Raw genomic sequence first — 121,896 nt, forward strand, 5'->3', positions numbered from 1 at the left:
CACACACACGCGCGCACACACACACACACACATATATATGTATGTATATATATATGTGTGTGTGTGTATATATATATATCAGACTGAATTCTGGCTAAAGTGGACTTCTGGAGAGGAAGTCTTTTTCTGGAAGTATACACTCTGGGGGAGACAGAACAGAATTAATCACAGGGAGAAAAGCCACTTCTTCGAGTATAGAAGCACCACCACTTCACAATGTTCCACCCTTTTATATATTTTCAAAAAGGATTGTGGAAACATTTTGTCTCATAGTTCTCTATCTCTGTGTCTGTCTCTTTGTTTCTCTGTCTTTGTCTGTCTCTATTTGCCCCTGTTTCTCTGTCTCTCTCTCACACTCCCTCTGTCTCCCCCTTCTTCCTCTCAGTGTCTGCATATGTATATTGGGGGGGGCACATTTCACAGCATCTGTGTAAAGGTTGGAGAAGAATTTTGAGCACTTAGCTCTTTCCCTTTAGAGTGGGTTCGTCAGGCTGGAATAGCAAGTACTTTTCCCCACTGAGCCATCCCACCAACTCAGTCCTCTGTTTTTCCTTGCTTGCTCTAACTAATTGCTTGTGCTTAGTTATTACCACTATGTCCCATCTGTATTCTTCCCCGTTAAGAGCACTGGAACTGAGGCTGTGGACAGAAGAAACTGGAGCTCACACACAGCACTTAGCTCCTGTGGTATGTCAGATACCAGAAACTTAAAGTTGGCAAGAAAGGATCAACCATTTTTGCTAGGGTCAAGTTTTTGATGGCTGGGAGAGCAGCTGTCTTAATCTGGCCTCTCTGAGCTTGTCTCTTCTGTATTTGCTCATATGGTGGGGACCAGCTGGCTGATAGAACAAGTGCTGATCACATTATGTAAAGCAGTTTCACTCACATTTCTAGTGTCTAGTAGGCTGTCAGCTGGGGTGGCTCCATCTCTTCTGAGTAACTTCCTCATCTTCCAGCAGGCTTCCTAGGATCTGGGCACGTGACGCTCTCAGGGTTCCAAGAGCAGCAAAGCAGCAAGCCTTCATCAGGTAATACTTTGAGATGTCCTTTATCTTATTGATCAAACTGAGACACATGGCCAGCCTAAAATTAGAGGGTTGAAAAATGGACCAGGAGAATTGGCGTGAAGAAAACAGTTATGATGGAGACTGAATGTGAGGCCTGGAAGGAATCATGCCCATGTTTGCAATGTGCTTTATCATAGTGTGTACTTTAATATTTTATTATAAAAGCAACTCCATTCATTCCCAAGAGAATGATCTACATTCTTTTGTACAAGAACAATTTGCTACGGTTAATAATACAAATAATACTATTTGCCTTAAGAATAATTTTGAGTGAGCAAGGAGATGTGTAGAATGGTCAGGTTTTATTGTTTGGGGTTGTTTGAATGTAAGGGACTTTCCTTAAATCAGAGCATAAGCTGTCACATTTCTGTGACACTGCTTCTGTGCAGTCTTCTTTCTACCCATTTCCCTAGCACTATGCCTTGACTATGCTAAGAATTACATGAACAAAAGCAACATCCCACGTGGACAGGGAAATGAGCCCTAGAGGAAGCATTATCATGCAGTGAACATTTGCTCTAACTGATATTATATATGCAAATATGACTTTAATTTTGATATGCTGTCTCACAGACACATCTTCAATTCTGTGCAGTTCTCCTTATAATATATCATTATAAGTGAATCAGTCTATTTCCAGTCTGCTTAACACGGATGGACAATAAGGCTTTAATTTTCACATCAGATGACCTCCTCTACTCATCATGACTCCACCTTTGATGGAGAACTTTCTAAAGATGAGAACATAATGTCTTGTCTTCCCATGCATTTTATTCTTTTTCCTTCTTCAACTGTCCTCCACCCACCTTCTTTCCTCTGGGCCACTATAAAGTTTTTGATAAGATAATGATAATTATAAGGATTTAGTATTGTCACTATGTTTGTCAACTCTCCTTAAGAGAGGAAGGGAAAGATGGAGAGATGGCTCAGCAGTTAACAGCACTAACTGCCCTTTCAGAGGTCCTGAGTTCAATTCCCAGCAACCGCATGGTGGCTCACAACCATCTGTAACGGGATTTGGCGCCCTCTGCTGGTATATTTGAAGACAATGGCTGTGTACACAAATATATAACATAAATCGTTTTTAAAAAGAAAGGGAGTCAAAGAGAAAAGGGGGGAGGGGCGGGGGAAGGAAGAAAGGAGGGGAGGAGAAAAATAGGAAGGGAGGAGAAAGACAGGGAGCTAGAAAGAAGAAAAGGTAAAATAGGAATGATTGACTAGCTGATGTATAGCAAACATCACATCCTTAGACTAGTCCCATGGAGTATATGCTCTTATCCTCACAACAAAGGAAATAGAAATCCAAGAGGCTAGGTATTATTTCATAGTAACTCCAGGTCTGAGGGAAGAGAGATTTTCTCAAGTCTTAGCAAATACGGACTATGGCCACTACTTTTTGAGAATATTATTGACAACTTCTGGAAAGTAAGTAGCATTGTTCAGTCATTTTTTTTTTTCGGGTGACATTGACAAGATTTGGAGCACTATATTTGGTTTTTCCAGAGTAACAAAAGCACAAGGACACACAGAGAAATGCAAACCCAGAGAAACGGATGTTTTAGAATTGCCGTACAAAATTGTACATGCTCAGAACTCTCCAGATATGTTGCCTGCAGACTGTAAGTGTATATTTGGATGTATTTAACCATTGGACTACTGAAGAACAAGAAAGAAGAATGTAAAATTCATCAATGGGTACCACAGTAAGATAAAGGAACATCACTGAGAGGAAGAACAAGAGCGAGCCCTCGGAAGTAGGAGGAATGCTCTGTGCCATGACCTGGCTTGGGATAGTGAGGATATCAAATTCTATCAAGGTATACATTGAAGATTAATGTATCTGACTACATGTATGCTAGACGAAAAAATTTATAATTTTTTATTCAAGGAAAATGCTTCGCCCTCACTTGCTACAAGTTCAAATAAAACATTCAAAACATACCAGAAATCAATTTGCTTGAGTAATTGCTCTCTCGTGTGTCTGGATCCTTACATTATGAAATAAGGTTATGTCCACTTATTGTTCTCTACTTAGCCAAAAGGTCTTTACTGCTCTGCTGAAATGTTTGCTTCATCAATGGCATGTCTCTGATTTATAGAGTAGATTGGTAGCTGACTTCCCATCGTTTATGCAGTGGTAACCAGGTTAACAGTCATTCCTCTCTCTGACAGAGTTTTATTTTATTCTAGTTCCTGCCTCAAACATAGTTAAGGAGTTCAAACATAATTAGAGTTAAGCTGGAATACACGTTTCTTTATACATTTCATATAGACCTTAAGACCTTATTTATTTAAAGAAATGAAGGCTGCGGGCAGGTTTAGCATGTATGTCCCTTTCCTTAAGTATTTTTTGCCTCCTGCATTACTTTTTCCTGCATCTACTTAAGGACCAGAAAATGAAAGGTGACACCAAAAGACACATGGAAAGCATTGTCAAGGGTCCCAGAAAACATAAGGAGAATCACAGCAATATTCTCCACAGGTAAACCTCAGACATTTGTCCTAAGTCACATTTACTCATAAAATAATACCTTAGAATATATACACACGGTTATATCATAACATATCACATCTGTGTGCATATCAGCCTCACTGAGATATACTCATATCCTGCAATTCAGCCATTTAACGTACACAATTCAATGATATTTAGAAATGTTCATAAAGTTACGCAATCATTACTACAATTGATTTCAGAACATTTTGATCACTGAAGCTTCTCCCAAAAGAAACCAGATAACCATCTGCAATCACTTCTCATTATTTTCCAACTCTCCAGCTGAGTCGAGTCCTAATCTATTTTCTGCTCTTACAGAATTTTTTTTCTCCCGGACATTTCATTTGGATGGGATAGTACAATGTGTGACCTTTTTGACTAGCTTTTATCATTTAGCATATTTTCAGGGTTAATATATATCTTCCATATTTTTTATACTTTTATTTCACTGAACAACAGTCCACTGTGTCTACACAGCACATTATTTTCGTCCTCAGAGGCACTTTGATTGTTTTCACATTTTAGCTATTTTAATACTTCCATGCAACAGTTTTTGTGTGAATGTGTGTTCATTTTCTTAGGTGTACTTTTAAGAACAGTACTCATATAATGCAGGATTATATGAGTATCTGTGCTTAGACAGTGAAGATTCCAGTTTCCCACATGCTTACCCACAGATACTAGAACCTATTTGTTTCTATTAGTAGTGCGGTCACATATTGACATGAAGTTGTATTTTATTACAAGTTTTCGAGACAGGGTCTTATTATGTAGCCCTGATATCATTGTAATTTTGATTTGCAGATTTTCAATTTTTCATGTATTTATTGCCTACTGCAGATACAGCTCCGGAAGAAAACAGCCTGACGTTCGATACTCATGCTGATGCTGTTTTCCTTTGGTTTGCTGCTGAGTTTGAGTTTTATTGCTTTCATGAAGGCCAGGCTAACCTTAAGCTTACTTTGCCTTCAAAGATGGCCTTGAACTCTTGACCCTTCTCTTCCTGCCTCCGTAGCACTAGAATCACAGGCATGAGCCATCCTGCTCAGCTATGCTCATTTGTTGTAAGTTATATTTAATTCTAATGCTTATATATTGGCACACATTAGTCATATATAATAATGGGTTTCACTAGAGACATCTCTGTGTATCAATATAAATTGATCATATTTACCCCATTACCCTGTTCCTGTTGCAGGCTCACTGATTCCCTTCCTCTCCTAAACTAGTACCTCTTCTAATTTCTTGCAGTATGTGTGTGTGTGTGTGTGTGTGTGTGTCTCTGTGTGTGTGTGTGTGTGTGTGTGTGTGTGTGTGTGAGAGAGAGAGAGAGAGAGAGAGAGAGTGAGAGAGAGAAGGGGGGTGGGGGAGAGCCAAGGACTTTAATAATTGTTGCTTGCTTTAGTGTAGTAAGGGGATTTTATCGGAACAAGGCTACACCACTAGAAAAGCTGTTTCCCTCTCCCAGAGCCACCATTAACTGCCAATAGCGCCCCTCCCCCCAGCAACTGTTAACTGTCTATAAATCTTCAGGGAGTGCTGTGCTCATTTTTTAGTTGCAGTGTTTACATGAATCTTAGACAAAGCAAAATACAAATGTAAAACTTACAGAAGCCAAAAGGGCCATTTAAGACTTCTTTGCTGTCATAGCAAATATACAAGTAAATTTAGGGCTGTCAAGCCCTAGGATAACACGAAGACTGCAACCTCAGGAATGTATGCATGTGTTATTTTTTGTTTGTTAATTTGTATGTGGCTTAGGATCCCCTGCAACTGGAGTTACAGAAGTTGTGAGCTTCCATGTAGGGGCTGAGAATTGAACCCAGGTGCCTAGAAGAGCAGCAGCCAGTACTAGTATCTGCTGAGTCATCTCCAGAACCCCACTCCACATTGGCTATATCATTATTTGTTTGGAAAACAAGTTAACTGCAGTCCTTCAAGACTGCACATTTTTCTTAACTACTCGAAGCACTCTAATTAATTTTCCTTCAGCTAAAAGCTAAGGAACTGTTAAATTGGAAAAAAAGCCTTCATTTTGTAAGGACTAGGATTAAAGTAATCAAGAGAAAGTAAAGTAATTCTTTCCCAGTAGGTGGGCCCTTAGGGAAACTGTACTTTCTTTTACTTTTTTTTTTTTTTTTACTAAGCATTCATCATATGAGTGCACATGGTGGCTCACAACCACCTGGAATTTCAATCTCAAGGACTCCTGCACTGTCTTCTGCCTTTTGAGGACATCAGGCACGCACTTCATGCACAGACATACATGCGAGCAAAACATCAATATACATAAAAATATGTAAATAAATAAGTTAAATAAGGGATTATGTGATTATCCCTGAATAGAAACTCATCCCCCAAAGAGGACTGATATGGCTTCATATGACCTCATTACAGAAATATTAAAACCTTTGTATCAAATCAAGACCTTCTGGCACATACCTTTAATTCCAGCAGTCAGGAGGCAAAGACCAGGTAGATCTCTGTGAGTTTGAGGCCATCCTGGTCTACAGAGTTAATTTGTTTAGGAATACATAATGAAACCTTGTCAAAAACAACAATAATAACAACAAATGACCCCCATTAACAATAAAACAAATGCTTGAAATATATATATGAAAATTCAATTTGTTGCTGTATCTATATCAGCAAAGTCAACTTTTCCTTTCTTTTCTCTATCAATATGAGCCTCCAAAAGGAACCTTAAAGTTATTTGCACTGGACTGCTTCATAGCCTTTCATCAGTTTCCCTATGTGAAAAAGGTCTCAGCTGTTCCAAGACTTCCACAGAGAAGTATAATTTCACAAAACACATGGGAGTCTAAACCCATTAAAGGATCTACTGCAAGAAACAAATGCTACAATCTGATGTCACACAGAGCCTGAGGGCTTTCTCAGCACTCCACAATGAGTGGTCTTTGGGTTGCCTGCAGCTTCACTTATTAACTAAAAGAAACAGTCCAGCCATGACACATCTGCTTACTAACTCTCTTGCTGTGATTAATTTAGCGTCTTCTGGCAGCTTAAAGTCTTGTCTTTGACATTCAGGTCATTTGAAGTTCCCCTCAAGACAGTACTGACAAAGGAAGCAATGAAATTCCATCCATCCATCCATCCATCCATCCATCCATCCATCCATCATTCCATCCATCAAGACACTCATGCATTCACTTATGGCACTGTTAATATTGTCCTCTACTAAACTAGACCTGCAGAGCCCAATTGTGTGACTCCATTCCTTTTACTGGGCCCACAGTTCCTGTAGTGACCCTTTTATCTATGCTAAAACTGCCTCTGAAAGCATACAAATGTTCCTTGAAATAGTCAGGGGTAAACCTTTCCCAGATTTATCTTCTAAGACTTTAAGATCAAGCAGGTGTAAATGCCAAGTGAAAGGGTCCAGCCTTGGAGTTGCCCCTTGGTGGGTGCAATGCTTTGGGAGTGTATCTTGCTGGCTCTGTCTCATACTTGGTGATCTACTCTTTTTCAAGCAGGAAACAAAACGGGAAGGAATATTAGTAAGAATGCTGACTGTTTGGGAGGGCCGCAAGATTCATCTTGATGCAAGGTCCTAGTAGCAACTCCTAGATCACATAACCGGGCTAAACTCTTCTGTTTTACCTGTGAGGAAACTTAAGATTTTAAAGGGTAAAGAGGGGGCAGGCAGGATGACTCAGGGTTTAACCTGATTGTTCATGCCCTTTGGATAAAGTTAAGGGCCATAGTAGAGTGGAGTGACATCCAAAAGATAAGCAAAGCGCCCTCGCGCGCGCACACACACACACACACACACACACACACACGATTGACAAATATGGAAAAAACTTTTTTGAAGTTCATCTGATCATTCAGCAAGACTTGTCTAGCACCCTTTCATATTCCTCCCTAGGCCATTCATTTGTGGAGCCTTCCTTAACTGCCACCCTCCCCTTCTCTGTCTCTAAAAAATCTCCCTGTACCTCTCACATAAATCTGCAGCCTTTCCAGATCTGTTTCTTTTCTGAGACTAGCTTACTATGGGCTTTTCATTGTAAATTAACACAGGCCTCTGCATCCTCTCCTTCTCCTCTCCACTTAACACCTGCTCACGAACCTTCTTTTTTTGTTTATGATTTTATTTTTGTAATAATAAGGGTCTTGCTTTATTTGCATCCCTAGTTGTCCTCAAACCCTCAATCCTTCTTGCTTTCATCTCTAAAAATTGCTTAAAAATTATTTTATGCATATTGGTAGTTTTCCTGCATGAATGTTTGTCATATATAACTGTGGAGCTATTTATTTAGTCCCTGATTTCATCTCCTAAATGCTAGGATTACAAGCATGTATCATAGTGCCTTGCTGATAAATGTATGTATATGTATATTATACATATATTTTTTAGACAGTGTTTCTCTGTCTAGTTCTGGCTGTCCTAAAACTCTGTAGACCAGGGTAGCCTTGAACTCCAAGAGATCCACGTGTCTCTGCTTCCTGAGTGCTGGGATTAAAGGTCTGTGCCACCATGCCCAGCTCAGGAGATTCAGGTTTAACAGAGTTACTGCATCAGCAAACACCCTCAACTTTCTAGCTTCATTTGTTTTTGTTTCTGTTTTATTTTTAATTAGATATTTTCTTTATTTACATTTCAAATGTTATCCCCTTTTCTCGTTTCCCCTCCAGAACCCCCTATTCCATCTGCCCCCAATCCCTCACCAACCTGCCCACTCCTGCTTCCTTGACCTGGCATTCCCTTACACCTGGGCATCGAGCCTTCACAGGACCAAAGGCCTCCTCTCTCAGTCTGACAAGGCCATCCTCTGCTACATATGCTGCTGGAGCCATGGGTCCCTCCATGTGTGCTCTTTGGTTGGTGGTTTAGTCCCTGGTAGCTCTGGGAGAGAGGGTATGGTTGGTTGATATTGTTGTTCCTCCTATGGGGCTGCAAACCCCTGGACCCTTCAATAACTTGAGATTTTCAAACAGTGGAAGAAGGCTCATTACCATTGGTCCCTGCCACAGTGAAAAGCAGGATTGTAAGGGGTTTGTGGAAAGTTAGCAACTTTGCCTCATTCTTGCTCCCTTTTCTGCTGATTCTGCCTCTGTGGAGAGAAGAGGGGGTTACCATCCCCTTCTACACTATGGTATTTATATTATGCCCTCTGTATTCTGAAATGTAATGAAAAGTTGCGGATCTCCTGCCTAGTGTTACCAGTTTGGGAATAATAGAAACTGCTCTAAAGAAAGAACACCAACCCGGTACTAGGCCTTTTTTAAAATTAAAAAAAAAAATACATTATTTCTCTCATTTCCCTGTGTGTTAGGAAGGCAGGATTAAAAACAACAAACAAACAAAAAACACCTCTAAAATGAAGGATACATGAGAAAGAAGGAGGTCTCCTGGCCCAGGGATCTAGTTTGCCTTTCCTACTGGAGGATAAGAAATTTAAACACTACGGAGCAAGTGAACAGTGACCCTGACTGTCCCAACGTCACTGCACTCATGATCCGCTCTAGCTCCAGCACCGCTGGCACTCACCGCAGGGTTTGCTCTGTGTCCCAGCACATACTAACCATCTCTAGCTCCTTTCACAAAGATGGAGGAGTGCGGCTCCTTCCCACACCTATTGGGTCAGACAGGGAGAAGGGCACACCCTTCCACTCCCAGAAGCATGTGCTTTCTGAATGTTTCCTTGAACAGGGAGCACACAGGATGAGGTGGGGAGAAAGGAAGGTATAGTGAGGGTCTCCCCACTGTACAGCCTGCACCCAAGCACCCCATACCGACCCTCGGAAACACACAAGTAGTTCAAATCTTACCCCGCTGGAATCTGCTCATGTTTAAAAAAAATGTTTTGATAGCAACGTGAGAGAAGCGTGCACACAGGTGGCCCTTCCTGACAGGAGATTCAGAGGGTCATGTTTGTGTATCACTGTGGTAGGGAATGCAGTTTTGCCTTCTAAGCAGGGAAAACTCGTGCTAAATCATTTTGTAACTTTCTGAATGAGAAACTTTTAGGTAAAGATAAACTATAATACAATATTTTTCAAGTGCATTTGCATTGGCTGTGGGGAAAAGATGGTAGAAAAAGAATAGCAATCATAGTTTCTTCAAATAAAAGTAAGACTGAGAAATTGTGGGTGTGGTGTGACAATATGCAAAGGCTTACTTAGTTGTATACTAAACCTTTTTTTAAGGTCTTAGCATTTCATATTCAGCAAATTCATACATTTTTCTAAAGTACCATGAGCTCCTGAAAGATAGAGGAAACCTCAATCTTGAAATGTTGATTTTTTTTTTAAAACCATGGCAGCATTTTACCATGTAATTGAGTGACTTTTGGTAACACCTTCTGTTTCTTTGTATGTTTGCAATAATGGACATTTTAAAACATAGGAATGTTTGGTTTATACAGACTTTGACAAATGTATGTTAATAAAAAATCATATTGACTCAGAAATAAAAAGAAACTTAAACACAACTGATTAAACCAGATTTGCCTAATGCAAAGTATTTTCCTGAAGATATTTGTCTTAGTTAGGGTTTTCTTGCTGTGAAGAGACACCATGACCAGGATAATTTATATAAAACAAAGCATTTAATTGGGGCTGGCTTACAGTTTCACATGCTGAGTCTATTATCATCATGGCAGAAAGTATGGTAACATGTAGGCACACATGGTTGCTGAAGTAGCAGCTAAGACTTCAGCATCTAGACCAGCAGGCAGCAAGAAGACAGACAATGGGCCTGACTTGAGCATTTGAAACCCCAATGCCCAACCTCAGTGACAAACTTCATCCATTAAGGCCACATCTATTTATCAAGGCCACACTTCCTAAAGGGACCATTTTCATTTAAACCACCACAACATTTAAACAAGTATGCTAATAATAATAAATAAGGTCTCCATAGATGGCTTGGCAGATAAGAGCACTTGTTTGTTTGCTTACTTGCTTGCTTGTTTGCTTGTTTTTCTAGAAGACCCAAGTTTGATTCTTAGTACCCATATGAAAGTTCACAACAAACTGTAACTCCAGATGCAGGGGATCCGATTACATCGTCTGGCCTCTGAAGGTATTACATGTATACATGTTACACAGACATGCATGTTGGCAGCATTGTGTTTGCTTTAGGACTGTGGTACTTTACATACAATATTTAAGACTTGTTTCCAATTATCACAAAATGAGATATAGATTATTTAAAATTTTCCATTGTGATTTTCTTAAGATAAGAATTCCCTGCATAGGTCTGGTTGGCCTGAAACTCAGTATGTAGACTAGCCTGGTCTTGAATTTATACTTATCCTTCTACCACAATCTCCTGAATGCTGGCCTTACAAGAGTGTGCCACCATACCTAGTTTAAATATTCCATTCTGCTGTTGTTGTTGTTGTTTTTAGAAGTCAAATGTCTAGAATCATTTATCTCTACAACTTTCCCTGGCTCTGTTAAATCCACAGAAACATTAATCATTTATATCATCAACATCAAAACTGCATCCATAACTCTGTAATGGCTTTCTTGATATCCTGAAGAAATATGTTGCTGAAAATAGGACATACCATTTTATTTTTTTAGACGAATGTAAGCAGCTTATTATACTGGAAATATTTTTCCTTCTGGCATTTTTATTCTGGGTTCTAATATAATTTTGAAAGATAAAATATTTGGACACATTGCCAATTTCATATAAGTATTATGCATAAAAAGTCCCTGGTCATATTACATGCTGTAAACCATATTTTAATATAGTTTATTACTATATTTATATATCACTGTATTTATAATATATCACTATATTTTAATATAGGAAGAACAAAAGATTGTTTGAATGTTAATATTACAAACAAGTACTCAAACATTACATGCACTTACTGGCTATATTTTCTCTTGCCTTACTTATTTCTATTACAATAAATTATAAAGATTGATCAGTCAAATAAAGAAAAATGCTCAAAGAGCTAAAACTTAAAGAAGATTATCTTTGTAAGACCTGCATTATCCAATTTCTTATCAAATCAAAGGGATAGACTTTATTTTTAGACATGTCCTTACTATGTAGCTCAGGCTAACCTCAAATTTACAGAGATCCGCTAGCCTCTGCCTCTCCAAATTAATTACCCATTCATCATCAGACACATTATTTATGTGAATCTCTCTGAAAGTTGAGCCACATATGAAGTTTCTCTGTGTGGATCCCACTGTTCAAAGCCTCTATCCTCCTGGGCACATTTTATGTTTTGCTATATTCTTTAATTCTATCTCCTTTGTTTTTCCATGATGGTTCTTCATTGTATCTGACCTATGATGAGCTCTCTTTCTTTTTTTCATCACATTCATATATTTACTTGTATGCATTTGCATTTTCTAAGCACAGACACAGAGAATAGAAGGTTGTTCTATTTAAAGAATAATAAACTAAATTCTCCAAATTTCACCAACTTTATGATCATAGACTGGGCAGGTCTCTAAATGTGTATTTTGAGTTTATCATCATCACTGTTAATGAACTAGATACAGAACAAATCCCCAGGAATAGAAACTTGTCAACTTGCTTTTTTATATTAAACACAATATTGCTAATTGTCTAGTGATATGCATAATCTGTTTCCTCTTGATAACATAATCCTTAAATTCATTCCTACATAAGCTATCCCTACCTAAGCTGAAGACTACATATTCTAGCTTCGCTTGCAACTAGGTGTGACTATGTTGGCAAATTCTGGCCAATGAGATACAATGGAAATTAGAGTTAACACTTGATTCTCAGGACTAGGTACATAATTTCTAGTTTCTTGTCTAAATAGTGCAGGTATTTATGCTTTAAAGTGACCATGCCACTGAATATAATCTTGGAAAGAGATTTGCAGCAGCATACTATACAGACAGCAGACATGGAAATGCTGTCAACAGCATAGAGAGTAGTAAGAACCACTAAAATGATGTAAAGACATATCAAAGTTTTACCTCACTTTTATGATGAATGTGTTTCGTGATGATTTTATGGAATTTAGCTTTGTAATGGCTTTATTTAATCGACACACACAGGTCTCTGAACATGAACAAATGTTTCAGAGAGTGCATAGAAGCAAGATTTGCACACCCCCCTAAGTGAAAATAATGCATAAAATCCGTGCCCCATTTTTAAAAAGAATGCTTGCTTTCTAATTAACTTGTGTCTGGAATGCACAGGATAAAATCTTAATGAGCACCTTTAACACAACAGATGAGCAAACATTCTTGGCAACAAGAAAGATGAAAGCCAGATGACTTCTGTAAGCAATTGTCCTACATGTCTTTCTGACTCACAAAATAGGCTTGTCTATGAGGAAAAAATAGACTATTTTTCAAGATTTTTTCTTTTTTATTAAAAAATTAAATTAAAACATAAGTATATAACTTCTACATTTCCTTATCATCCCTCCAATGTGTCCCATGCACACCTCTCTTTCCCAAATTGGTGCCCTCTTTTTGATTATTATTATAGTTTATAGTATATACATATGCATAAATGTGTAACATAAGTTTTATTTGTAATATGTAACATAAATACATAAATACAACCTGCTAAGTGCACTGAGGGTAGTTTGTGTGCATATAATTTCAGGGCTCACCAGTTTGAATTGGACCATCATTTAGCTCATCCTCATAGACTAACCCTCACTCCCAAAGTTCTTTGTCTATGGGTAAGATTACCCCTGTCTACCCTGTGAGATTTCCCTCTTCCATGTTAACATATCTATTGCTATTATCATTTTCAAGTCTTGTTTAAGTGGCCATATTGTTGAGATATCATGAGTATAGCTTCCTTGTTTCTAGGGATACTATCACAGCCAACTTCCTGGTCTTCTGGCACTACAATCCTCCTGCTTCCTCCATAAGGAAGAGGATATATATATATTATATGTTATATGATATATATATATCATATAACATATAATCATATATATTATATATATATATCATATAACATATAATTATATATATTATATATATATATATAACAGAAGAAATACTAAGTTATTTCTTTAGCACTTGTGAAATAAGCAAAAAAAAGAACCCCACAAAATAACAACAAAAAAACAAAACAAAAATCCAATTTTCTCTGCACTATAAAAAAAAAAAAAAAACAAACAGTAGCTCCAAGTTTCACTCTATAAACCAAGCAGGCTTTGAAACTTATGATCCTTTTGGCCCAGTCCCCTAAATAGCTGAAAACAACAGGTCTGCAGTACCTATTCCCTCTCCGGACTCTCTCAGAACTATTTTACATAATTATTCTTGACCACCTTACAAGAACCAGACCAGCACAAAGGCTCAGACAAAAGCTTTGCCTTCCCTCCAAACCTCACTGTTTCAGATGCCTTCAGCTTAGTCACTGCTACTCTTAAGTGCACAGGAAGAACTGGGGGGGGGGAGGGAAGACAAGGACTGAGCTTGAATGTTACTAAGTAAAATAAAGTGTTGACAAACCTAACCCGTGCCAGTGATGTGTTCAGTCGTTTATTCATTCTTAAAAGGACAATCTGTGGGCTTGACTTCCTTTCCCTCTTTCCCCTATTTGTTAGCACTGACATGCTGGTAATGAGTCAACTATGACTCAGAAGATGAGCAAAATACCATAGAAGATGGCAAAGCTACAAGAACAAAGACGTGTGAGTCTTCTAGGGATTTTTGTGGATCCGGTGCTGTTATCTTTCTACGAGCAGCTTGAGGCTTCCTATGCAGAGAAATAAATCTTCCTTCATGTTAAATAGCTCAAACAGCTTTATCAGTATTTACATGCTGATTCCTTACTAATTCCAATAGTCTCCAATATGATAGCAACATCATTGCTGGAAAGTCTCTCCTTCAGAATTAAATCTATTGCAAGTAAGGAGTTTGTTGAAACATTTTATGGAACAGTATAATTTTTCTAGAAAAAGATGTATCTTTTTTACAATGTCATATTTCTCCCCAAATGATGTTTTCATTGCGTTAATTACAGAAAAATTATTTCACTTGTTGATGAGCTCTAGATAATATTCTACCTTTTCATGTCATTTGGAAAGTTTCAACCAACTTGCCTTTTAGGTCACTGATTCTTTCCCTAGCCGTGTGCAGTACAATAATGACCATCAGAACTATGTTTTATTTTTGTTATACTTTTTTTTTGTCTTTTTTTTTATTCGATATATTTTTTATTTACTTTTCAAATGATTTCCCCTTTTCTAGCCCCCCACTCCCCGAAAGTCCCATAAGCCCCCTTTTCTCCCCCTGTCCTCCCACCCACCACTTCCCACTTCCCCATTCTGGTTTTGCCCTATACTTCTTCACTGAGTCTTTCTAGAACAAGAGGCCACTCCTCCTTTCTTCTTGTACCTCATTTGATGTATGGATTATGTTTGGGGTATTCCAGTTTTCTAGGTTAATATCCACTTATTAGTGAGTGCATACCATGAGTCACCTTTTGAGTCTGGGTTACCTCACTTAGTATGATGTTTTCTAGCTCCATCCATTTGCCTAAGAATTTCATGAATTCATTGTTTCTAATGGCTGAATAGTACTCCATTGTGTAGATATACCACATATTTTGCATCCACTCTTCTGTTGAGGGATACCTGGGTTCTTTCCAGCATCTGGCAATTATAAATAGGGCTGCTATGAACATAGTAGAGCATGTATCCTTATTACATGGTGGGGAATCCTCTGGGTATATGCCCAGGAGTGGTATAGCAGGATCTTCTGGAAGTGAGGTGCCCAGTTTTCAGAGGAACCGCCAGACTGATTTCCAGAGTGGTTGTACCAATTTGCAACCCCACCAGCAGTGGAGGAGTGTTCCTCTTTCTCCACACCCTCTCCAACACCTGCTATCTCCGGAATTTTTAATCTTAGCCATTCTGACTGGTGTAAGGTGAAATCTCAGAGTTGTTTTGATTTGCATTTCCCTAATGACCAATGAAGTTGAGCATTTTTTAAGATGCTTCTCCGCCATCCGAAGTTCTTCAGGTGAGAATTCTTTGTTTAACTCTGTACCCCATTTTTTAATAGGGTTGTTTGGTTTTCTGGAGTCTAACTTCTTGAGTTCTTTATATATATTGGATATTAGTCCTCTATCTGATGTAGGATTGGTGAAGATCTTTTCCCAATTTGTTGGTTGCCGATTGGTCCTCTTGATGGTGTCCTTTGCCTTACAGAAACTTTGTAATTTTATGAGGTCCCATTTGTCAATTGTTGCTCTTAGAGCATACGCTATTGGTGTTCTGTTCAGAAACTTTCTCCCTGTACTGATGTCCTCAAGGGTCTTCCCCAGTTTCTTTTCTATTAACTTCAGAGTGTCTGGCTTTATGTGGAGGTCCTTGATCCATTTGGATTTGAGCTTGGTACAAGGAGACAAGGATGGATCAATTCGCATTCTTCTGCATGCTGACCTCCAGTTTCCATTGGATGTTTTCAGCCTCTTTGTTGAGGATCAAGTGGCCATAGGTGTGTGGGTTCATTTCTGGATCTTCAATCCTGTTCCATTGATCCTCCTGCCTGTCACTGTACCAATACCATGCAGTTTTTAACACTATTGCTCTGTAGTATTGCTTGAGGTCAGGGATACTGATTCCCCCAGAATTTCTTTTGTTGCTGAGAATAGTTTTAGCTATCCTGGGTTTTTTGTTATTCCAGATGAATTTGATAATTGCTCTTTCAAACTCTGTGAAGAATTGAGTTGGGATTTTGATGGGTATTGCATTGAATCTGTAGATTACTTTTGGCAAAATAGCCATTTTAACTATATTGATTCTACCGATCCATGAGCATGGGAGGTTTTCCCATTTTTTGAGGTCTTGTTCCATTTCCTTCTTCAGAGTCTTGAAGTTCTTGTCATACAGATCTTTCACATGTTTGGTAAGAGTCACCCCAAGATACTTTATACTATTTGTGGCTATTGTGAAGGGGGTCATTTCCCTAATTTCTTTCTCAGCCTGCTTATCCTATGAGTATAGGAAGGCCACTGATTTGCTTGAGTTGATTTTATAACCTGCCACTTTGCTGAAGTTGTTTATCAGCTGTAGGAGTTCTCTAGTGGAGTTTTTTGGGTCACTTAGGTAGACTATCATGTCATCTGCAAATAATGATAGTTTGACTTCTTCCTTTCCAATTTGTATCCCTTTGACCTCCTTATGTTGTCGAATTGCCTGAGCTAGTACCTCAAGTACAATATTGAAAAGATAAGGAGAAAGGGGGCAGCCCTGTCTAGTCCCTGATTTTAGTGGGATTGCTTCCAGTTTCTCTCCATTTAGTTTGATGCTGGCTACCGGTTTGCTGTATATTGCTTTTACTATGTTTAGGTATGGGCCTTGAATTCCTGTTCTTTCCAAGACTTTAAGCATGAAAGGATGCTGAATTTTGTCAAATGCTTTTTCAGCATCCAATGAAATGACCATGTGGTTTTTTTCTTTGAGTTTGTTTATGTAGTGGATTGCATTGATAGATTTTCGTATATTGAACCAACCCTGCATTCCCGGGATAAAGCCTACTTGATCATGGTGGATGATCGTTTTGATGTGTTCTTGGATTCGGTTGGCAAGAATTTTATTGAGTATTTTTGCATCGATGTTCATAAGGGAAATTGGTCTGAAGTTCTCTTTCTTTGTTGGATCTTTGTGTGATTTTGGTATCAGCGTAATTGTGGCTTCATAGAAGGAATTGGGTAGTGTTCCTTCTGTTTCTATTTTGTGGAATAATTTGAAGAGTATTGGTATTAACTCTTCTTTGAAGGTCTGATAGAATTCTGCACTGAAACCATCTGGTCCTGTGCTTTTTTTGGTTGGAAGACTTTCTATGACTCCTTCTATTTCTTTAGGCATTATGGGACTGTTTAGATGATCTATTTGGTCCTGATTTAATTTTGGTATTTGGTATCTGTCAAGGAAATTGTCCATTTCCTCCAGGTTCTCCAGTTTTGTTGAGTAAAGGTTCTTGTAGTAGGATCTGATGATTTTTTGGATTTCCTCAGTTTCTGTTGTTATATCTCCCTTTTCATTTCTAAGTTTGTTAATTTGGATACTTTCTCTGTGCCCTTTGGTCAGTCTGGCTAAGGGTTTATCTATCTTGTTGATTTTCTCGAAGAACCAGCTCCTGGTTTTGTTGATTCTTTGTATGGTTCTCTTTGTTTCTACGTGATTGATTTCAGCCCTGAGTTTGATGATTTCCTGCCTTCTACTCCTCCTGGGTGAAATAGCTTCTTTTTGTTCCAGGGCTTTCAGGTGTGTCATTAAGCTGGTAATGTATGCTCTCTCCATTTTCTTTTTGGAGGCACTCAGGGCTATGAGTTTTCCTCTTAGCACTGCTTTCATTGTGTCCCATAGATTTGGGTATGTTGTGTCTTCATTTTCATTGTGTTCTAAAAAATCTTTAATTTCTTTCTTTATTTCTTCCTTGACCAAGGTATCATTGAGTAGAATATTGTTCAATTTCCATGTGTATGTGGGTTTTCTGTTGTTTTTGTTGCTATTGAAGACCACTTTTACTCCATAGTGATCTGATAGGAGGCATGGGATTAGTTCGATCTTCTTATATTTGTTGAGGTCTGTCTTGTGACCAATTATATGGTCGATTTTGGAGAAGGTACCATGAGGTGCTGAGAAAAAGGTATATTCTTTTGCTTTGGGATAGAATGTTCTATATATATCTGTTAAATCTAATTGGTACAGGAACACATGAAGGACATACTTAAAGGAATTCAGGAGAAAATGGATCAAAAGTTAGAAGCCCTTGCAAGGGAAACACAAAAATCATTGAAAGAAATCCAGGAGAATACAAAAGCCAACAAGGAGGAAATGCAAAAAAACACTTAAAGAAATACAGGAGAACTTTGGTCAACAGGCTGAGGTCATGAAAGACGAAACACAAAAATCTCTTAAAGAAATACAGGAGAACTTTGGTCAACAGGCTGAGGTCATGAAAGAGGAAAACACCAATACAGGGAGGGAAACTTCACCCTGGAAAAAGCAAGATAGTAACCTTTCATCAAACCCAAAAGAAGTTAAGCAATCAAATTTTGAAAATAACGTCAAAAATGATAGGAAGTAACAATCACTATTCCTTAATATCTCTTAACATCAATGGACTTAATGCCCCAATAAAAAGACACAGACTAACTGACTGGATACGTAAACAGGACCCTACATTTTGCTGCTTACAGGAAACACACCTCAGGGTCAAAGACAAACACTACCTTAGAGTAAAAGGCTGGAAGACAATTTTACAAGCAAATGGTCTCAGGAAACAAGCTGGAGTAGCCATTTTAATATCATATAAAATTGACTTTCAACCCAAAGTCATCAAAAGAGACTCTGAGGGACACTTCTTGCTGGTCAAAGGAAAAATACAACAAGAAGAACTCTCAATCCTGAACATCTATGCTCCAAATGCAAGGGCACCCTCTTTCATAAAAGAAACTTTATTAAAACTCAAAGCACACATTGCACCTAACACAATAATTGTGGGTGACTTCAACACTGCACTTTCCTCAATGGACCCGATCAGGAAAACAGAAACTAAACAAGGACACAATGAAACTAATTGAAGCTTTGGACCAATTAGATTTAACAGATATATATAGAACATTCTATCCTAAAACAAAAGAATATACCTTTTTTTCAGCACCTCATGGTACCTTCTCCGTTTTGTCCTTTTAACAGTGTCCTTTGCCTTACAGAAACTTTATAATTTTATGAGGTCCCATTTGTCAATTCTTGATCTTAGAGCATAAGCTATTGGTGATCTGTTCAGGAACTTCCCCCCCCCCTGCCCATGTCCTCTAGGGTCTTCCCCAGTTTCTTTTAAACAAGTGAAATATCTATATGACAAGAACTTCAGGTCACTGAAGAAGGAAATCGAAGAAGACCTCAGAAAATGGAAAAATCTTCCATGCTCGTGGATTGGCAGGATTAATATAGTTAAAATGGCCATCTTGCCAAAAGTGACCTACAGATTCAACGCAATCCCCATCAAAATCCCAGCTCAGTTCTTCACAGAGTTAGAAAAAGCAATTCTCAAATTCATCTGGAATAACAAAAACACAGGATAGCTAAAACTATTCTCAACAACAAAAGAAATTCTGGGGGAATCAGTATCAGTTACCTCAAGCAATACTACAGAGCAATAGTGTTAAAAACTGCATGGTATTGGCACAGTGACAGGCAAATGGACCAATGGAATAGAATTGAAGATCCAGAAATGAATCCACACACCTATGGTCACTTGATCTTCGACAAAGGAGCCAAAAACATCCAGTGGAAAAAAGATAGCCTTTTCAACAAACGGTGCTGGTTCAATTGGAGGTCAGCATGCAGAAGAATGCGAATTGATCCATTCTTATCTCCATGTAGTAAACTTCACTCCAAGTGGATCAAGGACCTCCATGTAAAACCAGACACACTGAAATTAATAGAAATGAATACATGAATTTAAAAAGAGAAAATACAAGTATCCTCACTAGCATACCTCCCCAGAAGACTCTATCAGTCCTAGTCTACCTCCACCTTCCAGCAAGTTCTCAAAATCCCTATGTAAATGTTCTTCCCAGTGCACGGCCCAGCATGTTTCAGTTGCATATAAACAGAGCTGGACTGCGACTCTCCAAGTCTCATCTTACTCCCCCTAGCATCTCAGATCTGTAATAGCTTAAAGAATATTGGTGATTGTTTTGTTTTTTCAGGTTATATTATCTTGCCATAAAGATGGATCTGGAAACTTCCGAGATCTACAGATGCCACATCAAAAAACTAGTAGTCCAAAAGCACTCTCAGTATTTGGATATTATGTTTGCAACATTGCAGGGGATTCTTTTATTTGAAATTTGGAACTTGCTGAACAGATTCTTTACTCCAATAATATTAACTGTGGATATTCCAACAAGCTTTTCATGTAAATATCTGGGTGATAGGCAATGTGTGTCCTCTCAAATCATGCAAGAGCCACTATGCAATTTTTGGCATCCTTTTATGGGTGTTCTATGAATATGAGCCACATCTTTGGTTATATTAGTAGATTTGTGGTGAATTTGAGACAGATTCATGATCAATCCCCTGGAAATCTGGATTTATTGACATGGTGAAGTGGGCAGGAACTCAACGGTATCTACAGTTCAATTCAAGACTACACAGACCAATGGAATCAAAGGAGAAAACAAACTACAGGGATTGCTCAAAAACAAAAACTTCTGTCCAACAAAGATTCCTATGGCATGGGTAATAAGTACATAGTGTAATGCCAAAGCTCCCAGAACAGTCTCATATACCGGAAACAATAGACTAGCATTGTAGACTCAGCAATGTGGTCTCAAGGTGAAGAAAAATCTCACTCCAAGATAGTGCAGTTCCTTAAGAGTAAGCAACCTGTGTCACTCCGATTCACTGCTGATTTATCTGACTTCACTGACTGGGGCCCTTTGCTCAATATCCCCTCTGCAGCCAGACAGCTCTTAGCACACTGTTCGCTTCCCTCTGCTTGTGTAGCAAATGATCCAAATCCATTTCCACCCACCTGCTCCCTCTCGTACTTTGAGAGTGGGATATTTCCACTAAAAAGAACCTGTCACTGTTAATTAGGGAGAAAAGCCTATGGTGGCACCGTGTAGGTTTAATAGACAAGAAAATCCCCTTGGAGGTTCTGTGAAACACTTTGGATGCATTGACAAGTTAATAAAAAAGCCTGAGTCGGTGGCATTTTTTAACACTCTCGCATGAAAAGTGTCACTGGAAAGAAAGCTGTTTGCAAAGGAAAATTTAAGCTGCATAAAGAGATATCGCTGAGCTTAAACCTCTTCCATTTCATGGTCTCCATGCCAGTTCATCACTGATAAGGCAAGTTCATCACTGGTAAGGGAGTTCTGTTCCTCTTCAGGTCCCATAACTTGATAACAGCATCATTGCTTGAGAAACTTCCTCATACAGACCAGAGGCTTAGGGTTCCAATTTCCCCTCTTCTAACCTTACATTCACACAAAGTTAACTAGAAAGGAGGAAATAGGAAAGAACAGAGGGAAGAAGATCTATGCTGTCACAGGTGGAGATGTGTGTGCTCTGGATGCGGACAACCAGTCAGGAGAACCATTGACAGTCACAGCTTTGAGAACACTAGATTTGATTAATTGTTTTAGCTGCGTTAAGGATCATTGAATGCACAAAAATGCTCTTATCCCTCAATCCCATCGCTGTTTGCCTGAGCTCTACGTTGTTTGTTAAGCCAGGCACATGTAACCAAACAATTGAATGATGAATTTGTACTTTGTACTTCGTTATGTGACTAGAATGAAGTGAGGGAATTTAACATAAAATAAATGACAAGAACTCAGCGCTACTAGAGCCACCATGTCAATATGAGAAAAAGAACTGAACCATATAGAATTCTAAGTGCCATATATCACCCATAGTTATTACTACCATCACTGGCCTCTTACTAAATTTTATTTTTATTTTATGTGTCTGGGTATTTTGCCTGCATGCATGTCTATGCACTGTGTATTTGTAGTGTCAGTTGGAAGCCAGACTAAGGCCTAAGATACTCTGGAGTTCCAGATGACTGTTAATTGCCATATGGGTGCTGGGAACTTTGTCATCTGCAAAGCCACACGTTCTTAACCACCCAGCAATCTCTCCATACTCTATGCCTGACTTTTTTTTTCTAAGACAGAGTCTTACCATGTAGGCCAGGCTGGCCTGAAATTCTGGCTATAGACAAGACTGGCCTCAAACTTGCAATGACTCACCTGCCTTTGCCTGCCAAATGATAGGATTAAAAGTAGCCAGCATCCCTGATATTTTAAATCATCTATTTTAACTGGTTTAAGATAAGTTGACCTATGAACATTTATTGCTCAACTATAAGAAGCAGATAGTGTTTACAGAACCATGAATTTCAATAATTATTCAAGAAAATAATGTGATAGATTATAAGTAAAAGGCTCCAGTTCCCTCCCTTTGTGTCTAAAAATCAAATTTGCTTATATTATAAGATATGTGTTCCTTCTTCAAATAGCCAAAGTCCCTTCACTTACTTTTACTCTCTGAACTAGCCTTGTAACTTGCCCTGTTCACTGCAAAATACGAGATAATATATTGTTTCAATTCTACTCCAATGCTTAGGTTACAAGAGACTTTGCATCGCTAGGATACCTTGTTTAGAAAGCAATAAATTCAACCTAGAATTCTGGGACCATGTTGAGAGACCAAGAATGTCTTGGATCAAGCATTACCAGATAATTAGCCAGCTGACATCAAATGTATAACATCAGCAGAGCACAGATCTAATAGGAAAACCCAGATTACGCAGTCAAACCAAGAGCTTTCTCAGAAGAATTTACAGCTGGTAGTTACTAGAGGTATGATATTTTAGGATGATTTTAAAACAAGATATAACTGATATATTAGTTATTGTTTTTCTCTTGAGCCTGTTACCTAATTTTGTTTGGTGCTTTTCTGATTAATTTTCCTTTTTTTTTTTCCCCGCGACAAGGTTTCTCTGTATAACCCTCTCTATCCTGGAACTCACTCTGTAGACCAGGCTGGCCTCGAACTCAGAAATCTGCCTGCCTCTGCCTCCCAAGTGCTGGGATTAAAGGCGTGCGCCACCACCGCCCGGCTAATTTTCCTTTTCAGGTTTTAGACATATGCAACAGGACTGGTTTTCACTATACATGTAAGCTGTGCTGAGACATACTGCTTCTTAATAGCACTAGCGTTTTACATGGCTCCAACTCAAGCCCCAATTTTACTCTAAGTTTCTATCCCCATTTCCTTCTTTTTCTTGAAATGTCACAAGAGAGGTGATGTGACACAGCTCTGTCAAAAGAAGTTATAAAAGCCCCCGAGAAAGGCTCCCTCCATCCCTCCTAAAGAGAAAGCCCTGAACTCCTTCCTTCTCAGTGCTCAGAATGCAGGAGAGACCACGCCCTTGTCCAGGAGTTGATAATGCAACAACAAACATCCAAGCCAGGTAACAAGGAGGAGGAAGAAGAATATAGTGATGTGACAATAATGATATCAGACTTGCAGCATGACCTAGATCCCTTTCTCAGGCATTTTGTCATATGACAAAAACCAACTCTTATTTAAATCTGTATATGGTAAGGCTTTTGCTGCCCACAGCTGGTCCATCCAGTCGCAGTCACACAACTTCTTGGTGTGGTCCGTTAGTTTTCACTATCTTTTGCCTTCAGTCCATCACGCTGCATGGAAACGTTGTAAACTAAATAGCCTCCACTCTCCACCTACTCCAAGGCAGGAATTATGAGGCCTTTCTAGAGAAATTGTACAAGTCCCAGTATTCACCACTACAAATTTGCAATCTGGCCTTACTTAGTTCTCAGGAACAAAACAAACCTTGTATCTTTTCACCTCCTGGCAACCATTAATGTTTGTCCCTCTTTGTACATTATTTTATCTCTACGTGTATTTCTAAGTATAGAATATGGGGAAACATGTGTGTGTGTGTGTGTGTGTGTGTGTGTGCACATGTGTGTCTGTCTGTGCACTCGTGTGTATGCTAAATTTAAATCTCTGTAGCTGCCATCCCTTTCTTTAGCAAAATTGGAATACTCCCTCATTTTTGGAGATAGAATCTTGCTATGTTCCTCCCGGGCTCGAACAATTCTCTTGCTTTTCTGAGGACTTCAAGCTTGTGCCACTGTGCCAGGCTGAAACAGCTGCGCTTGTTTACACATGCTGGGCCTTCTCATTCCTCCATACTCTCGCTCCTATTGTTACCCTTCTGTGCATGTCTGCCTTCTTACTCTGCTTACTATATCCTACCCTTCCCAAGATTCAACCCATGCAAACACCCCCTCCTAACCCCTCCCATTCTTTAACATCTTGAATACAGTGAGAACATAGCAAGCCACCCAAATCAGGTACTGAAATGAATTTTTCAGTATGAGTACCGTGAATTCAACTTTGTGCCAGAAAAAGATTAGTCTACCAAACAGTCACATTGAAATTTGTTTTAGACTATGTGAATAGAAGGTGACACATGGCCAGATTCTTAGACTGTTTCTTCCTCCTGTTCCTCTCTTCAGAAGGGAGTCATAACATGGTATGTTCTATCTGAAAATGAATGACTCATTTAATATGAACCTGAAGTATAATCTCTGAAGGATGGACCCTAAATGAGCCTTTTACCTCATAAGCATGTGATATGGTTTTGGAGGTGACCCTTTCTGAATTCATTTTTATTTACTATATTAATGGTTTCATTCTTTTACTTTTAGAAAAACATGCTAAATTCAACCATACCATTTTTATCTAACATATACAAAGGGACGCTCCAATATATGTCATAGAGTAAGTCAAAGTCTATTGAGAATTTTTCCTGTACAGTTTTCTTTTAAAATTATTTTAACATTTAACTTTCTGATAATATTACTCTGGGCATATTAGATTATTTTCACATTAGCAGTCCCTTGGCACTAGGGCATTGTGTGAATGTCCTCAACTTGACCAGTATATGAAGCTATAGACTAGGCAATGAGTTTGGAATTATGTTAATGAAACTCTGGACCAGAACTATAAACTAAAATACACCGCAAAAGGGAGAATTATTTCTTGTGCTCATAGCCCCAAGCAATTTCCCTCAGTAGGTTCAGTATGGAGAGAGGGCATAATTAATCAAAGCAGCTCATACCTCCTTAGCCTACAGTCAGAGAAAGAAAATACTTGCCCTCCTGAGATCTCTCCTGTTCCACCCTTTTTTTTCCCACCTGGGCTATTGGTGGATGGGATAGGGCCACACATGTGGAAGGCTAGTCTTCCTTCCTAAATTAATCTTGTCCTCAAAATCCACCGTGGGCAGATTGCACTCAAAGATGTGCTTCACTCAGTCTCTAGGCACTTACAACTCAAGATGAACTCTCTTAGAATGGTGAAACAAATGCAAGCAAATCTGCTGGTAGCATCAAAGCTTCGTTGACTCAAGTAAAGACTGTCTACCATTCTCCGAAGGAGCGACCTTGCAACAAGATGGGAAATAATTGGTTTTGTGTCCTGGGTGAGAGGGGAAGCATAGTATCAAGTATTAAGATAAACAGAATAGATAGTCGTGTGTGTTCTCTCACCTAATTCAAAGAGCCCACACCGCACGTGCTAGGTTCAGTTTTGCGGTCAAGTGAAAGGTATAGGCTGATGGTGACAAGAATGTTTTAGAGCTAAAGGGCTGTAAAGTAGATGAGTGTTTGAAAAGACAACAAAGCAGAGCTGAGCTAATCAGTTAATCATCAGATAACCCCATAATGCCCATGAACCTCACTGGAGATGGAAACCAGTAGAGACCTTGCAGAAGAGCTATTTTTCCCCAGAATCAGAAAAGATTTCCCTTTCCACCTTTTATGGTGATTCCTAAAAGAAATAGCCAAAACGGTCAATGAGTCTGGAAGAGGTGATCTCAGTGAAAAGCAACAAAACCAGACAATCTCAATCGTCTAAATCCTCCATTACACCAAGAATTAATCAGGGATAAAAATAGAGGCCAGACTGTTATCTCTATACTGGACAGAAAAGACGTCCTAAAGAGCTTGTATTATTTTTTTCAAGTCCTCTCTATGTCTATGTGTGGAAGATCCTTGGTGACTTGAGCATTTCAGTCAACACACATCCCCAAATTTTATCTTACAATGATTTATTGAGAAATCAGAAGTTTGTTTAATCATGTTTCCCCAGCATGTTGACCAGTATCTATACCATTATCTATGGAAGATGAAGCACAATAATGCTTGTTAGGATGGAAATTTACCAAGCCTGCTAATGTAAGCTGAAGTCAGTCTATGTACACTACTCTTTGATGATGCATTTTGAAATTAGTGCTGAAGCCTGTATTATAGAAGCTGGGGCTCCGTTTTGTGTGGACACCATGATTCAAATGCTCATTTTGTTCAAATTCACTCTTCTTTCTCCCCATCCAAAAAATGGGGGAAAGGCACTTTGTGTTAAAATTCAGTATTTCTAAGTCCTCATCTGGCCTATGAATAAGAATTTTAAGTGTGCTTTGACTATGAAGAGGGTCATTAGCATATAAACTTTGACAATAACTGATTTCCTCTCATAAAGCTGCAGATTTTTGATGAGTAGATGAGTCAACTTAATGAACCCATTTTATACTTGTAAATACATTGCTACATCTCTTCCAAAGCACCGAAAACGTCCTTCACGAGGCATGGTGGAAGAATTACAAAAAATTAAGCGCTGAGTGAGGCCGAATGGGTCTCCTTGCACCTGTTCCTTTCCTGGAAGAGAACTGAACTGATTCGTACAGCACATTTCTTTTTTCAAGTGGCTTGTAGTCCCTTCAGGATGATATAGGACTATCATGGGCAAATGGGGTCAGATTGTACAGTCTGAGCCAAAGTGTTTCTTGCCACTCAAAATCAGAGACTAAATAAGAAAGGGGAGGTTTTCTTTCCTCTTCAAAGGAAAAATACTCTGAGTCTTGGTATTTATTTAAAACATGTAATGTGTGTATTAAATAGAGCCTACAATAGTCAGAAGATATTTTAAATTACAATAATTCTAAAAGCTTTTTGCAACTTTTTAAAGAATAAAATATACACACAAATGAAAATTTGGGTAAAGCTCTAAACCTTAGCTAAAGATATGCTTATTTTTATCATGTATTTATACTGTGTAAACATGCAGAAGTTGCTGGAGGCATAAATGTCATTTTGCTCCTTTCTACATGAACAAATGATTAGTTATAGTAAAATTTATGGCAAAGAAGGGGACAGGTAAGGATGCAGACAGATGTCTCCTGAGGCTCAAGGTAAAGGATCAGCCAAGGTGGAAAGGTTCTCTTTATGCAGCCCCGCCCCACCAGTCCACAAAGTCACTATTTAATTTCTCTTACCTGAGTTGTCAACCATGCTATCCTACTTAAGGCTTTGCACACACCTGTCTCTACTCACTCATATCAAAACATAAAGCAAAGAGCCACAGAAAACATAAAGGCAAATATAATAAAATAATAATAATAATGATAATGATAATAGAAGTTGACTAACACTTGATCACATGTTGACCTCAAAAGTATTTTATTTTCGATCATCAAACTTTCTTTTCCTTGCTCCTTTCCTCTAAACCATCATTTTAGTTATTTTCTTTCTTTGATTTCATTTGAACCTTGATCTAAATATCCTATATAGTTTTTGATTCACCACTGTTCACACAGCTTTGAACTCCAGTGTCTCCCCTAAAAATGCTTTAAAAGCCTATCACAGAGGTACAAATGTTTAAAACCTTCCAGGGAGATTTCAGTCCTGGTTTTCTGGTTGATCTTGTTTGGACACACACACACACACACACACACACACAGAAAGAGAGAGAGAGAGAGAGAGAGAGAGAGAGAGAGAGAGAGAGAGAGAGTCAGAGAGAGAGAGAGAGAGAGAGAGAGAGAGAGAGAGAGAGGGAGAGTCAATCAATGGCATGTATAAATAGACATTATTTTAATGACAAATGGAAGCAGAAAATTCTTGGTACCATGGGGCCTCAACCCTGACTGCACAGTATAATCATTCATCCAGGGAAGATATTTTTTTAAAAAACTACTGATTCAGAATCTTAAAAAGTAGAATTTGGAATAGCTTTTAAATATTTAATATGCTTTATGTGTGGGTGTTTTGCCCTCACATTTGTCTGTGGACCATGTGTATGCTGGTGCCACCAGAGGCCAAAAGAGTGTCTTTCATCCCCTAGTACTGAAAACAGTCTGTTGTGAAGTAGGGTACATTTGGGTACTGGGAACCTGTGCCCTCTACTAGAGAATCAAGTGCTCTTAAACACTGAGCCATCTCTTCATCCCTAGAATAGGCATTTTAAAACTCTCTCTTTCTGACTCCAGTTTACAGTCAAGGTTACAATCTTTCTCTTTTCAATACTCTAAAGACTAATTCTGTAGCATAGCTATCTTCATTGTCAGGACATTTCTCCTCCCACGCTGCCATTAGTGATTAGTGATTAGTGATTTTGAAATGAAAGAAAGCCTATCTCAGCATAGCCTCTTCCTGTTCCATTTATATCTTCTACTTCCTTTTCCATTGTTTATTCATGGTCTCCTTAAGTCAGGTAATTTAAAATTACTGTTCTGCTCTTGATATTTAGTTTGAGTATTAGAAAAATTGTATGACTTTGCAGCTCTTCTATAATAATGATTATGTGCAGTGGAACAAAACTCATTTTTGTCATACTGGGACCAGATATTTTAAAGGCATGGAAGAAGTGCCGGGAAGTGTTCATGAACCCCAGAAGGCCACCAAGAAGCCGAGTCCAATTTAATCACATTAGGGTCTCTTTATTACAAACTCAAGTTTGGGATTACTCACCGCCAACCCTCAGGATGGTTTGGTGAAGCAGCCTAAAACTCTCACCAGGACAAGGTTTTATAGAAAATGGAAGCAAGTGAGGGTTTGTCCATCCTGGCAAACATCTAACTGAATGACTGTTATAAGCCAACAGGTGGGTGCTCTGAAGCAAGACCTTATACAATCACAAAAGATCTAAAAATAGATCTGAATCAATCAGGCTAATCTTTGATTAACTGTTGCTAGGAAGTAGCTAGGGAGGAACTCTAGCCAAGGACAAGCCGTGAGGTCCTTCCTGGTACTTGGGTGCAACTTGGGTTCTGTTGCAGGTCAAGTTTTCAGGGTTTTTTTCTTTTAAGATGGAGGCTAGTTCCAAGATGGAGTAGGTTTGGCCCCTCAGTAGTATTCTGCAAGGCTTCAGTACAATAGCCAATATCCAAAGAACAGGAGGATTATACCAGTTGACAGCATGGAGCAGAACCTGTAAGAAAATAAATTTAGAATTTAAAAATGGAAAAAAATCAATATTAACATAACATATGATAATCTTCTGTTAAAATAATTGTCAGAGGGGCTAAAGAAATGTCTCCACGGTTGAAAGTACTGGTTGGTCTTCCAAAGGACCTAAGTTCAATTCCCAGAACCTATTTGGCAGCTCACAACCATTTCTAATTGCAGTCCAGAGCATCCAATGCCATCTTTTGGTCTCTTCTGGCATGAGGTATGCATGCACAAGGTAAGTCTGGGCATAGACATGTAGGCAAAATATCCATACAGATTAATTCTTTGTAAAAAAAAAAAATCACTGTCAGTATTAATGATGATCTTTTAAGGTCTATATTGTAAGCCCATGTCTGATGCTTATATTCCGGTAAACAAGTAAAGAAGCTAGGGATAGAACAACTTGTTTTTCTTAATTAGCAGTAACTGAATTCTCTTGCTGACTGGGCTGCCTTGAGCAAAAGGACTATCAATCTAACAGCCAGCTGGACTACCCTAATGCTAGCATCTACTATCTTGAATACCCCAAGGACTCTTTGAGACAAATAGGCAAAAGACTGCAGTTGATTTCCTGGGCCGCTGAAGGCACAGCTCTAATCAAGGTTGTTAGAAGGTATTCCTACCAGAGTGTTTGCTATCAGTCTATAATGAACTCTAGATGACCCTGCTGTTTCTAGCTTGTCCAGAAAGGGAGCATTTCCTCCAGGGGTCTATCAGAGAAACAGTTTTGTTCTGTTTTAGTATTGGATGTATTTTTATAGAAAATAAAATTTTCTCATAAAATATATTCTGTATTCGGATCACAGTTTCCCTTGCACCATCTCCTCTGAGATCTTCCCCACTTCCCCAATCCAACTCTATGCTGTTGTTCTCTCTATTAGGAAACAAACATGCAAATAAAACACACTAGAATTAAAAAAAAAAAAGAAAAGCACGAGAAGTACATATACACACTCCATAAAAACACAAAATCAAAAACCATAATACACAAGCAAAAGACAAATAAAATTTTAAAAATGCCCAAAAGAACGTGAGACCAAAAAAAAATACTAAACCCTCTAAAATACCATTGAGTTTACTGTGCTATCTATCAATTGCTAGGTATTGGCATGTGACCTAGCAGAGAGATTGTTATGGCTGCTAAGGGGTAAGTCTATGATTGGTCAAAAACACTAACCTCAATGACCCTGATTAGTTCACAAGGCAGGGCTGTGATGTGCAGAAACCAGTGGCTCTGGTTAGCCCAAAGTTATTGGTTTAAAAGGTCTTTCCCTGGACATCTAAGCACATTGTTTACACTCAGAGCCATCTAGGTTCTGTGCTCCATTCTCTGGTGTTGCAAATGTGGGCCCAACGAAGGCAACAGACCCCTCAGCCAACTGCATGGTGACAATTCAATGATATTCAAATATAAGATGCCTTAATTGCTTATTATTATATTTTTGTCATTTAAAGCATTTTTAAAATTTAAATATTTTAAATTTTATTAATAATTTAAATTAAATATTCTTGTATTCTTCCCCTCCTCCAGGTCCTTCCAAATTCTCTCTTCCTTCCTATCCACAAAACTTTAAATTCTTTCTCAAAAAAAGGAAACAAAGATCAAAATACAACAATTACCCCCCCCCCCACACACACACACAGTTATTTCTTAAGTTGTATCTTGTATCTTGATAAATGAACCCATGTTCTCAAAGATAAAGAGTCCCACATGGGCATGGCGGATCACAGTGGTGATCCAGGTATTAGGAAGACTGACATGAGTCTGGGGCAAACCTGGGATACACCCTGATTTCTGCTCCAACTTGAGCTACAGTGTGAAACCCTATCTCAACAAGCCCAAATCATTGGGTTATCATGCCAGCGTGGTCATTGTTGTGGCTCTTGGGCTTTCTAGCTGGGCAGCACCTTCCAACACCATGAGAGGTTACCAGAGTGGTTCTTCCAAGTCCTGGGACTGAAGTATGTGCTGTCTTCAGTCATGAGGTTGTGGCAGGCAACCAAGAGCAATGGTAATAAAATTACTTGGGAGTCTCTTGTAACATCTGACCAATAACTTAAAGGTTAATATCCCTTGCCTATGATTCCTGGTACAGGCATTATTCCACCACATACATTAATAAATTAGCTCAATTAAATATGCACATATATGTATATGCATATGTGCATATTTATGTATAGAGTATATGCATATGTAAGAAGCTTATAAAATGATAGATTTTTCTATTGCTTTTGCAAACATCAGTAGTGTTATTTATTCCTCCTCATTCTCTCTCCCATTTTATTACCTTCCCTTTCCCTCCAAAGAGGTCATGGGCCTTAAAACCGAACACAATACTGCCATGTTACTAAAGTAGTGTGGTTTCTACCTGACTCACAAATACTTATCCTTATATCCATGGATAAGTGCTATTTTCCCTCTTATAAGAGAAGTTAGTTTTGTAGCATAGGTAGCCAATTAGAGAGAACAATAGCTGGTTAAGCAGAGATTAAGTGACTGTGGGGTGCCTAGCCTCAAGTGGAACATCTCTGTCTGCTACCCCTACATCTCAGAGGACGTCATGAAAGACAAGGTGAAAACATTGTAACAGCCTGAAGACTGGCACAGCTGCTGAGAAATACTGTCTTCTGAATAGGACAAGGTTGATGTACTCCTGAATTCTAAAGGATAGTGTTGCTTTCATAAGCCCTGCAAAGATCACACCAGTCAGCAGGTTAGCATGGATGGAGAAAACTTTCACAAGGTTCCACCATAGATGGATAGCTATCAGTTGAGAGTTCTCATAACCTATGGTTATGAAGTAACAACAAAAATAAGTTGATAGTTGGGGGGTCACCACAATATGTGGAACTGTTATTAAAGGGCCTCAGCATTAGGAAGGCTGAGAGCCATAGCTATAGGGGGTCAATAACTACTGAGGGAGGGAGAAGTATTTTAGAAACAATCACCAATGCTAAGTGGTGAGCCCTGAACACATGCAAATAAACACAATGCTTATTAGTGGACTGTGTAAATGTCACATGTAATTATAGAAGAGGTCATGAACTAAAGAGGGGGTGATATGGAGGAGTTAGAAGGGGAGAGTAAGGGGTGGAAGTGATGTAAACACAGCGTACAAATGTATGAAATTCTCAGATACATTTAAAACAAACTAAAATATGGCTAGTATTGGGGCAAATAAATATTTTCATATTTTTCATGGGAATATGTACATATTTATAGTATAACAATGAAGGGCTGACAGCTATAAAACTTACCTATCTATCACTAGATTGAAGATGTTTATAAAAATAAAGCTGATTAAATGCTCTGGCAAGATAATCTAGTTCGAGTAACTTTTTGTACTTCAAAAATATGTTTTCTTCTGTTGTATTCAGAGTTCTGCATGTGTCAAATAAAACACAGTGATTGCGCCAATCAAATCTTTATTCTTTTTCTGATGTGTTTTGGCTTGCTTGTTTTGTTACCTGTTGACATTATGTCACTAAAACATCTCATACTAGCACTGCTGAGATGGCTCAGCAGCTAAAATTGTTTTGACACTACCCTTGAGTTTTAGCCCTGGGACCCACATGGTGGAGAGAAAAGCAATACCCTCAAGTCATCCTGATTTTACCACATACATTGTGGCATGAATAAAAGTTCAAGTACTCAAGAAGTGTTTCCTCTTGACTCTTATTTTAAGAAACTTACTAAGAAACTCACAGTACACAAAATTTTCCACCAAAAGAAAAGAGTCATAATACTATGAATTTATCAGTTTTGTCTTTTTACTCTATTATTTTCTACTTCTCATATTTTGAAGTGCATTACCTACCAAAAATTTGAGGCTACTATTCCCATCTAATGAACTGAAACATTATTACAAAATGTCTCCTTTCGTGTAGCAGGGTTTTTTTTGTTGTTGTTGTTTATTTCTACTTTTGTCCTACAGTATAGTGAGAATTTTGGTTTCTTTAAGAACACAAAAATGTTATGTGAATATTTTTGTTTGAGTGTGGGATATGGAGCTGTTTCAGATCGTCCACAGCAGCTGACTATGATTTGTCTCATGCTCTGGCAGGAGCATGACTTTGCCAGCTGAGATAGTTTATGTTTGGAGTTCTGGGGACTCTTGAGGGTGTAAAACTGCCAGAGCCCCAGAGGCTGCTGCTGCTGCTGTTGCTGCATTCCCCACCCACCCTCTCCCACATTGCTGTTGTTTCTGTTGTTGCAGTTGCAGTTGCTGGGTTACTGGGTTGCTGGGTTGCTGGGTTGCTGGGTTGCTGGGTTGCTGGGTTGCTGGGTTGCTGGGTTGCTGGGTTGCTGGGTTGCTGGGTTGCTGGGTTGCTGGGTTGCTGGTTGGAGATAACCTGGCAATGAAGTTAGGCTTGCCCCAAAGTACAAGGAACATGCCCCTAATTAACAGGATGTAGTCTAATAAGATCTCTGGGGCCTTGCCCCTCTAAACTTCTTTCTTTCCTACCTAGTGTTGTGGGGTTAGAAGGGATACAGTGGAGTAAGGAGGTAGATAAAGGAACCAAACAAAGTCACTAAAAGTACTGTTACACTACAGCTTTGAACAAATACTGTGGTATAACTTTTTATGGTTTTTACTTTAACCTTTTCTGCAGCCTTGATTCTTGTCTGTGTATAAGTTTGTGTGTGTGAGTGTGTTTCTGTGTTTGTTTGTGTGTGTGTGTGTGTGTGTGTGTGTGTGTGTGTGAGAGAGAGAGAGAGAGAGAGAGAGAGAGAGAGAGACTTTTGTAAATGGCATATAGCTGGATTAGATTTCATTCTGTCCTTGGTCATGTAAGTGGAACACATGATCTGTGTGCATTGATGATCTGTGTGTATTGATTTGATTATCCTTGTAATACTTGAAATTAGACACCCAGCTATTCATTTCACATATACTATACTCTTATGCTCCTCCCCACCTGTCTTTGGGGCTTTCTTCAGTTGGGTATTTTTAACATTATATTTGCATAGTTTGTTATTGTGGTAACTAAACACTTAAAAGTATTTTCCATTAGTGATTATCCTGCATAATATCTTTATCTCATCATGGTTGAATATTGCCTGGTAGTTTTACCCATTTCCTGGACAATGAAAAATGTATTCAACAATTTAATTCAATGTATCTGTGTATCAACTTATAAGCTCTATTATCCTGTGCTTTAGTTTAGTATACACTGTGAACTCCATATTTTATAAGATATTTGTTTATATAAAGATTTACCCCCGCTTTTTTATCGGCTCAGTTTTTATATATCTCAAGTTTCTATTTAGGATCATTTGTATTTAGACAAAAGCATAGATTTTCGTGTTCCTTGTAGAGTATTCCTGCTTATAACTGATGCTCTCCATGTTTACTTGTAGACAATTTTTATTTATTATTTATTTTTAAGGATATTTTTTGCTAAATCAATACTCTAATAAGTTTCTGTGTTTTGAAGGCATTTTTGAAATCCAACACCTGGTTTGTCTAGGAAGTCAAACAGTCTCCATGTTTCATTCTTAAAATAATTAAAAAGCAATTGAAGTAGCTTGCTTGAGGGTACACTTTTATAATTTTTCTTTTCCTTTGATTTTTTCCTTTACTGTGATGTGACAAATATATGTTTTATTTTAGTCACTTCATTTGGGGTTCTTAGTGATCTGGGGGACCATGAATACAGATTCATTCATACTATGCCCTTTTTTGTCCTTCTCTGTACAGTCTGCCCTACTTTCTACTCTAGAATAATTCTCTCTCTCTCTCTCTCTCTCTCTCTCTGTGTGTGTGTGTGTGTGTGTGTGTGTGTGTGTGTGTGTGCGCATTACATGAGATTGAACTCAGAGCAGTTCATGCTAGGCAATACTTCTAGCTATACTTCTAGCCCTTGACCTGTATGGATTTTAGTAGCTCTGTGATAGCTAATCTTGGTTGTCAACTTGACTACATCTGGAAACAACTAAAACCCAAGCAACTGAACATACCTGTGAGGGGTTTTCCTCACCTGATAATCGCTTGAGGTGAAAAGACTCACCCTAAATTTTTATACTTGAGATAAGAAGTTCCACCTTAAATCTGGGCCACACCTTCTGATGACAACCCACATAGAGGACATGAAAGAAGGAAGGTTTTAGTTTCTGCAATCCTGTCCCTATTATCACTGGCAAGCTTTTCTATCCTTCAGACATGTTCTTCTGCTGGTATTAGACCTTACTTCTTCCAATACATCCCAGTGCAGAGTGCAGACCAGCTAAAGTAGCCAGACTAATGAACTGAAAAACTACAGAATTACTGTTCTTTATGTCCGAAATTGTTTAACTACAGCCTGTAAATAACTTTATTAATTCCAAATACATATATTTCTTTGTTACTGTTGTTAGAAACCACTTGAATTTGTTACATTCCCTGAAAAAAAAGTCACTATTCTTATGTCCTATTATTTCCGTTTCTTTGGAGAACCCTGACTAATCCAAGGAAGTGGACACTCAGAATAGAGCTCTAAAATTGGTTTGTTCATATATATGGCTTTGGTTTCCTTGAGACAGTATTATCTAAGTATCCCAGGCTGTACTATAACTCATTATATGGCCCGGGCTGTTCTCAAATTCATGACAATCCCTTTGCTTTCATTTCCCTATTGCTGGTAATTACCCACCTTAGCCATTTTGACTGGCTTTGGTTAGTATTCTTTTTTAATAGGAATGTAGTATAAGATAGTCACTGTATGAAATGGTATCACTATTGCTTATTTCAGCACCAGAGAAGGAAATGTAGGTGGAAGGCCAGGAAATGAAGGTGTCTGGTGGGACACAGTCTCTATAATAATAAAGCTTCTAATAAAGCTTACAGGGCCATCTGGAATGTTATTATAGCTTTGGAAATCATACATATGGAAAATGTACATTAAGAGCATGAATAAACTGAATTAAAGAACAAGGAATTCTTCATAGCAGGTTAGAGAAAGGAGTTCCTCATGTTTAATAGTTGAGCATTATTATTACACTGTTCCATTACATTAATGAGATTGTTTGGACCTGTAATTGAATGATTTCCAGAAATGTAATAGATATGGAGCCTGAAATGTGTCCCTTGATATACAGAAGGTCTATCAGTTATTGTATCATCTAAATATGGGAATCAATTGATTATACTACAACCTGAAATAAGGATGACTAGAGCATCTATAAGATACGATGTACACCTGGGTAAGGCATGGATACTGAATGGGAAAAGGAGATCAAGTTTCTGTGCTATTCTTTGTAAACCTCATATAACCACAGAACCCCCCTCCCCCGACACACACACACACACACACACACACACAAATCAATCCTAGAGCTATAGTTAAATATCATCAATTTGACAGGCTGTAAATCACCTGTAGATAAGCCATTAGGTAGGTATGCCTGGGAGGGACCATCTATATTATATTGACTGAGGTGAGTGGCACCATTCCATGTCCTGAGATCTTTAGCTGGATAAAAAGGGAGAAAGCAAGTGAAGCATGAATATTAGTTTCTGCTTCCTGATTGTGGATGCAGGTGAACAGCTGAAGTCCCTGCCACCAGGAGGTACCTACCATAATGGACTATAACCTGGAACTGTTAAGAAACTCACTCTCTGAAAGTTCTTTTTCTCAGGTTATCTTGCCCCAGAAACAAGATAAGCAACTAACACTGGAAGGAAATCTTTTTGACTATTACAGTCTTCTTATGAAGAATATGATTAATAAAATTCTTCTACCAGTTTTTGAAGAATGTTACAATATTGCTTTTGTGCAGTCTTTTTCTTCTTTTGTATGAAATCCAATTGTGTATACTAAGTGTGCCCATGGTAGTGTCTCTCCACTTGCAAATTTCACACTTAGTTAAATCTCTGCTTCATTTTGAATATCTTATTCAAACAAATTTAAAATTTTTTATTAAATATCTTTTCATACAGGATATTGATCAGACATTTTCTCTTTCCTCAAGTTTTCTCAGATCTTCCCCACTGCTCTACCTACTAAGCAGCATGCTCTCTGCCTCTCTATTTCTATTTCTATCTCTCTCACAATACAAACAACCAAAAATGAAAAATCAAAATAAACAAACTTAAGAACACCAATAAGACAATGAAACAAACCCCCAAAGCACACATATAAATACAGAATACCGTTTGTGTTGGTAAACTATTCCTCAGCATGGGGCCTGTCCTAGAGTGTGTTTGATATACCCAGTGACAGTCTATTGAAGAAAACTGGTTTCCCCTTTTCCAGAAGGTGTCGATAGCAAATAACTGGCATTAGCATTGAATATTGTAGGTAGAACAGGCTGGCCTCAAACTCACAGAAATATGGCTGACTCTACCCACCCCCCATGCTGAGATTAAAGGTGCATGTGACACTTAATACGAATCAATTTTTATGTATGAGTATTTTGTCTGACTACCCTTATGCACCAGATTTATGTATCACGTGAATGCCTGGTGCCCACATAGTTCAGAGGAGGTCATTGAATCCTTTGGAACTGGGGTCGCAGGGGGTTATGTGTCACTAGATGGGTGATGGGAACTGAACTTGGGTCTTTTGCAAGAGCAACAAGTGCTCTTAACCACGGAGCTGTCTGTCCAACCCCTAGAACAACTTTCAAAAACTCTCCAGTTAAACCTTCAGCTTTGTTTCAACTGGAGTTGTGTTTATTTGTTGTTAGTGTAGTTCTCCTTCTGGAAACTCCATTTAAAATAGTTTCCAGTTGTTTAATAAAATGATCAGCTTTCTCTTTTATATTTTTGAGTACATTAAACAGCTATTTTAAAGTCTCTTTGAAAAAAATTGTACCTTCTAGATCCTTAATGCGCACTTTCCCTTGTCCCTGGTTATGATAATGTGGCTTTGTTTCTTCATGTACCTACTTGTGTTTTATTGACGAATGTATGTGAAAAATACATATCTAACTTTTAGCCTTTTTGCTAATGTTTTATCCAGAAACATCATCCAGAAAGAATGGTTTTGTTTAGTTTTGTTTTGTTTTATAGCAGCTGCCCAGAGGCATCAGCAGATTCAGACCACCTTAATCCAATTGCAGAGGCTACAGTGATGTAATACTGAGCGTTGGTAACTTTTCAGCCAAGCTCTAGTGTTTTCTTCTTAGCCTTTAATTCTCAAGGTCTTTTCAACCCAAAGTACGATTTCTTTTTTTTTTCTTTCTGAACAATTTTTATTGAGGTTCATATAACTATGAATTTGTGGGAGTGTCTACATGATTAGCATTATGTAAAGGTTGGTAATTTTTTTTAATTAAGTGCATTTCTTAGATTTCATAGAGAGGAATTTCTAAGGTACCACAGGACAGGAGAACACCACAACAGTGTATAATATTTGCCCACAGGTAGGATAATTTTTCTGAGGGGATGGGGGCTTAGTTGAATTATTGCTCATTGTCTTGAGCCCCTAGCAATGCAGGACAGAGCTCAGTTTTCATCTTGTCTCTTACTGACACAGTTTTGTAGCTGTATTTTCATTTGTCCACCCTTGCAGAAATCCCCAAAGTATGATTTCTTACCAGATTTCCCCACAGTGGCATGCCATGGAATCTAATTATCTTATTTCTTGGCCTGCCCACATCTTTTCAGCACCAGCTGGGAAACTGATTCAAATGCCACCTTTTACTGTCCTCCCAATTTTTGTCAACATTGTTAGTGAAAAGGTTGATGCTTGGTCCTTAGTTCATCACTAGATAGAATTCAAAATCATTTATAAAATGTTTTTAAATGCTTTATTAGGTAATAGTTCCCAACACTAATTTGAGATCTACTTGTAATCCTACTACTTATGAGGCTGAGACAAGAGAACATGAGTTCTAGGCCAGCCTGGACTGCAGAGAGATTCCATTTAAACCATTGCCACAAAATGTAAACAAACAAAATATTTCGAGTAAAATAGCTTTTTAAAAATTGCTGGTATCTGTTATATATCTGCAATCCCATTACTCTAGAAGCTGAAGTAGGAGAGTTGTGAGTTCTGTAGAGTCCATCCTAAGTTTCATAAATGAGACCTTGTTTCAAAAAGGAGCAAACAAACAAAACCTACTTGAGCGAGGATGCCTTATACATATGCATAGCCTAAAACCAGATCAAGCATGTTTAAAAAGCAAAAGCTGTGGGTTTCAATAAAATAGTTAAAAGATTTTATTTGAAATAATTGGCTAATTTATTTTAACACTATCTCTACTTCATTTTTTCCTTCACAACCATATAAATAAACTTAAGGATAGATTCTATAAAGATGAACACACATGTAAATAAGCTTACATTATGTTTTCCTATGGTTTTCTGAAACACACGTACACATACATATAGTTTAAATAAAGTTATGCCACACTTAGCTGATAATCTTCCCCCAAGAGGCTCAGACTATGCAGCCAATCACCCCAGTGGAGGCCAGAGATCAATATTGGTGTCTTCCTCAATTGCTCACATTGTTAGTTTTTAAGAGTGACTCTCTCCCTGAGACCTGGGAATCAGCATTTATGCTAGACTGACTGACTAGCAAGCCTCAGGGACCCTGTTATCTCTGGCTCCCCATCACTGAGATTACCTATTAAGCCATATCCCCATCCCTATAGCTACTTTTTTGATAGAATTCACTTTTGGCAATAAAAATAAAACACTAACTGTAGTTTTTTTCCTGTCTGTTCTGTAAAAGGGGGAAAAAATCACATGGGTAAATCATGACAAATTGGCCCTGAGGAAAAGACTCCTGGAGATTAGAAAGATATTGCTGATGTTCTGAAGATAGTACTGCCTGTAGACAGAAAGCACAAATACCCTATAAAAGCTTTTGAGCAACTAAATCAATCAGAAATATAAATTGACCTTCCCATCCCTGGTTATACAACAAAACATAAACATCATTACTTCAGTTCCTCCTACTTGGGCCTTCTGTTAGTGTACCAAAGGAGCACACTAATAAAATCACAATGATTTAAAGTACATTCTCAAAATTATTTGCTACTTCTCCCATGGAAAGATCATTGAAGTTGCTTTTAGAATATATGGGGGTGTTTCCTTCGCTGTATGTGCATCATATAGCTTAGAACCTGAGGAGGACAGAAAAGGGTGTTGGGTCCCCTTAAACCAGAGGTACAGGCAGCCTTGAGCCAACACATGGGTACTGGGAACAAAACCTAGGTCCTCTGCAAGAGTAGTGAGTACTAACTTCTGAGCCATCTCCCCAGCCCCAATCACATTTTTTTTTTGCAATATTCCTGTGTGACCTATAATAGAAAAGAACCCGTACAGTAGAAATCACAGCATCAAGTTTGATGCACCATTCACAAATTAAGAGTGGTAAATTGGGGGACCTGAGGATTCAGGTAACATCTATATGGGCTTCAAGTTACTTCATGTTTCTTAATTACCATTTTACTTTCAAAGTAATAGAAAAGGGATTAGAAAACTAATGAGCCTTCTGACTTTGATACTGGAGAACAAAATACAAATCATTGTGTTGGGCTGAATATTTCCCCCCCGACACACACACCAAACTTATCCACGTTTGAATCCCAGAACCTGACAATGCCCTACCTTGCACGGCAAAAAGTATTTCGTAGATGTGGTTAGAACTGATACAGGAGAGGTAGCGGTGGCAGCTTTGAAGCTGTAGGAATGAATGTACACAGTTACTAGAAGTTGTAAATAGCGAGAAATTGAGTACCTGCTAGCGAGTGGTTCTCAACTTTCCTAATGCTGTTAATACAGTTTAATACACTTCCTCAAGCTGTAGGACCCCTGACCATGACATTATTTTTGCTGCCACTTCATAACTGCAATCTTGCTACTGTTATGAACTGCAATGTAAATAGATGATATGCAACCCTCAAAGGGTTACATATGTTACATGGGTTTCAATCCATGACCCATGGATTGAGAACCTCTGTGCTAGTGCTTCCAGAACCATTTTAGATACGTGACCACCTTTAAAACTCTGAAAGAATGGTTTTGGCGCTTTAAACTACTATGTCGGTGGAAGCAGGAAGCTCACAACAGTGCTGAGGAACTTGAGCTTTTCTATCAGGCTGCAATACCTCTTCTGTATGGCCTTGAGTCATTTACTTCAGATTTCTACATCTTAGCTGTACTGAGAATAAGAGAATAAAGGGAGGAAAATCTGAATTACTGAGAATTTGAGGAAAATCTCAAAATCAACCACAGTAATCCTAAAATAAACATAAACACAGTACTTCTACGGAGGCTTATAATTCCATTTGGGGCATTTGCTTCTTTCTCAAAACTCTCTCTCTCTCTCTCTCTCTCTCTCTCTCTCTCTCTCACACACACACACACACACACACACACACAGTTTTGATGGAAGAGCAGCATCAGCTTTAGGAGTTGTGTGTACAGTATCCTTCTAATGAGTCACAAAATAGGTTTGTTTGTTTGTTGTTCTTGTTGTTGATATGGGAAAACTGAATCTGTGGGGGTTTATATTTTTCAAAGTCAGTAACTAGTACAGGGAGAAATCAAAGTTACATGCTCAGCTGCTCATTTGCTGGATAACTGTGGATGAACGAATTTTGCACACATGACCACAGCAGGAAGCCCTAAATCACTTATGCTGACTCTAAACTGACTGCCACAAGGTTATCCCAACTAATCCCGATCTCTCTGGAGCTCTTAACATGCGTCCCTTATTTTTAGAAGACCAGCCTGGTCTGAAGTGCACTTTAGACCTAGCAAGTACCCTTAGCCCTGCTAAAGGGCTCAAGTTAAACAGAGCCCCTCCTCCCTGTCATTTCACCCCGCCCTCAGGAGGTCTCTGCAAGTTTGCGACAGAAGGGCGGGGCCTACGTAAACAAAAGCCCTGGTCTTGAGAGGAGGCGGGGACTCCCCAGAGGCCAGTGCGCAGCTGAGGAGCTGGACCAAAGGTTTGCTCCGCCCCCAGGGACTAAGAAAGCCACCATGGAGGGGTACCAACGGCCCTGCGATGAGGTACCGCCCCTCTGGCGCCAGGAAGAGCCCCTCAGCCCTCTCTGACTGGCTGTGGGGACACTGCGGGGTGGTCTCTTAGTGCTGGGAGAGTTAGGATGCAGCTTCTCTTTAGCCTGGGTCTGCACCGCGCAGCCGGGATCTTTCTCGCCTTTCGGCTTCTGGCTCTCCCCACCCCTCCCCCTCCTCCGAGGTCCCTTAGGTGGGCTAGATCGCCGTGCTGGCCTGAGTGCCCGAAAGCGCTTGGGGGCAGTCGTCGGGGTCTCCGAGGGCCGGGTGGGTGTACGGAAGGCCTAATTTGGGATGCATGGGCAGGCGTTGGCGAGCCCCGCCCGTTTGCGATCAGGGCCTGGGAAACCGGTCTTGCCTCTCATTCCTTCCACCCTTTTGACTCTCCTTGAGCTGGTGCTGCAAGATGGCTCTAGTCCTGGGAATTCTCCCCAGGAAAGGATAGAGGAAGTGTTTTATGGATTCAGAGCCCTTGCTCACTGATTCAGGTTTTCCTAAGCCTCACCAGAACTCCATGATGTCGGTTATCTTGTTACTGAAGGTAACTGACTTTTCATGGTGACCAAGTAATAGGCCCCAAGTTAAAATTGCTAGGAATGACAGGTGTTCTATCTGAACCCAGGTCTCTGGCTTCATACTTAAGCCCTTATTTCAAATACTTGGAGGATGAGGCCTGTTGAATTGTCAAACAGCCTGTAAGAATTTTCAAGGACAGAGTAGGCAGATTTTCTGTCCAGTGATAGCCACTCGTGAGTGATACAGGAAAATAAAAGATAAGACCTGTAGGCACAATGTGACATGATCCTTGTGAGAGGCTTCTGGGACAGTGAGAGCTTTTTAGGGTATAAGTTTCTGCATGCAGAGTTCGTCCTCAGATTTACCTCCTAGCAAGAGTGCAATGGTATCTATTTTGCACGACTTCCTAGATACATGCAATTTCCAAAGAACTAGGAGTGGAAAAATAGTCCTAATGTGCTTGCCTAGCACATGAGAAGCCCCAAGTTTATAGCACCAGAAGAGAGAGAGATGCATCAGTATTATTAGGTGACTTTCCAAACTATAGTGAAATGTGAATCCCTTTTTTCTTAGACCAATTTTTGGACGTGATTTTGAAGTAAAAATTATATTTTATCATAGGACCCAAATTTGAGATCTCTTTTCATAATGTCTCCAACTCTTTAGATTTTCGCTCTTTTTTTTTTTAGGGGAATGGTGGGAAATTGTATAGAAAAATTAATAGAATTAAAATACGGAAATCTACACTTAAAGCATTAAGTCCAGAATTTACTTGTTACAAGTAGTTTGAAGTTGCATAGTGGTTTTTTAAAACACAGAAATGATGCTTTCCCAATGGACTAAAAATATCTTCATGGAAGTCGTTTTGGTATTACCCAAAGCATCTTGGCTTGTATTGCAGTCTTATCACATAACCTAGTTCTGCACTAGAGGACACTTAGATGCTGTTGGAAAGCTGTTAACCTAAGATTCTAACAAGCTACTCCAAAAAAAGAGAGAGAAATACCAATATATATAATTAAAATAATCTTAATTTCTAATGACAGAGTAGTGCCATAATCTTTGGAAAGGCAGCGGTTTGTCTCCCATCAGTTCAAAATAAGATTGGCAATGACAGTTAAGCACACTCTTCTTATGGTCCACTTTAGCTGAAAGGATTTTCTGTATACCGACAGCACACAACAGACATCATTAATAGCTACTGAGTGCTGATTTCTTAAGCTTTATTGCACAATGATTATCTAGAATATTCATTCCACTCACTATTTGTAAAAGCACTTTTCAAAACAGTATTTGCCTAGGCCCTGCCCGATGCTAATGGCTCCAAATCTACAGGGAATAGATTCAGGATCCTCAGTAGCCCTGACGCTCCTAGCACTGTGGTCCTCTGTCACTGTGGTTTTCTTAGGCCCGATGAGGGTATCCTGACTGTTGCCTATGCTGAAAGCAGTTTTATTGTGTGTTTTCTTTTCAGATTGGCTTCAATGCCGATGAAGCACATAATATAGTCAAAGAGGTGAGTTCTATTTGCTGTTCTCTCAGAGCCTGGTGTGTTGATGGAAATATCTTAAACCCAGGTTTTGATATGTCAGGCCAAAGCTAGAAATGGTAATGTTAAAACACCAAGATGGAAAATATTTCTCCCCTCTTTGTAGGGATGTGGATGCAGTAGATGCTGGGAGGCTTTAGTTGAACCCTTTTCTGAAAGACTGGCTGAAGCTCTGTTTCAAGTCTACAAAAAGAAAAGATACTACGGACCCTTATTGATTCTAGTGTTATCAATATAGACTACACTGTGGGTGCGGTACTTTAAGAGTACTCATTAACTTACTTATTAAGAGTCTACCAAAGCCTAGGTTAAAAAAAAAACAAAAAACAAAAAACCTGAGCTGGCTTCAGTTGTGGCTGTGGCTCTTGGGGCTTCTGTCCTAGCAAGCCCTGACTTGAGTTCTGTCTGGGCAGGATTGACTCCACCTTCTGGGCATCAAGTGTGTGTGTGTGTGTGCCATCAGTTTCCCCAGAGACAGTTCTTGACTTGCCTGACTGCTTGCTCTAAGGGGATAAGTCTCATCCTGAGCTCAGCTGGGCTGACCCTGTATAAGTAGAATCATCAGTTCAACCTCCCAGAGGGCCAGGCCACAGTAAAAAATGCTGTATTTTAATAGCTGAAGAATTCTTATTAGAATATTTAATTATTTAAAATATCCAGACTATATTACATAGCTGAATATTTAATTAAAATAAAATGCAAATGTGTCCGGTGCCTTCACAATGTCAGAGCACAAGGAAGAGCAATTAGAAGGGAGAGGTAGCAATAATCTTATTTTTAAAAATAGACTGTCAAGAGACAGTAGTAGTTAGTGGTTAGTAGACATGAAAGAAAAGATGCTGGGTATTTGGAAGAGCCACTTTAATACATTTTCTTTACACAAGTTTTGAACCATATGAAAAGGCAAACGTGTCACTTGAAAGAGAAAAACACTGCCTTTATTGTCAATAAAAACTAGGTTGATGATTGTATCTTGTTATACTAACCCCTACTCAGTTCAGAACTTGCAATACTGGCTTTGCGTGCACATAAGGGAAAGTTTGAGTCAGCAGAGAGAAACAGGATAATGTGTCTCTTTGGCCTGGGTAGGGATGGAATGATGAAAACCCAAGTCTGAGATGCTTGCGAAGGAGGTTTTCTCAGATGGGTCAGGTAGAGCAATGTGGACTACTCACCAGCCAGATAACTTACTCCATCTCCCTAGGAAGGAGTGACGGATGGAGTAAAAGGTCAAGAATGTTAAAGGGGTGTGTGTGTGTTAGAGGTTAGATGATATTAGAAACAACCAAATGCATTTTTTCTTCTCTTGTTTCTTTGGTTTTTGTGTTTGTTTGTTTGAGATAGTGTTGTTTTGTAGCCTGGACAGACTGCCTCCTAGTTGTCATACTCCCGCCTCAGACAATCAACCTTTAGGATTACAGGCACACACCATCACTACACCTAGGTGGCTAGATGCAATTTACAGTAAGACTCTCACTGAAATATTTCTGAGAATGTGGTTACTTCTATAAGCCGTTTAACTGAAAACAGTTTGATACCAACTGAACTTGAATTCTCATCATGAAAGATGGCACTGAGGAGAAATCCCAGGCTCTGTACATGTTGCTTTGGAAAACACATCTTTGGTCTCCTTGGTTTTTCTTTCCTGAATCACCTTTCTATGCAACTAAAATATTTCCATTGAATAGCTGGAAAAGCTTAAAGGTGCAAGTATTGTTTTAAAACACCTCAGACCATCCTAGATGATCCCATAGTTCTAATACTCATTCCTGTTTTATTTTATTTTATTCCATATCCAGTCTCAATCCTTTAATTTCAGGTTTTGGTTTGGTTTAGTTGTTTGCTTGTTTTTTGTTTTGTTTGTTTTTGTTTTCAAGACAAAGTTTCTCTGTATAGCTCTGGCCCAAAATTTAAAAATGATATTTTAGATCATTTTTAAACTCAAGACTTAGTCTAAAGCATGTTCAATTTAGAGTATCCGGAAAGTACATTTACATGAGTATTGCTTCAACAACAAACATTTAAGTACTTACTGTGTGCCCATCTTGGGGGAATACAAAAACTGTTTAAAGCTCTGATTTGTATAGTGTTTTTCAGGGTTGATGGTAATTAGTTAGGGACTTAGAGCGGCTCAGGGCAGTGAAGGAATGAAAATAAGACACATACATATAGACACATGGCCAGAAACCTGGGGTCAGGTGCAGTGGGCTTAAAAACAAGGGAGGGGTTTGGGGTAATCCACAAGGTTATCTACTCGTGACATTAGGGGAGAGCAGGGAGCAAAGAACTGTCTGTTGGAGACTGGGCCTTATCCAGGGCATCTGACTTCAAGGCTATCAACTCATTCTCATACGCTTTTTTGGTCCAAAGCTCAGAATAATAAGAGAACAGAGGACTTAGCTCTTAGGCCTGGGACCGTGGATTCAATTTGACCCTGCCAGCAAGATGAAGCAGTTGTCCCTGAGATGGCTGAATTCAGACAACTGTCTCTTTACAATTACGCACAGACAGGGAAGCAGAGTTATTATATACAGCTGAAGAAAGAGGCAGCCTTAGGAACTGTTCTCAGTAGGATCTGTAGGGGAATGGTCTTCAGGCTAGGGGAAAAGCTGTGGTAGACATTTTCTGCACACTGTCAATGTCTGCATCTTCCCTTAATCCTGCAGTCATTTTTTTATTATTTCCTATTTATGATTTGTCCTTCCGTGTTATAAACATTAGAGTTCTTTGATTAGTGCTAGCTTAAGCTCTTTACCACAGAGGCATTGGCAAATTGATCTTTGTATGACCTATGATATTTCATAGAATGAGAGAAGACTCATGGAAATGCTTAGAAAACACTTCAAGTTAGAGACGGGGCACAGCAAACATTTAGTAGATGGGTGTTTTCTGTTAATGCCTTAGCAGGCGCTGTCTTGAATGAATTTCTCTTGCAGTGTGTGTCTGATTTGGTTCATCTGGGTTAACTGAGCTGTCCTGTCTCCTAGTGTGTTGATGGAGTCTTGGGTGGTAACGATTACAATCAGAATAACATCAACCAGTGGACCGCAAGCATAGTGGAGCAATCCATAGCACATTTGGTCAAACTGGGAAAAGCTTACAAGTACATCGGTAAGTGATGCTGCGGTGAACTTTAAGAGTGTGTCTGAATGATAGGCACTGGAGTTGAACACTTAAAGTGTGGGATGCACTTCTGACTTATCCCTTCGACATAATACACAGTGGTGTGGAAAAAGGAAGGACTTTCTGTCTAAAGCAGTCAGGACTGCTTGCCTTCTGTAGCAACAGTTGGCTTTTCCTACTGAGACCCTTCAGGGCTGTGTTCCTCCTAGCCAGCCATGCCGCTGCATAGGCCTGTATGCACACACCAAGTGCAAACTGAAATATTCCTCGAATTTCTGTCTGAACTCAGTTAATGGCACAGAGCACACAATTTAATCCAGAATTTTTCTGCCATGCAATTGCTGGTGGTGATAGTAACAGTCCGTGAAATGGCTGAATCCCATGAAGTTTAAGTTCAGGATGGTATAAGTATTCAAAATAGGAGACTATTTTATTCTACCAGCTGAACTGTTTTGTGTTACTTTTTCCAGCTTTTATAGTTCCAATAGAAACTCTTCTCAGCCTCGACTCCTTCCCCTTTTTCAGTAACTGCCATTCTGCACCTTTCTTTGTAGTGACCTGTGCAGTCGTCCAGAGGAGCCCATATGGATTCCATACAGCCAGCTCCTGCTTTTGGGATACGACATCTGATGGTGAGGGATCTTAAATAAATATACCCAGAATCAAAGTTCCAGCAATGTCAGGCTGGAGTTATTATGTAGCACTACTTAAAGTCTGAAAAGATAGTATCAATAGAATTGCTTTGTATCTATTTACAAGAATGATTTCAGCCCAGTGTGTGTGCATGTATGTATGCATGCTTGTGTGTATGCATGTATGTATGCATGCGTGCGTGCGTGTGTGTGTGTGTGTGTGTGTGTGTGTGTGTGTGTGTGTGTGTGTGTTAGTGTCTGGTAATTGTGAGGTTTTGCTAGTATATCAAAGTCCTCTTCTTGTATGCTTTTAGGAACCTGTACCGTCAGATGGGAGAACCGTACCATGAACTGCATCGTTAATGTTTTTGCGGTGGCAATTGTCCTGTAACCTGTAATGCACTAAATGTGTTGGGTTAAGGCCATTAACTTAAGTTTGTGAGTGTATCCTTTCTAAAAAGAGTAACTATTACTTATTAATGTGCTAGATGAAAAGTGTGCAATATGCTTCAAAGCTGTCAGCAGAGAACGGAATAGTGTAAGCAGAAGTCCAATAGGAAGTTGGCAGATTATCTTGTATTCTATACAGCAGCATTTAAGGGCATAAAATGTTAGTCAACAATTAATGCAGAAATATGGCTGACCTAAAATTAGAATCTTCTACTTATACAAGCCTTTCACTGACATTATGTTCCTACAGAGATGGGGAAATCTAGTTAGATACTAACATTATAATTAACTAGAAAACACAACAGGGATAAATAAATGAACAAAAACTATAAGGAGAGATGCAGAGAAAATGACATGAATTACCTAATGCCTTTCTGATTTAAGTTTTTTTCCTTCATTGACTTGCATATAGTAGTTCATGGAAGTAGTTCTCTCTCTCTCTCACACACACACACACACACACACACACACACACCTATGCACACAAGTCCCATCTAACCAGTTTTGGTTTCCTGAGAACTGGCAAATCCATTGGATTTTTTTTTGTCAGTTTCTTACACTTACACCTGAGGTAGAATTAACTATAATGGACAAGATTTCCTGGGTAAGCAAAATTAGTTAAGTATATGATCAACAGTATATGATCAGACAGCTGCCTTACAATCCGCTCTTTCCACGAGGGACAGATAGCTATTGACTGTTTGCTCTCCATGTTTCTAGAGGCCAGGCGGACAGCTGTTAATGTGGTGTTCACGTGTCAGGTTTGTTTTGGCAGCTGTTCAGTTGGAAAACTAGTGTTTGTGTTTGAAGGAGAACAAAAGAAAGAAAAGAAAAGTGTCTGGCCCTCCATGGAAAATAAACCCCAAGGAAAGCACTAATTGGTGACAGAATTATAGATACAGTTTTTGAGGGTTGCTTCCCACAAAGTAATATTTCAGATATGCAACTCTTACTTAAAGGCCTTATTACTAGTCTTAACTATACAGTAATAAATTTTATCATTTAATTAGTTTCAACTATGTGTGAATAATTTAAAACACTTATGTAGAGTTAGGACAATGGAGTAGAATATACATTAAAAGTGAACAATCATTAGCAGGTTATCTAATATCTCAGGGCTTATGAAATATAATTCAATTTATTAAGAAAATCAAAGATAAATATTAGGATACACAGCTGGCCACCAAATGCAAAGTCAGTCTGCCATTTAACCTTGAAAATGAAATCAGTTTCACATATTACCATTGACACGCGATCCATGTAAACAGTGGAATCACATGTCATTGAATTTTTAGGGTAAGGAAAAGTTTAGTAGTAATGGCAACAACATTAAGACAGGATTCTTGTATGAGGACTATGCACATGGTTGACATTTTGCAGGACAACTGTCATGACAAGAAGGCAAAGATGGGGTTTAATGAGGTGGCCTGTAGCGTTGGCACATCTTGAGTTCTTTGTCATTATCTTTATGTTACTTTATGTTGCTGGTGCTTGTACCTTGGGAGACTGAAACAGTGACCAAATTATCTGTGCAGTTGAGGCTTATTCTTTGATTATTGTTGTTGAAGGATTGTTTTAAAATTATCAAATCATACCTCGTGAGCTTGCTATCTGCTGTTTCTAGTTAAGATACATAATAAAGACTATCTTCTTGTGCTGAACATCTGGCTCTGTTTGATCATTCAGTGGTCAAGAAATCAGGATTCTGCTTTACTTGAATAAATTATAAGCAGGATAAATGGAGGAGGAAAATAAATGGGACCACATACATATATTACAGAGTGTGAGGCCAGACGCAGTTGCCCAACAAAACTGTGTCTCAAAAAGTATTCCTACCCAAATCTAGTCTTCACCATTACAATATCATTGATAGCTTCTGTTTCGGGTATTTTATTTATGAACTTTAACACATTTTTCTTTAAAGACAGCATAAAATATATTTGGTAACTACTTTTTAACTCATAATGATTATTTTTAGCAGTTTGTCTTGTTTGTCAAATTGCAAATGAATTGTTGCTTATTTCAAAAAATTAGGGACTTCAAGTAAATAAGAGTATTCACATGTAAGCACTAACCGCAGTTTTTGTAAAGCTATAATTTTGTGTTTGTAAAGTCCTAATAGACTGTCTCAATAATGGCAACATTTCATTACACTTTCTCTTTTAAAGAGCACTTTTCTTCTTCCCAAGTTGGGTGTTACTTAATTATGAGCCACTGAATGGGTTTTCACTGTGTGCATTCATCACTGCAATTTATAGTGGTCTAAGGATGATTTTAGGGTTGTGTCTTCAACATTTGAGTAAAAATAGTTACTTGTTCTTGATAGCAGTTATTAAAGGGGATGAAAAATAATCATCTATTTGGGGGAAAGTGGTTAAGTCTCTTCTATGGCACATATCAAAGTAAAGTTGAAGGTGAATTGAAATTATTTCCTCATGTGCTACAATCTGTCCAAGGGGGCATTTGTTTTATAATTCAAAAGGTGCAACTATGTTTGTTCCTAAATCATCTATGGCCAGTGTTAGATAGTTCTGTAAAGTTCACTCTTTACCCTTTACAGTGACTATTTTAAGTTAGCGTACAAAGTAATGGTTTTTTATTATGACATTGTCATACTTATTTGTCATACTTTGTTTTTGTCCAATGCTCCCACCGCTTCCACATCCTTCTTCCCGCCCCAACTTCCTGGGTCCCTTCCTCTTCTGATAGTCCTTCCTCTGTCTTTCATATTCTGTGTATTCTATGCAATGATCCTAAACATTCATCCCTAAACATAAGATGTAGCATGTGTTTATGGAGGATTGAGCTGTAGCTTTGTGCTGCTCATGTGGCAGGCTTTCTGCCACTGAGCTATCTATATCCCTAGTGAAGTGCTCTAGCAGGCTCAAGCAGGACAAAAACAGGCCCCAGCATGGCAGGCATGCAAGTGGCAGATTTTACCTTTTTTCCCTCCCACCTCCCTTGCTCTATACCGTTAGATGACATTCTTTTTTTTTTTAATATTTTTATTTTCTATATTCTTTGTTTACATTCCAAATGATTTCCCCTTTCCCGGATCCCCCCTCCCCATATGTCCCATAAACCTTCTTCTCTCCATCCCTACTCCAATCACCTCCCTCCTTTTTCTCTGTCCTTATATTCCCTTCCCATGCTAGATCAATCCTTTCCAGGAGCAGGACCCTCTCCATACTTCTTCATGGGAGTAATTTGTTATGCAATTTGTGCCTTGGGTATTCAGGGCTTCTGGGCTAATTAATATCCACTTATCAGAGATTGCATTCCATGTGTATTCTTTTGTGATTGGGTTACCTCACTTAGGATGATATTTTCCAGACCAAACCATTTGCCTAAAAATTTTGTGAATTCATTGTTTATAATTGCTGAGTAGTATTCCATTGTGTAAATATACCACATTTTCTGTATCCATTCCTCCTTTGAGGGACATCTGGGTTCTTTCCAGCTTCTGGCTATTATAAATAAGGCTGCTATGAACATAATGCAGCACGTGTCTTTATTGCATGCCGGGGAATCCTTTGGGTATATGCCCAGGAGAGATATAGCAGGGTCCTCTGGAAGTCTCATGTCCAGTTTTCTGAGGAACCTCCAGACTGATTTCCAGCTAGCAACCAAGGCCTATTCCCTTATTTGGCTACTTTGTTATGCCGCACTCATTTCCCGAGGCTGATCACTGAGGTCCAACTCTTTAAACATTAAGGCCCAGCAATCAAAACACATCATTTTGTCTACCCTGATCAAAATACCCAACCAGAACTTACCAACACATCCTAGCTCATTCTAATGCAGACATCCCTCTTTTCCCTGTTGAAAAAAGCTATTGGCTACAGGTTTTGCAGATTCAGCCACCCTGTCTCTTGCCTTTCTTTATTAAAGGATCTCTTTGTGTTTGTCCTTGGAAATTGGTATTTTGGTGTGATCTATGCCTAATCCAGGATCCAGATGGGACACCCTGAAGTGGGTCCCCTCACCTAACCCTATTGGGGGGGTTATTATTTTATGTGTACAGATTTGCCTACATGGATGTCTGTGCACTACTTGCATGCCTGGTGGTGCCTGTAGAGGTCCAAAGAGGGCGTCAGATCCCTTGGAACTGGGGTTAGAGACAGTTAAGAGCTACCATGCAGGTACATGGAATCAAACCATGTTCTTCTACAGGAGCAACCAGTGCTGTTAAAGGCTGAACTGTCTCTCCAGCCCCAGTTTTCACTTTTGATTCTGAGACAGTCTCCTTTTGGAGGATCTAGGGACTCTTTCTTCTGACTTTTGGTTTGTTTCTAGAGGCTAATTGAATTTTGTGAGAGTGACTTCAATGACTTCAAACCCACTGGAGCAGCATCTTCAGGCTTCATTCCCAACCTCTGAGGTTTGGGGCTTTGTTTGGTTTTTGATTTCTTTGTTTTCCTTTGTTAGTTTTTTTGTTTGCCTGATCCTTCATCTTGCTCTATTACATCATCTTGAGAATACACTGGATCCACTCAGGATTTTATTATCTCCACAAGATCTTTAATCACATCTGTATAGCTCCTGTTAACCAAAAACAAACTCACAAGTTTGTAAATGAAAGATGTGGACATATTTCTATGGGTAGATTATTCTGCTACAACTCTATCACCACATGATGCGAGTATCAACGGACTCTCAATGTAAGTATCAGAAAACTAGAGAACAGGTAAAGAGTTGAGTGGATAGACTGGATTGCACATGTGCTATGCCAAGGGAAAAACTCCATCTACTGCTTCTACTAAGGAATGGAGGCTCAGGTATGGCTAATCTTTCAGCTTTACAAGAATCACAAGTATTGGTTATAGTATGAAAAACTCACATAACTGAAATAAAAAATTAAACATTGACTTTTGATTTAAGCAAACCCAATAGTGTTCTTATGGTGTAGTTCCTTCCCTCTTTCCCCTCCCTGCCTTCCTTTCCTCCCTCTGTGGTTCTTTCCTCCTTCCCTTCTCTTCACTCCCATTTTTCTGTTTTGAAAAATCTATCTTGTTAAAAAATGCTCTTGTAACCCAGGCTGTCCAACTGCCCTGCTTCTGTCCACCAAGTGTCGGGACTAAAAGTGTGCTCCATCATCTCCAGAGCCTTACCTTATTTGTTAATCAGTTAGGAGATGAGAATGATAGAATCATAGGAAAATGATACCTTTCCCTTCCAGATTAGGAATTTTCTGGAGCAACTGGCCTTTCTCATTAAATTCCAGTATTAGAATCTCACTCCATGAATGTAGGAACATGCTGTTTCTGGAAAGCCAAATACAAAATTAAGGGAGACAAAGCATCCCAAGGACGGCAGGAACGAAGGAGTAAAATATCCAGGATGTTATAGAAATGGATGATTCTGTTCATAGAAAACTACAGGGGGAAAAACATACCGTAAGTAGAGATTAAGCTGATCCCTTATAGTTTGGTGAGACTGGCTTAATTCCATCGGTTTTTTTTTAGTAGTTTTGGGCTTCTCCTGGCCCCTCAAGCCCTATCCTAGCAACCTCTGTTGATTGTGTAATCCGGTCACACATTTTACATATTCAACCAATAGCCAATGAGCAAAGGTCAGAGAATGAAGTTAGTACTGGGTGCAGCTGCTGTAGTTGTCACCATTGCTAATGGGGACCAGACATTTCACCAGAATTAGTGTCCTATGAATCATTAGTAGGTTTTTAAATGGGAGCAATTTAGTGACATCAGTCAATTTTTTTGGTGTTCTTCTATTATGCGAATAGCTCTTTGGCTCACTGCTCCAGAACGAATGACTTAACTCATAAATGGAACAAGCAAATACATAAGGCTTTTCTCTTGAATAGTGTTTGGAAAGTAAACTTTAAAAATGAAAATAAGATTGGAGATAGTGTTAGCACAGACAAAGCAAGCTGAAGAGTTAGGACTGCGAGGCTCCGTCCATCCTAGTGGCATAGTGTGCTGCGGGTCAGTCTAAGGTCCAGAGCAGCAAAGCAAACAGAAAATGAAAGCCAGAGTGTCTGTATACCGACAGGACCAGGGATAAACAACACCTTTAGAAAAAAAACACAAATCGCATTGGTTGAAATAGTTAAACAACTATTATAACTTTAAAAGAATTTAAATAGAATGCTTGAATATATTTTTATGCCAAACAATATAACAGTTTAACAAATTAAGTGGCTTTCATCTTGTTCTATCTTGGTCCTCCCCATCTGAAACTACTCCCAACGGTATTTTGTTGGGCATGATTCAGGCTACTTACTGTTTTGCATTGATAAGTATATGACTATGTTGTTTTACAGCTGCGTGTGACATACAACTGCAGATTGATCTTTTTTTCAAAAACATTTAAATGTGGGGCTGGAGAAATGGCTCAGTGATTAAGAGCACTAGCTGCTCTTCCAAAGGAACCTGTTTCACCTCCTAGTACCACATGACAGCTCACAGCTGTATGTAACTCTAAGTCATGAACACTGTGAACTAATTTCTTCTAAACTTTTCACACCCTCCAAAACCAGCAGCACCACCAGTAGGCGCACAGTGTTCAGCAAATGAGGGGCTGTGGAGGGCATGCCACACACATCCAAACCACAGCACTGGTAGTTTGCACATCAACTTAAGTGAGAAGACCTGAAGTGGAAAAGTGGCATCTACATGAAAATAACCAGACTCCATCTTTGGCCTGCTTAACCACAACCAGACTTTCATCTAACTATTAGCTTTTGTCTGACCTACTTCCAGAGAACTCCGCAACGGAGGAGGTCACGTTCTCTCTGTTACACTTAGTTTCTTTCCTTTTCCAATATCTTTTCATGCCCTTCGATGACTTGTGACTTATCTCTTCTGCTTCTCTCTTGGGTACAGAGTCTCTTCTTTCTATATTCTGGTTTTGACCTTTGCCAAGTTGTACAGTGTAGACTCTGAGACCCTGAGAATGGCTCAGCATATGTGACAGAATCCTAGAGTTGGAGAGCACTTTGAGGCTGCTTATGCCAGCATTCCAGCCATAGCACAAGTCCTTTCCACAAACGCTTAGCAGAAGACTAGGAGACAAGGTTGCCCAGACTAAGAGCTGCATTGCCCTCAAGCAGACCTGTGAGGGGGACACCCTCTGTTTAACTGGCTCTTTTGATGTTGATCTCAAGACACATAAGGAAAGGTGGTCAGGCTTCCTTTGGAGACCTCTGTCCCAAGAATCCCAAGAAAACACACACACACACACACACACACAGACACACACACACACACACACATGTGCATGCACACACATGCACATCAACACACATGCTTCAGTGCCTGCTAGGTATGTGTGAAACTTGCTTTGAAATAAAGCCTAGCTTACTCATTTTTAGTTTGCCTCCTTGTGTCATCTCGCATTGCTGCCACCAGGGGACAGAAGGGTGCTATTGTGCACTGAAATATAAACTCGGAAGTTGACTTTGTATGAGATTCAAAGTGATGTGGTTTTGTCCACTCCGCCCCCTTACCTACAGCGGATGTTCATAGATCCCCAGCTTTTGCTACAAAACAGCCTTCTGTTGAAGTAGTTGGGCTATGCTAAACTCTAAACTGACACTGCAGCCACATTTCACAGGCCTCACTATATATAATAGGAATAGCAACCATTTTGGGTCTGTTGCTATCCCTTCAGAGAAATTACCAGAATTCTGATGTTTTGGTTTTTTTTTTTTTCCTTTGAGGCCTCTAAGATGTACTCTTGTCTCGGTGGCTTTTTCCACAGATCTTTCCTGGTTTCTTTCTACATGTGAATGGGTACTTAATATTTGCTGTATGTATATTCCAAACTCCAGAAAAAGCAAGTGAGCAAAGCTACTTGTTGAGCTTAAGGTTTTGGTGGCGTGAACAATAAGTCAATAGGTCGTCCTGTAGAGCACCAGCGGGGTGGAAGACAGAGTGTTTGAAGCAGCTGATGGTGGTGGCAGGGAGAGCTAATATTATTTTAAATGAACTGGTCAAAGCAGCCATCTCTGTTGGCATATGTTTTAAGCTATTTTATTGAGTTCTTCTACCTACCACCCTTTCAACCCTTGTTCTACCCTAATCTCTTCCAATTCTCCTCTCCCAATACTAGGAGAGAAAGAATTTTAAAAGGAAAGGAGGACTTAAACCTCGTTAAGACTATTTGTTGCTGATTAGGGGCATTGGGTTCCTTGGAGCAAGTCCACTCTTCATTATCAGAATATTTACAGTCCAGAAAAAGCAAGCAAGCAATAGCAAGTCAGCCAGTCAGCAGCAGAGCATGTTTGAGGGACAGCAATGTAGCATCATTCTGTGCAGGGAAGGAAGGGCGACAGGACAGTGAAAAGAAGGTATGGAACCTTTAAAAGATGGAAAAGGAAAAGACATAGACACAGACATGGTGCCCGCTGAAAACTTTAGTTTATCCTAATGAGCCCCACGCCCGACTCTAAAATTATGCTGGATAAGAAGACCTATCCACAAAAGGCAAGTGTAATAATCAGTCTGGGCTAGGTCATGACGTGACAGCCCTCAATTCTTAGCAGCTCAACAAGCTTTCTTCCTGTGGCTTTCTTTGTTACTTGTCAGGAGTCTGTGCTCTCTCAATGACATGACTCATCTCTACCCAACTTCTGAAGAGTTGGAGTGTTCCCACCTGCGGCCCTGCCAGGATCCACAGTAGCCCTGGACATGGAAGCCATACACACAGCACTGTATTTAAAGATGATGCTTTAAGCGTTTTGTCAAGTAAATTGACTTAGAGGTCACCTTAAATTAGAGGTGTCTTATTCTCACTGAGCTTTTAAGTAACACCATGACCTAATTTTGCCTTTACGTGCTAGCACTAAGAAGAATTCTAGCTTTAAATTAGCAATGTCTCCTAAGGTCAGTTTTTGAGATCAACTCCTAGCCACATTTTCCATGAATGTCAGCATTTAAATTCTTGTATATCAATCCTTCATCATCTTCCTGTGAACCCATAGGTAAGCTTATGGGAAAACACACTTTGGATTCCATTCTTTTTCTCTCTCTTTCTCTCTTGTTAATTAGATATTTTCTTTATTTACATTTCAAATGTTATCCTCTTTCCTGGTTTCCCCTCCGAAAACTCCCTATCCCACCCCCTCCCTGTGCTCAGCAACCCACTCATTCTCATTTCCCTGTCCTGGCATTCCCCTCCACTGGGGCATCAAGCCTTCTCAGGACCAAGGCCCTCTTCCCCAGGTGTGTCATAGTAGAGAAAGTGTGTAAAATCTCTATGCTTCAACATCCTAGCCTGTAAAGCAGAACGGATAGATGTCCTGAAAATTAAATTAGATGAAATATCTAAAGTTCTTAGCTAATAATAGTAGCAGGAAGATGGTAGCCCAAGTCCGTAAGGGGATCGACAAGTCCCTTGATCCCAGCCAATGTGCAATGGTCATGCAATGTGACTATAGAATGATTTCTGTTGCTTCAAGTCATTGAGATTTAAAAAAAAAATCTTTGACAATTTCATATAATGTATTTGGATTATTTTCCATCCTTTCCCCCTATTCTTCATAAATTCACCCCACTTCCTTAGTTACCCAACTTTTTACCTCTTTTTAAAAAATCCATCAAGTTCTTATTTCTTCTGCCCATATACACTATATACAGGGCCATGTGCCTGAGTTTGGTTAGCTGACTACTATAGCAAAAGTGGATCCTCACTAAAATAGAAATTGACATAGGAAGTAGGAATCACTTTCCATGGTTTTCTCTATATACACAGGTAGAATATATCCTTATTTTATTTTATATGCATGGATGTTTTGCCTATGTATATGTCTGTGTACAACATGCATGTCTAGTACTCTCAAAGAGAGTATTGGATCTCCCTGAACTACAGTTGCAGACAGTTGTGAGCCACCATGTGGATGTTGGGAATCAAACCCAGGTCCCACGGAAGAGCAGCCAGTGCTTGTAATCAGTGACCCACCTTTTCAACCCCACACCTATATCCTTTTAAAAGAAATGTTTCAGTGTATATGTATGTGTCTGCATGAGTCTGTGTGCACCACTGGCTTACCAGGGGCTCACAGAGGTCAGTGGGCATCAGACTTCCCGGAGCTGGAGTTACATGTTGTTGTGAGTCATATAACATTGTGCTGGGAACTGAAACCAGGATCTCTGCCAGGTCAATAAGCCCTCTTAACCACAGAATTATCTCTTCAGCTCCCACATCTGTCATTTTTCTCCCTCAACTTTTGTTATACTCCACCTTCTTCCTTATCTATTTAGTTTTATAGTGTCTTAGTCGGGGTTTCTATTCCTGTACAAGCATGACCCAGAAACAAGTTGGGAAGGAAAGGGTTTATTTACCTTACACCTTCCAAACTGCTGTTCATCACTAAAGGAAGTCAGGACTGGAACTCAAGCAGGTCAGGAAGCAGGAGCTGATGCAGAAGCCAAGGAGGGATGTTTCTTACTGGCTTGCTTCCCCTGGCTTGCTCAGCCTGCTCTCTTATAGAACCCAAGACTACCAGCCCAGAGATGGCACCGCCCACAAGGGACCCTTCCTGCTGCCTTGATCACTAAATGAGAAAATGCCTCACAGCTGGATCTCATGGAGGCACGTCTCCAGCTGAAGCTCCTTTCTCTGTGATAACTCCAACCTGTGTCAAGTTGACACACAAAACCAGCCAGCACAATTGACCCCTTGTCAACTTGACACACAAACACATCACTATTAAGCCTCAGCCCTTACTTTCTTATTCATCCCCAAGATATAAATTACTTTAAAAGTCCCACAGTCTTTACATATTAAAAGTTCAATCACCTTAAAATGTCCAATATCTTTAAAATTCAAAGTCTTTTAAAAATTCAAAGTCTTTTAACTGTGGCCTCCACTAAAATACTTTCTTCCTTCAAGAGGGAAACACATCAGGGCACAGTCACAATCAAAAGCAAAATCAAACTCCTATCATCCAATGTCTGGGATTCAACTCATGATCTTCTGGGCTCCTCCAAGGGCTTGGGTCACTTCTTCAGCTCTGCCCTTTGTAGCACACAGCTTGTCTTCTAGGCTCCAGCTGCCTGTACTCCACTGCTGTTGCTGTTCTTGGTGGTCATCACATGACACTGGCATCTCCAAAACACTGCTATCTTCCACTGTAATTAGGCTTCACCAATAGCCTCTCATAGGCTCTCTTCATGGTGACAAGCCTCTGCTCCTATGAATGACCCCTTCAAGTCCTGGGCCATCAATTGCACCTGAGGCTGCACCTTCACAAGTGGCCTTCCGTGACCTCTCACTGTGCCAAGAGCCTCAGCTGCTCTTCATGACTTCATGCCTTCAAAACCAGTACAACCTGGGTGACTCTTACACAGTACCAAGTCCAGCCACAGCACAAGGTACAACCTTGGCTATCTCTGGAAAACAGCCTATGTGTGCTCTTAGAAAACACTTCCAAGAAGATTTCACCTCAATGATGCTCGTCTCTTCTTAATCACCACTAATTTCTTAGTTCCAGCTAACCAGCATCAATAGTCCCAGTAATGTAAAGGTTTTGCTTTAGTGGTTCTGGTATCTTGTTAATCACAGCTGATTCTTCAGCCCCAGCTAACCAAACCCACAGAATCTTCATAATCAAAACAGTAACAGCCCTGATAAGAGTCTTAAATTTTCCCTCTGAAATTTCACAAGCCAGGCCTCCATTTTCTGCACTGTTCTCTTTTTTTTCCCGATATATTCTTTCTTTACATTTCAAATGATTTCCCCTTTCCTTGATTTCCCCCTCCCTGAAAGTCCCATAAACCCTCTTCCCTCCCCCTGTTGCCCCATACACCGTGCCTTCCCACTTCCCTGTCCTGGTATTCCCCTACACTGCTGCACTGAGCCTTTCCAGAACCAGGGGCCACTCCTTCCTTCTTCTTGGGCCTCATTTGATGTGTGGATTATGTCTTGGGTATTCCAAGCTTCTAGGCTAATATCCGCTTATCAGTGAGTGCATACCATGAGTGATCTTTTGAGACTGGGTTACCTCACTTAGTATGATGTTCTCCAGCTCCATCCATTTGCCTAAGAATTTCATGAATTCATTGTTTCTAATGGCTGAATAGTACTCCATTGTGTATATATACCACATTTTTTAAATCCACTCTTCTGTTGAGGGATACCTGGGTTCTTTCCAGCTTCTGGCAATTATAAATACGGCTGCTATGAACATAGTGGAACATGTATCCTTATTACATGCTGGGGAATCTTCTGGGTATATGCACAGGAGTGGTATAGCAGGATCTTCTGGAAGTGAGGTGCCCAGTTTTCAGAGGAACTGCCAGACTGATTTCCAGAGTGGTTGTACCAATTTGCAACCCCACTAGCAGTGGAGGAGTGTTCCTCTTTCTCCACATCCTCTCCAACACATGCTGTCTCCTGAATTTTTAATCTTAGCCATTCTGACTGGTGCAAGGTGAAATCTCAGGGTTGTTTTGATTTGCATTTCCCTGATGACTAATGAAATTGAGCATTTCTTAAGGTGCTTCTCAGCCATCCGAAGATCTTCAGGTGAAAATTATTTGTTTAGCTCTGTACCCCATTTTTAATAGGGTTATTTGGTTTTCTGGAGTCTAACTTCTTGAGTTCTTTGTATATATTGGATATTAGCCCTCTGTTAGATGTAGGGTTGGTGAAGATCTTTTCCCAATTTGTTGGTTGGTGATTTGTCCTTTTGATGGTGTCCTTTGCCTTACAGAAACTTTGTAGTTTTATGAGTATGTAGTTTGTCAATACTTGATCTTAGAGCATAAGCTATTGGTATTCTGTTCAGGAACTTTCCCCCTGTGCCCATGTCCTCAAGGGTCTCCCCCAATTTCTTTTCTATTAGCTTCAGAGTGTCTGGCTTTATGTGGAGGTCCTTGATCCACTTGGAGTTGAGCTTAGTACAAGGAGATAAAAATGGATCAATTCGCATTCTTCTGCATGCTGACCTCCAGTTGAACCAGCACCATTTGTTGAAAAGTCAAGCAAATCAGTAACCTTCCTATACTCAAAGGATAAGCAGGCTGAGAAAGAAGTTAGGGAAATGACACCCTTCACAATAGCCACAAACAATATAAAACATCTTGGTGTGACTCTAACCAAACAAGTGAAAGATTGGTTTGACAAGACCTTCAGGTCTCTGAAGAAGGAAATCTAAGAAGACCTCAGGAAATGGACAAATCTTCCATGCTCATGAATTGGCAGAATTAATATAGTTAAAATGGCCATCTTGCCAAAAGCAATCTACATAGTCAATGCAATACCCATCAAAATCCCAATTCAGTTCTTCACAGGGTTAGAAAAAGCAATTCTCAAATTCATCTGGAATAACAAAAAACCCAGGATAGCTAAAACTATTCTCAACAGTAAAAGAACTTCTGGGGGAATCAGTATCCCAGACATCAAATAATACTACAGAGCAATAGTGTTAAAAACTGCATGGTATTGGTACAGTGACAGGCAGGCAGATCAATGTAATAGGATTGAAGACCAAGAAATAAACCCACACACTTATGGTCACTTGATCTTCAACAAAGGAGCTGAAAACATCCAGTGGAAAAAAGATAGCCTTTTCTGCACTGTTCTCAACATTATCTTCCACGCTCCTACAGAACTTTCCACAGAGCTCTTAACACCGAATGGCCCCTTTTAGCTCAAAGTTCTAAAGTCCTTCCACACTCCTCCCCAAAACGTGGTCAGGTTGTCACAGGAAAACCCCACTACACTGGTACCAATTTGTCTTAGTCAGGGTTTCTATTCCTGCACAAACATGACCCAGAAGCAAGTTGGGGAGGAAAGGGTTTATTGAGCTTACACTTTCACACTGCTGTTCATCACTAAAGGAAGTCAGGACTGGAACTCAAGCAGGTCAGGAAGCAGGAGCTGATGCAGAGGCCATGGAAGGATGTTCTTACTGGTTTGCTTCCCCTGGCTTGCTCAGCCTGCTCTCTTATAGAACCCAAGAACACCAGCCCAAAGGTGGAACCACCCACAAGGGGCCCTCCCCTCTTGAATACACTATACTACTAAGGAGCTTAATGAGTTTGCTAATTCATTCAAGCAGAAGTCTGGGGAATATTCATGGGAATGGATTTTAAGGGTGTGGGATAATCGTGGAAGGAACATAAAACTAGAGCAGGCTGAGTTTATTGACATGGGCCCTCTGAGTGGAGATTCTAGGTTTAATATGGAAGCTCGCACAGTTAAAGCAGGTGTCAAAAGTTTGTTTGAATGGTTGGCTGAAGTGTTTATTAAAAGATGGCCTCCTGAAAAGGAGTTGGAGATGCCTGATATCCCTTGGCTTAGTGTTGAGAAGGGATTTTAAGGCTTAGGGAAATTGTAATAGTAGAGTGGATACATTGTGTAAAACCTAATCTTCCACAATGGGAAGGTCCAGAAGATATGCCCTGCACCAGTCCTATAAGACACAAGCTAGTAGGAGGGACACCAGCACATTTAAAGTGTTTTTTCCTTGCCTTTTTCCTTGTGCCAGACCTTAGTTGGAGATGCTGCTGCTCAATTAGATGAATTAAATTCAGTGGGTTTAATTGGGCCCTGAGTTAACAAGGGCCAGGTGGCAGCATTGAATCACCAGAGACAAGGTGATCATAGTTATTATAATGGACAGCATAGACGAAACAATGTTTATAATGACATACCCCGTAATGGGCAGCACAAGAGAGGTGGAATTTATAATGGCATGACTCTTTGGACCTTTGGTACTGGCTAATCAATCATGGTGTTTCCAGGCATGAAATAGATAGGAAACCTACTGCATATCTGTTTGATCTGTATAAGCAGAAAAATTCTCAAACAAATGTAACAAAGGCTCCATTGGATCATGGCAAAAGGCAATCTCGGCCAGTGAATCAATTTCCAGACTTTAAAAAGCCAATAAAACAATCTATTATACTCTAGTTACTGATGATATCATCTATTTCTGTTCTATATTTTCCTTTTACTCCCGTCTGTCTGTGTTGTCTGTCAGTCTATCTGTTGTCTGTCAGTCTGTTATCTGTACATCTATTATCTTTTAGTCTGTCTGCCCATCTGTCTGTCCCTCTGTCTGTCCATCCGTCTGTCTGTCCATCCGTCTGTCTGTCCCTCTGCTCATCCGTCTGTCTGTCTGTCCATCCATCTGTCTGTCTGTCTGTCCATCCATCTGTCTATCTGTATTGTCTGTCAGTCTGTTGTCTGTCGGTCTATTTGTACTATTATCTTTTAGTCTGTCTGTCTGTCCGTCTGTCTGTCTGTCTGTCCCTCTGTTCATCCGTCTGTCCGTCCGTCCATCTCTGTGTTGTCTTCAGTCTATTATCTGTACATCTATTATCTTTTAGTCTGTCTGTCCATCCGTCTGTCTGTCCCTCTGTCCATCCGTCTGTCTGTTCCTCTGTCAATCTGTCTGTTCGTCCGTCTGTCCATCCATTCGTCTGTCCGTCCATCTATCTGTGTTGTCTGTCAGTCTATTATTTGTACATCTATTATCTTTTAGTCTTTCTTTCCCTCTGTCTGTCCATCTGTCTGTCCATCTGTCCCTTTGCTCATCCGTCCATCTGTCTGTCCATCCATCTGTCCATCCATCCATCTGTCTGTGTTGTCTGTCGGTCAGTCTGCTGTCTTTCAGTCTGTTATCTGTACATCTATTATCTTTTAGTCTCTCTGCCCATCTGTCTGCCCATCTGTCTGTTCATCCATCTGTCTGTCCCTCTGTTCATCCATCTGTCTGTCTGTACATCCATCTGTCCACCCATCCGTCTGTCTGTCCATCCGTCTATCTGTATTGTCTGTCAGTCTATCTGTATTATTATCTTTTTGTCTGTCCATCCGTCTGTCTGTGTTGTCTGTCAGTCAGTCTGTTGTCTGTCAGTTATCTGTACATCTATTATCTTTTAGTCTGTCTGCCCATCCGTCTGTCCATCTGTCTGTCCCTCTGTCCATCCGTCTGTCTGTCCATCCATCTGTCTGTCCCTCTGTTCATCTGTCTGTCCATCTGTCCATCCATCTGTCCATCTATCTGTCTGTCCATCTGTCTGTCTATCTGTATTGTCTGTCAATCAGTCTGTTGTCTGTCAGTCTATCTGTACCATTATCTCTTAGTCTGTCTGTCCATCTGTCTGTCTGTTTGTCTGTCCCTCTGTTCGTCTATCTGTTCATCCATCTGTCCATCCATCTGTCTGTCCGTCCGTCCGTCTGTCTATCCATGTTGTCTGTCTGTTGTCTGTCAGTCTATTATCTGTATATCTATTATCTTTTAGTCTGTCTGTTCATCTGTCTGTCCGTCCATCCGTCTGTCTGTCCCTCTGTTCGCCTGTCTGTCCATCTGTCTGTTCATCTGTCTGTCCATCCATCCGTCTGTCTATCTGTGTTGTCTGTCAGTCAATCTGTTGTCTGTCAGTCTATCTGTACTATTATCTTTTCGTCTGTCCATCCGTCTATCTGTGTTGTCTGTCAGTCTGTTATCTGTACATCTATTATCTTTTAACCTGTCTGCCCATCTGTCTGTCCATCTGTCTGTCCCTCTGTTCACCCGTCTGTCTGTCCATCCATCCGTCTGTCTGTCCCTCTGTTCATCCGTCTGTCCATCTGTCCATCCATCTGTCCCTCCATCCGTTTGTCTGTCCATCCGTCTGTCCATCTGTATTGTCTGTCAGTCAGTCTGTTGTCTGTCAGTCTATCTGTACTATTATCTTTTAGTCTGTCTGTCCATCTGTCTGTCTGTCCATCCGTCCGTCCATCCGTCCGTCTATCTGTGTTGTCTGTCTGTCTGTCTGTTGTCTGTCAGTCTATTATCTGTACATCTATTATCTTTTAGTCTGTCTGCCCATCTGTCTGTCCATCTGTCTGTCCCTCTGTTCATCCGTCTGTCTGTCCATCCATCTGTCTGTCTGTCTGTCCCTTTTTTCATCCGTCTGTCTGTCTGTCCATCCGTCTGTCCATTCATCCGTCTGTCTGTCCATCTGTCTGTCTATCTGTATTGTCTGTCAGTCTGTTGTCTGTCAGTCTATCTGTACTATTATCTTTTTGTCTGTCCATCCGTCTATCAGTGTTGTCTGTCAGTCAGTCTGTTGTCTGTCAGTCTGTTATCTGTACATCTATTATCTTTTAATCTGTCTGTCCATCTGTCTGTCCATCTGTCCGTCCGTCCGTCTGTCCATCCGTACATCCGTCTGTCCGTCTGTCCGTCTGTCTGTCCGTCCATCCGTCTGTCTGTCCATCCGTCTGTCTATCTGTATTATCTGTCAGTCTGTCTGTTGTCTGTCAGTCTGTCTGTACTATTATCTTTTTGTCTGTCCATCCGTCTACCTGTGTTGTCTGTCAGTCAGTCTGTTGTCTGTCAGTCTGTTATCTGTACATCTATTATCTTTTAATCTGTCTGTCCATCTGTCTGTCCATCTGTCTGTCCCTCTGTTCACCCGTCTGTCTGTCCATCCATCCGTCTGTCTGTCCCTCTGTTCATCCATCTGTCCATCTGTCCATCTGTCCGTCCATCTGTCCGTCCATCCGTTTGTCTGTCCATCCGTCTGTCTATCTGTATTGTCTGTCAGTCTGTTGTCTGTCAGTCTATCTGTACTATTATCTTTTTGTCTGTCCATCCATCTATCTGTGTTGTCTGTCAGTCAGTCTGTTGTCTGTCAGTCTGTTATCTGTACATCTATTATCTTTTAATCTGTCTGTCCATCTGTCTGCCCATCTGTCCGTCCGTCCGTCTGTCCATCCGTACATCCATCTGTTCGTCTGTCCGTCTGTCTGTCCATCCATCTGTCTGTCCCTTTGTCCATCCGTCTGTCTGTCCGTCCATCCGTCTGTCTGTCCATCCGTCTGTCTGTCCATCCGTCTGTCTATCTGTATTATCTGTCAGTCTGTCTGTTGTCTGTCAGTCTGTCTGTACTATTATCTTTTTGTCTGTCCATCCGTCTACCTGTGTTGTCTGTCAGTCAGTCTGTTGTCTGTCAGTCTGTTATCTGTACAACTATTATCTTTTAATCTGTCTGTCCATCTGTCTGTCCACCTGTCTGTCCCTCTGTTCACCCGTCTGTCTGTCCATCCATCCGTCGGTCTGTCCCTCTGTTCATCCATCTGTCCATCTGTCCGTCCATCTGTCCGTCCATCCGTTTGTCTGTCCATCCGTCTGTCTATCTGTATTGTCTGTCAGTCTGTTGTCTGTCAGTCTATCTGTACTATTATCTTTTTGTCTGTCCATCCGTCTATCTGTGTTGTCTGTCAGTCAGTCTGTTGTCTGTCAGTCTGTTATCTGTACATCTATTATCTTTTAATCTGTCTGTCCATCTGTCTGTCCATCTGTCCGTCCGTCCGTCTGTCCATCCGTACATCCGTCTGTCCATCTGTCCGTCTGTCTGTCCATCCATCTGTCTGTCCCTTTGTTCATCCATCTGTCTGTCCATCCATCTGTCCATCCATCCGTCTGTCTGTCCATCCGTCTGTCTGTCCATCCGTCTGTCTATCTGTATTATCTGTCAGTCTGTCTGTTGTCTGTCAGTCTGTCTGTACTATTATCTTTTTGTCTGTCCATCCGTCTACCTGTGTTGTCTGTCAGTCAGTCTGTTGTCTGTCAGTCTGTTATCTGTACATCTATTATCTTTTAATCTGTCTGCCAGTCTGTCTGTCCACCTGTCTGTCCCTCTGTTCACCCGTCTGTCTGTCCATCCATCCGTCTGTCTGTCCCTCTGTTCATCCATCTGTCCATCTGTCCATCTGTCCGTCCATCCGTTTGTCTGTCCATCCGTCTGTCTATCTGTATTGTCTGTCAGTCAGTCTGTTGTCTGTCAGTCTATCTGTACTATTATCGTTTTGTCTGTCCATCCGTCTATCTGTGTTGTCTGTCAGTCAGTCTGTTGTCTGTCAGTCTGTTATCTGTACATCTTTTATCTTTTAATCTGTCTGCCAGTCTGTCTGTCCATCTGTCTGTCCCTCTGTCCGTCTGTCCGTCTGTCCATCCGTCTGTCCGTCTATCCGTCTGTCTGTCCATCCATCTGTCTGTCCCTTTGTTCATCCGTCCGTCTGTCCATCCATCTGTCCGTCCATCCGTCTGTCTGTCCATCCGTCTGTCTATCTGTATTATCTGTCAGTCTGTCTGTTGTCTGTCAGTCTGTCTGTACTATTATCTTTTTTTCTGTCCATCTGTCTATCTGTGTTGTCTGTCAGTCAGTCTATTGTCTGTCAGTCTGTTATCTGTACATCTATTATCTTTTAATCTGTCTGCCAATCTGTCTGTCCGTCCATCCGTCTGCCTGTCCATCCGTCCGTCTGTCCGTCCATCCGTCCGTCTGTCCGCCCGTCTGTCCGTCTGTCCGTCCATCTGTCCGTCTGTCTGTTGTCTGTCAGTCTGTCTGTACTATTATCTTTTTGTCTGTCCATCCGTCTGTGTTGTCTGTCAGTCAGTCTGTTGTCTGTCAGTCTGTTATCTGTACATCTATTATCTTTTAATCTGTCTGCCCATCTGTCTGCCCATCTGTCTGTCCCTCTGTTCATCCGTCTGTCTGTCCATCCGTCCGTCTGTCTGTCCCTCTGTTCATCCATCTGCCCATCTGTCCATCTGTCCGTCCATCTGTCCGTCCATCCGTTTGTCTGTCCATCCGTCTGTCTATCTGTATTGTCTGTCAGTCAGTCTGTTGTCTGTCAGTCTATCTGTACTATTGTTTTTAGTCTGTCTGTCCATCTGTCTGTCTGTTTGTCCCTCTGTTTGTCTGTCCATCAATCTATCCATCCGTCCGTCCATCCGTCCGTCCGTCCATCTATCTGTGTTGTCTGTCTGTCTGTTGTCTGTCAGTCTGTTATCTGTACATCTATTATCTTTTAGTCTGTCTGCCCATCTGTCTGTCCATCTGTCTGTTCCTCTGTTCATCCGTCTGTCTGTCCATCCATCTGTCTGTCTGTCCCTTTGTTCATCCGTCTGTCTGTCTGTCCATCCATCTGTCCATTCATCCGTCTGTCTATCTGTATTGTCTGTCAGTCAGTCTGTTGTCTGTCAGTCTATCTGTACTATTATCTTTTTGTCTGTCCATCCGTCTATCTGTGTTGTCTGTCAGTCAGTCTGTTGTCTGTCAGTCTGTTATCTGTACATCTATTATCTTTTAATCTGTCTGCCAATCTGTCTGTCCATCCGTCCGCCTGTCCATCCGTCCGTCTGTCCGTCCATCCGTCCGTCTGTCCGTCTGTCCGTCTGTCCGTCCATCTGTCCGTCCATCCGTTTGTCTGTCCATCCGTCTGTCTGTCTGTATTGTCTGTCAGTCAGTCTGTTGTCTGTCAATCTATCTGTACTATTATCTTTTAGTCTGTCTGTCCATCTGTCTGTTTGTCCCTCTGTCCATCCATCTGTCCATCCATCTGTCTGTCCGTCCGTCTATCTGTGTTGTCTGTCTGTCTGTTGTCTGTCAGTCTATTATCTGTACATCTATTATCTTTTTGTCTGTTCATCCATCTGTCTGTCCATCCGTCTGTCTGTCCCTCTTCGTCCTTCTGTCCATCTGTCTGTTCATCTGTCTGTCCATCCATCCGTCTGTCTATCTGTGTTGTCAGTCAATCTGTTGTTTTTCAGTCTATTATCTGTACTATTATCCTTTAGTCTGTTTATCTGTCTGTCTGTCCCTCTGTATGTTCATCTGTGTTTATCCCTCTGTCCATCCATTCATCTGTCTGTCCATCCATCTGTCTATCTATGTTGTCTGTCAGTCTGTCTGTTGTCTGTCAGTCTGTTATCTGTACATCTATTATCTTTTAGTCTGTCTGCCCATCTGTCTGTCTGTCTGTCCCTCTGTCTGTTCATTCGTCTGTCCACCCACCCGTCTGTCTGTCTGTCCCTCTGTCTGTCTGTGTTGTCTGTCGGTCTATTATCTGTACATCTATTATCTTTTAGTCTGTCCATTTGTCTATCCGTCTGTGCTGTCTGTCTGTTGTCTGTCAGTCTGTTATCTGTACAACTATTATCTTTTAGTCTGTCCGTCTGTCTGTCAGTCTGTCTGTTGTCTGTCAGTCTGTTATGTTATCCGCCCATCTGTCTGTCTGTTCAACCATCCGTCTGTCTGTGTTGTCTGTCAGTCTGTTGTCTGTCAGTCTATTTGTACTATTATCTTTTAGTCTGTCTGCCCATCTGTCTGTCCCTCTGTCTGTACATCAGTCTGTCTTTATGTTGTCTGTCTATTGGTCTGTCTATCTGTTGTCTGTTCATCTGTCTGTCCATCTGCCATCTTTCAGCCTGTCTGGTCTATGTTTTCATCAGTCCGTCCATCTATTGTCTGTCTGTCTGTCAGCCTTTGATATATAATAGCCTTAAATAGAAAAGAGAATATTTTTAAAAAATATGTATTTATTTATTTTATGTATGTGAATACACAGTCGCTGTCTTCAGACACAGCAGAAGAGGGCATCGGATCCCATTACAGATGGTTGTGAGCCACCATGTGGTTGCTGGGAACTGAACTCAGGACCTCTGGAAGAGCAGTCAGTGCTCTTAACCACTGAGCTATCTCTCAAGCCCCAGAGGTTTTGTTTCCTTGCTTGTTGTTTTTGTTTTGTTTTTATTCACCTCATATGTACCAGATAGAAAGTAGATTTTGTTGATTATCTTTTACCCAGGAAAAGCACATTCCTTTAAAAGGTTTCAAAGCTCAGTTCCTTTGTGATTTATTCATGGTCAAGTTTACTGTTGCCTATGATTGCAGAAAAGCCAGAGGTGGTCCAGCAGAATGGAGCACCTCATAATGAATACAGCAGGTAGCTAACAGCAGAGATGTCTGTAATGAATTGGCACTGAAAATCAGGAGGATCCACTAAACTCTACAGACCCTTATACACCAGGTACGGATTAACTTCCATGTGACTAGAGGGCCGTGGTGGTTTTCAGTCAACCAAGACCCAATCCATACACCTGATAGATGGTTAAATAATATTTTTTTCTTATCAACCAACACAAACATAGCTAAAATTTAGGTTACAATCTTTGGGAAAAGATAGATGATTTATTCTTATACCTTGGATCATCCCATCCCCGTCTGGCTCTGAAGAGTGATGGTCGGCTTTTTTGCAAGCAATTATATTGTTATTCAAGTGGGAATTTCATAACTAAAAGGAGGAAGTGATGCTTAGCAATCAAGTAGTCTAACATAATGGAAAAAACTGGTACTTGTTTAATATTCAAATACAATTGTAGGATTTATGAAGATGTTTTGAACTTGACATTTTAATATAAATCAGACTTGCCTACTGTGTGATCCTCTCGAAAGAATCAAATTTCAGAATATAATGTTTGGGGATTTTTCCAAAAATTAGACAAGCACAATCCATTTGTTGTTCGTTCCCAGGATAAAATCTCCTACATTAACTCGGAGTGACTTCTCATCTGTTATTCTTCTTGGTACTGCCTTTTAGTCACAAAACAGATATTTGGAGATTGAGTTCTTTTTAGTACAATTGGAGATATTCTGTTCTTTGTTGTTGCTAATATATTTCTAGGAATTGTGTAGACTAAAGTCCTCATTTACCAACACAGCATGTGAGACTATAGCATTCAAACAATCTCAAGCCATGCTTGACTGGTTGGTCATTTTCTACATTTTAGAAATTTCCAATGGTCAAACTGCCCAGCCTCTGTCAGCATTTCTTTTTGTTCTGCAGAACAGCACTTAATGTTGAGAAATCATGTTATTTTATAATTTCACTTCTTCCTCATGAAAATGTATCACACATGCCCACGCACGTACACACACACACACACACACACACACACACTTCAAACAATGGCTGTCATTCTTTGAAAGACATAAATGTTTTTAAATAAAATAAAATATATAAATTGAGCTATGATTTTTTCAAGAAAAGTAACCTTTTCTTTGTGGGGGACAGGGTACAGAGTCTGGACATGTGGAGCAACCAAGCCTCAAATTTATAATTCTGACTCAGCCTCTTGAGTGCTTTACTGCACTGAAGCACCAGAACACCCAACTCATCACTTTTTTTTATAATATATTTCTATATATTTTAAATAAAATTCCACCACTCTGACTTTCCTTTTTCTCCTTCCAGCACCCTATTTTATTTGAATTTAAAAGTGATATACCAAGATACTTTATCTCTACTGCCACCCTTACCCAACCATTCTCAATGCATACTTTGGGTCCATGAACTTTATTTAATCTGCTAGTGGAAAGAACATAGATAGGCCCGGTTGCTAGAAAATGGAGATTTAATGTTGACAAAGCCTTCTATTAACTGTGGGACTTCTGCTTGTCAATCTTTCCTTGGACAGTTTTCTTATCAACAAGCTTAGGATTAAAATGGTATTGTGCTGTTCTTGAGATGTATAGAAAATGTTTGGCATAGTAGTAGGTGCTCACTAAATGGTTGCTATTTCTGATTTTACCATTTGCCTTCAGTGATGTGCTGTGCATCCATGCTAACAACCAATTCAGCCCAAAACATATGCTCACAGCTCCATGCATTACCTAGACAGGAAGGTCTGTAACTGATGGATCCGTTTAGAACAACCTTCTTGATAAAAGACAGGATCTTTGCTAGTTGGATTCACCCTTTAATGACCAATTCAATAAAAAAGACACAGGAAAAGCTCACTGATTTCAGCATCAAAGCAAGCTTTAATAGCCATCTCTAAAAGTTATCTTCAGATCATCTTGTCCCCCCACACCCCGACTATTTATATACAATGGCTGCAAGTATCCAGATTCCATAAACATGATATTGCAAAAGCGAGAAAAAGTAAGAAAATCACTTCTAGCCTTATTTTCTCATTTTAGATTTGTTACTAAAGACAGATCTCAGTATCTGTTACTAAATTCTAAGAACTAAGTACGGAAAGAGCTGTGCTGGGGGCTGGCAGCTCGGGGCTTGGGAATGAAAAAGAAGGAAGTTCTCAAACAAGAAGCACATGTGCGCTCATTTTCCATGTCATAACCAGAATAACTCAGGATAGATCTCTATTTTGGGAACTATGTTGATATCAACTATTGCCTGCTTATGGGACCCTTTTCCTTCTGGGTCGCCTCATCCAGCCTTAATATGAGGGTTTAGGTCTCGTCTTGTTGCATCTTGTTATGCTGTGCTCAGTTGATATCCCGGAAGGCTTGCCTCTCTCTCTCTCTCTCTCTCTCTCTCTCTCTCTCTCTCTCTCTCTCTTGAAAGGAAACAGAGGAGCAATGGACCTGGGGGAAAGGAGGTGTGGAAGCCGGGCTGGGAGAGGGACAGGAGGGAGGCTGTGGTCTGGATCTATGTGTGTGAAAAAGAATAAAGAAAAAAGGAAAAAAAAAACCAGAAAACCGGAGAAACATTCTTGGAGCAACAGACTCACTACCACTTTTGTTAGAAAGGTATTTTCAGAGTCCTTGTAACTGAAACCTCCCTCTAGCTCAAACTTTGCCACAAATAATTAAAATGGATTCCTATTAATTATACCAAACAAATGTATGTTGAATGAATGAACTAATGCCTGGGGTGTAACACAAAGGGTCTGTCTGGACCTTTGTTCAAGGGCGACAATTCTCATGGTGCTATGTGCACAAATAAGGAAGGCCTTATTTGCCAGAACCAGCCTTCAGTGTTGTAAGGATGTTAAGAGAACAAGGGCATAGCAGGAATATAAGGAGAATCTGAGCTCTCACATCTTCTAGTCCCTTCAAAATGCCCATACAATAGCAAAATTTGTGATCAGAACTAAACTCGTGATTGCGTGATTGCAAGTAGAAACGGAGGGTGAATCCCAAGCACAGTGAAACTCTTTCCCCTGACACTTCCCTTGTAAGTGCTGTGCTTTCTTTACTCTCCTGTTGTTGCCAGGCTTTCTCTCCATCAAGGCCTCTGCCCTCTACTCTTCCTTCCTCATTACCAAAGCTGAACAGTTAGAAATCTTTGTTTCCCTGGTGTTGTGGGGGTGGGGGTGGGGGGGGTGGGGGTGGCAATCAGAAATGCTTTTAGTTCCTAGAAATGAGAGTATCTTTTTTATCATATGTGACTACTCTAGCAGTGATCTACACTCTGTCTTGCATTTTTGGATACCCATAAAATATTGGGTGTGATTTTACTATCAACCCAGTTATTTGGGGATTACAGTTTCTAGGGTTTATATTTTAGAAAGATGGTGATGAAAATGTTGTAATAAAAAAAAAAACAAGTTATTGTCTATACACATAAGAGCTATTTGTGTAGGTATTTAAGCCAAAGAAGAAATGGACTCTAAGCAGGATATGGCTTATCAGGTATACATTTGCTAGAATTCAGTTCAAAATTCACAAGGGTTTGCTGGAGCACACCATTCCTGTCAGTAAATGAATGTGTTTTTCTTTTCCAGCTTACAGACTAGAACTAGAAGACTTAGCCAGCATCATCATAGGAGGATAAGTCTCTGAATTCATCCCTCCTGCCTCCAAATAATGGTTGGATGAATACACTGGGTCAGGCCATCCTACTGGTTCATATCATTCTCTCTACTGTCAGGGAAATCAGGAAACTTTGGTGTGTAAAAGAAACAGAAGGGTAATGCTATTTCTAGCCATGCATCCCATTATGACATAGTTCTGAATGCTTGCACCTGCGTGTTCATTCATTTATTCATTCATTCAATAAGTTGACCTTGAACACCAATTCTGCTAAACACTGTGACAAATGCAGAGTGCTACTTTAACTCCAATCAGTCTAATATTTCTTAGTAGGAATCATCTCTGACCCAGTCACGCTGTTGTGCTGGTGAAACTGGAGTCTACTTCTGTGTCAATACTGTCATTAGGAAGTATTAAGTCACCATCAGCATCACTATCTCCTCTATTAAAAAAGTCTCTTTAGCATGATGCTCAGGTTAAAGATGAAACAAAAAATGAAGAATGATGAGCTACTCTTTGATTTGCTTTTTGGGTTGGGGGAGAGTATAAAAACTGAGTCTTGAGACAACCTGGTATTAAATGTGAAAAGATGACCACACCCAGAGTCGGATGGCCTAGATCTCATTTCAGCTTCTGAATCAGAAGGAAGGTGCTGAACTCATTTGAGCTCCTATTGTTTACCCTAGAACGAGGCCCAGAAAATGCTTTTGCCTTACCCTCTCTGGCATGGCAGAGGGAAATACGAAACAATGCAACATAACAATGTTTATAAAAAGTGCTCTGAAACTGTGAACCTCCATGTAAATGTGTCCTATAACTAGCAACACTCTTTGGAATTCTTTGTGGGGGGGGGGCCTGTGTCATTATGGTTTCCTTTCCTCCACCTCTCCTACTATCAAATGGCAATATCAGGACATTTGGCAACATATACTGGTTTCCCGGTGAAAGAGCTGAGTTAGAAGTTTTCCTTGTTGAAAATGAAGTGGACTCCACGTGGGCCGGACTCTGAGTTGGAGATGCTCTGTTTACTGAGAGTTTTAGCCAAGGCTTCGGGGCCACACAGGAAAACGCCAATTCTGGTGCTTTGGAGAAAGAAAAGAAAGTTTCAGGCTTTGGCATGAGTTGGGTAGCAAAGAGGGCAGTAAATTTCCTATTAAGTTGAGGCCATTCTATTCTGATTTTTTTCCACGAGTGACAAAAATGTTCAATTTACTCACAAGGAGAAGGCTCAGCTGAATATAGAGACAGCTGGCAAACTCAAATGGAGTTAGCATCCCCAGAAAATGAAACCCAAGCAGGGGTTTTGGCAAGTTCTACCACAAAAATATCATGGTGTGCTGGCTGCTTTTGTGTCAACTTGACACAAGCTGGGTTATCAGAGAAAAGAGCTTCCCTTGAGGAAATTCCTCCATTAGATCCAGCTGTAAGGCATTTTCTCAATTACTGATCACGGGTAGGAGGGCCCCTTGTGGGTGGTGCCATCTCTGGGCTGGTAGTCTTGGGTTCTATAGAAAGCAGGCTGAGCAAGCCAGTAGGCAGCACCCTCCATAGCCTCTGCATCAGCTCCTGCATCCAGGTTCCTGCACTGTGTGAGTTCCTGTCCTGACTTCCTTCAGTAATGGACTGTGATCTGAAAAGTGTAAGGCAAATAAACCCTTTCTTCCCCAACTTGCTTCTTGGTCATGATATTTGTGCAGGAATAGAAACCCTGACTAAGACACATGGCTAGTAAGTGAAGCTAAGGCATACTTTCCTGTTGAACTCGAGCTCCCCACCCCCAAATCGGTCTAGTATTTTCAAATCACTGACACACTCCTATTGGGTGCCTCAACTCTGACAGCAGCTTCATCCTCTGAAGTCTTACAGTTGAAATCCTTGTTCTTCAAAATGTGGTCCCCTGCCATCTTAAAAAGCATCATGTTTTTAGTAATGCAGGTTTCTGGGCCCCACTTTAGACCTAATAAATCAGGGTCTATATGTAATGACATAGCAAGGTAATTTATGTGCTCATTAAAGTGTAGAAAGCAAGGGTTCAAGTAAAGCAGGCGTGTCAGACCTGGGGCCAATGGGCCACATACATCTAAGAATAGATAGTCATGCAGCCTGACAGACACATTTGTAGAGCACATCATGTTACAATGGTAAGTCAATGTGTTTGCCACACCTATTTGAAAAGATATATTTAGAGTAAGATATTGAGTTTCTCATGTGTTCTATGTGACAGGGGTTTTCCTTGGGGTTTCATGATGACTAAAACTGAAGTGACAATAGAAAGACACCGTGTCATCTGTCAACTGACTATTTAGTCTCAGCCACTTGGTCTGGAAGTGAAGGTATAATAGTCTTAACAGTAGGCATTAGCTGCACTCACTATTTAAAATCAATATATATAATAGTGACATTTGCATAGCTAAAGAAGAGAAATGCTATGGGTTAGAAGATTGAGAGAATTGCTCTCCATGTGAGTTTGCTATGATTTAAAGGTTATTTGTAAAAATCAGAACTATCAGACATCTGTTGGATAAGAATTCAACCACATCTCCCAGCACTTGGGAGGCAGAGGCAGGTGGATTTCTGAGTTCAAGGCCAGCCTGGTCTACAGAGTGAGTTCCAGGACAGCCGGAGCTACACAGAGAAACCCTGTCTTGAAAAACCAAAAAACCAAAAAACAAAAACAAACAAACAAACAAAAAAAAGAATTCAACCACGTCACAGCATTATGGAAATGTTAATGGTAACTTTTAAACTACAAAGTGCAGTGAGTGCTCGGGAACTGCTGCTTTAGGCAGACCACAAGTTTCAAGAACGCTTGAATGGAGGACTCCTTACTTAGGGTGTTCACTGGCAATGGTCTTGAACTCGTTATCCCAGTTGGGTCGTCCATACAGAGTCTTCTGTTTTAGACCTGTGATCACATCTTTCTCCTCATCATGGTGCACAGCAAAGTGATTGGCCTGCAGCAACGGATATACATTCAGAAAAAAAAAAAAAGAGACAATCACAAATCAAGCTCTTACTATGTAACACACAGAGACATACACATGTTATGATGGTAGGAGATGATATTCTTCCGGAAGAAAGGGGATGAAAGGGTCCTCTGTACACATCTCCTATCAAGGTATTATACTAGACATGTGGGTATCAATAATTCAGTCCCTTATGCCTTTGTAACGTGCCTTTGTAAAAAGGTTTGTAAAAGTTCAGGTGTTCACGAAGAGATCATTTGAAGCAAGACTGCATTAAAGAGAAAATCCTTCTTTTACAATCCAAACAAGGTCAGCCTAAATGAAAAGGTAAAGGAAATATAAGACCAACAAAGATGGGATGACAACATAAGAAGAATAATTGTCCTTGGAATGAGATGTGTCCTTTGTATCTACCAAAAGCTTGGCCCCTAGAGGCAGGTGCCCACAAGACCTTCACTGCTGGGCCAGTTAGTGTAGGCAGTGGATTACAACATTTAGGAGGAGATGGAATGCAAGGCTGTGACGGGAACTCTGCCAAGTGCTTATAACTCATTTTCAAGAGTTGGCCCTCCATTGCTGAATCAAAAAGAAATGAGCCCCAGCCTCTCAGTAAATGATCTAGACATGCAGCTGCTTGTGACTCCTGGCAGGGCTCAAGATGAACCAGTAGGCAGGGCTTTGAACACCTATGGAGCCAAAGGGATACTGATGACAGTCACTCAACAAACTCTTCTTTCCTAGTCCTAAGCTCATAAAGCTAAGAGGTAAACCAAATGACCATAAATACAGTCAGTCATTATTTCTTCCTGTCTTAGACATAACCTGACCTCAAGGTCACATAGAGCAAGTGTTAGCTGAGTACTAGGCTAAAGCAAATAATACCAAAATTAACGATTTCCTCCCTGGTTGATACAAAAGTGTGAAGTTCTGCTTTTGCCCCCAAGGACCATATCACCCTCTAAGAAAGGTAAATTCATACTACAGGGAACCTACACTTGGTCCCTTTCTTGTCTCTTGTCACAAAGTATTATGATAAAATCTACTTAGGAGATAAAGGGTTTGTTTGGCTCACAACTGCAGGTTCCAGTCCATCACTGTGGAGAAGTCAAGGCAGCAGGAATGTCAAACAGCTAGTCATCTCCACAGCCAAGAGGAGGAAGAAAGAAATGCACCCGTGTGGCTTGCTTTCTGCTTCTAAGCTTTCTTCTGTCTTAAATAGTTCAGGTTCCCCTCCCAGGGACTGGAGCCACCTACAATGGGTTGCATCTTCCCACATAGTTAGCAACTAAGACAATCCCCGACAGATATGCCTATATAAATATTTAATCAATTGAGACTCTCTTCTCAGACTGACATTTATAACTAACCATATAGGCCCCAATAAGGCTTCATACAGCATTTCTTAATCTTGCCAATTATAAGACACTTACACTGCTAAATGATCCTGGTGGGAGATTATACTGCATTCAGCTGAAGGCAAGTGACTTATTTTAGTAGTCTCCAAATATTTTTCATGGCACATATTCATGTATATCTGCATATATACTATATATCCAACTCTCTTCATCATATATATGTCAATTTATTTGTTATTAATAATACTTGTTGGATGCCTTCATGCAAATAAGATAATCAGTTCTAGGCTTTTATTCTTCATTGATAAAATTTAAAGAATAATAGTTACTTCATCATAGGGTTGCTGAGAACATAAAATTGGATGACATCTGTATAAACATTAAAAACAATACCTGGAACAGGAATCAGTCTGCAAAAGACTGTAGGACTCCAATCCTTTGATACTTAAGTCTATAAGTGCTGACATTCCTTGCATATTTTTGAATCATATCTAGATTAGTTATGACACATCAGACAATGGAAGCCCTATGTAACTAGTTGTCACACTGTATTGTTTAGGGAGAAATTACAAGAAAAAAAGAATCTATGTTTAGTATGGTTACCTTTTTCCCAAATATTTTGATTAGGTTGTTGGAGCATATAGATGCAGAACCTCAAGTGTATGGAGAATTGACTGAATATAAATGTACTGAATATATCATACAACATACATAACATGTAAATTAAGTACTATATACAAGAGATGGGGATAGATTTTCCTTTCCATTGCCGTTTGATGAGTTTTGTCTACCTGCTTTCAGATTCCAGCTCTTTGGTGGGAACAGTGTTCTAATATCAAAATAGACCGTTTAGTTTGGAATCTAGTCTCAATGGTCTAAATATGATGATACTGAGTGACTATAAGCAGGCTGGGTCACTTGGGTCCATTAGCTGTCCCAGGGGCGGCAGGGGGGCAGAATTTTCCAAAAAAGTAAAAAAGAAGCCAGCCTGCTCTGGACATACAATGAAAGAGCTGAGAACTGGATTCTTGTCCTCACCTGAGATTCATCCCAGCCAGTAAGGTAGATGTTGTAGCTGAGGAAGTCGGCATTGTTCCTTTCCTGCATCTGTGTCTCCAGCAGCTGCAGCAGGTCTGCAAACCACTCAAAGGCATGTGTGTCCCTGCACAGCCAGTAGAAGTAGATCTGAAGAAGAATAGGCCACAAAGCAGATTATATCACCTTCAACAAATGGGTTTCTAATAGTCTAAACTTTTTCATGATGCCCAGTAAGGCCAGAAACAGGTTTTCAGAAATCAGAAGATGTTTGTCATTGTTTCAAGGCAGGGTCTTTAATAGAGCCTAGACTGACCCTAGTTTAAACTCAGGATCCTCTAAGTTCTGCCTCTCAAGTGCTGGCATTGTGGTTATGTATTACCAAACTATATATCCTTCATAGGCTAATTTATACAAATCTTCTCTGACTTTCAAACAGACAGATCAAGAAATAGTTTTCAGGAGCTGCTAGAGAGGTGGTTCGCTGGGTAAGCCTGCTTTTTGCTCTTCCAGGGCACCAGAGTTCTGTTGCCAGCATCTGTGCCAAGTGGCTCACAACTGCTTGTTACTCCTGCTCAAGGGTATCTGGTATACTCTTTTAGTTTCTAGATGCACCCCTACAAATGTGGTGTGTGTACGTGTGTGTACGTGTGTGTGTGTGTGTGTGTGTGTGTGTGTGTGTGTATGAGAGAGAGAGAGAGAGAGAGAGAGAGAGAGAGAGAGAGAGAGAGAGAGAGAGAGAGAGAGAAACACATGGACATAAATAAAAATAAATATTTAAAAGTAAACCAATTCGTTTATGATTTAGGCTTGCAAATATGTAGTTAACCCCCACCTGTGGCTTTCTAGTTTTCCTCTGCTGGCTGCTGTTGCTCTCCCAGAATCCTTGACTTCCTATATATCTGCTCTGAGAAAGGCCAAAGGAATCAACACAGTGGCTGCCACAGGACATCTTCCCTGCCTGGGACTGACAGACCCTCCCAAGGTCCTAGGGGAAAAGTAGTATCACCAATACCTTCTTCACTAGAAAAGAATGAAGTCTGAAGCTGGGGTCCATGGCCCTATCAGAACCAATCTTAACAGTTATTAGAATAATTTGAAGTTTACAAGGCATCTTTCCTCAAGTAACATGTAACAGTCCCCTGGAAATTTATCCCCAGGAGACATCCATAAGCAAGTAAAAAGTTCCATGTCCCCTGCCTTATTCTGCTAAAAAAGCAGTGTATTGAAGAGCTCAAAGTAGAGTCAGTATCATTGTTTAATGCAAGATGACAAGGAAAAATGTTTTCCGTCTGGCCTGTTGCCACTGTCCTCTAATCCCAATGGTTCAGGTCTGTAATCACAACTGTTTTGGAGACTGAGGAGAGAGAATCTTAAGTTAAAGGCCTGCCTGGGCTGCACAGTAAACATAAGGCTAGGCCAGGCAACCTAGTGAGTTCCTGTCCCCATATAAAAATGGAAATGAGTATCAAGTTGAATCTTAGAGGCTCAGCATTTGACTGGTGGGTGTAAGGCCCTGTGCATTCCTTTTGTTTTAAGAATTATGGAAAATGGGGTATTAAATTGTATGTATTTAATGTTTATAAATTTCTAAAAATATGTAAATTTGCAGAGGGAAAACCAGAAAAGAAAATCCAAGGAGAAGGAGGTATAATTCAGGGGTAGAGCACTTGAGTGGCACACTTGAAGCTTTGGTTGACACCCTCAGCACTGTTGAGTGTGTGTGTGTGTGTGTGTACACGTGTGTTCACATATATATGTTCTCATGCATGTGCATACTCAAAGTGTAACTATTAGATTCAGGTTGTAACTACTTCCTCCTTTTCTCAAATTTTATGAATTTATAATATTGCTAGACAAATACAGCATATTACTTTTACTTACAGGTTTGTTTATATATATTCACACTAAAGTACCTTCTACTCCCTAGAGGCCAGCCTGCCTCTCTGGAGTCACTTAAACCTTTTCTTTATTTTCTGAGAGCCTTTCAAAGAGTGATGGTTAATCCAAGCCCTCCAACCAATAAGAGGAACTTACCTTTTTGAGTTTCAGACTGGTGGCATTATCGCAATATTTGTACCAGACAGACTTGAGAATGGAGGCAAAGGGTGTCACTCCAATCCCAGCTCCCACTAACATCACCACCTCATAGCTGAACACATCCTCACTGGCTGTACCAAAGGGCCCATCAACTGCTATCCTGAATGGAAAGGGAAGGGGGTGGTTATAGATGTATTGATCTGCACAGCAGAATACACACTGTTGGAGATGTGCACTATGCTGACTCTAAATGAGGGAATGTGTGAATCGGAAACCTCTATAAAATGGCTTCCATGGAAGTCATTTAATGCCACCACTGGGGTTGAAAGTAAGAACATGAATGATTAGCTAACTGAAAAATCTTTGCTAGGTTGCTATGGATTTTTTCTTTTCCTTTCTCTTCTTTCCCTCTACACACAACAATATGCCTCTTTAGATTTGTTTAATTTTATCATTTGCGTGTGGGTGTTTTGTCTGCATGTATTCCTGCACACCATATACATGCCCGGTACTCATAGAGGCTATAACAGGATAATAGGTCCAATGGAATGGGAGTTACAGATAGTTGTCAGTGCTCAGGCTCGAGCTCAGGTCTTCTGGTAGAACAGTTAATGCTCTAAGGCATTTCTCCAGCTCACGTCTCTCTCTTGTTATGAAAAACTATACTTGATCTTTTGTTTTGTGTTGTTGTTGCTGCTGCTGTTGATGTTGTGTGTGCATATGCAAAAGAGTACATGGGATCAGAGGAAAGCAGGAGTGTCTCTCCTTCAACCATGGTATCTGGGGGCAAGGTTTGGACTCAGGACATCTGGTCTGCACAGCAAGCTCTTATTGATGAAGACATAGAGCCTTTTATTTGCTTGCTTGCTTGGTTACATGCTTGTTTGTTTGTTCGAACTGACATCTCTTGTATCCCAACACTTCAATGTTTCTATCTAGTCAGTGAGAACTTTGAACTCCTGATTCTCCTGTTTCTACTTCTCAAGTCTTAGGATTATAGATGTAGGCTCCACACCTGGCAGGACAATCTACATTTGAAATTCCTAATTGCATTACACATTTATTTTCTACTGAGTCCCTGACATGATTTTTTAAATGACATCATTTGTTTGTGTTAGGCAACTGGAGAGAAAGATTCAAAGCAAAAAGTCTGTTCAAACAAATGATATCATTTAAAATTTAAGAATACCCCTGACATGATTTTTGTTTCTAAGGAAAAGTTAATATAATTTGGCCTTGACCTTTACATATTTAAAGAAAGTTGAGGGTATTACTAATATTTGATCTCAGTTCTTTAGAGTTTACCCAGATATGTAAACATATGTATTAACATACCACGTGCAATTGTGAACACAGAGAAATGACCATGTGTTTTTTGAACCATTGTACTTTGTCACTCAGAAGATCATGTGGTAAGATATGGGGGAATTACAACTATTTAGCCATTTCTCCTAAACACATACACATTTGCAATATGTGTCCCCAAACTCACTTAGGTAGTTTCCAGGCATCTTGGAACTCTTGCTTATCACAGCCACAAGCATTGAATAGCCCCTCCGTCCAGTCTCCCACAATACGGATATGGATGCTAAAAAAGTCTTCCTCAGGAGCAGAGGTCAGTGTGAATGGGTGCCACTCTAGCTTGGATACCTTGGGGCACTTGACAAAAATGTACTGTCCCACCTCCATCTTGAATCCCTTCTTCTTCATCTGAAGCTCGATGGTTTTGAAAGGGTGAGTGACCACCTGTAGAATAAAACATGACCCTGGAAATTGCATGGCCACAAAACATTTGCACTTTCGGGGTTCATATGGATAAAGTACTTAGTTAATATGCCCTGCCCGTGCTTCTTTATTTTGTGACCAACACAGAAGGTCCATCAGCAAATGTATCTGTCACTTGGGATTTGTCCTCAATTGTAGGCTGATGGCTAACCATGGACTGAGGAATGGATACCAAGTCCTAGTCTTCTCCCTTCAACTGGAGACAACTCCAACACTGCCTTTTAGGGTCAGCTGATATTGCAGCTGCAACCACATTGTGGGCTAAGCCAGCCCTTCTCTCTTCCTCATTCTGTCTTTCTTAATGTTTTTAATGTATTTTGCTTGCTTGTTTTGAGACATGGTTTCTGTATGTAGCCCAGGTTAGCCAGAAACTTGTGATGTAGCCTAAGCTGGCCTTGATCTCTTGCTCTCCTACCTCAACTTCTTGGTTACTGAGATCATGGGAGTGTGCTACCACATCTGGTTTTCTTTCTTTATGAGTACGGCCCCTGAGAACACACTCCCAAAAAGCATTTTGCATACAGTTCTCTGTTTCACGGTCTTTGACAGGAAATGGAAACTATCAGTCTGTTGTGATTTCTCTTTCTCTTTGAAGCTAAAGAAGGTACAAAATAAAAAAAAAGGAGTCTCCTGTTCACTCTGTCTCCCCAGGCCATGAGAGAGGACACAGGCAGCTAGATAGAATATGGAGTGTTCCCTGACCAGGTATATTGCAACAGCCCCGAAATGAAGCTAACTATGCTGTCTGTCCTTGTCCAGAATCACACTTAAAAATGCCCAATTCCATGCATTGTTTCAACATTTCTCCTCACTTAGGGACAGCACCGTCCATCTTTCCCCCAAGCCAGTTACTACATTTATCCACCATATACACAAATGAGCACAGAAAATCCATTCCTGTTATGTAAATCAAGTAAATGGATGAATCTAAAAGAGAACAGAATAAAGGAAGCAGAAAGCAGATATTCTTTCTTGCCAAAAAGATATCTTCACTCCCAAGTTTAGTTCAGTACCACAGCTAGGATCTAGAATCAACTTCACTGTACAGAAGCAGTGAATGGGTAAAGATAATGTGCTACATCTACACAGTAGAATGCTATTCAGCTTAAAAGAGTGAAATCTTGCCATGGGTCAGATTATATGATCTTATATGATCCTGAATGATATGAGTGAAATAAGCCAGACACAGATGAAGCATAATCTCCCTTGTACGATGAACATACAAGAGTTCAGCCCATAGAAATTGAGTATAAAATAATGGTGACTAGAGGTTAAGAGAATGGGGTAGAAGGAGATACGGGTGCTCTCAGACACTGAGTTCCAGCCAAGTAGGATGAATAGGTTCTGGTGCTCTGGCAGGCAATAGTTACAGCGAATAATATGCTTTCTATTTTAAGGCTTTTTAGAAGACTTTGGATATTTTTGTAACAGTGAGATCATACATGTTTGAGCTGAAAGATGTGCTACTACTTTACTTGATTACACAAGTACAACATAAGAGAACACTATATTGTAGCCTATAAACACAAGACAATTCTGAGCTAACTGAAAATGAAATCAAGCTTAAAGCTAACTGAAAAGGTCAGATACTGTTCCTGAGGAGATGCCTACAATATGTAGAAGAATTTCCGAGGTATGGGTACAAACAAACCAAAGGTCATCAAAAGATGGAATGTTAGGAGAACTGAAGCAATAGCTTTTCATTGATCACTGATATTGCTGGGGTTTTCTTTCCAAGAGTGGACTGAAGAGGTGTAGTCATTCCTATTAATAAAACTTAGTACTGAAGCTGTAGCTAATTGGCAAATCAGATGTTTAGCATATGTAATGCCCGAGTTTGAGCCCCTAACACCACCAAAAGAAATGGAAAACATTTTCGAATCATGGGAATTAAATGTGTCTCATAGGACAAGGCTGCAAACACCTTCCTCTTCTCTGAATCAAGCAATTGGAAAGCATCATTTTCGAATAGAGAAAATTTTGTTGAAATTTGTTTACCATGTTGTAATTTTGTGTGGTAAGACAGTTTTTCTCGAGTTGCAATTTCTTATGATAATCACAGAGAGGATTTAACTAAATAAGATATACCAGTAGGCTCACTGGCATATTGTTGGAGAAGCCCCAATTCTTATATTTGCATGAGAAGAAAGTGAACATTTAGTTTCTTCACAAGATAACAAATCTGCCCTAGAAATACATTTGTCTGTTTTGGTCACATCTTATTTATGAAAAGAAAAATCATGGCTATTCTTTAAAAACTAAAACAATAGAAATAGCATAAAGGAAGAAGGGCTGCACATTCCTACATGACAAGCCTCCAGTGGCAGCAGGACTAGGTCTCCTGTGACTTTCCATGGGTACCAAATGAAAAAAATTCTAGTGCAGAAGACAGAAGGAAGATTGGTGTCTTGCAAAAAATAAACTATACTTTTTAAAAGTACTATCTGGAGTGAATGTAATTAAATTTTATTTAAGAAAATAATCCCATTGGATATTTACTGAAACTACAACGAGAAACTTTACTATCACTTATGTATCTTCCTATGCATCTATCTATCAGAAGAGTCTAATTATATATCTATCTCTTTAGTTTGCAATGATAAACAAAACATGGGAGAAGGAAGAAAAAGCACTCCAGACTTGGAGTTCAGAGAGCAAATGCATGGTGTCACTTACATAGCCACCCACTTGATACTTCAGACACTGCAGCTCTAATATACAGTGATCACATAAAAGAATAGAAGGAGAATCTACAAAGTTTAAGCATCCTATGGCTACTTGTTGGTAGGGTTTTTTTTGAACATAAAATTTTGTCTCACTAACACATAACATGTGTGTATGAGAAAGAGAGTAGGGGAGAGAGAATCCTAGAAAGTAATACCTTTAGTGTCCCTCTTAAAGACCAATCCATTTCATCATTAAGTAAAGTGCATCAAAAGCAACTGATCAACTCTAGGACTTCTCTCTGTTTTCAGTTTAATAAAAAGAATGTGGCTAAGTGACCTTTTAGACCAACAGTATAGAGAACTTGGGGAGAGTTGCCCATGTGGTAAGCATCGACTACCAAGAATTCCACATGAATGAATACCTTGGTGATGACCACCTTCTGTTGAGAACGCCAAAACCGGACCAACCTCTCACAGAGGTACAGGAACATGGGACCCACTATCCATTTCCAAGTCTGTAATCATATCAAATACAAAAAGAAGAAGTGTTAAAGGGGTGGTGACAGCTCATGAGAGACTCAGAAGGAGCAAAGCCAGGTTACAAGCCAGGTTAACCTTTGTAAGCTTTCTGAAGCATTTACTACTGGTAAGAATTTTTATAAGAGTCTATGAATATATCAAAAGTTAGGATGAACTGTTAAGCCAGTAAAATAGCCACATTGGGGTGATATATTATATGCATCTGTAGTATAAAACTTTCCAAAGAGGAACTTCCTGCAAGAATGAGATTTCCTCAGAGTCAGCAGATGAACTTAGACTAAGCCTACAACAAAGCAAGGAAGGCTTCAGAATGTCTTATTTCAGCAACATGATATCTTTAATGAAACATTGTAATTTTTCTGTCATTGAATCTGAGATTAATCTTTGGCAAGATGACAAGTGTGCAAGTCCTCAATATGTTGTCAATAGGAGCTATGCAATGATTTTGCTCCATGAAAACTCTAAGACTTCTCTATGAGTCTCTGGACAGAATATGTAAATTGCTTCATAAAGTTGTAGGCTCTCTATAAACATTTAGGCCCAACAGATCTATCCAGTTTGACCAGTTGGATTCCTAACCTAATATATCTGAAGCACCAAAGAGGTAAAAGATAACATCATCTAAATGGATTCTGAGGTAGAAAATAAGAGCATGTTTTCCCATATGTCCTGGTTTGTTTTATTGTTGGTTGTTTCTTTTCAACTTGACACATGCTAGAGTTACCTTGGAAGAACTTCAATTGATAAAATGCTTCTAGCCAATTCACATAGTAGACAAAAGTAGATAGAACATCCTAATGAACAACACTTGTACCTGTTTCTTGAGACTAACAGTAAAATCACTATAATAGAAGCAATACAAATACATACCATAGGAGGGTTTCCGGCAAACTTTGGTACTGGGCACTCCTTTATTTTTCCCCAGTCTTTGATTTTGTCTGCACAGAAATCTAAATTATGCTCTTTCAAACTGTCTGAAGTCTGTCCGCGTACAATTCGTCTGGTAAATTGAAAAAGAAATTCCATATCACTTAATAACAAGACAATAAGCTGCTTGAATATTTTAGACTTTTGGGATCCAGGGCCTCATGTATGCTAGGCAAGCACTCCAACAATGACCTATATCTTCATTGCTCATTAGACACATATTGCAAATATCTTCATGGGAGTCCTGTGATTTTTAACCAGTAACACCCCTTGTAACTAAGTCAGGGAAGGAAATGAAAACGTGTGATCTTGAACAATAGAAAACTGTGCAGATGGTACAAAGGCCATTGGCATGTAACATAGTGTGTCTTGGGTTACCAACATGTACCTTGTTAAAGAGAGAATGTGCTTCTTTTCTATTGCCATTTTTGTGTGTAAACAAACAGAACCTAGAAAAATGACAACTCTTAACAGTCTGATTGTTAACCTAGGGGGTGCCTTTGTGAAAATTTGAAAAGGTTTCTCTGTTTGTGAAGATACTCCTACAAGCCAATCGTGTGGCCAGCGGAAACTAGACTAGCTTTCGTCTTTTAGACAGACATTGGTATACACTGGAGAACACATACAACCATACATAGTGGCTTTGAGGAAGCAGAGTGCTACCTCACTCTGACCCCTGACTTTTGTAGGCCAGGCATGCTGCACACCTGGGATCCCTACAGGCTAAGGCAGAATGTGACTTTGAGGATTCCAAGGCAGCCTTGTCTACATAATGAGATTACATCTAAAAAAACATTTTCAAAATGAGATCTTTCCGGGGAAAATTTGACCATTCTCACAGATATGAGCACCAGTACTGTATTCCTCAAAGTGCATAGAGCCTATTTAGTTCAACTCAATAATTATCAAGTAAGCCAATGTTAGAATATTAGACAATTCTGGGTTAGCACAAAATGGAGTAAGTTATTTTAAAGAATGCAAAAAAAATCTTTGGAATATATTGATAGAAGAGATATGGACATCCATTTGTAAACTTCAATTAGGATACCTATAATTTAACATATTATTTAATATGTTCTGAGAATCGTTTAATTCAGGGCCATGGCCCATCCCCCACCCTTATGTAAAACAGGGTCTCATTAAGTAGCCCTGGCTGGCCAGGGACTCACTGTGTAGATTAATCCCTTCCCATTCCTAGGTCTCTGTGAAGAGACTGTCCTTGTATGAGCATTTGTTTTGAGTTGGCCTGAGGAAAAGTACTATCTACCCATTTATCTCATTTAACCTGTGGAATTAGCTTGAGAAGCAAGTATTCTTTTGCAATTATACATCAGGGCACCAAAGCAGTGTGATTTGTTGAAAAGAATTCTGTTTTGGCCCAAATAGCCTTGACCTCAAATCTCAATTCTACACATTAATACTTTGGTACTCTTGGTAAAATTAACTTCTTTTGAGCTTCAGTTACTCCATCTGCAATACAGGTCTATTTCTCCACTAAAGGCTGGATTTAGTGCTCAATGGACGTGGCCTGTGAAACACATCAAGTACAAAGCAGGAGTCTGAGAAATAGGAACTACAAAGGGTCTTGATTTCCTGGTTCATGTGGGGAATAAGCTGGAAGCGGTGGGCTTAGCGAAGGGGGCAGGGGAAAACATGCTTTCTCCTTTGAAGGATTCTCTGAGATAGCTGGATTGTGAGCAAGTTACAGGGAAAGGCACTCGGTCGCTTTAGGAGACTCAGGAGACCCTCCATTCTCACAGACTTCTCAGTGCTTAGAAAGAGTTTTGCAGTGGTACAAATCAGGAAGTAGGTGAAGAACACGCACAGAAGTTGGCCACAGTTGCTTTTCCTCATCCTTCCTCTTTTCACTCTCAAGACTTGGTCACTCCTAGGTTACTTGGCTTGAGCTTTGCATATTCTCTTTCCCCTCCCCTGCGTTCCTGGAACCCTATACCCATCATGGAATAGTCCTGGGCTTGGCTTTTATGTGCAGGTGGTGTGAAAGAGTAGAAAAATGAAACTTGATATTAAAGCAGATTTTCCCGAGCATAAAGTCAAGCACTGTGTGTCCTTATGAGAATTTTCACCACAGCCCACTCAAAACCACCTGTTCTCTAGGTTACTTACCAGCCAGAGTGGCCTGGCCCACATTTTACCATTTTTACCTTTTCGTTCCACATCTTCACATGAGAGGGTTAAAAGAAACATTGAATGCCAAGTTCTTAGCACTGGACATAGAGCTTAGTAGAAGTTAATTACTTTTTATCATATTTGAAATTTTAAAGGCAATGTTCATGTATATTTCTAGCTAGCATTCTTCCCCAATTCCTGAGTGGAAAACTGCTAATGATTATTAGCTTAAATCAAAATCACTTGCACAACAGGAAACTGCTTCAGCTGATTAATCACTAACTACTCTATTTTGGGATTTTGCCTAACCTACTCATGATTTATCCATAGTAAGCAATATGGTGGGCATCCAAGACCAAACCAATGTTTTCAATAAAGTATGGCCATGCAGAGAGTAGACTACCTTTCTTCTTTTTAGGTGGGAATAGAGTGGACAATCTACACAGTGGCCTTGATGTGAACTATAGCCAGTGTATTTTATACAGGAGGTATATATTTCAAGTTTATTTTAAATCGCTCATAATAAATTGGATAGGTACAGCAAGAAAGCAAAAACCATTGCTGATTTTTTTAACTGAGCTCAGCTGATCTCTGCTGTGCCTCTCCTTGATCAATACATCTAGAAAATGAACCCAAAGCATTTGACAATGGAGTTAGAAAACTCACTCAGCTCCATGGATGGCAAGGCCGATGAAGAAGATCACAAAGAGATGGTGTGTATACCAGAACACTTCAAAGTAAGACCTCCGAATGGTTTTGGTAGAGGATGTGATGATCAGTATGAGACACAGTGTGATGACAATTCCTGTGATGCCAGCCAACCGAGTCACAGCCACATACAGGCCCCCTTCAGGGTTCTGGAAAATAGAAACACACAGGCTCAGAACTATGGGAGTATCCATTTTAAAGCTGTTTACATAAGGCATTTCCTGTCCCTTTGGCGATTGTAATCATATCTCACAGAGAGATCTGGTGTTGAGATTTCCAATTATAAACTGTCTCACATAATTTGGGAATCACAGATAAAGAAAGAACATTCAGATGATTCTAATGGCGTTGAATTATAAGGAACTGACCTAGTAAAAGATATCTTCAAAGTTTCTCATGCCCTATCTCTTTGATTTGGAAAGGCTACAGAACAGAGTTGGCCAATAAATTCTGATTACACCTGCCACCTGAGGCTGGGTTCACTATGAGTAGACCCTTAGATGAGAGTTTTGGGGCAAGTTACTTAGAGAAGATGTTCCAAGAGAAACTTGTCAGTGAAGAAGGAACAGGTCAGAGAAGATGAAAAAGTTAGGCAAGGGGAAACACACACATCTCACAGGGACAGCTATAACTTGACCTTGTAGATGGTTTCTCATTATTTCTAGGAACCTGAAACTGAAAATAAACATGGTAAAATCATGTAGGCCCAGAGAACAGGTGCTCTAGAGCAGACTGGGATGTACAAAAATGCACAGGGTCAAGGCAAAGATATCCCTGCCCCCATGTCCCGTGAGATTGCCCCCACCTTTTTCTGTCCAATCTCAGATAATTCTATTGAATAAAGATGAGAAAATGTCATAAACTCAGGCATACACAAACCAATCTGAGAGTTAGGTTACACGTCATGGTTTGTACTGACTAAAGGATAAGGAGCTTCATGCCAAAGCCTGCACTCATTGGTTATTTGCCAAAGGCCTCTCAGGGAGCAGTAATCATCCACATGCTTTCAGATTTCATCCTTAGACAAAGAGATACTGGGAGCCACAAGGCAGTCCTTAGAAGAGGAGAGGGCTTAAGTGAATAAAAAGGAAAACATTGTGGAGGAAGCACAGAGCCAGTAAAAGTCACCAAGGAAATCTGGACGGATCGTGACAATGTCAGTTAAACTAATATGTTCAATATACATCATTGGGAAAACAATGAAAATGGAAAGAAAAATTATCCATCATAGGACAGAAAAAAGCAAGAGTCATGTCAGCTTCTTTCATGTCAGTTTGGATGTAAAATTTGGAGCAAAATTAACATTCTTTGTCTTATATCTGTTTTTGTAAGCATGGGAAATGTGGTTGAAATTCAACTGGGGAACTTAACTGTCTCCCTGACTCACTGGGTTCACAAAAATTGCATGAGCCCCTTTCTGAGTGCAAGAGCAGGTGGGTAGACATAGTGCTTACATTTATTTTTTAAACTACTAGTGAACTTTCTTTGTTGTTTTTTATGGACAAATTATAGTTGTTTGGGTTTTTTTTGTTGTTATTTTTTTGGATTTGGTTTTTCGGGACAGGGTTTCTCTGTGTAGCCCTGGCTGTCCTGGAACTCACTCTGTAGACCAGGCTGGCCTCGAACTCAGAAATCCGCCTGCCTTTGCCTCCCAGAGTGCTGGGATTACAGGCATGTGCCACCACCGCCCGGCTGTCCCCGCTCCCCCCCACCCCCCGCCCACCCAGGAAAACAAAATCCTCTGTTTTAAAAGCCCAGCAAACATCTGATCAGAAAAGGGAGGCTTACCTTGATCTTTTTCCTAGCAAAATTGAGATACTCTTCATTGTCGTTGTCGCCAATGTCAGAGAGCGCTATGGAATATGGGTCGGAAACCCCGACTCTGGCGTTGACACACCACTCCACGTTGAAGAGATGTGCAATGGTGTGAATGGCTGAAGAGGGCATGAGAGAGACACAAAGAGGGGGAGAAGGATGGACCACATCAGTGGAATCGAAGGTTCTGGCCGCAGCCTCTGACTCTCAAGAGAACCAAAGGGATGGGGGCCTAGGATTCAGTAAACTGTGTCCCAATAGCCAGAGAAGCCAGGCAGGTCTAGTGGGTCAGCTTCTTTCTGCCTGTGCTACTGTAGAAAAACCATACAGCCTTTCTGGTATTGGTTCCCTCATTTGTGAAATGAAGGGGCTGAACTAACATTTCCGAAGTGCCAGCCAAACAATTTTTTAAAGTGTATATATAGATTATATAGCAATAGTGTATAGATTATGTAGTGATAGTGTATAGATTATATAGTGATAGTGTATAGATTATAAAGCAATCCCCAGCTTCTCTTTTCCCCTAATGCATTTGTGCTCACATGAGAAAAGAACCCATGTGATGTCTGCTTTATCACCTCCAGAGAGTAGTGCTGGACATAACTGGATTAATACAAACTGATGGTCACCAGCAGAATCTCTTAAGTTAAAAAGAAATTGCTTGCCTAACTGGGCCGCCTTGTCTGGCCTCAGTGAGAGAGGGTGTACTTAGTCCTGCCAGGGTGAGGGGATACCTAGCAGAGTCCTTCCCCTTCTCAGAGGAAAAGGCTGGAGGGGAAGTGGGGGAGGAGCTGTGAGAGGAAGGACTGGGAGGAGAGTGGTGGGTAATATTGGGATATAAAGTGGATGAATTAATTTTTTTAAAAAAAAGAAATTGCATTCATTATTTCACTATCACTTGCCTAGAGCTTCCAAGGGGCCTGGCCCTGTTGTGCTTTGCAGTCAACCAGTCCTTACATTAAACCAATGAAATAAGCAATGTTTAATGTCAGCTCATCTAAAAGATGAGGGACCTAGAGCATTGCCCAAGGTCACCTAGGCCAAGGAGAAACTGAATTAGGAATCAAATCCAAGCTGTGTGGCGCACATGTCTGCATTCTTACTCATGGAGCATGCTAATTTCTAATAGGATATTGTTTCTTATTTCTTTTAAAGCTTTCATTTACCACAAGTCATAGTCCTGCAAAATCTGGTAGAAGAATCGGGAGTCAGTAAAACACCTCTATTCTAAGCTCATTTTCCTTAGTAAGAGATACACTCCCCACAGGCAGAGTAAAAGGCCTTTCTGTTCTTGCTATGAGTGTCTATTTTCTGGCAAATAAATTACATAAGTTAATTCATGGAGATTGTATAACAGTTCTAGGAACATTATTTTGTGCAACAACATCCCCACCACAATCGTAATAATAATATATAATATGCTACATATAGATATACATCGTATGAAAACATACTGTGATATCAGTAATAATCACTAAGGTATGCATGTGATAAGGGTTTTCTTAAGATACTTTCAACTTATGGCGCATAGTTCTGCAAGTTTATTGCAACATCCACAAAGTCCACTTCTGTAGCAAAGCATTTGTAGAATGAATAAAAATGTTTGTGTGTTTACTAGCAGACATTGTTTATACTAAAATAAGAGGAAACAGTGAGGACAGGAAGACAGACTGTATAGCATATTTTATTTATACAGGAATACCCTATGGTTAAAAAAAAAAATTCCACCCAAGGTAGGAATCCTAACATCAGGAAAAAGAGTTTGAATGCTTTGACCTAAACTCATCTGGTCACAACCTAATGGACCTGCACACATGTGTTCAAGATCACTGTCTGCATTTCAGATGTCTTCTAAAGCTTACCTGTGTGCAGTGCTATCATCCAAGCTACCATCTTATGGAAAGTGAGGTTCCTGTCCAGTTGTCTTCGAATTCTTGTCGAGCAACACTTTGGATGGAGAGAAGAAAGAGTGGTAGAAATTGATCATGTGAATGCTTGTTTTTTGTCCCAGACACTTGACATATAATTCTCTTTAGCACTCTACAAAGACAGATTTCTGTCCATTCGGTTGGTGACAAGGCTGAGATAGTCATACCTCGCAGCTCAGAGAATAGCTTAAGTCATATGTTTCCTGTTCTCATACTAGTGACATGAGGCCTTGTCGCAAATACATTTTTCATTGTCTAAAGTTTTGAATTTTGACAATATATATTTCTAGTTTTAATTAATTTATTTAATAAAAAAGGCATCTAAAACTTCATGAAGAGTTAGTATGTTGTCACATTCCTAGGATTCTGGTGGTCACAAAGATGAGTGAACAATTCTAGAACAAGTAAAGACATCTTTGTTCAGTTGCTCATACACACCATAGGAGGGGGAACATGGGTTCGCATGCTCATTTAGGCCAGAGACATTACAAGGAAGATCATTGTCATATATTAATATTAATATTAATATTAATATTAATATTAATATTAATGATAATAATGATAATAATAATAACTGACAGTTACTGAGAGCTTGTGAAAAGAATTGCTTTAAGCCTTTTACATGTGTTGGCTCACTTAATTCTTAGGCCAGTTTTATTAAGGAGGGGGGCCATTATGATTGCTATCTAACAGCTAATGAAACAAAGGTGGTTGGTTGCCTTGCCTCATAGTGACATAGCCGGTGAGTGGCACAGATGCCATTTAAATCCAGAACATCTGAGAATAGTCTGTACCAATACTGCAGTATTTTATAATTTATATGATGCCTTGACATTCAAAATAGAAAGCGAGCCCATAGCCTAGTGCATTTGGCCTGCCTGTATATGTTAGAGGGCATGGGTTTGAATCTGGAGTCAAGTCAGTGCTCAAAGCAGAGAAAGTAAAAACCTCATAACAACCAGCCATGTGCTTGTTCTAGCTGCTTTGTTCCACAAATTAACTGTACTGACATCAAAAAATCAAAATTCTTTAAAGACGTCAGCAAACTTCTAAAACAGTCTTGCTACTGTCAATACATTGGTCTACGTATTGCATTCAATTTAAATAAGGAGGTTACTTATTTTTAACAAAATATTCTGATTTTGTACAAAAATATGATTGTATGGATAACTGTATCTGCTCTACTGTTCCTCAGTGCACCACACCTGAAAAGGTGGGAAGGCTACATAAAATGGGCCACTTGGAATCGAGAAAGTACTAGAAAGGAAAACCATGATGAGTCCAGATAAAGGAGAGAAGCTTTATCAAGTGGCCTGTGAAATTCAGTTAATTTACCTATCACTTAATGCAATAATGCATGCATTCTTGTCTCTGTTACAGGTAAAAAGGTAAAACTTCACTTTGGCTGGGATTCCAGTCTAGTATTTGTCTATCAAAAGTCTATGCCCCCTTTCCATGAAATCAGATGCAAGGATCCCATCATTAGTATTCCAAGTGTCTCAAAATCAGACTCAAGAATTGAAGTATTGCGATCCTTAGTGGACAGTGGTCAGAGAAGGTGAGGGTAGAACAGGGACTAGAAGGGCAATTCATCAATGAAGGGTCCATTATCATTCAGTTGTCATTAGCATCATTCACTGTCCTTTAAGTGCAGGCTCATTTGGACCAACACACTCCTTTATAGTTTTAAGGAAATAGCCTCCTATTTCTTAACTGCCGCATTCCTCCAGTTTTTAAAAGTCCTTCTGGCAGGCAGAATTCTGGAAGGACTTTTAATGACCCTGTGCAATCTTCTCTCCTTGAGTTTGGATGGGACCTGTGTGGATGATGTGTGGTTTTGCTATACTATGTGATAAAGTGGATTCTGTAGATGTAAAGTCCAAACTTGATTTAAAGAGGGAGCTTCCCCCCCCTGGGTGATCTGACACTATCACATAAACTCTAGAAGTCCAAAGTAGAAGAAGTCAGAGATTTGAAATACAACAAAAAATTTAAGGTACTGTTGCTGGAAGGTGGGGACAGGTACACGGGAGTAGGGGTATGGGATCTGAAAGTGGCCTTGGGGTGACTGATAGCTAGGAAACAGGGACCACAGACCTGCAACTATAATGAATAGATTTTTTGCTAAGAAGGCGCCTGGAAGAGAGTTTGTGTTTGTTTGGGTGGTGTTGTTTTGTTTGTTTTATTTTGTTGTACAGAACTGATGATGGAACCCAGGGCCTTGTGCATGCTACAAAGATACTCTTATCTCTGAGCCTACACTTTCAGAAGGCTTGCATTTTTCTCTGTCTCAGAGAAAGCTGGACCTCTGCTTTACCCAGCTTTCAGTTTGTACATGACGCTTGTTCTAAAGCAATGCATCTGTGGCAATTTGTTGCACAGAAGTTACAATTATCAGCATCCTTCCTGGACTGGTAAGCTGTATTGGACTCTTAAGAATCATAGGATGAATAGGGGGAGGGGATAGGATAGGTTGTTTTTGGAGGGGATACCAAGAAAGGGGATAACATTAGAAATGTAAATTAAGAAAACAACTAATAAAATATAAATAAAAAATATTTGCAAAAATGAAAAAAAAAAAGAATCATAGGATGGTCCAGGCAGTAAGCAGTGGTGGCGCACGCCTATAATCTCAACACTCGGGAGGCAGAGGCAGGCATATCTCTGCGTTTGAGGCCAGCCTGGTCTACAGAGTGAGTTCCAGGACAGCCAGGGCTACACAGAGAAACCCTGTCTCGAAAAAAACAAATCCAAAAACAAAACGAATCACAGGATGGAAATTAGTATAGTTAGTTGAAAGCAGTGATGAATTAGAGATGAAAGTAAGTTTTGCCTTTACATGTATCTATCCATGAGGAGTCACAGACATACCACAGAACTGTAGGGCAGGTTTCTCAGCTCTTTCTAGAAGGTGTGTATTCATTCAGAGATATTTTTATCAGAATCAGATGTCATTTTACATCATTGTGTACCTAAGTTCTCAACTACCTGTTGCCTGGCTCTCCTGCTAAAGGACAAGCATCCTGAACAAAGATCAACATGCTACATATTTTAAAATGTTTTCTTTAATGGTTACTTGGTTATACAAACAGACCACACTTTGCTGCTTTGGAAATAAGATCACTAAGCCTGTCTGCATTTGCTGCTGCGCATTTTCTATTTTCTTGCAGGAGGAGTGGAGGAGGAAATTCACTAGCTCCTGCATCATAACAAATTAGAAGAGAAACAGTATGGTTTTGTTAGGCTCCCTATAGCATCGCCTCAGTCCTATCTTTATCACTATCCTTAGCATCAATAGAATTTGACAAATAATAGATCTTGGTGCCCCTTTCAAACCTTTGACATAAACACTTAGGAAAAAGTGATAAATGCCGTGTCAGAACAGTGGAGTGATCTGATTAGGTAATACAGCGCCCATTCAGACATAACCATTATGGCTTAAGATCCAGTAAACACAAAGCCCAACTTTTATACAAAGGAAAAACTAATGAGCCAGAGAACAGGTCCCACCAGGGCAGCAATCCTTCATTTTTCCTAAGTGCTTCTTTTCCTGTTTGGTCATGAATGGTAAACAAGGCATGCTGATCTAAGCTTTCAAGAAAATGATCTCCTTACCACTTCCTGAAAATGGGTCAGGATGATCAGCTGGCAAGGTTTGAAGGAAGGCCTTTACTCTCTCCGATTGCCAGGGCCCTTTCTGTTCCTCCTTAGCCTACCAATAGCATGTGTGTGCTTTGACTCACCTCTGAGTTACTGCCAGCCAGCTCCCAGAGAGCCAAGCTATCATCACACCTTAGAGCTTCCTCAGGGAACTATCCCTTTGCTACTGTCTACTGACTCCTAAAAGGAAGTTTCTCTCTTACTGACACAAAGAGCCTTGCCCAACTTTGATCAACTATCATAATAGTGCAAGGGCAATTGTTGGGACATCTTGGCAAATTTCTATGCTGTATTGAAACTGAATTTCAAAATAATAAAAAGTGGAAGTAAAATGAATTACATAGTGAATACAATATACTGTGGGCTTTTGTAACACCATCATATGTATACTTGCTCCTACTGGGCTTGTCTTGCATAGTTATAAACATTTTAGGTGAAATGTCAAGAGCTAGGCTTACATCTGCCTACAAAACTCTGGCAAAAAAATTGACAAAAACATCTGCATGTGGGGGCAGTAAAAATGTGTGATAAATATGAAGAATGTCATTTTGCATGGTTCTTCTTAGAATTTCGAAAGCCCATACTTTGTACCTCTTCCACGAGACTCTAAGCTCCTGAAGTTTGTGGCTATCCATCCTTCCTCCAGTTGTTAGGACACAGAGAGACCTCTAAAGGGGGACTATTCAATGATTGACAACTTTAATTAGCTAGTATATATTTTACTAAAGATATGCCTATTCATTCTCTACACCCCTCCCCCCAACACCAGGGATGGAATTTAGTGTTCTTCACTGCTAAGCTACAGCTCTACCTAGGAGAGTATATTTGTGTTTAAATGTGCATCATTTGACCTCCTTCCCTGTTAAAATGTCCCAGAGACCAAACACACACACACACACACACACACACACACACACACACACACACACACGGCTCCCAAGGAGGCCACAAGGTTAGAGTCAAAGCCATGAAAGAGGCCACCTGATCCTGAGACTATAACAGACAAAAGGCCTTTTCACCTTCCTGTTTGATTCTGATCTGAAGATTAGAACTGTCAAGCCGAGGTTACTAAAAGTTCAGCAGGTGCTTCAGCATGCTCAGGCCTAGCCTTTTCTCACACTTTTATTTTGGTTGCTGTTGTTTGGTTGTTTGTTTGTTTAGTTGGGTTTGGGTTATTTTTTGTTTTGTTTTGTTGTTTTTTGTTTGTTTAGTTGGTGTGTTTTGTTTATGGAGGAGGGTAAGGTTTATACAACCACAGGGCTTTTTCCCCCTCCAGGTAAAAAGAAGGTTGCAAAACCAGAGTCTGCGTGTTTTAGACCTCTAAAATCGAGCTGAAATTCTATGGCTGTTTAGTTAGCACGGTGCTCCATTAACAAGTTCTTAAGTTATTATAGCCCGGTCATTTCTAGACTGGGTTACTTAGCAGGTTCAAATATGCATATTAAACATAGCCACAGGGACAGTGCAAGGTGTTTAGTTGACACATACAAAAGTGAATAGGTTCAGGGAGCAAAATGGCCTGGCTTTGAACCCCAATATTCCTGCTTGGGTTACTACCTCACATCCTTGACATGAGTTCCATGAAGCCTCGGTGAGCTGTGGTTGTTCAGTTTCCAACACTAGTCACAACATACTCATTCATTTAAATCCCAATCAGAAAAAGTAGCTTCATTTGCAAAGCCCAACTTCCAGATTGTCAACCTCAGAAGGAAGGGCACATCACACCGGAGCAGATCATTCCTTTTGAGGGAGGGAAAATGGGAAGGGTAACGGAAGTGGTGGTATGAAGGTACCAGGAGCAATTTGAGGGGAGGAAGAGAATAAATGAGGATTGATGCCTTAAGGAAAAGCACTATTTTGTGTGCTAATTTAAACCAATCAATCAATCAAATGGGGGAATTGTTCTTCTGTGTGAAGATGTATCTGGTTATAGAGCTTGACTTTCCCTCAATTTCCTACTGCTATTAAAGATTCTCATGTGGGTCTTTACCCGTGGGTGACAAGATGCCCCAAAGCTAACATTTTATATGTGCTGCTCATGGGATATGACCATTCAAGGCAATGCAACTCTGGGTTATGGGGTAACAAGGATTTCATAACTGACCACCTCGGTGAAAACACTGCCTGTTTTTCAGGCTTTACTTCCTCTAAATAAAAAATATTCGCATAGGGATAGGGAGTTTTTTTTTTTTAAGTACCCAAATCATGTCTCCATAAAAACAAAAAAGACATTGCATAATGGTGTCATTTAGCAAGCCTTCGTCTGGCTCTTGTACTCTTTAAAAGATGGGTAGCTTTGTAGTCAGTCTTTCCATCCAGTGAGATTTCATCTCTGTGGATTCTTCCATTTAGTACATTACTTGGAAAGCCTTATGGCTAACATCAAGTACTATCACTGGGTGTTGCCCCTGTTTGCAAGGCACAAGGGTGACACATCAAATTAATGACTTAAATAAAAGAGTTTTATCACAGTATTTTCCAGAGATAAGGGACCTGGATCTTTTCAGAGAATCTTAAAGGATTTGTCAACATTCTTCTCTTGGATTTGTTTGTCTGACCTGCTGTTTTGCTGCTGGACAAAGGGACTGTTAACATTTCGTTCAACTATTGATGGATTTGCAGGGCTGAAGGTGGGTTCTGGGCTCCTACATGCTAGGATAATGCTGTACTACTGAGAGACTCCCCTTTCTTCCCAAGTCTTTATGTAAAATGAGATCCCTGAGAGTAGAGTTTAAGGAGTATGTTTAAGACAAAATGGTATTTTGTAAAGTAGTGGGTAATATCAACATTTAATTGTTATCCAGTCATCCCATTTGAGCAACCTGAGTGTGATGGACTGCTTTTAAATACAAACTTTTTTTAGATTAATAGGAATTTTATTTGACTAGGGAGAGTGAGGCAAAGTGAAAGGCTGGGTTGTACCTGTGATGGGCAATTTAGTACAGAGATTTGGTAATTGTCAAATGGTCACTTCTTTAGCAGTATATTTATTTAACTTTCTTGTTTTCCCAGTAAAATCCTTGCTTTCTTCCCCAGTCTTATCTTAGGCAATTGCCCACTAAAATTACTGTACATTCATGATTTAGACTTAAATAGTGTGGAATTTTTGAAAGGAGAAAGACAGAGGGGGTGTCTGGGCATGTGTGTGTGGTGGCCAGAGGCCAGTGTCAGGTCTCTCTCTCTATTGTACCCCATCTTATTTTTGAAGCAAAAACTCTCACTGAATATGGAGCTCACCAACTCTGCAGAACTAGCTGGCCATTGAACTCGAGGGTCCAGGGACATTAACCCCTTATATTCTCAAGAATAGCAAAACATCCAAAGTGAAGCAAAGACCAATTACGAAAAAATATACCCTAACCAAGCTTGGGATGATGCGACATGTCTTTGGCTTGAGTGACATATTCAACCTGTCCAATTCTGTGCACAGTTTCTATATTTCTTCCTAGTGAAAGAACGCTTCATCCCTCTTTCTCTCAAGCCAGATAGAAGCTGTCTGTGTCCATCTTTATTTATCAAGTACAGAAATGCTCAAAGAAGATACAGGAAAACAATCTAGCCATCAGCTCCTACATTGGCTAAATATCCTCTGCTTTTCTTTTGGAGTTGACAATTCAACCCACAGCCTCGTGCATGGGTGGCAGGCACTATACCATTGAACTGCATCTCCTGCCCAATAAATACATTTAAATAGAATGCAATAAAGGTCGATATAGAGTTTTATACTGTTTCTCATTTTTTTTGAGAATAAGATATTCTTACCCTCTTCTATGCTTTTGCCCATGCTATCTTCTCCATATATAATACTTTTCTATTCATCAGCAAATTCATTGATGTTGATTAATCCTCACTTGCCCATTGTCAGGCTACTTCTCTCCAAGACAAATATTTTATGGGACTCTCCATATTTTGCTCTGTACCACATTTATTTGAACATGTGTACTAAATAAGTATCAATAACTTAATTTTCATCTTCATATAATATTACCAGTAAAAAATTATACAGAATCCTACAGCTTAAAAATACCTCATCTACATCAATGTGCTCATTAAAGTGTTAATATGAAGGCAAAGAGCACGTAGAAAGCTCTGAAATCTTTAATCCCATGGAACTAACAATTCTTTGTGCTTCTTTCTTCCTTTTTTTAAAAACAGGATCTCACTATGTAGCTGAGGCTGGCCTAGAACTCACTATGTAGCTTCAGATGGTCCCAAAGATAAGATATGCCTGTCTCAGGCTCCTCATTGGAATTATAGGTATGTGCCAATATAGGAGTAAACTATTCCTAATTACATTTCCTTTTTTTTATTCGATATATTTTTTATTTACATTTCAAATGATTTCCCCTTTTCTAGCCCCCCACTCCCCGAAAGTCCCATAAGCCCCCTTCTCTCCCCCTGTCCTCCCACCCACCCCTTCCCACTTCCCCATTCTGGTTTTGTCAAATACTGCTTCACTGAGTCTTTCCAGAACAAGGGGCCACTCCTCCTTTCTTCTTGTACCTCATTTGATGTGTGGATTATGTTTTGGGTATTCCAGTTTTCTAGGCTAATATCCACTTATTAGTGAGTGCATGCCATGATTAATCTTTTGAGACTGGGTTACCTCACTTAGTATGATGTTCTCTAGCTCCATCCATTTGCCTAAGAATTTCATGAATTCATTGTTTCTAATGGCTGAATAGTACTCCATTGTGTAGATATACCACATTTTTTGCATCCATTCTTCTGTTGAGGGATACCTGGGTTCTTTCCAGCATCTGGCACCTAATTACATTTCCTTATAGTATGTTGTTTTGTGCAGTGATTGAATTTGCTTGTGATATACAGAAAATATATTTTCTCTGACATGATTTTAAAAAGATTCTTGAACTTTTAGTTCCTAAACTTCTGGCTCATAACCCCCTATGTATGTATATTTACTTCATTACTATTGTTGGTATATAGTTTGTTCAGCTGCTTTTTAAAGTTTTCAAGTTAAATGATGTTCCAGGAAACTCTGCCCTTAAATAGTATAATATATGTATGCATGGACGGATGGATGTATATATGTGTACATGTGTATATGTATAAGTAGATGTTGATACAGATGTACATGATGTATATCACAGCATATGACATGACATAGCTCATGAGTATTCTACACAAGATGAGCTTCACGGAGAATTGCTTGGCTCTTCCTTAGAAAGAGCATTTGGTGTGGTGGTTTTGACAATCTGAATCACTAGGCAGAGTGTTTGCACTTACCGCGCTGGAACCCCTGAGAAAGGAGAGCAGATTCCGGCACACTGGCAGCAGGATCAGCATGCAGTTGAAATTCAGGCAGGCTGCAGGGGCCCGGGCCAGAGCCAGTGCTGACTAGATGAGAGAGGAGAGGCAGTAGAGAGAGGCTGGTGAGCAGAATATCTGTATTCCTCTTCCCCAGAGCCTCATCATGGAACCCTAAAGAGCACCTCCAAGAGATCAGAAAAGAAATTTCCTTCACAGCAGAGGAGTTTCTCATAGGAGCTACTTGTATGTTTTATTTTAAGCTTGAAACTGCCTTTTTACCAACCAAGTCAACATTTCAAGTTTCAAACCTGAGAAGTGGGATACATTTACGTTGACTTCTTGTTTATTCACCTCCTAGACCACAGTTTTTCAACTTTCCTATGCATGCATATCACAGATCTATCTTGCCACCCCATTCTCCATTAGAGAAGATCAGACGTCTCCTATATTTGCTCTCTGCCTTATCCCCTTGAGGCAAGGTCTAACCTTGAACTGGGAGCTCACTGTCTTTTGTCTAGTCTGGTGTTTAGCAAGCTCTAGGGATCCTACTGACCCAACTACTCCCTTAACCCCCCCCCCACACACCCCCGGAGTCAAGTTATGGGTGCATGTGGTCACACAAGGTCTGACATGGAAGCTGGTCATCTAAACGTTTGCCCTTCTGCTTATGCAGTCAGAACTCCTACCCTTTGAGCCTCCCCCACCCCTCATTTTAAAGTAAGTTGCATACCTCAGTTTATTTCCTCCTAAAGCTTGAAGCACATATATCATTAACATGAGGTCAGTATCAAAACTAGATCTTTGATTTGAAACAAAATTCCCTTAGCACTTGGACTTTAACTGTAACTTAAGTTGGTATGGTGTAATACTTGGGCAAAATTGGTTTAGCAATATCTAAAGATGTTGCCTACCGTACAGAGAAAACAGATCAGCATTAATGCATTAGAGACAATTTTAGTAAAGTCCCGATTGTTTGATATGACTTATACATATGATTATAACATATTATTAAAGTAACAAATGATGTGCCCCAAATGATATGAACCACCAAACTTAGGGGAAAAAACAGAAAATTTCAATTGCTACACCAGTGTCACCCTTGTACAAATGGCTCCTGGTAGGGTTTTCCATTCTAGAGATTCCTATGTTAAGCTCAGCACATATTGGTGGCTAGGACCCTCTGCTCTACTTCAGCTTCTTCCACTAGGAGGCCTTAAGAGACTCTTGCCAAAGAATTTCCAATTGGGGTTAAAGCTGGTGGTGTTGTCTGAGTTGGTCAGAAGATTTATTCAAAGTCCTAAAAAGGAACACATATGAGGACGACTGACTGAAAGCACGAGCTGGCCAGGACTGCGTGGTGCAGAAGTCATACTTACTCCAAGGAGTTTTCGAGTATAATTATACTTAGGCTCTTCATCATAAACCTTGTAGTACTTGACAAAGAGGAAGACATTCAGCCCCAACCACACCAGCTGCACAAACAAACAAACAAAAAGGTTGTGTGAGGTTGCGTGAGATTACATCTCTAAATAGGTAGATTCCGTATGAGACTGGAGGCAAATGAAGGACAGGACTTCCCCACTTTCAGACTCTGACATAGGTCTGGGTGCACCCAGTTCAGTGCCAGCTCTTTCCTGTTCCAGTGCCTCAACACTTTTCAGGAACTGACTTTACCTTCCTTTATTGTTTTGTATAATTGCTTCACTACCTGATTCACTACTGAATTAATTTCAGTCTGTCTTGTCCCTTTTCTCTTTTGTCTTCTTTTCATCTTAACTTCAGATGGCTAACAGAGATTGGAGAGTAAAGAGCAGATGGAAATAAAGTATTGTTCTTGTCTCCTGACCTGTAGGAAATTGAGCTCAGCGCTCACTGTCACCTGCTTGCCACACACAGCTTGCTATTCTATTGGATAAGTTTTCCTTAATTTTTAAAGGAGGGGATATTGAGTATGGGCAAGAGGGTGAAGCTCATGGAATTTTAAAATAAAATTAATACTTTAGGTTTTAAGTTCACAATGATCCCAAGAGCAACCTTATCAAGGAATGATACTGCTCAGTCTTCTACTTCAACTCCACAGTGTTTTTCCTTAAATAGAAAATTATCAGTTATTAATATTAACTATTGAACACCCATGGATGCTTCCTAATAGTCTCTCCTTACTCAGAAGATTGCTACAAAAACTCCATTTCTTAAGTTGCTGTGCTCCCTAACTCTGGATTTCTAAGCCATGTTTTACTTTCATGTATATGCATAGATAATTTACAAGATCACTTTCTGAGGAAATGATAGTTATGCAGTTAGAATTCAACTTGAGTTGAATAACTGAGTAGCTGAGTAACCTGCTTTTAAAATGGTAGTGAGAACTCTAAACTAGAGTTCCCAACTCTCATGCTTCTATATTACATTAGTATGTTGGGTTCACATGAACTATGTTTCAATAAAATATATGTTGTTTTAATTTTAACCACACTAATAATTTATTAATATCTCCAGAACTCAGATTCTGTGCATTAATTATATGGTTAATCCTTACAAAATTTCCATCCATAAGCGACTTTTAATATCATGTTTCATAAGCTGTTTGCCAAGAATATCTAGATAGCACATTTCTTCCTATTCAACACATCCATAATTGCTTTGCTGAGAATTCTAAAGAGTTAAGAACAGAAATAAACTAGCTATTAGAACTTTGTAAAATTGTTTCTTATATATAGTTGCATATTATATACATACATACTTTTTATGTACATAAGTGCATATAATATGCATACTGAATAGGCAGGAGACTAGATAGTTTTTTTCAATTCTTTTACCTCGATTTGTTGTAAAATTCACAAGTAACTCCCAGTTCAGACTGCATAGAAAAAAATGTACTTGTTTTAAAAAGAAACTTGAGAATTTTGTTCTGGTGTTATGACTGAAATAAAGCCAACTTTCCTATCTAAGAAATCCATAAGACTAAATGTTATTCAGAAAACAGTAGACTTTTAATTATCCATTTAAAGTAGATAACATAAAAAGTGGAGAAACTTACCTTTGAGTAATTGAAAAAAATTTCTCACAACTAGAGATCTTTAGTATGAAGTATCTTTTATGCACTCTGGTAAATTCTGGCTAACTTCATAGTCTTAGGAACTCAGAAATAAACTATGAAAATGAGAGCTGTTGATGCATATTTTTAATTAAGAAGTCATGAATGGGAGAATTAGCTGAATCTATCTACAAGCAGATGTTTGTTCACAGAGTAAGTCCATTTCTTAAGCAAACAACAATAATAAAAGTCATCGCTCTATTTTATCTTCCAAAAGAACTCTAACATATCAAAAAATGTATAAGTTACCTGGTTTGGGTACTTACAATAACAAAGATGGAGAGTCCTTCATTAACAGCCCAGTTCCCCATGTTAGCAAAGGTTCAGTGTGCTGGCTCTGCCTTTCTTCTCTACTGTGCTTCTTCTTCTCATGAGGAAATGAAAATAGCAGCCTTGGGGCAATATGTTTCCTTTTCTATTATCAGAAATTAGCTAATCATTGGCCAACTGAAAGGCTGTTTCCATAACAAATTTAAATCTTCAAACCACACAAAAACTACAGAAAGAAAAAAAGATCTCGTGATTTAACCACAAGTAAATACACTGGAAAATGAAACCTATGGCTACATCTGAGAGACTATTTGTCAAGCTTTAAAATTTGTTTTATTATTCATCAGATTATTTGTGTAGTTTGTGGATGTATTGCAGACAGTGATTTTTTTAAAAAAAAATAACTAGTTAGGTACTTGGAGTTTTCAAGTTATTCAACTAGCCATGCCTTGGTGCTAGATTAAACACATTACACACATACTCTTCTCACAGGATCTTCCAACAGTATTGATCCTCATTGGGTAAAGTAAAAAAAAAGAGTGATAGATGTTATTTATAGGATGATTATCAGATACTAATTTTATATCCTAAAATGGATATAGGTACCTAAAATGGTATCATGTTTGTATGTTGAAACATATATGTATATATATGCATATATGTATGTGCATACATATATGTATGTATATATGTGCATGCATATATATGCATACACAGAAACATAGCTGTACACACATATACATCAAGTCATTTGATTCTTGCAACTCAATTCTTATAGAGTAGGTTCTATTTTATGATTATATTTAGAGATGAGGAAACTGAGACCCAGAACAGTGAACTTACTTAGACCTAGTTACAGTGCCAAGGAATAATACAGTTGTTTATTTGAAGTCCAAACAACCAACATCACCTGTAAATAAGATACCAAAAAAAAAAATCGATCTTAAATTTGTCACCTCTACCCTAAATCACTCCACATAGGACTACAGGAAAGGAAATACCAAAATGTTTAGATAAAAATCATGGTCCCAGGAAGACTTTTCATATGCTAAGTTTGTAAACATGGTCAGATTGAATGTATGTCAGTGTATGGTATATGCTAAAGCCAAATGGAGCACAACTACCTCCTGGCGGGTACTCAGTCTTCAAGACATGGAACAGAAGGCTATGAAGGCAACATTATGGTGTGATAGAAGTTAACTGACTGCACAAGCGTGGCTCTACAGAAGTTACAGCTAATAGAGAAGTTCAAGAAACAAACTGGAAGATGACAAAATGGTAAAAGAACAAGAGGTACAGACTCAGTTGCTCTCTACAAAGTGCATGGCCAGCCTCAGGGCTTGAGACAATGAGGAAACCAGTATGTGTGTTCACCACATGATAGTTAAACAAGGTATTCTGACATTCTCCATTGCAATTAGAACATGTAAAACCCACATCAAGATAAACTGACCACCTGGGTTCATCCCCAAAATAGATAGATTCAAAGAAATAGGGTTAGAAAAATCAGAGCATGAGGATGTTATGTGCTCCTTTGTTCCCTGGTCTGTTTGTCTACTACCCTCTTTGCAAGTATTTCATTGAGAACTACATTTGTCAGCCAGCTTAGACTGATGACTTCTGGATGGTTTAGATAAACTGGAGCAAAAGGGAAGCCAGATTTTTGCTTGAAGAGGCATTTACCAGGTGGTTGCATTGTTGCTGGGCCTCCAGCTTCCCCCAGTCATCCAGTCCTTCAGGGTCAAGAGCACCTGCTACTCAATAGACTGTAGGGCTCCATGCTGACAGATGGTCCCTGCTGCAGAGTGGGGGTGGCGAATTAGACAGCCTCCTACCAGTTCCTCTCTGGCTGAGAGGTAACCACTTCCTGCTGTAGTTCTTTTTATATGTTGACTTTTGTCCCCTGTTGGGATTCTCCACTTTTCCATCATCCATGTGGCACTTTCCTGGTGTGAAAATCCCTCTGTTGAAATGTGGTGGTTTCTGATTTTTAATTGGATTGGGAAACAAACCAATTTAGAAGAGTGTTTGTCTGGGACCTATCCCCAGATTGGGTCCTCACAGAAGCAGCCTAGAGGGAAGAGCACCAGCAGGGGCTTGGTCATCTAAAAGTAAAAGTTGCTTTCTAAATTACATATGCCTATCTTGATTTTAAATTATTCTGATGCCAGAAGTTGCAGGCCTCTGGATCTACTGACACTTGTTGCTAACAGTGGGGTGATTAGGTAAAGGATTAATTGCTTTTGCTCTCTTCTCTGGAAAAGCAGCCAGAAGCCTCTCTGGCTACGCTGGTTAACTCTATGAACCAGAGAGAAAGGAAAAGAAAAGAATTAAGATGCTTTATACAGGCAGATATGTACACACACACACACACACACACAAATATATATATATATATATACATACATACATTACACACACAAATATATATATATACATGCATACATTAACATTTACATTCATACATTAACACAGTCACATTTTTGTTGGGCCCAACCACTTGTTTCAAAACTCCATAAGTATTCATATATGCTTACACACACATATGGACAAATAGAAATATACATATGGATGATATGGATAATATTGATGGATGGATGGATGGATGGATGGATGGATGGATGGATGGGTGGGTGGATGGATGGATGGATGGAGCAGAATTCTCCAAGCCAAACCATCCAAAGAACAACTTTATTTCTTTTCTCTGGTTTTTTCTTTAGATAATTACTTTAGAAATAAAATGTTACATAAAATGGGAGTTACAGAAGGAGGTTGATATTAAGTTCAAAGCAGTGTTTCATTCTAATATAATATTCTCATTATAAATTCAAAACAGTGTTTTTACACGGCCTTGCTTTATCATAGTGCACACTCATGGCTATATCCTTGGACCTAAATGTTTTCCTTTGAACACGAATTTGTCCCAAGCCTATATCTTTTTTTAGTGTGATTATGTAAGCTCATTGTATTTCTTGTTATCCAGCCTTTACTTCCTATTGTGAAGAGTGGGCACGTACTATTCTTGATTCTGACTTTATTGTATCTTTCTAGCAAAGCAAGTAGAACCCTCTCTTAAAACTTTCTTCCTAAAATTATCTGAATCAAATCAGGAGTTCTGTAGAATCATTAACTCATCTAAACAGCATTAATTCATGAAAGGTCATCTTTATGTTGATCTACAGGAAATCTGATCAACAGGGTGGGCTAAGGCCCAGGGATTACCATATTAATTTTATAATGACAGGAAAGGCAGATCAGCTGCAAGAAGCAATCCTGAGATGAAGTCTCCTAGGGTCTTGCCATCCAGCTCACACACCACAGACTATGCCAAAACACCTCTAGAGAGGCCACCTGCTAGCCTTAGCATATCTTGGATGGCTCCTGACAAGTACTTATTGATTCATATAACTAGAGTCATATGCCTCAAGAAAAATAGAACACCATAAACATGATAAATTCTATTTCTCTTCTCCACTCTCAGACTCTTAAGAATGACTTCAAGCTTTTCAAAATTCGACAAGGTATTCTCTTGTCTTCCTTTCCCCTCTTTCTTCTTTCTCTACTTAATGTTTCATCTTTTCTTTATTCTAAGTCTTCACATTTCCTCCACCATTTTTGATCTGCTTTCTGAAACCTGTGCTCTACTGTGGGAGAAAAGAGAGTACCATGCATTTTCATATATGAAGAAACAATATTTTCTACTTCTTGTTTCTTAAACATTCCTCCCTCCCTTTCCTTCCCTCTGAAAGTTCAGAAGTAAGAGAAGGAAGTACTGTTCTATACATAAGCAGTCATTCCCTTCTGTTGTTTTTCCCCTTTATGAAAGTCGCCACAGCACTCTGAGGAGCCTTTCTGGGAGTCTTAAGAGCCTCAATCAGGTTCACAGATGAGATCACCTGCAATGAAAAAAGGAAAGTCTTTCTTCCATGGAAACTAACTGCCCTATGAGGAGACTTTAAGAAAGCTACAGTGTATGCTGCTCTTAGAAACATGGGTGGCAAGGGTGATAAAAGAGCAATGGGGTTAGCTGTGTAGTGCTGACTACACAAGGAGAATGAAAATAAATTAAACATCTGTATTAGCTAATGGGTTCTAGCTAAGGGTTCATCTTGTCCCAATTCCTTCAGCGTCCACTGTGTCTTGAAACTGTTAACATTCGGTTAGACTATGGAAAACTTAAGCATGAACTCACAAGCCCTTGAAACAGGGAACAGAGGAAGTCCCAAATTTCAGAATAGTCCCTGATTTCACTTCCTGAATATGATTCTGTCTTTCTGCCTTGATAGCTCAATTTGCAAATCAGAATTCCCACAATTACAAGAATGGAAATTGCTATAGAATGGGAGCTGTGTAACTACACATCAAAAGTCCCAATGGATTTTGTTCCTGTGATGATTAAAGTATTTTCCTTCTTTTATAGCTAGCTTGTGTATGCTAGATTTTCCAGAATTGTCATGTTCTGACAAAATTGTCATGTATAGGTGATGTGGTCCCACATTTCTTGCCTAAGGATTACTACTGAGAAGTCCCTTTAGACACAGTGATTGTCTTAGTTGGAGTCCCTTGATGGAAACAAAACCAAATCAGTGTTTTTGCATCCTGTGGTAGACTTTTTACTTTGGAGGAACAAAAATAAAACCTTTTTCTCTTCCTCTTTGTCAATGATGTATGCCTAGTGTGACCACAGTCTGTCTCTCCTATCGTGTGCTAAAAATCTGAATTAGAATTATACCAGGATGGAAGGAATTGATCTAGAACTGACTGGGATGTCTCTTCCTCCCTAATGCCTAGCTCTCACAATATCAGACTCTATGAAACTACTGAGGGAAATAAAAGCAATCAGAAGTCCTACCCAGATGCAAAACATACAGACCACAGCAATGACTGCCCAGGCAAGATATCCTGAATGGTGCAATTGTGGCACTTTTATCTTTGAGGTAACTGACAGCCATCTAATTACACTTTATTAGGAAGGAATTTGTGTCTGGTACTATGAACTTAGTCAACTAATTGTGACTGGGGCAGTCACGGGCTCTAGAGAAGAACCCAATACTGCCATTTCCCCAACCCAAAACATTTCTAACTCTATTCTAATCACATTTATACCCAGATAAGTGTAGCTCTCCTCCCTCTCCAAAGAAGGTTCATTTTTGCAGCAACAGCTACTACAGAGATCCACAATTAGTCAAAGCTCAGAGAACAGGTGACTGTGTGCTGTCCTAGTTTGCTTTCTGTTGCTGTGATAAACACTCTGACCAAAAGAAATATAGATTTATTGCAATTCACAACTCCCAGATCATAATCCATCACTGAAGGAAGTCAGTACCAAAACTTAAGGCCAGAACCTGGAGACAGGAACTGAAACAGAGGCCCTTGAGGAGTGCTACTTACTAGTTTGCTCCTCCACTGCTTCCTCAGAACTACTCACTACCAAGTGTCATCAGCCGGATTGATCTGGGCCCGCATTCATCAATCATTAATCAGGAAAATGTCAAACAGTCATTTTCCACAGGCCAGTCTGATAGAGGCAGTCCCTCAATTGAGGTTCCTTCTTCCCAGATGACTCTAGTTTATATAAAGTTGACAGAGCCTAATTCTCAAAAAATGACCTGTCCCACCTTGCATATCTACCATGCAACCCCTCTACCTAAAGCTCAGGGAACATAGAAGAAGACAGGGCACAAAGATTGCAAGGAACAAGACTGGGATGACTGATGCTGATAGCATCTTCTAGACTTGACAAGGATGCTGTATGCACAAGAAGGAAGACCAAGGTATGAATACTTCAGTCCGTCTTAGATAGGGAACAAAATACACAAGGAGGAGATACAGAGACAAAGTATAGAACAAAGACTCAAGAAAAGGACATCCAGAGACTGTCACACCTGGGAATCCATCCCATATACAGTTACCAAACCCAGAAACTATTATGGATGCTAACATAATAGTCCTTACTGACAGGAGAGTGATATAGCTATCTCCTGAAAGGCTCTGCCAGTGACTGACAAATACAAAGGTGGATGTTCACAGTCAACCATTGAACTGAGCACAGGGTCCCCAATAGAAGAGCTAGAGAAAGAACCCAAGGAGCTGAAGGGATTTGCAGCTCCATAGAAGGACCAACAGTATGAACCAACCAGTTCCCCCAGAGCTCCCAGGGACTAAACCACCAACCGAAGAGTACACATGGAGGGACCCAGGGCTCCAGCTGCATATGTAGCAGAGGATGGCCTTGTCATGTATCAACGGGAGGAGAGAACCTTGGTCCTGAGAAAGCTTAATGCCCCAGTGTAGGGGAATACCAGGACAGGGAAGCAGAAGTGGGTGGGTTTGTGAGTATGAGGAGGGGGATGGGGTAGGGGGCTTTCAGAAGGGAAACAAGGAAAGGGGATAACATTTTAAATGTAAATAAAGAAAATATCTAGTAAGAAAAAAATCTCAACAATGTGGCTTACTAAATAAGACTCACAGAAGGATAACACCATTCAGCACGCCATCATCGATGGTGGAAATTTCACAAGGCTTGTCTCTAGATGAAGAGTTATAATCAATCAATGGCTGCAGAGCAAGGGAAAAAAATCCCCAGCCATGAGAACCTTGACAGGTTATCTGATCCCAAGTTGTCAATCTTAAACACATGTATAGATGAACATCATTAAGTGATTTCAGTAGGTTTTATATTATATATGTATATATGTAACAAAATGAATTATAGACCATGAGGTTGTATATTTGAGAGAGGGGGCATGGAGGAAGTTGGAGAAATGATGTAAATAAATCAGAATTTAAATTTTTACATTAAAAACAGGGCATATGCATGAAAATAATTATACCAACACAAACAAAATCTGAATTAGCAACTAAGATGAGATTTGAAGAGAGATATTGCTGACAGTGTTTGAGTCCTTGGGTCTTATTTACCTAAACATTTAGGCATCCTAGTTATTTTTAACAAGTGGGTTTCCTGAGAAGCTGACTCTAAAGGAGAAATTGGTATGCAACTTTATTAGGGAGCGTTCTTAGAGGTAAATGTCTCTGGAAGGAAATAAAAGCTAAGAAAATAGGAGTAGGCCACAGAAGAAAATGAATTATCATGCAGCAACACCAAGAGCTCAGAAATCAAGTGGAGAGGTCTGAAACTGGAGCAACCTTGGGGAATAAGAGTCAGGATTTTAGTTCCTTGGTTTGATTTGAGACAAGGTCTTGTAACTCTAGCCAAACAAGCCTGAAACTTACAACCCTCCTCCTGTTTCAGCCTTCTGAGTGCTGAGATGCTCAAAGTGGGTACCATCCCTGGAAAAGATGGGTTTTGCTGAGACAATTCTTGTAGGTATTTATTGTTAGGATTCTGTCTAAGCTCCACCCCAGTTACCTGGCAATAGCCAGGTAGGCCTGGCCTACTATAAAATGGGCGGCTTGCTCTCCTCTCTCTTACTCTCTTACTCTTGCCTCTCCCTCTTGTCTTTTGCCCTCTCCCCATGGCCCCCTCCACGTGGTCACAGCTGACCTCTACTTCTCTACTCTCTTCTTCTCTCTGCCTTTCTCTGCCTCTACTACTCTCTTAACTCCCCTCCCCATGCCCTAAATAAACTCTATTCTATGCTATATGGTTGTGTGGCTGGTCCCTCGGGGGAAGGGATGCCTTGGCATGGGCCTCCTGAGACATCCCCATCCCCCACACCTCACCACATAGCCATAGAACATTATCTTAATATTTCTTTATCTTTTTATAATCATAACATTTATAGTGTGGTAGAAATCATATTCCTCCTCTGTGAGAAATCATTCTGCACATTTGGAGCTGAAGGAAAGGCTCTTTACTAAAGTGCCTGGTGTACTGGGGCTAATGCTTAAATAACAGTCAACCTTGAATAGAAGAGGTCCCTAGCTTATATACACCTTAGACTTAGGAATTTAACATCCATACTGTTGTCCTTAAATCTCTTTCAGGTCCTGGCTGCACTTTGAACAATTTGATCAGAGACAGGAAACTGGAAATCTGGTCACAAATGGGAAATTGGCATAGCACAGATATTGCCAGAATTCTTAAGTACACCTGTGTTGTTCTGAGCAGTTGTTGCCCTGCGGTCATCTTGCCTACTTAGCAGAATTATGTTTCCTGATAAGCTTCATAGGGCTTAATTAGTTTGTGTAGGGTCTTAGTTCAACCTCCAGTTCCCGGACAAAGAACAGAAGAAAAACAAAGAGCTTAAGTGAGCACATTGCAACTAACAGTGGATCTATCTCTAACCAAGAAGAAAGACCAATGCTGACTGTTCTTTGAGCTAGAACTTCTAGCACCCAGTACTCTTAGCATATAGACTTTGGTTTGTTTAAGTCATCCATTTATGTAATATTATGACAGCCAAAACTAACAGCTAGGTGGATCAGGCCCAGAAGGAAGGCTCCACAGAAGTCTGGACTGGATGTGTGTCCAGGAAAGACCTAAGATGACAACAAGAACTTATCTCTGACTGATTTCTAGGCCCAGAGCAGATGGAAAATGAAGGTGGTAGTAGGTATAAAGGCAGCTCTGGGATAGACTTATCAATGAGACCCCCAAGAAAGGATAGATAGAACATATAGTGCTAGTAATTCCAGATGGGCCAGCTCAGGGCCTCAAAAGCAGGACATAAGGACCAATAATAGGTGGTGATGGTATATTCTCACTACAGGTGGACCATTCACACTAGCTTCAGCAACTTTCTTAACATGCAAACATGTAGATAACGCTGTAGCCCTTTTCCCTAGTGATCTTTTTACTTCAATATTTATGCATCTTATGAATAGAAAAGAGAAATGCAGGTGAATGTCAACATGCATTGCTCTCTAATTACTAGATGCAGTTGTAATGCTTCAAGTTCCTGCTGCCATGACTTTCCTGATAGGATTGGCTTTAGCCTCAAATTGTGAGTCAACTTAAACTGTGTCTTCTTCTGCTTCGGTGAGATATAGTTATCATAGCAAGAAAAGCAATTGACAGGGGGTTGGAGCGATTGCTCAGAAGTTAAGAACACTTGTTTCTCCTGCACAGGACTCAAATTCAGTTCCCAGCATTGACACAATAGCTCACAATCGTCTGTAACTATAGTTCAGAGGGACCCAATGCACTCTTGGTTTCCAAGGGTACTAGGCACATGTGTGATGCATAGATATACTTGCAGACAGAATGCTCATGTCTAGAAAATAAAGTCCAAAAATATAAAAAGGAAAGTGACTAATACAGAAGAAAAATGTATAAAGAAATAGTGGTAAGAAGGACTCTCCAAATTTGGCAACAGTTATGTAGATGTTCAGATGTTCAGATGACAGTCCCCAAGTAGGGTGCTGCAAGAAAGAAATCTCTTCATAGTGAGCTAGCCTGGGATCCATAAAACCATGTTTCAAAACCCCCAAATCTAAACTACGGAAATAAAATCATTAAAAGATAATGGAAAAGCAAGGCAAAGGATACTGTCAATAGGACAAAATGGTAACCAACAGATTGGGAAAAGATCTTTACCAATCCTACATCCCATAGAGGGCTAATAGCCAAGATATACAAAGAACTCAAGAAGGTAGACTCTAGAGAACCAAATAACCCTATTAAAAATGGGGTACAGAGCTAAACAGAATTCTCAACTGAGGAATACCAAATGGCCAAGAAGCACCTAAAGAAATGTTTAACATCCTTAATTATCATGTAAATGCAAATCAAAACAACCTGAGATTCCACCTTACACCAGTCAGCATGGTTAAGATAAAAAACTCAGGGGACAGCAGGTGCTGGAGAGGATGTGGAGAAAGAGGAATGCTGTACCATTGTTGGTGGGATTGCAAGCTGATACAACCACTGTGGAAAACAGTTTGGTGGTTCCTCAGAAAAATTACCTGTGGACCCAGCTATACCACTCCTGGGCATATAACCAAAAGATGCTCCAACCTATAACAAGGACACATGCTCCACTATGTTCATAGCAGCCTCATTTATAATAGCCAGAAGCTAGAAACAACCCAGATGTCCTTCAACAGAGGGATGGATACAGAAAATATTTATACAATGGAGTACTACTCAGCTATTAAAAATGATGAGTTCATGAAATGCTTAGTTAAATAGATGGAACTAGAAAATTTCATCCTGAGTGAGGAAACCCAATCAAAAAAGAACACACATGGTGTGCACTCACTGATAAGTGGATATTATCTCAAAAGCTTTGAATACCCAAGATACAATTCACAGACTACATGAACCTCAGAGAAAGGAAGACCAAAGTGTGGGTACTCTGGTCCTTCTTAGAAGGGGGAACAAAATACTCATTGGTGGAAATACAGAGACAAGGTGTGGAGCAGAAACTGAAGGAAAGGCCATCCAGAAACTGTCCCACCTGGGGATCCATCCCATATACAGTCACCAAACCCAGATACTATTGTGGATGCCACATGTGTTTGCTGACAGGAGCCTGCTGTAGCTGTTTCCTGAGAGGCTCTGCCAGTGCCTGACAAATACTGATGTGGATGCTCACAGCCAACTATTGGACTGAGCAAGGGGTCCCCAATGGAGGAGTTAGAGAAAGGACTAAAGGAGCTGAAGGGGTTTGCAGCCCCATAGGAAGAACAACAATATCAATCAACCAGACACCCCAGAGCTCCCAGGGACTAAACCACCAGCCAAGGAGTACACATGGAGCGACCCATGGCTCCAACTGCATATGTAGCAGAGGATGGCCTTGTTGGACATCAAAAGGAGAAGAGGCCTTGGACCTGTGATGCCCTAGTGTAGGGGAATGCCAGGGCAGGGATGTAGGTGGATGGGTGGGGGAGCACCCTCATAGAAGCAGGGGTAAGGGGATGGGATAGGGACTTTCAGGGGGAAAACCAGGAAAGGGGATAACATTTGAAATGTAAGTAAAGAAAAGATTCAATAAAAAGGAAGAAAAATTAAAAAGAAAAGTTGCTAAATGTAATTTGAAATGAAACATAGTATCAATAAAATTGAATATTGATTACTTAAGTTTTGTAGGTTTTGTTCCATATTTTTATTTTATTTCTTAAAGTTGTTTCTAATCAGTAAATAAGTTTTATTTTATTCATTAATTTGAAATTGTGAGTTAAATGGAAAAGCATATATATATATATACATTTATACATGCACAAGCATATATAGATATTAAATGTGTTAACATTTATCTCAGAAAAGGATTTGAATCCAATATTAATTTTTTTCTAATCATTTGCTGTTTTATGAATTTGACTTGGAATGGGTGAAGTCCTTTATATAGTTGCCACACAATACAAATTTAGACTTGAAAGTGAAATGAAGCTGGGTGTGGTGGCACACGCCTGTAATCCCAACACTTGGGAGGCAGAGGCGGGCAGATTTCTGAGTTCACGGCCAGCCTGGTCTACAGAGTGAGTTCCAGGACAGCCAGGGCTACACAGAGAACCCCTGTCTCAAAAAAACAAAACAAAATGAATGTAGAATGGAACCTCCCTATTTTTTTTTAATTTTTTTATTCGATATAATTTATTTACATTTCAAATGATTTCCCCTTTTCTAGCCCCCCACTCCCCGAAAGTCCCGTAAGCCCCCTTCTCTTCCCCTGTCCTCCCACCGACCCCTTCCCACTTCCCCGTTCTGGTTTTGTCAAATACTGCTTCACTGAGTCTTTCCAGAACCAGGGGCCACTCCTCCGTTCTTCTTGTATCTCATTTGATGTGTGGATTATGTTTTGGGTATTCCAGTTTTCTAGGTTAATATCCACTTATTAGTGAGTGCATACCATGATTCACCTTTTGAGTCTGGGTTACCTCACTTAGTATGATGTTCTCTAGCTCCATCCATTTGCCTAAGAATTTCATGAATTCATTGTTTCTAATGGCTGAATAGTACTCCATTGTGTAGATATACCACATTTTTTGTATCCACTCTTCTGTTGAGGGATACCTGGGTTCTTTCCAGCATCTGGTAATTATAAATAGGGCTGCTATGAACATAGTAGAGCATGTATCCTTATTACATGGTGGGGAATCCTCTGGGTATATGCCCAGGAGTGGTATAGCAGGATCTTCTGGAAGTGAGGTGCCCAGTTTTCGGAGGAACCGCCAGACTGATTTCCAGAGTGGTTGTACCAATTTGCAGCCCCACCAGCAGTGGAGGAGTGTTCCTCTTTCTCCACACCCTCTCCAACACCTGCTGTCTCCTGAATTTTTAATCTTAGCCATTCTGACTGGTGTAAGATGAAATCTCAGGGTTGTTTTGATTTGCATTTCCCTAATGACTAATGAAGTTGAGCATTTTTTAAGATGCTTATCCGCCATCCGAAGTTCTTCAGGTGTGAATTCTTTGTTTAACTCTGTACCCCATTTTTTAATAGGGTTGTTCGGTTTTCTGGAGTCTAACTTCTTGAGTTCTTTATATATATTGGATATTAGCCCTCTATCTGATGTAGGATTGGTGAAGATCTTTTCCCAATTTGTTGGTTGCCGATTTGTCCTCTTGATGGTGTCCTTTGCCTTACAGAAACTTTGTAATTTTATGAGGTCCCATTTGTCGATTCTTGCTCTTAGAGCATACGCTATTGGTGTTCTGTTCAGAAACTTTCTCCCTGTACCGATGGGAACCTCCCTATTTTTGATCAAATTCAGTCTCTTTTGCTTTTGTCACCAAAAAAAAAACAAAAAAAACAAAAAAACAAAAAACAAAAAAAAAAACAAAAAACCAGACCCGTGGGGTAACAATTTTGGAATTTTGGTTTCTATAAAAAATACAGAAATATAGGAATGTGTGGGATATGGGGCTGCTTCAGATTGTCACACCAGCTGACTATGATTTGCCTCGTGCTCTAGCAGGGGTATGATTTTGCCAGAGGCAGATAGTTTCTGCAAGTGTGTGACAGTTGGAATTCTGGGAACTTTTCAGAAGGTATATAAATGCTAGAGCCCCAGTAAGGGGTTGTGGTTGTTAGTGGGGTTTTGGTTGGTTGCTGTTGGTCATGCACAAAGAAAAAACAAGAAGAAATTAGCTATCCTGACAGCAAAGATCAAACTTGCCATAAGGAACTCAGTGCTCCTAATCACCAAGAAGTAGTCTAATATCACATCCCTTTCCCTCTATCTTTTTTTTCTGCCTTATCCAGTATTAGGGATGGAAAAGGGGAGGAGAAGGGTGGAAGAAAAAAACCTACAAACTATCTAAAGATCAGCAACAGGCCTGTTTTCTGCTAAACACCACAAGAAAACCAAACTGTTCAGTCTCCTACTAGAAGCCAAGGTATACCTGACACACTGAAACTAATAGAAAAGAAACTGGGGAAGACCCTTGAGGACATGGACACAGGGGAAAAGTTCGTGAACAGAACACAAATAGCTTACACTCTAAGATCAAGAATTGACAAATGGGACCTCATAAAATTACAAAGTTTCTGTAAGGCAAAGGACACTGTCAAAAGGACAAATTGGAAACCAACAGATTGGGAAAGGATCTTCACCAACCCTAAATCTGACAGAGGGCTAATATCTAATATATACAAAGAACTCAAGAAGGTAGAACCCAGAGAACCAAATAACCCCATTAAAAAGTGGGGTACAAGAATTCTAAACAAAGAATTTTCACCTGAAGAACTTCGGATGGCTGAGAAGCACCTTAAGAAATGTTCAACATCATTAGTCATTAGGGAAATGCAAATCAAAACAACCCTGAGATCTGAGATTTCACCTCACATCTGTCAGAATGGCTAAGGTTAAAAACTCAGGAGACAGCAGGTGTTGGTGAGGATGTGGGGAAAGAGGAACACTCCTCCACTGCTGGTGGGATTGCAAGATGTTACAACCATTTTGGAAATCAGTCTTGCGGTTCCTCGGAAATCTGGGCATGACACTTCTGGAGGACCCTGCTATACCTCTCCTGGGCATATATCCAGAGGATTCCCCGGCATGCAATAAGGACACATGCTCCACTATGTTCATAGCAGCCCTATTTGTAGTAGCCAGAAGCTGGAAAGAACCCAGGTGTCCCTCAACAAAGGAATGGATAAAAAATGTGGTATATTTACACAATGGAATACTACTCAGCAATTAGAAACAATGAATTCATGAAATTCTTAGACAAATGGATAGAGCTGGAGAACATCATACTAAGTGAGGCAACCCAGTCTCAAAAGATCAATCATGGTATGCACTCACTGATAAGTGGATATTAGCCTAGAAACTTTGACTACCCAAGACATAAAATTCACATATTAAATGATGTCCAAGAAGAACAGAGGAGTGGCCCCTGGTTCTGGAAAGACTCAGTGCAGCAATATAGGGGAATACCAGAACAGAGAAATGGTAAGGGGTGGAGGGGGGGAATAGGGGAAGGGAAGAGGGCTTATGGGACTTTCGGGAGTGGGGAGCCAGAAAAGGGGAAATCATTTGAAATGTAATTTAAAAAATATATCGAATAAAATTAAAAAAAAGATAAAAGATGGAAAAAAAGAAAATATTGACTCCCATGAAGAAGTAAGGAGAGGACCCTGATCCTGGATAGGCTTGATCCAGCATTGTAGGGGAGTACCAGGACAGAGAAAAAGGAGGGAGGTTATTGGAGATTGGGTGGAGAGAAGGCTTATGGGACATATGGGGAGGGAGGAACTGGGAAAGGGGAAATCATTTGGAATGTAAACAAAGAATATAGAAAAAAAGGCCAATATAATGAATGATCTTATAATTAATGTGTTGGACAAAGTGCAAGCAGACATTCAGCTATTGTTTTTGGTGTACTAATTCTATAAATACATATTTTCTATTTGTTAAATATAACTTAGGTTGCAATAGTAATGAGTTCAGATGTTTTGAGGCTGGATTTTGTCTGTTCATTTCTAGTGTTCTTTTTACTGATGCTTTCCAGTAAAACAAAGCAATATTTGAAAAAAATAAAAAATAAATAAAGAAAATATATTCATTATTTCATGCTTTCTTGCTGGATCAAAGGATAAATGCAGAATGCAGTGGCTCTTTTTATATCAAGTTGCCTAAGAGATAGGAAATACTAATCTCATTCTTAGAGAAGACTGAATCCCCCTCCTTTCATCAGCCACTGACTAGCTGTAGTTCTTTGTCTATGGGGTAGGTAGAACCATGTGGAACTTCCCATCAACACTGGCATGCCAGCAGAGGTTACCATTATTCTATTTTTGTTCATACAACTATATTGTTGAGATTTCCTGGGTCCATTTTCCCTGTCATATGTAGGGGACAGTATCCTTTTTTTTTTTTTTTTTTTTTTGGATTTGGTTGTTTCGAGACAGGGTTTCTCTGTATAGCTCTGGCTGTCCTGGAACTCACTCTGTAGACCAGGCTGGCCTCAAACTCAGAAATCTGCCTGCCTCTGCCTCCCAAGTGCTGGGATTAAAGGTGTGCACCACCACCACCTGGCTTAGAGGACAGTATCTTAGTAGCACACTTTTTTGGTCTGTTGGCTCTTAAAATCTTCCCAATGCCTCTTATTCAATGTCCCCTGAGACTTAAGTATATGGGTTAAGTTGCAAGATGTATCAGTTGGGGTTGAGCACTCCATAGTAACTTATGTTTTCCATTTTGACAAGTTGTATACCATTGTTGTTGAAAAAAGAGATAATTAATTTAGGAGGGGGACACATCAGGAGCTGAGGGGAGATGGAAGGGTGGGAGGGAGGTAGTTTCAGTGAGTATGTATGGAGTTCTCAAAAGGAAGGAAGGAAGGAAGGAAGGAAGGAAGGAAGGAAGGAAGGAAGGAAGGAAGGAAGGAAGGAAGGAAGGAAAGAAGGAAGGAGGGAAGGAAGGAGGGAAGGAAGGAAGGAAAGAAGGAAAGACTAGTCTG

At 39.9% G+C, this 121,896-nt stretch overlaps 2 protein-coding genes across 2 annotated transcripts; one reads left to right on the forward strand and one right to left on the reverse strand.

Annotated features, from left to right (window-relative positions):
• Positions 1–42,195: 42,195 nt before the first annotated feature.
• On the forward strand, positions 42,196–50,246 carry Dynlt3 (dynein light chain Tctex-type 3). Its single transcript, XM_052171225.1, has 5 exons — positions 42,196–42,309; positions 44,306–44,347; positions 47,368–47,491; positions 48,058–48,135; positions 48,450–50,246. The coding sequence occupies exons 1-5, from the start codon at positions 42,280–42,282 to the stop codon at positions 48,524–48,526; spliced, it is 351 nt and encodes a 116-aa protein (XP_052027185.1). The 5' UTR covers positions 42,196–42,279; the 3' UTR covers positions 48,527–50,246.
• Positions 50,247–72,135: 21,889 nt separating this feature from the next.
• On the reverse strand, positions 72,136–106,200 carry LOC127675197 (cytochrome b-245 heavy chain). The gene is made up of 13 exons (XM_052171216.1): positions 106,076–106,200; positions 104,092–104,187; positions 102,692–102,802; positions 93,719–93,803; positions 91,830–91,975; positions 90,000–90,190; positions 87,147–87,276; positions 86,159–86,251; positions 82,778–83,031; positions 81,283–81,445; positions 79,249–79,395; positions 76,719–76,843; positions 72,136–74,971 (listed from the first exon to the last, which is right to left on the reverse strand). The coding sequence occupies exons 1-13, from the start codon at positions 106,118–106,120 to the stop codon at positions 74,845–74,847; spliced, it is 1,713 nt and encodes a 570-aa protein (XP_052027176.1). The 5' UTR covers positions 106,121–106,200; the 3' UTR covers positions 72,136–74,844.
• Between the last annotated feature and the right edge of the window lie 15,696 nt (positions 106,201–121,896).

The sequence above is a fragment of the Apodemus sylvaticus genome, chromosome X (assembly GCF_947179515.1).
Source record: "Apodemus sylvaticus chromosome X, mApoSyl1.1, whole genome shotgun sequence".
In the NCBI taxonomy this organism is placed as follows: Eukaryota; Metazoa; Chordata; class Mammalia; order Rodentia; family Muridae; genus Apodemus; species Apodemus sylvaticus.

Coding starts and splice junctions, on each gene's coding strand:
- Dynlt3 (XM_052171225.1), top strand. CDS start 42,280: ATGGAGGGGTACCAACGGCCCTGCGATGAG. Junction 44,348..47,367: donor CACATAATATAGTCAAAGAG/GTGAGTTCTATT, acceptor CCTGTCTCCTAG/TGTGTTGATGGAGTCTTGGG. Junction 48,136..48,449: donor TTGGGATACGACATCTGATG/GTGAGGGATCTT, acceptor GTATGCTTTTAG/GAACCTGTACCGTCAGATGG.
- LOC127675197 (XM_052171216.1), bottom strand. CDS start 106,120: ATGGGGAACTGGGCTGTTAATGAAGGACTCTCCATCTTTGTTATT. Junction 81,446..82,777: donor GATGCCTGGAAACTACCTAA/GTGAGTTTGGGG, acceptor CTTTCCATTCAG/GATAGCAGTTGATGGGCCCT. Junction 79,396..81,282: donor CCAGTCTGAAACTCAAAAAG/GTAAGTTCCTCT, acceptor ATTCTTCTTCAG/ATCTACTTCTACTGGCTGTG.